This window comes from Ischnura elegans, chromosome X (assembly GCF_921293095.1).
Source record: "Ischnura elegans chromosome X, ioIscEleg1.1, whole genome shotgun sequence".
NCBI classification, from domain to species: Eukaryota; Metazoa; Arthropoda; class Insecta; order Odonata; family Coenagrionidae; genus Ischnura; species Ischnura elegans.
The window spans coordinates 15,858,668-16,002,846 of NC_060259.1; the positions used below are offsets into that span (position 1 = coordinate 15,858,668).

A 144,179-nucleotide genomic window follows, 5' to 3' on the forward strand; every position below is an offset into this window, starting at 1 on the left:
ATTCTTCTAGTGACATCTGGTTAATCGCTCTAGAAATACACCAAAAACGTATACGATTTTTGTACGTGTGGTGAGCTCTCTATATATACTTACTCTATGGTATTACCCTCCGTCGTGGGAATCACGTTGCCCCTGGCAACGACATCGCTCTCACCCTTCTCACAGTTACATAATCAGGGTGCTGGCATGCCTGCACGGTATCTTGCTATTGGTCTATGTCGGAGTCAACGTCGTACTGCATCAATAATTTCTTTTTCATCCCAGCAGCGGCCATAAAGAAACACGCGTTGCCCAAAGGCTCGCCGAGCTTTCCTCCACTGCCAGATCACTGTAGACATACGGCAAGAGCCCATGAATATCTTAGATAGCCTGGTTTTCGTCAAAAGAAAATCGATCACTAACCGTTGTTTGGAACGCACCTCCGTTACAGACGCCATCTTAACAGTTCCGTATAGCACGCATGGGCGTACCCAGTGAGGGGCAGGAGGGGGCAGCTGCCCCCCTAGAAGCAAAAATCGCAAATTTATTTAAGGAAAATAATATTATTTCAAGCAAATGATTTTAAAAACAATTAAAGAGCTGTTACAGTTTCCTTAACATGTTGTTTTCATTCACCTTATCCATTCTTAAATCTTACTAATAACTTGAACAACCACGGCTAGCGAAAACATTCGCCAAATGCGAATTTCGGTAGCGGCGACAATGAAATCGCTCTAGCGGCTTATCCGAAGAAATGACAAGAGACAGACTCGTGATTTTATTACCGCTTTACATCATTGTTATGTTGTATTTTTAATCCCAATGAGTCTAATTGTAATTAAGGTGCTTGGCATACAACCTGTGTGTAATTTTACTCGTATTGTCATTCTTCGTAGTTAAATAGATGGGATTAAAAGTGGGTTTGCATTTGAATGAACTGCGAAGCTTTTCTTTGATAAGCGTATTATGTTATCGTGTGAGTGCTGTTTTTCTGAGCATATAAATGTGTTGGATTGCTTGAGAAAACTTGATGTTTCAGTTCTTAGGCTCGTGAACCATTCATCGGAAACAATAAGAAAGAGACTGACCGGAGTTCTGTCAAATAAGAGCATGTCATATTGCAATTGAAGTAGTGGTGTAGTGGATAATATGGCTGTCGACCATTCTTAAGGTTATGGGGTTGAACGGTTTTATGTTCAACTACGGAAAACGACTAATGAATTAGCAATATTTACAACAATACTTAATGTAGCAATTTGATAGTCTCACGCAATAAACAAAACATGGGATATATGAAATATGAAAATAAATATTTTAGAAATATGATTTGAACTTACCAACGTGCCTCGCGCTGTTCAATTGTTTCGAACTGGGGAGGCAGTGATTTGATCGCTGAAATTATCTTGTGCCCATTGACTTATGGATTATTTATCATTGCTCATTTCACAATATTTCGCCAAGAGAACGAAGTTACCCGAACTGAAGCGATAGGCAGGGCGAAAAGAACGAAAATAATCGCGGAGAAAATGTTCGCTTCGAATTGCCGTAGCGAAACGAAGACCCGGGCGAAAGGAGAACCAGAATCAACGCCTGGAAAACGAGTTGAATAATCTAGACGCTGGTCATGCGACCAGACCCGGCGGAGCGACCCTCGAGAAAAAATCAAAGTGCCATATTAAAAGTACTGCTCACACTGAAAATTTTTAAATTATAAATTAATTTAAATGGAGGGAGCGTAATTTTACCGATTAAGAATACATGCGTCTAACAATCAGTAAACAATGTATTGGAGGTGTAATATTTCGCCCGACAGGCAAATTACAGGATTACAATAAACGGAATTTAATTAAGCATCGTTGTATTTCAAATAAGGAGGCATTAAAAAAAGATCTCATCTTTAAACTTCTTAGAGAAAAAAAGAAACAGCTTCCCGTGAATCTCGGTGGAAAATATTGCGTGACTTGCTCCGTTCAAATGTGTAAGTGGCACACGGGGAATGGCGAGCGAGAATTATTCGCAGTGCTTCGAATGCAGTCGGGGCGGTGCGAAGGAAGCCGACCTGCTTCACTCCCAAACCGCGGCTCCCACCCATGCCCCCCTTGTGCAGTCCCGCATTGAATGAGAGAATAAGTCCTGATGACGATAAATATGTCGCTTTTCGAAAGTTAGACACTATTAACAAGCATCACCCGGAGCAATTCTCAAGAAATATGCCTACATTCGATTCATCGGGAAAATATAAAATCGCTTCAAAATTGTTTTCATTATCAATTCATTTTTTCCTCATAAAATGTATACGCTTACTTCAAAACGCTTTCTACATCCTCCGTAAAGCTAAATGTTTTGCTTTCCGATGAACAGAATTTCCATTATAAATAATCTTCTGTCACTGGAAATAATAATGATTCCTTGACCACTAGTAATGACTGGAAAGAGGTATATGAAGTGTTCGCAGCTGGTCTGTTGATACGGAAGCAATTTCCGCCCGTTCTCCGCTGCTCTCCTTCGTTTCATACGAGGAGCATCTTCATAATTCGCCTTTTTGCAAGCGATCTCCTTGCTCAGTGGTGGCGGGGTTAAGACCTCGCCTGCTAATCGCATTGACGCGAGTCCAAACCATGGGAGCACATGGTTGTTCCTCTGTAATGTAATGTATCTGGCAATGTATCAAATTGAAGAGGCCTTCAAGTAAGTGCTCTCAGAAGTGTGCATATAAAGACACTGGCGGACTGAAATTCATCGGGGAGTGAATTTTAAAAATATAGCCACAAACTCAAATTTTTCTGCAGTATCTAGTGTAAAAATAGTTCTAAAAGTAGCGGCATAAATACCTATATGAAAATGAATATTTATGGCAATGATTGTTATCCATTGCTAACATGACCAGTAGATTGCTTCTCTATGCAAAGTAAGTTTAAACTTTAGTGGTGTAAACACAATGCCAAAAGTGAACCCTCTCAAAAACCCTCTCTTTGTGGGCCTTTGCATCACACAAGGGACATCTCGTGAAGATGACTCATTTCATGTGGTTCATAAGTAGGCTCTGAAATGATTAGTCAATGATTCAACGAGAGACGACACTTCACAGACGGGATACCATCATAAATGCACTCTCTAAGCGTCACTTTTTCCGATGCTGAGAATCAATATCTTACAGACAGATTCAAAGAGAAAGAAACGCTCATAGAAATAAGTAGATTATAGTAGTTCGCCCGGTCGCAAGTATAGAATATAGTAGTTCGCCCGGACCCGAAAACGCACATCATAAAAAGAACTCGGCAGATGAATCGTAAAGATAAGTTGAGGCAAAAGAAAGAACGTCCTTAATCAACCACTCTCTCTCCTTGGTTTAAATTTAAAAAAACATGAAAGTTGTTGCTCACTCTTTGTAAGTTGGTGACGTCATTTACCCGCCGATTCATTACCTCGATCAGGGAGAACCGCTCGTAAATCTAGGGTATTGTTCTCAAGAATATAAACAACAGCGAACCAAGTGCGACCGATGTGTGAGGCAGAGGAGTAGAGAAGAAGCGTTGAACCCCTCGGCTAGTTCCTGACGTCATCGACATATCTGCGATAGGGTTAATGCCGTCGATTTTTCGCCACGACTAACTGGAGGAGTAGGAGGGGGATTGAAAAACTGAGAAATAAGGTTACATTAATTTTTCAAACTTTAGGATCGACCGTACTAAAAAGGGGGCACGAGCTCAGAGCACCTTTTTGGCTGGCGAGGGTGACGAGAGCCATGTTGCCGAGGAGTGGCAACGCGCGCTCGGTAACGGGAGAGGCCTGTCCGCCGTGTCGGGGGTCGTTGTTCGGCGGCGCATGAAGCGACTCTGCATCCCATTTGCCGCGAGTGGCGTTGGCGGGAACTAGGTCACGCCGAGGAGAGGGGGAAGAGTCGCCGCTGGACAAACATTCGGTGCATTTGATGTGAAGAAGTAATCCTTGGAGGTGGGTGCATATGGGCCGCAGACACTGAAAACCAGTACACGCTGCACTCATCTGAATATAAGATACATATCTCGCGAAATATACTCGGTGTTCGAATAAACACTAACATTCAATCATATATTCGTACTTCTTAATCCTTGGAATTCAATTTTCAATGTTAAGTGACCATTATTCGCAACATAGAAACCATCGGCGTGGACATAGAAAGAAAGAAGAAAATTAAATAGTTTTATTATTAGAGGGAGTTGTGTCTGCTGCATCGTCGTTTGTCAAAGTGACACCATTGATATCACTTTGTCACTATACAGCATCAAACATCAATGTACTTTATGAATATATTACCAGGTATCATAGAAAAGACCACCACCATAGGTTTACCACGGCCGACTCGGCCGTGTTAACTGTTTTGCTTTCACACATTCCGGACGGTACCTACGTTAGCGTAAACATCATACTTCTGTTGATTAGTAGTTACCTTGGGAGCGCTGGCTTTTCAATCCTTTTTGATCTCCCTTTTAGTCAATTCCTGTGGACGACCGCTTAGGGGCTTGTCTAGAACAGTTTTGGTCTTCCCGAACCAATATATTATGTCGTAGACATTTGACCTAGGTCGTCTGACAAGTCCAGCAATTTCATTCAGTGACTTAATTGGTTAAAGAATGTAATAATGAGCTTTCGCTCAGCCTCAGTTGTCAGCAAATGACAATACTAAATTCATGTTGAATCCGAAAAACAAGTGCAACGGAGTCAAAATAGTAATAGTGGCTGGAAACAAGTACTGTCCGAATACTTTTTGCGCCCACCATAGGCCACAGCCAGGTAGTGACAATTGTTGCGTCCAGTGTTATCCTTAACATATTTATTCTTATTTCGGGTAGCAAGTATTAGGCTCTATTTCCTTCTAAGTCATTGTGTGTTCAGGGACTCGTAAAAAATACAGACAATATAAATAATTGCAGCTGCATTAATACAACCGACTTCTACACTCTGAAGGAAAGAAATAAAACATTAGCAATTAAAGTCAGCTCTACACTGTTGACTTTCTTTATATATTGCTGATATTTGACGCGAAGCCGAACTTGAATTCAACAGTCTATCCGAAAACTCCCTTCGAGAAAACGCCCTTGACGTTAGAAACAACAGAACGTAAGTAAGTACTTATATGAAATGATTAGGTAATAACAGAACAAATTCAAAGAAATGGTAGAAGTTATAATTTTTTCCGGTAGGCGAAACGGATAACCGTATCGAAAATATCCAATTGGTTATGAAATTTTCAACCCCATATCAATAAAACACATGATTTCATTATAAAGAAATGCATGGAATGTTAGAGATCTCGCAGCTTAATCTAAACTAAATTTAAATCTTTGAAAAATGAAAATGTATTGATTACTTAAAACAATAAATATTTATTAAAATTGCTTGAAAAATTAGCATATAGTGGGGTATTATATAACGCATGATTTCAAAAATTTTCGACGATACTGATCATATGTCATGAAAGTTATAAACTATTGAATGATAGCATTCTATAAAAGGCGAAGTCATCTAAATCTCTTCCAGCCGCTCGGATAGGATTCAATTAAATGCCCGCTGCGCTTGAGGGCTTAACACTATTTTTACGTCTATTTTCATGAGCCTTCTGTTGATTTCTCTGAAGTAAATTTGTGTCTATATTCCCTTTGTATAATTTTTTCGTTTTATGTTACGAGTTTATTCACGGGATATCAATGAAATAAATGATTTTATTTGTATTGGCGTAATTTGTGTCCGGATCTAAGTATATTTTTAATTTATATTAATGGCTTTCCTATTTCGTGGTACCGATTCGGCGATTAAGTACGCAAAGTAAACGGCTTTTTATGGTGCTAAACTTATTTTGGAGGTAACGAGACGAGAATCTCGTCCGAGACTCGAGACCGAGACGAGACTGGGGTTCACGAGACGACACTCGAGACGATACCCGAGTGCGGAAAACGAGACTGAGTCTCGTCTCGTCTCGCGGCAACACTATATGTTTTTTATTGCGTGAGACTAAATTGCTACATTAAGTATTGTTGTAAAATATTGATAACTCATTTGTCGTTTTCCGAGGTAGAACATAAAACAGTTCTCTTTGATTTTCATCTTTTTCGTAGATGTAAACAATGAGTCCAAAAGTCACTCCGTTGAAACTTATGGGCAAATATTTTCTATTTCAATCTAACCCAGATGGCCCATAATAAGATAGTTATCTATTTCTTATGGTTTTATTGCGGAAGAAAATGACAAGCAGCTTATCGTACGCCAAGGAACTTGTGTAAGGCAAGTGGGCCCTTTCAGACGGGACGGCTTTTCTCCGGTCGCCGTCCACGGCTCGGCGTCGTGCCTTTAAATAACCATAGGTCGCTGTGGATGTCTTCAGACGAGTCGAATCTCGCCGTGGACGCCGCCGTGGTATCCACGGCTCCCATTTCTATCCTGCCCGGCTTACGCCGTCCACGGCGTGAAATAAACACTGTGGTGTATAGAACTTTATAGACGCGTCGACTTCTGCCGTCCGCCGTGTAGTCCTATGGAATTCAGAGTAGCGTGATCAGCGAAGAAATACGGATATGAATAATATTTCATCGTTCCCATATTTTAACTTGAGTTTTTGAACGAGATGGGAAGTATTGACGTGGAGGCTAACTAGTCATTCCTCTTGTTGCGGATAGATCCATTCTATGGGATAAGAGCTTGGAAGGATATAAATCCACGACAAAAAGTAGTGCAGCATGGAGAGAAGTACTCCTAGAGCTGGGCGGTGATTCTCGTCTTCTTTTCGCCCAAGTCTTCGCTTCTCTACGGCAACCCGAAGCGAAGCGAAAATTTTCTCCGCTACTATTTTCGTTCTTTTCGCCCCGCCTATCGCTTTAGTACGGGTAACTTCGTTCTCTTGGCGAAATTCTGTAACGTAGGCAATAACGAATACCCATAAGTCAATGGGCACGAGATAATTCGAGCGATCAACACACTGCCTCCGCAGTCCGAAACAATCGAAGAGCGCGAAGCGCGTTCCTAAGTTCAAATCATACTTCTAAAATATATTGTGCCATGTTTTGTTAACTGCGTGAGACTATCAAATTGCTACATTAAGTATTGTTGTAAAATATTGCTTATTCATTAGTCGTTTTCCATAGTTTAACATAAACCCGTTCTCTTTGTTTTTCATCTTTTTCATAGATGTAAACTTTGAGTCCAAAATCATTCCGGTGAAACTTATAGGTTAATATTTTCTATTTTAGTATAACCCAGATGGCACAAAATAAGAGAGTTATCTGTTTCTGCTATCCATCCTTCATCACGTGCTCTCTACATCTCATTCGTGCTCTTCCTCTGCTCTTCTTCCCTCACACCAGACCCTTCCTGGTATGATGGCCCTATCTCGGAAACCAATAAACACTGTCTCAACCATGATGAACGCCATCGACCGCTGAGGATGCAGTGTCCAGCCGATGGCAGGGTCAACGAATCTGCTCTCGAGTCAAAGCGCCCCTGATCCACATTCGCAAACCCATTCAATTGCGCGCCAAGTGGGCCACGCTACTGCATGGCAGCGGTCGTGACCTAGGCGGCCGTTATGCGCGTCCTACGCGCCGTGTGGCGGCATACGGTACTCGGTCGCACCCACGCGATGCATGCCGGGAGAGCCAGCACGTATTCCATGGGAGCACATGGAGGAGGACCCGCTCCGCCCCAATTACTTGATTTCGCTCGCTCTGTCAACGCTTTTCAGCAATGCCTATCAACTTAATAATAATAATTTGTCTTTATTATACAAGCGAATTTAGGACAGCATTGTCCTCTCTTACAATTAACTTGTTAGACATTCACAAACATCCATGCCCTCGATGGTGGTCAAGCCACCCAGGCGGGATTCAAACCCGCGACCTCTAGGTTGGCAGTCGGGGACTTTACCCCGGTGCCACCGAGGCCGGCTTAAAGCACAATGAAAGAACAAAGTAATGTTATGTGCGAGAAAAATGCATTACCTTCCAAAGTGAATGCAGTAAAATGGCCTACTATTAGCCTCGACATCTTTCCGCAGCCCACCCTACGTTTCTCGTGTTTTGGAAGGTCTCCCCCAGATATTCAATACGTTAGTCACACCCCTTTATGTGTGTCCTGGCATCCGCGCATGATCTCCGGGGCGCGCAAATGTAGCCTCAACAAATTAGTGGAAAATGCAAACTTAATCCTAAAAACCCAAAATAGATAATAAATCGAATGCAAAAACTAGATTTCTTAGTATTTGATAATTATATGTTTATAAAATTATAATACATTCATTTAGACACTTGCTTCTTCATCGCTCATATAAGAAACTAAAATTTCTAGTGGTGTTCAAAATCAGTCTTGGAAAAATCCTGAACACGTCAAAGAGAGAGACCACCAAAATCCATGGTCAAAAAAACAACAACAAAACGGCGATATCTGCCGTTCGAATTCGAGTCAAGGGTCGAATGACGGTTACGGTAAATTGCGATCAAGTCGTGTCCTCTCCGAAACAATAGGGTGGTTTCCTATTATTTTTTTATTGCCTAAATCGAAAGATTATTACTCCTGAAGTACGTATTTCACGCATTTAGATTTTTAAATGACGATATCTATTTTTCGCGATTAATTGAAAAGTGAAAATTTTCAAGCGCGCGAAAACGCGACGGGTAAGTATGAATGCCGGGAAATCTGTCCGTGTGACGTATTACTCGTTCCCGCTGCCGCCCTGCGAGGTGACCTTGAGAGAGGCTTGAGCGCTGATACGACGCACGCTGCTAGCGGGTAGCTGAGTACCCTGCTGGCTGGTAGCGCTTGCATCGCATGGGCGCCAATCTGGCCATTTTCAAATGAGGATAAAAATGGACCATTGCCATTCGTCTAAACCGGTATTTCTAAAACGAAATAATTTGTATATTATGAATACACTAATGGTGGGTAACGAATCGCAATCAATGCCTTTTGTTTTCTTTGATGAAGGAAACTACCCTATTGCGATGGATAGCATTGCGATGAAGTGGGGGGCCGCGGGAGGACAATTCACATTCGAAATTGATTAGAGCACAGCAGTTTTCGTCAGAATAAACAACATTTTAAATCTTCAACACTTACAATAATAAATACCGAAAACATCGCATTACTCCATTACAATGTGGATTACTTTTTCTTACCAATGTTAATTTGTCATTCATTGTGTTTCTTTTTCCTCCCTTTTCTGATGATCAATCAAGCACACTTTGTGCATTGTTTCTCTTTTCCATTGTATTTTATATACACGACACTTGAAAACACTAAAGGGCATAGCCGAATATGAGGGTTAAATTCCCCCCCCCCCCCCCCGGGATTTTTCCTGGACTTGGGGCATAGGATTTGGGATAAAAAAGGACTAAGCTCCCAACACTTCCAGCCCGCTAAAGGCCCACCAGGGCCGGCTGGCTCGAAAATGCGATTTCCACTGCTTTTTAAATATCTCGGGGTAGAAAGCATATTTTTCAATGCAGTTTAAGGCATTTGCGGGCTTTCTTAATGGAGCAGATGCCCAATTTTTTTTGCAATATGTCAGTGCCATAAGGAGAAATGGCGTCGTTTTGAAAATTTCAAACGATAGTTTTTATGAAATATTTTTGAGAAGGCCACAAAGAAAAAATGTGTTTCGAAGGAGCATTTAAATAACTTTCGGCTAATGTAATGAAAAAAGAATATTTAGGTGGTGGAACACCGCGTACGACGTGCATCCAAGTGCCTCAGAAGCCCATGGCCAACACGTAAAACTTTGACCAAAGAAGCTAAATGAAGTTGGGTATGCATTAAGAAGCAGAATGAGGCATCGGTCATGGAAGGGCTCAGGGCTCGTCTTCTTTCTCTTCCGTGACGTACTATTCATTTAAAATACACACTATCATCTTGATATATGCAGATTACATAGAGCAGGCGCTGGACAACATTTGCCTGCATTTCAAATATTTAAAAAAAAAATACATCTGATAAAGTACCTAGGTTCAATTTTCAAACTTGAGACTCGGGTTAACTGTCCAGGGTCTCCAGGTTCTCCTTGAGACACCCTGACTACCTAGGTCAATGTGAGAAAATGAGTTTGAAACGATTTGATGTGTCACCAAGAAAGACACGTCGAACGGGAGATGCACGTTTTATCAAGTCTTTGAAATGAACCACCATGAAACTTGATGTCATCGACCTTGAATTCAATGATCTCAGAACTAACCACCACTCAAGAGTCTAGACTTATTGTTAATTTCACCGCTCCTCTATTTGTGTTGCCCATGTCCCAGCACTGTACCGAATGCTCGACTCAACCTCGCCTAATTCTCCCATATGTCCATCCGCTACCTCTCTAAACTATTCATAATTTGATTAGTGCATATTTACTTCAAAATCAACCACCAGTAACAGGTGTGTATTTTCTCTGATCAATTTATCAGATTATCCAAACCCACCGCGTTTTCTGGCTCCAGCCGTATGGTCTTCGAACAGATGATTAGAGAAGATTGCGAAGGTTTCAGCATCAGCCTAACAAATGAGGAAGCTATCACCTGGCATATGAGGAGACCAGTATTGCCTGCACTAACGGTACAGCAGTGGGCAGTCGCGAAAATCTGTTCAGCGTAACGAGGCATGCACACTTCCGACTGGAATGCGGCTGAAGTCCAACTAAAAACGGTGCGATCACTGTGATGAGGAGGAGCCGATTTCCCCGTTCCCACGATACAGCATAATCATGCGCTCCCAGCCATGGGGCGAGATAAATTATACAGTCGTTACGAATTTGCCCTCCTTCGCTACATTCGCCAGCAAATGTTTTTACTATCTCATGATTACGAGGCATTCTGAAGGCTTGAATTGGATCAATGCTTAATCATTTCCACTGACAACACAGAGTTGCAATAGTTCTAGAAGATGATTTTCGAATGATTATTTATGCTGGTACAAGAAACCTATTGCATTAATTATTTAAAATAAAATAATTATTAATTTCAAATAGATTTTGTTCGTACTACAAATCGCTACAAAATTGAAGCACTGTGATTATCTATGTACTCTTAACTAATGTTAATGAAGTTCGGGCTAAATATGCTTTATTTGGAGAAGGCAATCGACGGGGCTAATTACAAATAAGAAATGATGAATACTTGAACGATCAATAATTTAATCATATATCTTTACGGATGCTTATAAATTCAGAACTTGAAACTTCATATTTTTTTAGATTTTGGAGGCTTCTGATGTCATTGTTACCTGGGTATTGCACAAGGAAACTATAACCTTATAATATTAAGTTCAGAATTTAGCGAAAAGTTAGCAAGCAGATATAAAATAAATATCCTTAATTGTAGAGATAGTATTGCCATACAGAGAAATATTTACTTGTACAATTTTCAATTCTAGAGGCGTCAAATAGTATTCACGATTTGGCAATGCAATATTTATAACATTTGTACATTATTTGAACTCTTATCTATCTGAAGAACTCGCCTCATCGGTATCTTATAACCAATTACATAAGAGAATGAGATATTTGATAAAATGTATGGCCCTAGTTTACGAAAAAGGACAATGAGATGAATCGAAGAACCCAGAAACAATCTGTGTATCAATATCCAGAAATATTAAGTTTGGGGAAAGGCAGAAGAAATAAGTGTGAAGGACATAATATCACTTTCTCATTAATTCTTTCTCTTGTCTCTTTGTTTGTCCTTCCGCGCAAAATGTTGCAATTAAAATGTAACCCACTCCTCGATTAGGTGACAGCAAAATTGTCAGCAAAGAATAATGCATTCAGCAGCAGTCTGATCAGTCACTTTCATTGTGTCAATCGCTCAGCTGCATTATACATTTTGATGGATTGCGATTATTCAAAACTGTTTTCGGCTGTTCGGCGCTAATCGAATGTAAACACTTGAATTTAGTTGTACCATTACAATGTATGAGTTAATTAATCTAAAAACTAAATTTTTAATTAAACTAAAATTAAGAAATTATCGCAAAAATTAATTGAGAAACACATGTTTTTATTTGAACTAAAAAGAAGAAGGAACATGGAGACAAAGGGAATAAAATGAGCCACTTAAGCCAAGCTCCCACGGTTAAATTTTACAGATAAAAGACTGCATGTGCAAAGTCAAAAATGTGGTAGGAATCAATTTCTACATCAATTTCCCGGTGAATATTCATTTTAATACTTCTGCTAAATCGCAGCAGTCATTAAGCAAAATCAGTACTGAATTGAAACGAAAGTATTAAATACATTTTCTTTAAGCCCACAAAAAATGATACGTATTAGTATAAATATGTAACTAAAATAAAACTTTTTTTCAAGGAAATAATCTCAAACTAAGAAAGCGTTGTTATAATTTTCTTAAAATGTTGGTTTCATTCTCCTTTTCCATGCTAAAATGTCACAACTGGGCTTGCCCCCCTAGACCATGGCTTGCCCCGTCCCCCTTGTTATGATCCTGGGTACGCCCTTGCTCATATATGATGATGAATTTTATCACTCCAGTTCCAAATGCTAAGCATAAGTGCTCCACGTTTTGGGTTTTGAGCGTGGAGTCCTTTATCTGTAAAATTTAATCGTGGAACCTTAAACCAAGGAAGGGTGGCTCAATTTGCTCTTTTTGCTTAGAATAAAAACGTGGTTTTGTGATTAATTTTTTGATTCGTCGTAATATTTTAATGAAAGAGGAGGGGTTCCATATATGGAAAGAGTACTAATGAAATCTAAAGGTGATAGGCCGCTATGAATGCGCAGTTTGGCATGGCAGGGCCTAAACATGTGAGAAGCAGAGGCAGGAGACAGGAGCGGCAAGAGGAGCGGTTGAAGATGCAGGTGGTGAGGAACGGGTATTCGCTCGCAAATTTTTCTTCATTTGATAGTTTAAAAACAGGGCGAGTTGTTTCTGTTCGTTTTTCAGTCCATCGCCTCCCTCCAGAGTGATTCGCGACGAAAAGTCGACGGCCATAACTCTCGCGCAGGTTATTTGATGGCGTCACGAGCTCATGGCGAGCGGATCACCGGCTCCCAGCTGCGCCTAAGCTCCTCGCATCGGCCTCGAGTGGTTCGTGATTGCTCGCCATCCCTGGAGTGATCCCTCCCTCAGTAATAGGTTCCCCCTGAACGAATGAATCAAGTGGAACTCAATGATGTCACGAACTCCAAGGAAGTGTGCGACAACTTTAGCTCAAGAGAGAAGATAAACAATAGACTGAAATTTAATCCAATGGAATTCCTAACAAACAGTGATGACGAAAACACCCCTTTGGTAATTTCCCACACTTTCAAAAATTCATGCACCGTTTCAACGAGTACTCGTCACTGGGTCGGTCTTTCATTTATAAATGTGTTGATTATTATTAATGAGGTGTTTTTTTTACCATCATCTCAGAGAAAATGGCAACGTGACTAGGATTCTCTTTTCTTCGCAAGTAATCTTTTCCACTCATCGACCGAATGTTGGAATGGGTTACAATTTCGGGTTCGAGTACCTCATACGACGGACTACAAGCGAAGTCAGATGGGCCTGAGTCTGTGAAGGCGGCGCGCCGTCGAGGTAGCCCAGAGGGAGGGCTAGACAGACGAGAGGCATTTGAGGGAGGCAGAGCGCAAGAGAACACGGGTATTTGCGGAGATGGAGGAGTCGCGTGCGGAGGAAGTGGAAGCTGGCCGCGTGATGCAATGGACGAAATAAGCATTCCATTCATCTAGCAATGAAACACTCCTGTATTGGTTTACGACGTTCCGTGTCTTCCCTATCTCCAATTTCTCCCGATCCTACCACATAATTTCATCCAACCCCTTTTCAACCATTTCTTTCTACACACCATGGGGCCTGATTCTGGTTCTTTCTGGCTATCGCCAACGCGATTTGTCGAAAAGTTTGGCGAACGCTGAATGCATTCTTATTCTCATTTTCATTCGGTAGCTATTTCGCCAGAAATGCTTCGCTACAAAAAAGTTATCCTCGTTCTGACCTGCGAGCATGTAGCGAATGTAAACATGTTCTTCCATAAATGAGAATACAGTAAAAGAAAGAAAAATCAGCGTTTCAGAATCAGCATTACCAATTAGCAATAATACAGGTAGTAACTTCAAGCATGATAAATGTCATCCGAGTTATAATTACAAAGGTAGTCAAGGTTCAAGTCATTTTAATGGTGAGATAATAAAATCTGCAGTTCCACTTATCAGGGGTATAGAGCCTAAAATAGCCTAATCGCCTAGAGCAAATCAGAAATAGTCCCTAATCGTAATAATACTGGTCCCGAAGTAGTAATCGTGGCTGTGGTTAATTGCCGAAGTTTAATAAATAAGATTCCCGAATGCCACCATTTAATTCATAGTACGAAGTGTAACTTAATTATTGGAACTGAAAGTTGGCTAACAGATGATGATTCAGGCAATGAGATATTCCCAAAATCGTTCACCGTCTATCGGAAAGATAGAATTAATCTAGCTGGAGGCGGAGTATTTATAGCTGTAAAGATTTCAATCGTCAGCCAAGCGGTAACCGTAACTGAGACCGGCGTTGAATCTGTGTGGTGTTCGATCAAATGTCTGAAATTCTAAACTATATTATTATGCTCGCATTGCAGACCACCCAACTCAGATATAACATCAATGTTGGATTTTGAAACCCAAATGAACAGCATTGCACCCAAGTGTCTGAAGGAAACTTCATTGTACGTGGATATTTCAACGTACCTTCTATAGATTGGGAGACGTATAGCTTCATTCCTGGTGGGAGGGTTAAAGTGATTTGCGGGGCGATATTACACACTTTTGCATCAAATTCATTTTTTCAAATAGCATCCGTACCAAACAGAGGAGAAAGTATTCTTGATTTATGAGCGACGAATATACCTCATCAGGTAATAAACATGAGAACCGTCGAAGGAATAAGTAACCATGGGGTAGCAATAGCAAAGTTTTCTCTAAATACCGCTGAAAATTTTACAAAAGAACGTACAGTTTTCATTTTTAAAAGAGCGTATTTTGATGGGTTCAAGAGTAAATTGGAAAATGCTTTCCCCGCGTTCCGGAATCAATAATAAAACTAAATGTAGAGGGTACTTGGAAGGCTTTTCTTTCGCTCGTAACTTCGGGAATAAATAGTTACATCCCTAGTAAAACAAAAAAGAAGGTAGCGAACCGAGATGGTATGACGCGGAAGAGAAAATCAGAGGCGACAGAGATCGTGCCATGCTAAAATGAAAACAGTCAGCAAAAGTTAACAGAAGAAGGGCAAATAAAAAACCAAAACTTTTTCTCGCAAAATCCCTTATTAGTGCGCATACAAATGATACAAGGAATATATTATGAGCATTGCGTAGCTGTCCGATCTTAAGTACCTTGGGCAATGCGCTGAGTGAGTGAAAGTGAGGACACGTAATATATTATTATGGAGTTAAGAAAATAAGAAACACATTTTTCCGTCGCACACTTCTCGAGCCCCCATTAGGCTATAAGATTAACCGTAGCCTACGTTATATACATATATATGAATAACGTAGGCTGCGGATTAACACGACATCAGAGTTTATTGTAGGCCGATAGATGGAAGCACAAACATCGCCGGAATGTCCTTCCTCTTACAGAAAACAAACGGGTAAAGACAGCTAATCGAGCAATACCAGGATGATTCAGTGAAGTACATGCTTTGGCCCCTCGATATTGAGATTTCAACTAGTTTTCGACACATTGAACTTAATGAATACTCCTGATAATAGCATTTTTTGTGGGAGCTTCAGAATGACGGGTTTAATAGCAAAGCTAAGGCAAACAACCTGAAGGAAGTTGCAGGAGGTCAAGTAAAACTTCAGAAGGACCTCGTATGTTAAGTAAATACGGAAGGAAACGAAAGTATGACCAACGAAAAGAATTAAATACCCGACAGAAAAATCGGGTTAGAATATAAAGAAGAAACCCTAGGGTTTAATGCCGATGCTAAGGGCGAATAAGATAGAAGGTTCTTACCAACAGGAACACTGCACCAGTTTCTGCTCAAATGCTTATTTGATGGAGTAGTTGCTAATGAGCGTAAATGGTCCGCGAAAGTACGAGGAAGACTCCATCGGGGTCGTTGTCGGTAAGAATAAATCGATCGATGGGACAATTTCCCATTCTGCGTACTGAATCATTGAAGAGGCAGCCGCGCATAATAGACTATCCTAGTTCAGCGAGTTCAGCCAGCGAGCATTCACTCGATCTTCAAGCATTCCAGAGAGCATGTAACAGCGCGCAAACGGGCGATGAGCGGCAATCTCTCCATTCATAACTCACCCGGCAGTCGGAAGTTGCCAACCAGTCCTTGCGACCTACTAGAGACGCCGAGTTGCACAAGCCAAGTAGATAAATAGAAACACTGGTCCTTCGTAGATATTTTAATTCTCTGCCTCCCATTCATGAATATCCGGATTTATCCCCAAAAAGGTTCACCTTACAAGGCATTATTATAACAGCACCCAGGCACGCGCATTTAATTGACGATAAAAGTAAATAATAACCCGAAATAAGTAAAATTCTGACTTCATATCCTAAGGTGGATAGAACTTTGAACGGTGTGATGAGGAATACTTCGAGAACCATGCTAAAATGCAGGAATATAAGACAGAAAATAGACTATTCTTTCGATTTTTCTTCGTCACTAATGCATGAATAGGCTAGAAAATTACAGAGAAAAATATCTCCAATAGATCTCTTCGACTTCAACTCCGCTCGCATGAAGCAAAAACCTAACCTTGCGACTGAATCTTTTCCGAAAACGAATCCTGAATGATGAATCTTTTTCGGGCTTCCTACCGGGTTTGATTCTCCACCTCTGCCGACGTTTCGATTGAAAACTCTTCCATTGTCTCCGGGGTTGATTGGTGCTGGGTACTCGGGCTCAGTGGCGCAGCGAGGGGGGGTTTTGGGGGATAAACCCCCCCCCCCAGAGCTCAGAGAAATGTTTGAGTTTTATCCATTTTACTTAATTGGATTGATGTTACTAATAGAATAGTGTAAGAATTATTAAAATATCCCTCAGAAGGTCGTAAAACTCACCATTTTGAACCAATTATCTTAAAATTCCGCAGTTTACTAATCTCGCACCTACCGCTTATCCTGGTGGGTATACTACAACCCCACACACACCGGTATCAGTTGCTCTTAACCCGGCCTTAATTCCTAGCTGCGCCCTGCTCGGGCTTGCATGCCAAGGAGGCCGGTTGTGGACATTGCATCCCTCCCTCTGGATCATGAACGTCATTTTTTTGCGGACTAATTATTCCTTTCATATTACGCAAGCCTCTCGAATTTTCCAGAGTATGTAGGCGAAACTACCCTCGATACTTGCTCGTTTCCCCTACAGAAAAAAGCTCGAGAAAATACTAGGTTAAAATTTAAAATTGAGATACCCGAAAATGCTGACCGCAAACGCTTTAAACAAAGTTGGGTGGGCTTCTGACAGGATGGATTGAAATTAAGAAGAGTATGTCCCAAAGCCAATTAAATTAGAAATTAAAGACCATGATACCGGTTTTCTGTTGCTTAGGCCAATGTCATTGGGGAGGAGTCTCAACCTGTGCGATTATGGAGGACTAATCCAACAGGAAAACTCCTTAATACCTATTTCAATCGGCTTTAAAAGATACACTTGTAAATGCCAGGGTCTACTTTGTTTACCCTTACCATTTTAAGATGATAGGATACATTTTAGGGGAGTTGGCCGTCGCCAAAACAAGACCGCTCTGGAGGGAATGACGCGTCCTCAGAAAAATGGAGCAAAACTATCGGGAAGTAGCGCGACCTGGAAGCATTGGGGGGCCTGGGGGTGGCGGCGTGAGCGTGGGATCGTGGCTGGGGGAAGGCCTCGCGTCAACAACCGCTTCATCACCCGCAATTACGGCGCGTGGGAAATCACTCCTCGCAACGAGACCATCTTGATCCCGCCAAATTAATTGCACTGCGGAACACGGAGATGAATGACTCCAAATTCCCTCCACAGACTCCCGCATCGCCTCCAAAGAATTTCCCCACGCCTTTACGCAGTACTGACCCAATTTTACACCAGGTTAAAAGCTGAATGCCCTCCACAGCTCTTCTTTGCCTGACCCTGAAAATCTTGTTTAAGTCCAACTATTCTTCGCGTATGGGTTTGAGTGACTACGATGCTATTTCTACATATTTCATCATCGCAAAACTAACTAGAATTGAATAAACCTGTTTACTCACGAAACTTTACAACGAAATATATGGTTTTATATAATTATACATTTTATGCACTTGGTTCTGTGTAATAACGAGTCGCAAAGAGAAATTTCGTACATTAATACTTGATGATTTCGTATCTCTAAACATTCTTTCGGTATGCATCCCTTCCCCTAACTCCCAGTAAATCTATAAAATAGCGCTAACGGCAGAAACCGAGCAAGGCGAGACCGAAAATTAAACCCCCAATAAGGTAAAAGGAAAAATGTAGCCAATGTATTGCTTCTTATTTCACAATCCTGACACTTATCTGCGATATTTTTATTAAATGGAAACAAAATATTCACACGAAATGAACAAAACGCAAGGAAAGACAGTGGTCGTCGTCAGCATGTTAGTTTCATTATGTCATCTTGGATTTGCCATTGCAATCTTGGCCGCATGCGCGGAACACCCGTGTACATTTCCTCCGACGTCCCTCTGTCCACACACGCTCGCCTGGATGGCTGCCTCCCACAATGCGCACCCTCCCTCTCACCGACACGGCTGAACCCGAACAGCCACGCCGATGACAGTGAGGTACTCGTGCTTTCTATCTTGGAAATATTCACCCAGTTATCGAAGGATGGACGCTAATGTCTGTTATTTACTACTACTCGAGTTGAAATTTTGTATTCATTTACGGAATTTAGTTTTAATTTCTCAACTTTTTGGCATGTTAATTCCTTTGGTTGTGAAGAGGTTGTTGATTATGAGGAAGGCTGATTGCTGGGCATTGGCAATCGAAAGAGATGTTGTGATGCTAAAAAGCTTGATATTTTTTATGTTTGTAATTAGGTTATAGTCACCGTCTATTCTAACTTGACCCTTGCATAAATGTAAGGAAAATGGATAAATTTTACCAAGTAAATACAGTAAAAGAAACAGTATGAAACTATAGTGCCTTTGGAATTCTAAATCGTCGCACACACCGCTACGCAAAATCCTCATCCTACATTCCCGGAGCCGATAATCTAAATTTTCATTCCCTACCATATAACACAGTTGAAAATATTTTTCCATCTTATTTATGATTTTTGGTTCAAAATGAACTACATTTTGCAGAGATCATCTTGATTGGGTTTCTTATCCTGATATCCTTCATTTTGTCACGAACACTATTCTATAATTCGTAATTATGCCTCCGATGTAAGTCAATACTTCCCCTTCTTCAAATTTCTTTCTTTAGATACAGATGTTAAATTATTATTTATGTGATATTAATTATATCTTGGTTCTGCTTTTCTCTTTTACCATCTAACATCGAGGATGCCATGAAGGACCTCTTATTGTCGAGGCGATGAGAGCATAAACACTCAAACGATTAAAATCCGGCTACATAATAATTTGTTTCCTTTTTTTAAAGTGAAAACGCCAATGAGGGCCACTCACCGGTGCCCTCTTAATGTCCAATCGCAATGCACTCTGGAAAATGCGCGCCACCCAATCCAACGGGCGGTCCCAATCTAGCCACGGCAGCCCAAGCGCGAGAAACATTCCTTGCTAACGGTGAGCCCCACCAATGTCTTCCCCCCCCCCCCCCCGCCTCATTTCATCGCTCGGCCAACGCGGCCATTATTCATTATCCATTTTATCCCATTCATTTCGTTCTTCGTGGTAATCACTGTCAGAGATTTGCAAAGCGGCGCGCTCAAATCGCATCCCGGGAAATCTCACCATAACCGTCAAAGTAAGGAATTGTCTTGGAAACTGTTGAAAACATGTCAATGTATACATACTTCTAGCAAACGCCTTCATTTTATATACCTATCCATTCAATAGCGGGTCCGGGTTCAAATCCCGGCAATTGAAATTATTTCTCCTCTGTGGAATGTTCGTGCTTGGCGTGCCCCCAGCGGGTGCCGCTGCTGCCCCTGCTGCTTCACGGTCATTCCCTTGAATCCTGTCAATGACGATCGCCCGAGCGTTTTAAGTTCTGCCTTTGGATCACTCGGCGCTATCACTCCGTTTTGGAGGCCTCGGCTTGGCGAAAGAATTGACGAAAGACCGACTCGTGATTTAATTACAGCTGTACACCATTATTATGTTATGTTAGTTTTGATCCCAATGAGTTTAATTGTTATACAAATTCCTGGAATACAACCTGTGAGTAATTTTACTCGTGTTGTCGCCCTACGTAATTAAATAGATGGGATTAAAAATGGGTTTGCATTTGAATGAACCGCGAAGCTTTTCTTTGATAAGCGTATTGTGTTATCATGAGAGTGCTGTTATTCTGAGTATAAAAATGTGTTGGATTGCCTGAGAAATCTTGTTGTTTCAGTTTTTATGCTCTTGAACATTTCATAGGAAACAATAAGAAGAGACTGACCGGAATTTTGTCATAAAAGAGCAAGTCGTATAAAAAATGAAGTAGTGGTGTAGTGGATAGTAGTGTTATCCACTAATCTTAAGGTTAAAGGGTCGATACCTGCCATTGCACTTTATTTTCTCTCCACCACAAGAAAAAGGTTCGCATACTATGCTTTTCATCCTCAGAGGCATGTCATTGGAAGTTGTCAATATATGTAGTTCCTACTTACAGGAAAATCTCTCATCAGTTGTTCAGCTCTTATGAAGACTTCTTTTGCAAAGACTCTGAAAATCACTATAAGGCTTTAGATTTATGTCCGGCAGAGCTCTAGGCAGCATAGGATGTGTAGTACGCTGTTATGCCGCCTTTGGTGTTCATCCAACATCAGCAAATTATGTTTATATGAAAATGTTTGACTGTATTCCTAAACTATTCTTCCCTAAAATCTTATCCTTGCCTCACATAAGTTCCTCAGCGTACGATAAGCTGCTTGTCATTTTCTTCCGTAGTAAAACCATAAGAAACAGAGTACTCTCTTATTTTTTGCCGTCTGGGTTAGATCAAAATAGAAAATATTAACCCATAAGTTTCACCGGAGTGACTTTTGGACTCATTGTTTACATCACAGATATATTCTTTTAGATTGGTAGTGCCTATGTTTTCCTAACGGTGGCGCTGAAGCCGGCCGCCAAATATTTTTTGCGCATATAGCCATCTTGTCATCACTGCTCGCTACTCGTGTGCCGTTGAAACTTGTGTGTTAGAGAGGCTGTCTTTCTTGCTTTTTCTCGTATTTAGAAGAAGAATGGTGAGCCACTACGTTGTGCGATGGTGCACTTTTAAGTGCTCTCCGAGGAAAAAAGTTCCTGGGGCTGAAAATGTGTCTCTACACACGTATTTAATAGATATCAAGAAAGCATGGTTTGCGTTAGGTAAGGTCTCCGCTTTCATTTCACGCCATATGAACATTTCTTTTTATGAACGAATCACCATGAAATGTATATCACGTGAAATGCGGGTTATGTTCTACCTTTTAAAATTTTTTGTAGGAAACATTCACTTTGTTGTAAAACAGCACGATAGCACCATGAAAATGTGGCACCTAATTTTTTCTGAAATGCATAATATTCGCGGAAACAATTTCTAAAGGTGGGTGACGGAAGCGGATATTTACCGAAGCTTCTGATTGTGATATCATTTCTAATGCGATAGCTTTGTATCTATATCATCAGTAATCAACAATATGTGCTATCTCGGTCTCTATCTTCGTGTTTTAAAACAATTGTTGTGAAATTATCATGATGATTATTCAATTGTTTTTTATAGTTACCAAGAAAAGGCTTTCTCTGGTTTCCTATATTTCATTTACTTTCCGCTGTTGTATTATTATATTGTATTCGTATTTTATTTCTGTTGTCAAGGGTGGATCCAGGATTTCTTTCTGGGGGGGGCCCAAGCAAGGCCGTATCCAGGATTTTATTCTGGGGGGGGGGGGTAGGGGCACAAGGACACCTCGCAAAACAAAACGCAAATATGATGGGATAAAAAGCAATGATAATGGGATCGTATTAAAACCTCCCTTATTTTTTAAGGGATTATACATTATTTCAAGAGATATCACACATCGAAAATTTTCCAAGAAAAAACTCTTTGATAGAACATGGATACCATCGAAACCAGTGGGTTTTTACTTTAAGCAATAAAATAAGTACATTAAGAGGGCAACTATCAATCATGTCAATTTTTTTCCTAAAAATATTTTGGAAGAAATAATATAATAAAAAATTGGTCCCGAGAAGGTTAAGTGCCAAAATGATGTAGAATGCATTTTCAGGCATGTCACTTTTCAAAATTCTTCCTGAACACAGTTTGTTTCCTGAGGGGTAACCCCCTCATCTCCCCCGAAGCCCCATCACACACACCCCAAAGCATATTCCTTGTTACGCCACTGACTTAAAGTATACCGACCCACTCATGTCCTACTTAATGAGCATTTAAACGGCAAATTGGTTAATTTCGAATTTAAACATGAGAGAATACAGGAAGCAACCCTGTGAAATCTGCCTATGGTTAATTTGACCCTTTTTCCTGCTTTGTTGAACTGCTACTGTATTGTTGGTATCTTGTGTGTAAGGTATACATAACTGATTATGTTTTAAGTTACGATCTTGTACTGTAAGGACTTATCTTGAATATAATTCTCTCATCTATAGATCATCGTGCATATGCCCTCCAAGTACATGTTAGCGAGGAATCTTAACGAGGCTGGTCACATTCAAAATAATTCAATCTTTCTATGCAGTACTGATCGGGTTAGTGATTATTTTGTTGAGTCTATATAGAAAATGGTGTCTGTTGTGATCACTTATCCTGACAAGATTGATATTTCATTAAAAATCTACCTCCTCATAACTTTAATAATTGGTTTAAAGAAGTAGAATCACAACTAAATAGGTCATTTTTTTTACCGATTACAAGTTATATAGTGGCATACATATACACAATTATGGCAGTGAAAGGTTTGGTGGCATTTCTTCTAGGTTCGTATGAATTGAGTATATAATAAAAAACAGTGCAATTGACAACACATAGAACAGGTGGAACCATCAAACGTTTGGCATTGTTGAATCCTTTTGTTTGAATAGTATGACAAAGTCACTGGTAAAGTTAAGGGTGTACAATACCGCAGGCGCGCAGCTAAGAATTAAGGCTAGGGGGGTTTCAGGAGCAACTAATGCTGGGGTATGGAATAAGGGAATTTTCTTAAAATCCCTACCAAAGATGCAAACTTATACATGATATGATTACACACAAACTTTCAAAAGACTGAGAGAATGACTATAAGGATGGTTTGAAATACGTATAACACAAAATACATTTAATTTGAATGAAAGAGCTCGAGACATTCCGATTATTCCTCACGTAATGGTTGGTTGGAGAAAAAACTGTAGGTACTTACCCTACTGCCCCCGCCAAACACCTTAGAAGTCACTTCAAGCCTGAAGACGCCTGCTGCAACGCCGGCGAAACTGTCGCAGGGAGATGAATCGACGCGAAGGGCAACCCGGAAGCGAGGCTGCAACAAGGAAGCGGCTTCATGTCATTCCGGTCCATTTTCGAAGCGGAAGCGATCCCTTACGGGGAACAGGGCAGCTGGAGTCTTTGAATCGCCTTCAAACCAGCAGCAGGACACGCGCTTGCCTTCTCTAAGGTAGCAATTATCGCGGCCATAAGGGGAGGCTGCAGCCTCCCCTTGGGTATCCAATTTACACTAGATAGAATGGTATTTTTTTCCGACCCCCACTATTGCTGGAATTTCAACCCCGTTGCCCCTATTCTAGATCCACCACTGGTGCGTAGGACAGGCTTAGGAAGCACTTTCATTGCCGAACCCCACATCACACACCACTGAAGCACACTGACGAGTAGACCAAACGAGTCATTCGCTCCACGTCTCGTGGGGGCGATGCGTTAGTCCAGTCGAATGCCACCCATAATGTCGAATGGCATTCTGCGCTGAGCTCTCCACCGCAAGGTCAACGCGATGCAGTAAGGTTGACGTCAACGCATGGGGGGAGGTTCCCCATTGAGGGGCCCTCCGAAGCCATCGCTTGTGCTGAACATATGTATTACCGTTCTCAAATATAAGAAAACACCCACAAGTCCTACTTAACCGATGGGGCCCGAGGCATGATTCTGGTTCTTTCTGGTTAAAGCCTACGCCATTTGTCGAAAATACGCTTTATGCATTCGTATTCTCATTTTCAATCGGTAGCTATTTCGCCAGAAAAGCTTCGCTTCGTGTCTCTGGCGACGAAAAAGTTATTCTTGTTCTGACTGGCGAGCATGTAGCGAACGTAAACATTCGCCAAGTGCGAATTTCGCTAGCGACGACAATGAAATAGCTCTAGCGGCTTAGCGAAAGAATTGACGAGAGATAGGCTCGTGGTTTTACTACCGCTTCACATCATTGCTATGTTGTATTTTGATCCCAATGAGTTTAATTGTCATTAAGATGCTTGGCATACAACCTGCTTGTTGTTTTACTCGTCTTGCCGTTCTACGTATAAATGGGATTAAAAGCGGGTTTGCATTTGAATGAGCCGCGGAGCTTTAGTCTGGCAAGCGTATTGAGCTATTGTTAGCATATGAATGTGTTGGATTGCCTGAGAAAACGTGTTGTTTCGGTTCTTATCAAGGAGGTGAAAGTAGAATCTGCCGACGACGTACATTGTGTTGTGAAATGTTGTGACCATAAAATATTATATTTTTCGAATTTTGACCCTCCCCCCTAAATTGCATTTGAGCGAGGGTCAGGGGTTCACCTAGAGGTCTAAAATTTTTCAGGCCTTATTTTTGATCGGTCCCACAATTTTTTCACTAAGCCAGATGGATTTGAAAACAAATCGATTTTTCCGATCCGCCCTAGTGCCGACCCAACCAAAAAGCTTTCGCGTAACTACAGCTTTCCACTTTGAAGTGACTTAAAGACTTAAAGCCTGTGATTGGCGTAAATGAAGGATTATAAGAGTGAAATGGCATTCCGATGAGATTAATCACTATTATTTATAACAAACGTTATTGCTAAATAAGTCCTCTCAAAAGTAAGGTAAAACTTAAGACCGAATATTTACCTCTCGAGTCCCATAGCTTTGGCTAGTTAATTTTCTTTTCCAATACCCACCGAAAATCATCTTAATCTCCGAGAGAATTCTTTTCTCAGTTGCAAACATGCATTCAACGACTATCTACCACAATTATGTCACCAATTCTGTTTTACAGTGACGTAACTGATAATATGCTTTGGGGGGATGGGATGGCCTGGGGTAGAGCAATTTCTTCCCCACTCAAGGGGGTCCGGGAAAATTTTTGCAAAATGACATGCCTGGAAATGCATTTTACATCTTTTTAGCACTACAGATTTAACTTTACCCAGATACGGTTATTACATGTCAAAACCTAGACAACATTGTTATATATTTTTTTCTACTTTTCTTTTATTTTTTCCCTATCTCTCCCCTCACCCCCACACCCCCCATAGTTACGCCACTGCTGTATTAGCTGCCCCATTCCTTGGCTAGATACCATCATGAATTCCTACAAACTCAAACTATTAATCCTTATGATAACTCTAATTGTAGATTCATCATGTGGAAAGCAACACACGATATACTTACACTTACAGGCAGTACAAGCGAAAGAATGATTAAACAATATAAAGGTGTGAACGATCAAAAAAAAATTATTTCCACAAGGCTGAAATGAATAACATTCAAGTTTTCAAAGACTTTAAGTCTCTCCTTCTGGAGGCATACTCTCCACCAACCTCAGCATTCTCCACCCGTGCAGCTAACCTCATCCTCAAATTGAGAAACTGGACAATGACGGCAGCAAACATATTTCTCGATGCTCACTCCACGGGAAGGAAAGGTCGTTCCTTTCGAAGACATCACTTAGAATAAGTTCACTAGCATTCCAGCTTTTGCCATGGTTTTTAAATAAGCCCTCTAATAATTTCATAAAGTAAAATAATCGATTACTCGGATGCACAATGGAAGGACACTTCCGGCTCAACAAACCTAGCTAGAGCCGACGGGGAATACCCTGGTGGATTAATAAATGCTGCCCGACACTCAGCACATTTTATCTTCTGCAGCATTGCGTTGCATATCACCCCAGTACAATAATATAAAACACAGTCCAATGCCTATGGAAGTTCATAATCATGATCGTCGGCAATATTAAGATCCCAACTTTTACAATCCACTAATGATTTCATTTTTCCCTCTATCTTCTTCTTTATGCCCTCACTTTTCAAGGGATCTTTATATATTTCCTTGATGTCAGCTAAGGCGACCACTGGCTCACATGGATGAAAATCATTTTCCAACGTGCTATTCCCTGTTCTAGGTGGATTAATGAGGCTGTACATAACTTGAATTAGACTCAAGTTCATTAACGTCAGCAGGTGTAATACACCCTTGGCATGCTTACAATTCATGTACCAGCTCGACTACTTGCTCCACTTGGCCATCATCAGTGGCTTGTTGAACAGCACTGCCAAATTCCAGCAAATCCACAATTTTATTATGAATAAAGCAAGTTACTACCATTGACTCATCAACGGTAACCTGTATTACTGGTATGGACCTCTCTTTCTGCCTCACACTGGCAAATTCCAAAAACAGAATCAACCTCTTCGCCTCTCCAGATGCAGCGATGTTTGCCCTTACCCAGGAAGGGGGGTAAGAAATAGACTTCATGTCACAATAAATTCTGTCAAACAAACCAACATTAGGTAGATACACCTGAGTGCATTTCTTCCAAGTCCTCCTTTTCGCTGACAGGATATTGGTGATTCACTCACTTTGCAGGAAACAGCTGAAAGTATGGTACTAATTACAGCCGTCAATAAAAACTCAATCTTTGTCATGCCGACATCTGTTCGGTATAACTACTTCGAGGAAATTCATCGAAGAACAAGTGTATATTGCATAGAGCTGGTGAAAGGATTGATATAACGTCTGTCACTCTCCCCATTGTAAGAAATAGCTCTTAAATTCATCCGTCCCTCAATCGACCGAATCATTCAATCTCATTGCTTCCTCTCCCATTTGCATCGGGTCGGTGTGGCGGCTTTCCATTCGAGAAAACGGATTCAAAACCAGGTGACGTCGGAGATGTTTCACAGGTAGCGCGATCTTAGAGTATATAGTTCAATAGTGGTTAGTTAGTCCTTTAATAACTCCACGAGCGCGATCAACACTTGAATGCTGGATGTTGATGCTGATGCTGATGAAACAAGGGCTGGTGTGGTGGCTAGAGTGTTGGCTTCCCACCCGGCGGGCCCGGGTTCAAATCCCGGCTGTGGCAGAGAATTTTCAGAGACTGCCCGATCCCTGCTTGAGTGTTGTGTGGAGGACATTTCAAGCGCAACACTCCATCCGTCGGATGGGACGTTAAGCCGTGGTCCCCTTGGCGCCTTTCGTCAAGAGCAGGTTAATGCCGACGCCGGCTTTCTCTCCACCCTTCCTTCCATACCCTAACCTCATGGCGCAAATGACCTCAGCTGTCGGTCGCCTCCTCCAAATACCATACCATGGAGGGCACTTGCAGGATAGCAGTCAGTCGGTCGGATTGGACGTTAAGTCCCGACCCCATTGTGCCTTTCGTCAATGGTGCGCCGGCGACAGTTTTCTTTCTGCTTTTTTCTTTTTCTCGTGTCTTTTCCACCTCGCCTCTCGGCGCATATCAATTTAAGAGGACCCATCACTCCCGCCCGACTAATCCAATTTCCAATGAGGATCTGGTTGGTGTGGTGGCTTCACACTCCGTGGGTTTGGGTTAAGATTCCGACGGCAGAGATTTTTCATAGACTGTCTTACCACTGCTCTAGTATTTTCTGGATGATTCCGCAAGCTCGGTCGGACGGGACGTTATGCCGTGATCCCATAGCCGCGTGCCTTTCGTAAAGGGAGGGCTGTGTGGACCCTTCATTCCGCAAATAACTTCAGCCCTCGCTCGCCCCCTCTATCTCACCATGCCCTACCGCCTACAATTGCCATCATTTTGACGACGTATTAATCGCGAAAATCTCACGTTATCTTGAAATATTTAGGCATTAGTAAATCCTAAATTGAGCATTAGTCAACTATTACCTGGACCTGAAGTGTAAAAATAATACAAATGTGAAAAATGAGCTCGCTTCCTCTATACTGGCACTGTACCTTCCATCAGGAAAAAAATTGGTGCCTCTCCCCAATTTGATCAAGGGAATGGGCGAGAGCGGTGTCAGCAAATTAATCCAGGGCATGAAACCTTTCCTTTGAAGGCAGAGATGGAACTCAAAACTCGATTCTCAAGTGTGTCGAGGCGTCAGTGGTGGGAGCCACATCGGGATGTTCGGCGGCGAGAGGAGGAATTAGTTACACCGTGAGACTGGTACACGATTTCCGCACCTCACGGCGCTCGCGTCGTGCACTCCACAAAATAGAATCATCAGCCTTTTGGGAAGAGCTCCTTGCTAGCCTCCATCCTTCCTCACTAGCTTCCTCTTTGATAGATGTCCAACATGATGTCGTCATCTTTCATGAAATAAAGCCTTGTTGAAATTTCTTCTAAAATGCTAAATGTATAACAAGGGATCGAGCTATTACATAATCCTTATGTAAACGTCATGTAAGGAAATTGAGGAAGTCGATATTTTCAAAAGCAGAGAAGTTCCTGAAGTTAGAGATGGAACATGAGCCTGAGATGTGTAATGAACATCTAATGTTCACTCTAAATTTACTTTTTCAGTGGTTATCAAAAGAAGCTATAAGTGGTTTTCCCCACTGCTTCACAGGTGAAACAAAATATTTTGCCAAATTCATAGTAAATGTATGCCACTGAATCAGAGTATCCGACTATGTCACCAAAGCAGGGTAAAATAATCATTTTTATTTTCTATTTGTTCCTGAATTTCGATATTCCAGAATTTACTCAGTAAATAACTTATGATAATAAAATACAGAGAATATGCTGCTGAATGAAATAGCACAGAAGTATGAGAGGTTGATGGTAATCTATAAATATAAGGATTAAATATGTAAATCAAAGGTGAGTTCTATTTATGCTTTTCACTACCTACATTGCTATATCTATATGCGATCGTTTGCCGTTATGGTGAAATTTTTTGTGAAGTCCAAACAATTAATTGCAACGAACATGATCTTAATGTAATGTTTCCTCGCACATTCATTTACTATTGGTTTGAATGTTTAATACCAGAAAGTCTACCCACCATTTATGGAGAAAAAAGGAGAAAAACACCTCCTTGTGGGAAAACAAGAAAGTTATTCGAAATGGTACTTAATTGGTTTTTAACGCCATTGGCTATGACCAAAATGGCTATAAAGGAGTAAAACAATTTCTTTGGAAAATCTACAGAAAAAGTTAGACGAAGACCGAAAAATGATTTCATAATTTTTTCGATGGATAATTTCATAATTTTTTAAGAGAGAAGACATAGAAATACAACTCAGCAATTTCTTTCAGGCTAAATTCCCTGAAATAGTTGGAAAGATTACAATACCAGTTCAAATTTAAAGATTCACATGACATCAGCAGAAAAATTAATTAAGTTAATTGCACTAACCGAACACAATGTAGGGTAGACAAATTAAAAAAGAAAATAATTAGTTAAAATTTTTACAACAATCTTCGATTTTCTTCCAGTTAAAGTAGATTTGCATTGAATATGATATCCATTTCACAGTCATCCAAAGTAGCCCCTATTCTACACAGCATTTTTTTCTTTAGTTAGGAAGAGTTACCATCACCATTCCCAATACTGGTGAACAACCCCATGCTCCTCCATCCCCTTCCCCTCTCGTCAATCATCCTCCCCTGAATCGCCAGTGCTGTCTGCATGGGGGTATCACGGCTTGCAGTGGACTGGAGAAGCCTTGGGGGGGTTGGATGTAATCAAACTTGAGGGAAGGGGGGTATTAAAGTTAAGGGCATCAAATTAATTAATTAATACATCACGAGTATCAGATTAATACTGGCACCCTGGGGCGCAGCCAAGAATTAAGGCTAGGGGGCGGGGGTTTAGGCGCAACTACTTTGGAGTGTGGTGGTATTGCATACCCGCCAGGATAAGTGTTCGTTGCGGGGGCCCTCTCCCAGAAAATTTTAAGATTAGTGGTTCAAAATGACTAGTTTTACCGCTTTGTGAGAGATATTTGATTAATTCTAAGACTATTCTATGAGTAATATTAATACATTAAGTAAAATGGATTGAACTTAAAAATTTCTCTGAGCTCTGGGGGGTGTTTTATCCCGCAAAACCCACCCCTCGCTGCGCCACTGCTAGCATTCATTGCTGATATCTTCATTGAGAAGAATTCATAGAAAAAAAGACATGTGTACCACAGGAAGACAACGCTGCCATCTTGAATAATCTGCGAGCATCCTATGACATCATATGTCCCTAATCCAACCACAGTAATCTCTAGATGTAATTTCTTCCGGTCCTTCCTTACTTGCTTTAATGGAAATATATGAGAAAGCACGGGTGACAGCTAATACACTTCATATGCAATAACTTAGAGGGTACATATTGCTGATGTGATACAATGAACAATATATGGACTCGACTTGATGCGATGTAAACCCATAGTCCCCTGGTGCCTTTTGTTACGAGCAGCCTAGGCACATTATTAAGTTTCTATCCTCTTATCTCCTTCCCTAATTGAAGTAAATCACATACGCTAGGCCGAAATTGAACATTTCAACACAACTTTTTTTTGATAAGTGAGTTAAAAGAAACTGCTCTGTACTTCCCAACCAGCTTCTAATTTGCCACAATCGGTTTAAACAACAATGTGTCATTTTCAAGGAGGGGGAGTCAACTATTTTCAACTATGGTTTGGATGCAACGTCCAAAACGTTTTGCTGCCATTGATAACAAAAATAGTAAGAGTTTTATTCATTCAAAAGAGTTTTATTCATTCATAGAATTGGTAACTTACCACTTTCTACAAGAACTAAAGTAAATAGAAAAAATTTGAAAACCAAGCAATTCCCGGCCTCGGTGGCGGCGGGGTAACGTTCTCGCCTGCCAAACAAGAGGTCGCGGGTTCTAGTCCCGCCTGGGTAGGTTTCCCCGGTCCAGGGCATGGTTGTTTGCGTACGTTTACTTGTTGCATTTGTTGAACACCCCGGTGTAACATACCCAATAAGAGCTGTATCCGGTTGTTTGAGAATAAAATAAAATAAAAAATAAATAAAAATTCAAAACCCAAACGTTCATCGGCAATGGAATGATACCAAAGCGGTGAAATATTGGCATATACTTGAACAATACTTTCAAAGTGATTCACATGGCTCAAAAGAGAGGAAAAATGAATTTCCGAAAAATTATAAATAACTCACTCTTTTTCACATATTCCTACGCCATGAATATTGCTAATGAATATATCTTCAATATAGCCCATTAATTACTTTTAAATTTAAACTTACAACTACATTTACATCAGCAAGCATGTTAAATTTCACACCGAAAACAGTAATTCTAATTGTAAGTTTAAACCTTTGGGTATGGATATTGCATTTACGATGCTAGCGAACGGAGGAATAACATGGGTGAGACAAGCGGGGGATGAGCGTAAGTCGAGAATTAGGTAGAGCAAGAATTGTTATGTATACAACAACAATCATTACCACTTGCATTTCATAATAATTGCTGCTCCAGATTAACTTCAAATCTAAAATAACATTTTTAACAGTATTGTACTCACTATATATCGTTCTTACTTAAATAGGGAAAGATATATCGTTCATATTTGAGGGTAAATACAATACGCCGAGTCACCATCGCAGGCCTTAGTACCTAACCCTGCTAACTTACGATGGTTAGCGCTATTGCGCCGAGAAAAAAAAAGAGTAAGGAAATGAAGATCGATGCATGAAAAATTCCATGGAGAATACATTAGGCGCATGTACGGTTACATTTGTTTTTTGCAATAAATATGAATTTTTATTTAAAGTTGGGTTTTCTATCGTTATGTAAATTGATAGTATTTGCTTCTAATTGATACAATTCACCATTATTAAGGTTATTTAAAATTCAGTTTATATTGAATGATAAGGTATTGTACATCTGAGCTATTATACTGAACTGAACTATTATCTCAGTACTTAACATCTGCACGTATTTGAAATTAGTACCTAATGAGTTGATTGATTAATGTTAATATTCAAGAAGTCATCAGTTAATGTTTAAGTATTCAGCAATTATGCATGAATGTGTTATTAACTGACACGCAATATTTTATGATTTAATATCTGAGCGTTTTTGATTCTATTTTAGTTCTCAAAGATCAGTAAAGTCTTCAACCATGCGAATGTGTTGATTTTAGATAAGAATATGGTTGGTAAATCAAATCGCAGTTTAGCAAGAATTTTTAAGAGTAATTTCTCCAACTGCAAATACTTAATGTAATGTTACATGCGCCCTACGTTTTTGGAATTGGTGCGAAGGCTTCCCCGGTGCGCTGGTAATGCAGCCGTTTTTGGATTTGGTTGTAATGATTGTCATAAAGTATGCCACCATTTGAGTAACGATTCATATTGAGACTCATATATGGACAGAGAAATTTATTTTCTTCTTTTAAGTTGGCGAGAAAAAAGTTGTTTTAAAATTTTTTAATTTCTAATATTATATTCTTCTTTTTATTTTTAAATGATTTATCTGAAAAGTGCGCTTATATGTTGCACAACATTCAACATGTCACACCACAAATTCGCCGAAATGTGATTGCAGCGCCACCGGTGACAAAAAATGAAATTAATTTTCCATACAAATTAATTTTGTAAATATTTTTTTAATCTAGCCATAATCATGACTAAAAGCATATCAATATGCATTGTCATCAAGATCTGAGCTAGAAATAAAGTTTCAATGCTCTAGCTAGTCGTTAAGTGTGTCAAAATAGAGATACAAAATTCCACCGTAACAAACAGACAGACACGAAAGTAAGTAAGAAAAACGTTGTAGCATTTATTTACCTGCCCGAGAAGCGATTTCCGTCAAAAGTATTGACATCCGGCCCGAATTTTCAATAACATTATTTTAAGAATTACCTCACAAATGTTATTCATAAACCTCACTCAAGCAAAGGTATACCCGACTGGTATATCTATATCGGCGAAATGTAAATAACCTGTATAAACTTTGAGATAATCAGAACTCTGCTTTTGATTTCATTAATTGTACGGTAGAACAAATACGCCGATAACAAGTGCTTTTCGTCAAAGACATGGAGGTCATTTTACTGCTAGGACTGGGCCTAAATTTTACTCCAGTTATTTTTCCTTACGCTTCAAACCTTAAATAGCCATAAGTTGCGAAAATTAAATTATTAATCATGGACTCAGTAACTATGGCCCAAAAATCGATGAGAATAATTATTTTCCTGGGGGTAAGAAGATGCATGAAAATATTAGAGAGAGAATAATTCTTCATTTAAATTACGATCGGTATTTGTAATAACGATACAAATATCGATAGTTATCTATGCACCAGCTCTGTTTCTCGGGTAAACCTTCGAATCGTGCGTATACACTTTTGGCCAATGACTGCTAGGAACACTCTTATTTCCTTCTCTTTCACCTAACTTCAGATAACGTTTCCCGTCGATTATTCTCGATTATGAATTTGGCCACACAACAGAAAATCGCCAGTGCAACATTAAAGCTTCGGTTCAACGGTACGTATAAAAGAGAAAAATAAATGCCTATGGCGAGCTAATTTCACTCCTCGTTGCAACGGTCAATGCAACTAAATCAGAACGAACACTAAATAAATGGCCAATCCACCGAGCATCCGCCTTCGGGAGAGCATTTGAGGAAGCCTTCACGCTACCCGATCCCATGACATGCACTTGCACGCAAGTATTCCCCTTCACTCCGATCAGATTCACCAACGTTTTCAAACTGCACTCGCAGTTCACCGTAACCTTGCACGCCGATGAGATGGTACGAAATGACGTCACACACTGAGGAGCCAATAGATGAGCGTTTTTGTCTGCTCAATATCGATGAGCAAACATGCATATTAACTATTACACAAACTAAGCAACAATTAATGCTGTTCATCGCAAGTAATGTCATTTATGATGCACTTCATCGAATTTAACTGTATTTCAATCGTAATCCTCCCGGATGCAAATACTCTCTTCCATTCCTGCATTCCTTTCCCTTGGGCTACAACCTTGTCGCGGTGGAAAGGCTTGCGCGCTCCTATGACCCCTAGAGCTGCACTGGTGGGATTAATTCTAAATTATTCCCGGTAGGGCCACCCATGCCAGATAGGTCGAAGGGTAGGAGCCAGACGAAAGGTAGTCCGCGTGATGGTGTCACGTAAAAAACACTGTTGGAATGGAAGTGGGAAACCCTACCAACTATCTCTTCCCTGAACACATGGAGTACAACCAAATGAGCCTCGGAATCTCATCGCCCGGGACCCGTCCGCAAAGGGCGGGTGTCGGGCACGGCAACGAGGTCGGCAAGGTCCTCGGGGTCGCCAACATGCGAAATCCTTGCAGAGACTTATCATCATCAACATCAGTGGCAGCAGCAATGAAGAAAGAAGAAAAGAAGACCAAGAAGATGGAGAAGAAGAAGTCTGCTATAAATGTGGGGACGTGGAATGTGAGGACTATGATGAGGGCAGGAAAGTTAGAAAATATCAAAAGGGAAATGGATAAAGGGAGGATAGATATCTTAGGATTATGCGAGGTGAGGTGGAGGGATGGGGGGGACTATTGGAGTGATGGGTATAGGGTTATATATAGTGGAGGGGAAGAAAGCCAGCGAGGGGTAGCTTTAGTATTAAACGGGAAGATGGGTAAGCGTGTGGTAGGTATAGACCAGGTAAGCGATAGGATTCTGGTGGTAGAAGTTGAGGCGCGGCCCACCAACCTTGGTGTGGTCCAGGTTTACATGCCCACTAGCAATCATAGGGAGGAAGAAGTAGACGGGGTGTATGAACAGCTCGAGGAAATAATTAGAGACACACCGGGTAAGAAAAATCTGGTAGTGATGGGGGACTGGAACGCCTCAGTCGGGGAAGGGAGGGATGGAAACGAAATAGGAGATTTTGGTCTAGGAATACGGAACGACAGGGGAGATAAAGCAGCAGAATTTTGTAGGAGAAACAAATTATTAATAACAAACACGTGGTTCAATCATCATAAAGGGCGAAGGTACACGTGGAAAAGTCCAGGGGATGCGGGGAGATATCAAATAGACTACATTATGGTAAGACAGAGGTTTAGGAACAGTGTGAAAAACTCGCGCAGCTTCCCTGCAGCGGATGCGGATTCGGACCACAATCTAGTGCTCATGAAATGCAACGTAAGATTCAAAAGATTTATGAAAGTTAGGAAGGCGAAGAAATGGAACGTAGAAGCCCTGAAGGGGAGTATGAGGAGAGAATATCAGGAGCTAGTGGACATTAGTATACGGGAGATTGAAAGTACCAAGACGGTAGAGGAAAGATGGGATAATATAAAAACGGGAATAGTCAAAGCGGTGGAGATGTCAATTGGTTACGTTGACAGTAGAAGGATAAAGAAGCCGTGGATAACGGAGGCAATGGTAAATGAAATGGAGGAGAGGAGGAAGTGGAAGAACGTGGACACAGAACAGGGCAAAAGAATGTATAGGGAATTGAATAATCGATTACGACGTGAAACTAAGAGGGCAAGGGAGGCTTGGTGGAAAAGACAGTGCGAGGAAATGGAAAAGTTCCAGAAGGATGGAGAAGTAGGCGCGTTGTACGCCAAAGTTAAGTCACTATCGGGCGGCAAAAGAGGACAAGCCATGTCTAAAATTAAGGCTAAAGATGGGAGGATGCTAACCGAGCGAGCAGAGGTACAGGGTAGGTGGAAGGAATACGTGGAGGACCTGTATGACGGAACGAACAGACCAGAGAGATTGACTCTAGAGGAGGAAAGTGCAGTGGAGGAGGATAATCTTGGGCCGGAGATATTAGATTCAGAAATAGAGAGATCACTCCGTGATATGAAGGCTAGGAAAGCAGTAGGCGTGGACAACATCCCGTGTGAGCTTCTGAAGAATCTAGGGAAGGAAGGTAAGAAAAGGTTTTTCGAACTAGTGCGCAAGATCTATGAGGAGGGATGTTGGCCGGAGGATTTCGTGAAGACGGTTTTAATTCCGCTTCCGAAAAAGAAGAAAGCTGTCGAATGCGGAGATTATAGGACTATCAGCCTAATATCCCATGCGGCTAAAGTAGTGCTGAGGATATTGAACAGACGAATGGAGGCGAGGGCAAACGAGTATTTGGGCGAAGATCAGTTTGGTTTCAGAAAAGGGAAGTCAACTCGTGATGCAATAGCAATAATGAGGTCCCTCGTGGAGAAGAACCTAGAATATGAGCAGGACGTATATGTGTGTTTCGTGGATTTTGAAAAAGCGTTTGAAAGGGTGAACTGGGTAAAGTTAATGGATATTCTCAAGAGAATAGGTGTAGACTGGAGGGATAGACGACTGATTTGTAATCTGTATATGGCCCAGACTGCGCAAGTGAGGATAGCGGACGGAGAATCTGGGTGGGCAAGCATTGGCCGAGGTGTGAGGCAAGGCTGTCCTCTATCGCCACTGCTCTTTAACGTGTATGCTGAAGAGATGGTAAGGGAAGCGTGGGATGAGTTAGAAGCTGGGATAAAAGTGGGAGGAATGATGTTCAAATCAGTGAGATTCGCGGATGACCAGGCGTTGATCAGTCAGTCAGCAAGGGGGCTTCAGGCCCTAGTGGATGCGTTATACGAACGTTGCGAGGAGTTTGGGATGAGGATTAATCACAAGAAAACTAAGGTAATGCGGTTTTGTAAAGCATCACGAGCGAGGAATGTGAGACTCAAGATAAAGGTGGGGGGTGAAAAAATTGAGCAGGTTGAGCAATTCAACTATTTAGGCAGTACGTTAGAGGAAAACGGATACAGTAGTAAGGACATCAGGAAGAGAATAGCATTAGCGAAGGAGGCGTTCATGAGCAGGAAGGAGCTCCTGAGAGGATCGTTGTGTAAGAGTTTAAAGAAAAGGTTAGTGAAGAGTTTGGTTTGGAGTGTAGCTCTCTACGGTGCGGAAACGTGGACTCTGAGGAAAGAAGACGAGAAAAGGTTGGAGGCGTTCGAGATGTGGGTATGGAGAAGAATGGAGAGGGTGAAATGGACGGAGAGGAAAAGGAACGACGAAGTGCTGGATATGGTTGGCGAGGAGAGAAAGCTTTTAGATGAGATACGCAGGAGACAGAAGGTTTGGATGGAGTTAGTGCTTAGCGGTGAGGGGATGTTGAAAATGGTGTTGGAGGGTAGAATGTTGGGGAAACGAGGGAGGGGAAGGAAAAGAATAGGATTTTTAGATAGATTGAAAGAGAGTAGGCCTTACAGTGAATTAAAGAAGGCAGTGCTGGAAGGAAAGGGAGGCTCCCAGATCACCTCTTTAGTACTCCATGGAAACCTACCTTAATCGGTAGAATACTATAATAATAATTCCTGCATTGAAGTGCTCTGCGTCGGCCATATTTCCCGCCCCCCTCCATTCCCACTACCACCTCCTCCCCCGCCCATTTTCTTTCCCTGTTGATTTTCATTGCATAATTAAGAGTAACGGGCGTAACTTGGTGGAAATCCATAATCGCAGGAATAGAAGGATCAACAACTTTGCTATTTCCACATAGTAATTCATTGAGACCGACCATGGTTTCGTTACGGCGTAACATTATCAAGATTATCAAGACCTTGGTAATGTTACGCTGTAACGAAACTATGGTCGGTCTCAATAAATTACCATGTGGAAATTGCAAAGTTGTTTATCCTTCTACTCCTGTGATTTTAATCGATTTTTAAAATAAAGCATCCCATTTTTTCCATCCAACGTCGTCAACTTTTCGGCTCCTGCGCGATGAAAAATCGACGGCAAGATAATTTAATGACGCCACGAACTCATTTCGAGCGTGTCCCTGCAACTCTTTGGCTTTGGGAACGGGACTCTCGCTGTTCCGTCTTGTTTACACTATTGCGAGCGTTTACTTTCCTCATTGATAGGTTCTTCCTGATCGAGTTTATGAACCAAAATTCTAATGACGTCAGCAACTCCTGAAAAATGCGCTGCAGTTTTGGCGTGTTATTATGTTAAACTAAGAAAAAATGTCTGAAAAGGGCAGATTTTATTGTTGCAACTTATCTCTCCCTTCATTCCTCCGAATGCTTCCAAGTAATTGTGATTTCGGGTTTGCACGAACGGTCGACCTTTTTGGCGCACCTTGCTTCGCTTTGTTGATGTCGGCTTACGAGGACTTGATGCATTCTCGAACGGATTTTGAGCATGGCCGCCGCGCGCCCACGCGACTTGCCCTTGAGTGTCGCTCGCTCCTCCAACATTGAGGAATTTAGGTAGTCCCGACCAATCGGGATCGCGCTCCGAATTCCTTCTCGCGGCAGAAACGTTTGCCCGTGGTAATTTCTTCGCTCCATTCCATGGGAAACGACTGTAAAGAGCAGATGCGCATGCTTTGGTCTTTCAACCATGAAATGATGGGTCGGGAAGGTTTCGCTCGCGCTCATTTCACCATTTACATCACACTTCCCGTCACTTGTACGATTTTGCAGCCGACTGGATGCTGTTTTTTTTACAGCTATTGAGGTCATAATACGAATGTCCATGAAAACTATGGTGAATTTTTTATATGCTTGCATTGCTTCACCACTGCGTGGAAATATTATGTCACCAAAGTGGCCACTAGATCGAAGGATGTAAAAGATGCGAAATACCGCTTTTTACAGGCTGTGAGTTGTATCAGAAAAGTTATCGTTTTACTACAAGCGAGCGTTTTCACGTCTTAAGAACGCCATATAGAGAAAATAGACGAAAAGTTGAACTTTATTACGAGGTTCTGCGAAAAAGCAACGGCATTAAGGCGGATGTACACTACGCTACGATATCGCGCTACGTCGCGCTACTTTTAAGTTCTCCTCATGTACCGAGCCCAAGAGTGTCAATTATGGTTCTTCTTCAGTACAGATATTTAAGTATGCACGCAACACCATATAATAAGCTTCATTCCAGTAGAATCATGCTTACCCAATCATTCAATCCAGCTGCCATCATCTTTCTTTTCGTCAGCTTGTCTCTCAAAATACTTCTTCATTAGGGGGAACCTTATGCTCCTTCTTGCACTTACACGCAAAAATATCGCATAATGTCAAATGTTCCTCTAAAATTGTTTGAGTTTTATATTTCAATAAAACCCTACTTTTGGCCTATTCCGATTTTCCGTAAGTTTTAGTACTTCCTGTGGTACCGCTAAATCCATTTAGTCACATTCATAATGGAAAAGAAGCGCGTCACCATGGTTCGCACACCTTTATAGCCACTCGAGATGCGTCTTCATTGACCGTAGGCTCCTTTCCTGTGTTCGCGGATCTAAAAATATTTCATCACTTCTCTAAAAGTTGGTAACATCGATTTGTTTAACGCCTACGAGGCGCCAAATAAGGAACAAGTCGTCTCACTACGCATCCTTTTTTACCTTCTACCATCTTCCGGTTTATACTATCAAAGATGAACGCCCTCCTAGCAGCACACGCGGGATGAATTTTGCTTCATTCGAGGCGTGAGAGGGGGAGAAGCGAGCGGGGAAGGGACGGGATCAGCTTGCTGCTCCTGTATCCGCGACGATGCGTGGGCGTTGGAACATTTTCTTCGCGGGCGCGGACTCAAATTAGGCATTTTGTAGCTAAACGGTGGCAGATACGTCAAAATGCACGAATTTTTTTCTATCAGATTAGTTACTCGGCAAAATCTATAGGGAATGACCATAAAATATTATATTTTTCGATTTTTGACCCTCCCCCCCTAAATTGCATTTGAGCGAGGGTCAGGGGTTCACGTAGAGGTCTCAAAATTTTCAGGCCTTATTTTTGATCGGCCCCACAACTTTTTTTCATTGGACCAGATGGATTTGAAAAAAATAGATTTTTCCGATCCGCCCTACCGCACAGTTTAAACTTATTTATCGTCATATATTATGGACACAACAATAAACTTTGTTGTATTCCACACAGTATGCATTAAAAACCCAACCGGTTTCCTCCTTTTCAGGTCATTATCATTATCGTTAGTCTCTTGATAAAGACCTGAAAAGGTCGAAACCGGTTGAGTTTTTCCATAAATACTTCAATACATATATAAACACACACATACAAACACATAAGGGGTCCAATGACGTCAAAACGTAAGCCTGGTTCAAGCGATCATTGTGTGGGAATCATCTTTGGATACATATTATATATACAATATTAGTTTTTCATATAATATTTCTCCATTCTTCTATCAATGAAAAAAAGAGCGCCGCGTTTTACAGCGTTATGTTGATTTTCAGCAACAAGTTACGCTATTAACGATCTTTATAAAGCGATTGGGAGAGTTCATTTCCTTCAAGATGCTTGTAGCAGGAATAGTGTGCCTTTGATCTGTAAATGAACGACAGCAAGTAAAACCAAGAGTATGTTAATAAATTGATAGTAAAATTGCCCAGTTGGCACACTGCATCGCCACAAATCTGTGACGTGATGGAAATAATTACTAGAGCGCGGAAAAAAAGTCTTTCGACTTTTTGTAAAAGTGGGACTTTTGTGGTTTTGAATACAAATTTTCACCAATCTCATCAAATAAAACCGTTTTTAATGACTTTCTTAGAGACTTTTTGGGACTTTTTTGCTGTAGCGGGACTTTTTCGATTCAAAGAGACTTTTCTGGGAATTTTTATTGAAAATACCCGCCTTAGTTAATATTTGGCTGTTGTGACCACACTTATTCAACTTTGTGTCGGACAAATCTTGTATTTTGTTAGGTGCATACTACACGGAGCAGATATTTACCGTAAAATGTAATCTACTAACAATGGGGAACTTGCATATATTTCAGATATAATCAAGAGCCCCAAAATTATATAAAAATATATGTTTGCATACCACGGTGAAAGTTTTTTTATTATTTTATGGCGTGGTTTGCGATATTTAATGCATCAAAGTTCACGAGAATTTTCAAAAACAAGTGAGAATCGAAAACGCCCGATGATCGGCTGGTAGAAAAGTGACGTCATTATTCAGTACGAGGAGGCACGGCGGCACGGCCATGGTTGAGGTTGTATACTTGAATACAAGCGACGGCGTGGTTATGATTCATTTCTTGAGGTGCAGACGTATCGGAGTTGTTCATTGTGACTTCAGGGCTATTATTTGATCTATTTCTCCTTCATTGAAAGCGATAGATTGCGTAAAGATGAAGGAATATGGTTATTCTTAGGCTGATCCTAGCAAGCTTCCTGTTACAGATTCCATCATGATACCAGGGTATTTTAGTGAAAATGTAGACTTCGTCGGCGCCGAAAGTCGATGCCGAGAAATGGAAAAGTAACTGATGTGCATCTGAAATGTTTTATAGTTCGTAACAAAGTGAGACTTGCATGTAATATTGGCGAAAGCGTATACTCATGTGAAATGTGTATTCTTTTGGCAGTCCGGTAGTCTTATGGTGAACTTATTTTCCACCTTGAAGCTGTCAATGATACTTTCAACTTAAAAATACCTTGCCTGAAAGGCGACAGGAAGCTCTTTAAGACTGGAATCTGAGGAAGCCAGACTATTAATTTTTCAATTTAGTAGCACGAATGCACGAATATGCACGAATTTCCAACACAATATACCATCTTGTGACTCAAAAACCCCCAAGCCACTTCCTATTCTGCAGAAAGAATCAGTCAATCGCGCTTCGATCAATATGATAAACACAACGTCTTCAGGTGTTAATAAGTTACTTTTGTAATTAAGGCCTTCCTAAAGTAACATTAAAATGTGAATATTTTCCGAACGGAGTCTTTAATACATTTTGGGAGCTTTTATCACAATATATCTTAAACCTACTCTAAAGACGAGCACATCGTCATTGCGATCGGTTGTCACTAAAAAATTCCGTATCGGAAATCCTAGAGGGATGACTTTCGACGATGACCTGCACTCTCACTATCACTGGAACCCGTGGTCACAGTCTAAACATAGTCATATTTAGACTGTGCCCGTGTTGAAAATATCATCCCAATCCAATTTCTATTTGGTTTTAACTGGGGAAAGAGCAATATATGAGAGAACTGCATATTCTTTGGGCAACTTTGGGTTTTACATTCCCTTAAACACGCCATTTCCCCTGTGGTGCACATCAGTCCTACTTTGCGATGGCCTGACATCCTTTATATTGATCCTTGTTTTATCCTGACAACCAACTAAATGGAAATTGCTGTTCCACACATGTCTTCTTCTTATCTTAAAGAGGTCTTACCTATCGAAACGAGGAAACTATTAATATCCTCCATTGTTTTCCCGCATTTCGATTACTGCTGTTTGGTTTACAACAATATCCCAGATGATCTAGATTTAAAACTCCAACGCCTTCTTAACTCCTGCGTAAGGTTTGTGTTCAACATCCGAAGAGATACCCATATTTCACCCTACCCTAAAAATATTGGTTGGCTTCAAACTAAAAAACGCCGGAAATATTTCCTAGCAGCTTTTCTCTACTCACTGTTTCGTCACGAACAGCCCGATTACTTATTTACGCTATTTAAAATTAAGCAACAAACTACTTCGATTACCACGAGATCAGTTATAAATTTTATATACTATCCCGCCCATCGCACAACTTCTTTCCAGAAATCTTTCCAGGTTGTTGGGTCAAATTTCTGGAACGAGTTGCCTAAAAATGTGAAAGAAATTCGGTCTCTGAAATTATTTAAGTCAAAGGTCTATAGCTTATTGCTTACCGCCACGCTGTAATTTTGATTGTAAATTGTATGCCTTACCGTTGTATACATTGTATAAAACTTGTATCATTGATTGGATATTGTATAATATTTTTTTTTCTCTATTACTGCTCACAATGAGTAATTGAGCAAATATATTGAAGTATGTATATATACTTTGTAAATTGTTTTGTTCTTAGAGGACATCAGTCCTAGAATAATAAATAATCTTTCTATTCTATTCTATTCTATCTCCACAGTTTCCAAATAAAGGGCCGCGGAACATTCCTCTTGTGACTCAACTTTTCCTGAAAAGCAAGCAACGGCGTAGAGTAAAATCAAAGAATTCTGCGATTCATTTTATGTGACCATCTCTGGATTCCATTCTTTTTCCATCTACAACTTCCTTTATAATGCGTCTCCTATACATTCTCACTGCAGCTGATAGTTTACCCTGCGCGGCCCCGTTTGGCAACATAGCATTAAAGAGTTGATTAGCATTCACTAACATCAATATTTTTATAGATTATGGATCATAGAAAAATTACAAATAAATTGAAAGTGTTTCTATCAGTTTTATTTTTTATCGGGGTAAACTATAGGACAAGGTAATGTTTAAATATTTTTATTAATTTATAACAAAATATAAGTTCTAAAATACCCAAAAGCTATTTTATTAATCTGCACTGATGAGTTTTAAATATTGTGGAAGATGAATGCTGTAGACGTAGTAGTTTTCCCTAGGTTGAGTTGCAAAATTCATGAAGGTGACAAAACGGCTAATTTTACGGTGCGCGGAGTCATTTATTGCAGTGGTGTGTCTACATTTTCGCATTATTTGTAAAAAAATCAGAATTTAAGATAAAATTTTCTTTAAAATGACGTATAATTCATTATTATAGCATGCAGTGAAGCCAGGATATAAATTTGCAAAGTACAGCGGCACATCATTTTGACGCCGACAGTAGAAGAAAACGCTGTCTTCTTGGCTGGCAGTCGAATGCATGAAGATCAAAGTTGCTCTTTACTTTCATATTTCCTCCCTTGATTTTAAACATCATGGAATTTTCTATGCCCTTCCGTAACTAAAATTGAACAAGTGCCATAAATAATTCGAGTCCATCGTACCCATCGAGAAACAAGTATCTCGATTTTTGATGAGAAATTGAGTATTTATTCTACGGCGGCCGAATTATAGAAAAATCTCAGTTTCAAGTTATTCAGTCGATGAAATATGGAAATATTATTTATATTAAAGTTATCTTCACTCACATAGCACACGGGTTTATCATTCCGTTTATTACACTCTTTATTTTTATTACATTATTTTTCCGTAACGCTCATCCCGACAGACGGCATGCATCGAGGTTTTTCTTCTAATTTCCTCCGTGGGAATGCAGACGAAAATTTTTTTCTGGGATGTTATTGCATAGAGGAACAATGCACCACTTGTAATTTATCCTTATTTCAGCCATCTTCTCCTTTAAATGCAACGTGGTTCTTCCAAACCTGCAGCTACGACGCGACGCGACGTTACTGGGCTTGGATCTTGGACTCCTACTGAATTATGACGTCACGGCGTAAGATTAGTGGGGGCGGTATTTTTTAGCCCGCGAAACTCGGGAGACTTTTGGGAGTCATTTTCTAGTCTATAAACTGAATTTTAAGCGGAAAAAAGTATATTGCGGTACTTAGTGTTTACCGTAGTATATCAGCATACTGTCTATAAAAAGTATGCAATTTCCCTATTGCTAATGCGGATGTTTTATTAATAGGTCCGAAAACTGCAATTAATTCTTTCGATTACTCCACCGTTCATGAAGTAAACCCATGCAGTGCTTCAACTTGAAGGTGGTTTGGATATGTGAGGGTAGAGCTCACCACGTACTTATCCAATTGCATGTTCAATTCACATATTGTTTCTTTCCCTGGGCCACCTCACCCTTTTTTTTGCTAAGGGTGTCCAAAGGCTTCACAAAAGGACATTAAGAACCAACTTATTTGAACCCGGGTGGTCTACTGACATGGGGACAGCGCTACACTGTATGCTAGCTTTCTGCTTTTTTGCAGGATATTAGTGGAAAAATGATACAAATATATGAAAAGTTATCTAGAATTTCCGACGAAGTGAATGTCTCACGTTGAGTGTAGATGGTTACGAAATGAGCCTACATTGTAGAGAGGCAAACAATGCGCTCTTGGCACTCGGTCGAAGAGGAAAAATGAAGGCTCAACTAGGACTGGTGAATGTATACACATTGTATTAACACAATTCTATATATTCGAGTAAGCCGCGTAAAGTTTCAGTCATTTGCTGAGGTCCCCAAGCGTCGCAAGACCGTCGTCCGCTCGTTTGTGCAGCTCAGCCCAAGAAAATGTAAAACGTGAAAGGACAGGCGTTTTCAGAAGCCAAGCTGACTGCGTATGCTTCACTATGCGAGTACCTACAAGAACTGAGCAACATTATTTACTGCAATGCTTGTGAAAAAACCGTGAGTATCAATACAACTTTTGAATCTGACGATTTTAATAATTATAATTATTATCTTAAGAATTTTTTGGCATTCCCGAATAAAACAAATTTGTGAGATAAATCTTTAACTGTTCATTGTGTGTGTTTTTAATTATAATTATTTATAGAAATACGAAGACCTACTTTAAGCTATGCTGAATAATTAACTTTAAAAGTAATTCTCATAATAATTTATCTTTCTCATTATTTTTCAAGATATCATCGGACAAAAAGTCACATGTGAAACGGCACATTGACAGCTCATCGCATCTATCTTAAGTGATATTAAAGGAGACCGTGAGCTTGCAGAGTTTACGACAGAGCCAACTATCGTTTGCAGCCACCGGCGATGAGTTTGCTTTGGACTTGTGCGAGCTATTTGTGGCATTGAACATTCCTACTCACAAATCAAAACACCCTCTATTCAGATCGTTCATAGGAAAATATTTAAGGACAGTTCCATCTGAGAGCTCTCTTCGGAAAACTTACTTGCCGAGACTCCACGAAACGGTACGAGTTTCTAAATACTTTTACGTAGTAAATGCTGTAAAAATCTTTTGTATGCCTGCTCTTTGGATATAAGCGTTTAAAACTTTGGTTTAATAGGATTTCAAAGAAATATTCGGCTGTATCAATCATTGTATTACATAAATAGTTCACTAAAATATAACAAGGTAAAAGTATAAAATATAACACATGCCTTGAATGGGCATTCCCGAATAAGTCAACATTGTTCGAAACATCTTTAACACTACATTGCGTGTGTTTTTAACTATAATTCTTCATAAAAATACAAAGACCTATTTTCTGCCTGCCTTTCAACATGCATAGTTAGCGTCGGAAATAGTATTATCTTTTGAAATACTTTTACTTTTTTCTGGTCGTAATCCGACTGGAATAAGATTAAGAACGAAAAAGTATTAACTATTTACTAAGAAAGTAAATTTGTGCCCTGGCCAATTTTTATTGCTCTTTTAAGTGTTTGCCTTAATATTTTTTTTAATGCTCTTGTGTTTTTGATCACGAAAAGTATCAAGGATGACATGAAAGTAAGCAAGTTATATGCCATTGTTGATGAAACAACTGATGTTAAGGGTCGATATGTGTGCAACATATTGGTCGGAAAATTGACACCAGATGAGCCCAATAAGCCCTACCTCATAGCATCCAAGGAACTTGAAAGAGTAAATAATGAAACGGTCGCTCGCCGCATTGACGAATCTTTGAGTGAGCGATGATACCTTATTTGGTATGGCGAAATGTTTGCTGAAAAGGCGAGCATATTCAAATTAGAACTGAAATTAATTAACGGTATAACTTATGTTGATGAGTTTTTACCGCATATTTACCTTATTTATCATAATGTACTCACCAATTGTTTACAGCTTCCTCGTTTGGAGATAATAGTGCCAGAGAGAATTCGCTTCTTCTCCTAACCGATGGAGCGGCGTGCATGGTTAAAGCCGCCAAAGTTTTGGTGTTTTTCTGCCCTAAAATGATTCACATCACTTGCAAATTGCAAAAGATTTCCCACTGCAAATAAGTGGATCTACCGATTTGATCGATAGATTTTTCTTCCTCATAGGAAAATCTACTAAAATTGGTAGCATATTAATTGCGTAAGCTTGGTTTCGCTGATGGTAGGACCTGCCCGCCTTGTGACGGTGCAGGATTCCTCGTCCCCTCCCTTCCTTCCCCTGGAGGCGTCGTCGGGCTCTCATCGCGGCGGCGCCTCCTTTCCTTGTTCCTTCCCGTCCTTCCCCTTCTGGTGGCAGAGGAAAAAAGCTGATCGCTTATAGTCCCTGCCCCAGGAGTGTATCCCGCGAGCCCGTCCTAAGGGTTTCGTTCCCACTGCAAATAAGTGGGTCTCTATCATTAAGAAGGTAGGTACTTGCCGTTAATAAAACTAAAAATAGATTTTCCAATATATTACTGCAGAACTAATGTTTAATATTTTCGTAGGTATTTTTGGAAGCACTATCGCGTGTGGAAATATACAAAACATTTTGCTGTGATCTGCCATTGCCTCCGGATCCAGTCCTCACGAGATTTGGAACATGGCTGGAAGCTTGCGTGTTCAATGCACAACACTTCGAGAAAATTAAGAATGCAAGTAATTATTTGTTGTTATGATTGTGACTGATGAATCAATTTCATTATATGAAATAGAATTCCTGCAATTTTGCTCAGTTAAAAATAACTACAACTGCACGTTCTAAATTAAAGAGGAAAACTATTTTAATTTTTACTTCAGGTTATACAGAATATTGGCCCTGATGACGATGCAGAATGTGTTGAAAATGTTCGAGAACTATTATAAGACAGCACACTCCCACTGGAAATTATATTTATTTCAGCATCCTTTGGGTTTTTGGTAGAAAAAATCAAATATCTTGATTCTTCCATCCTGAGCCTCAGTGATTCGGTGTCGACAATAATAGATGTGAAGAAGAAACTTGAATGTGTAAAGGGTGAACAAGCCGTAAGTGTTTATGGCAAATTGTGCAATGTTTTGAAAAAAAACAAAGGCTTCAAGTTAATGACTGATATAGTTCAGATTCTCAACGGAGGTGTCAAGGGGCAGACATCTAATGTTTTACAAAAACTCACCTAAAGTGAAGTGGCTACGCTGCGATATGCTCCTATCACAACATGTGAAGTTGAGCGATCGTTTTCGACGTATAAACTTATTTTGACCGAACGTCGCACAACATTTACCATGGAAAACATAGAAAAATACCTTATCTGTCACTACTTCAATAAATATTTTTTTGGCAATACGACTCAAAGTGAATGAAAATACATTTTTTTCCTTTCTTTTTTATTATGCAATTCATCATCATCATCATCATCACTGCTCAACAATCCTAGGATTGGTTTGACGCAGCTCTCCACTCAGTTCTCCTATCAGCTAATCTTTTCACTCCTACGTATTTCTTCTCTTTCACATCTCTCTTTACTTGTTCCATATATTTTGTTCGAGGTCTTCCTTTTCCATTCTTGTCTTCCACCTGTCCTTCGACGATTGTCTTCATCAGGCCATCATGTCTCAAGATGTGGCCTATAAGGTTGTTCCGTCTTCTTATTAAGGTTTTCATGAGGCTTCTCTTCTCTCCTACCCTTCTTAGCACTTCCTCGTTACTAACTCGGTCGATCCATTTGATTTTCATCATTCTTCTGTAGCACCACATTTCAAAGGCCTCTATCCTTGCTTTCTCCGCTGCGGTCATTGTCCATGCCTCACTTCCGTATAGGAGCATACTCCAGATGTAGGTTCTTATAAATTTTTTCTTTACATCCATATTTAAGTTTCCCGCTGTAAGCAGGTCTCTCTTTTGGTGGAATGCTCTCTTCGCCAGGGCTATTCTGCTGATAATTTCTTTCTTGCTTCTCCCGTCACTAGTTATCTTGCTTCCCAAATAACAGAATTCATCCACTTCTATCAGTTTTTGCCTCCCTATTTTAATGTTGGTCTTGACTTCTTCTCTTCTGCTGCATACTAAGATCTTGGTTTTCTTCGTGCTTATTTTCAGTTGATATCTACTCATTACCCTACCCATATTAACCATAATATTTTTCAAATCCTTCTCTGTTTCTGCTATAACGGCTATGTCATCGGCAAATCTTAGCATGCTTATTTTTTCTCCATGGATATTCACTTCCAATGCCTTTTCTTTGATTTCCTTAATGGCTTTTTCAATGTAAACGTTGAAAATTACGGGTGACAATGTACAGCCTTGTCGCACTCCTTTCTTAATTCTTGCTTCTTCACAGCTGGGCCCTGATTTTATCACGGCTACTTGGTTTTTGCAATTAATAAATAAAATCTGTTATCCATAACCTGTAATTTGACCTTAATTTCCCTATTTCAAAATAAAGATAGCTAAAAATTGACCAGCTAAAAAATTACAGGGGTCAACTATATTCTTAAGCAATTTCTGATCATCACAGAAAGTGTTATTCAGAATTAAAAAGAAATGTTTTTTTAAATTATGGTGATCTCCTGTCTTAAAAGTCCATAAAATAACACGTAAACCCACGAATCCGCATCTATACCCTCTTTCCTCCATCAATTCAGTTAAATTCAGCCACTTTCTCATGGAAATAACTCAGACTTTTAAAGAGACTTTTTTCAAAAATATTGACGACTTTTTAGGCGACTTTTTTTGAAAAATTGGATACTTTTTTTCCGCGCTCTAATAATTACTATTAAGTATTAACCATAAACATTTTTTTCCTCTTTGAAAAAATATGAATCATAGAATAAGCGCGAAAACAGGGTAGAATGTTTAACATTCTCGCCTTTAAACCTAATACTCATTGATTTAGAATTGAAAGGCGTGTTGATTGTCCTTATCTATTATATCAATTTGAAAGCAATTATCTCTTAATCATTCGTGATTGAGCAACGCCAAACGAATCAATGTCATTTACTAATTGCACAGACCACATAAAGTTTTGCAAAGAGCCACGGCTCCAATGCTGTATTTTTGATAACAGCGCAATCTGAGATTCCTCGTGGTCATTGAGACCGCGTACTTTAATCCGAACTCGCTTTTTCATTCTACATTACTAGAGATTGCTATGAAAACATTTCGGTGGAAAATATTCTTATGTCGTAAGTCACTCAAATATAAATTTCCAAAAATCGTGCCGTTGCCACCGGCAACGTAATATCTCGTGACGTCACGTGTCTTAACGATATGATGGAAAGAGGAAGGAGCAGAAAGCGTTGGCGTTCACTATGATAAAGGGGATGACAGAAAAGCTTTCTACTTATAACTCTCCTGTCCATGACGGCATAAAGAATTTTGATGTCTCACTGCTAATCACAATCTGAAAGAACCCCTCCCCCCCCTGGGTTCTCATTGGTGCTAATCACTCTATAAAAAGTGTCAGATCCAAAAACTACAAAAGATATCATTAACAGATCAATCCGAGACGAGAGAAGATCGGATAGGAAGACGAGTCCATCCACATGGACATCAATGATGTTCGACTCAATCGAAGATTTCAAGGATCGAGCGGCTACATATCGGAGACTTCAATACTCGTCCCATCCGTTTCAATCATTTGAGAGCACATTTTTATGTGCTTTTGTTTGCGTTAATGTCGCAAGGCATTTTCAAGACAAGAAACTTACATCAGTAAAACTTTAAAACTTAGAAAATCACAAAACATTATGAGCAGTCGGCAAACTCTTAGGCCGGACTCTGAAGCCGTGATGTTTGGCCTAATTCAACGGCATGTCATCGATTTTGTCCCACCTTCTGCACGAGGGCGGAGAGCCACCCCGCCCAATACCAACGAAGCTGAATAAACATCTGTATAAAAATATAATACACCAACTACATACCTAATTCGCTAAGAAAGTAGTGGAATGCGACTGCACCGGGAGAGATTTCTACGGCACGTCAAAATCTTCGGTAAAATCAGCATTAGTAATTTCGCTTCGTTAGGCCATCTTCACGATCGCTGTCTCTTCTTGGTGAATATATGCCGAGGTAGATCGCAAGGGCAATGCAGGGGTAACACAGAGGTAATTACCAAGAGTGTTTTATCTTTACTTAAAAAAATGTGTGTAAGCATGCATAAACTTCTAGAATAGAAAGTTTGATCAATGCAACAATTTCTCAATTGTCGCAGCCCTCTTACCGCTCATCGACAGCGATCAACTCCACCATCTGGCTCTTCAAATCCATGTCACTCAAGGCATTCACGTCATTATCTTCATTCCTAGCAGTCATTTCACCCTAGGAGAACGTGCGCGACGTTAACTAGTGCATGCTTGGTTTACATTTGTTTTTATTTTTAAGAATATTAGCACGTTTTTATGTTTTATTCCATTTCTTCTTACCCATTCACGTCACTTTACCAAGTCACTTAATTAACCCGCTGAATAATACACCCACAAATATAATGCAACAACATTTTCCAGTCGACGTTGGAAACGGGTGTTCATCATAGTTCGTTGACGTGGTTTTTAACAAAGTTTAAAGTCTTCCCTTCGCTGACGGGCAAAGCGATCTGGAATTCACGGAAAAATAATAAGCAATAGGGTAGTTTCCTGTTTTGTTTCCTTTCTTGAAGAAGCAAGGTAAATGCATTTTTATGTTTCGGGAGAGGGGTCCTGGACCTAGAAACATCAGGATATAGATAAAATATATTCACGACCATAACAATTGCTAACTTCTTCCATTTCCAGCGATGATACGGAAGTTGTGGCTTCAACGAAGACCTCAGTTGCCAGTTTCTGCGCAGTCACTGTGAGCGCTCTTGCATGTGTGTACACATGTATATATTATCAGCGTCTCCCTTGAGTCACCGCGCGAGAGCCTCGGTCAAATGCCGTACACATCCATCGCGATCAAGAAAGTTACGACGCCGACACGGCAGTGCCGTGCCACGGGAACTCTTCGAGGAAAGGAGGGCACACGGGGTGGGGGCTGGGGGTGGGGTGGGGGCAGAGGGAGGGCGTGGGTGATGCGGAACCGCGATGCCGTTCCACTGGTGACCGACTGCGGCGCTCGCCTCCGTCACGGGTCAAGGTGGCGCTCGAGCGGATTGGCGGAGGCTGGGGGAGGGGGGGCAGCGAACCTCCTCCGCCCCCACCCCGCCCCCTTCGCCTAAATGCCCGCCGCGCCGCCCGGCAAATGCACAATCAGCACCCGTGCACCCGCCGTAGCAGACGTCGCTTGAGTCGCCCATGGGAAGTTAGCGCCGCACGCCGCAATGAAGGGCCGCCTCGTGGTGGCCACGCTCCTGGTCGTGCTGCTGGTGCGGCCCGCGCCCGCCTGCCCCCCCGAGGACGTGGTCTTCGAGCTCATCACGGGCCACGTGCTCAGCAGCCCCAAGGACCTGATCGAGACGAAGGCGGGCATACTGCGACTCGGCGAGTGTGTGGACAAGTGCCGGCGAAGCGCCAAGTGCAAGGCCGTCAACTTCGAGACGGGACTGTGCTTACTCATGGCCGCCAACCTCGAAGATGCACCAGGTGAGTGCTCACGCCTCGCTCACTTCACCAACTGCTTTTCTGAAGTATCTAAGGTTTTCCCGGCGAATAGACTGGAGGAAGAGTTCTCGGGTTTCCAGCCGGGTCGAGGGGTTTTTCAGCACCGACGTTTCGAGGGCGAAGTCTGCCATCGTCTTCAGGGTGAATGTCTTAATCGTCTTCACCCTGAAGACGATGGCAGACTTCGCCCTCGAAACGTCTGTGCTGAAAAAAACCCTCGACCCGGCTGGAAACCCGAGAACTCTTCCTCCAACTGGTTTTCTGGAAGCCATCCCTGTTTGCACGATTTCATTTTCGCCCGCACGAGATCAGAAAGTTTACAGTTTAGTGAGGGTTACAATCCCTTCCGGTGTTCCATTGACTTGAGAGATATCTAGAGAATAATTTCTGGATTATTCTTCTTCCATTTATCAAGAAAGAGCTCATTCGGATTCGATAGTAGTTGCTCGCGTTGCCTTGACGACGGCGTCCGGACTCTCCAAACCACCCCCACCTTAACCTCAGGCCGGAGGGTTCCTTACCGCCGCGCCTCCCCCCTCATCCTCCGCCGCCCCCTCGGGGTGCAAGGCCGCAAGAGTCTCTCTGACTTGCGCTCGAGAGATGGAACTGCTCCGGGTCCGCCCTAGGGTACCGATTCCAAGGACGCCACTGAGGATGACGAACCGGAAGCTTTCAGCGATTTCAAAAAGGCAAAAGCATGATGTTAAATATTCGGGGTTCAAACATCACCAGAGGTTCGGACTCGGACGAAAGCGTCTTTTTTCTGCTTGCTTGCTTGCACAATTGCTAAAAGGAAGATGTAAACATGAAGCGATATGTTTGCTTTCCAGACGAATTTCGCTAGGTAGAAATTTTCAGAGGACACCGATGCGGACATGAACTTTTCAACTAGTGGAACATGATTCTTCTTCTATTTGTTTTAGTGTATTACTCAGCGAGTTGTATAATGTTTTCCCGAACTCATATTTCAAATTATCAATAAATAATATTGACAGATCATCTAATTTGCATCAAATTTACACAACACTAAAAACTCCTGATCATTATTTCCTTGGGCAGTGAGTTTTTATGTAAAATATTAGTTAAACACGTATATATGGCTTTTTTACAATTTTTAGTAAATATCCAACTTTAGCGCAATCAAAAATAAATGCAAATTGATTGAAATTGAACTTTTCTGTTGTAGTATTCCAAGCCAAATATTTGGAAATCAGGACATATTTGAGCAAAGTATTTTAATTGTGGATGAAACTGAAATGTACGTCCAAAATAGTTTCTTTTGAAAGTAAATAAACGTTTTAACATTTTTTATGCGAATTGTATCACACTCATCATATTAGTTTTCAAATAATTTCGAATCTACACTATACACTCAGGTTCAGACGGAGTGTCATTTTAAGTACCATTTTTTCAACATTTAAGTATCAATTTCATAACATTTCTATTGTTGAAAATTTATGCAACCTCTAAAAGGTGATATTTATATTAGTAACTACATGTTTTTATTATGTATTATGTTGCACTTGTATATTTACAGTTAACATTATCCTGAAAATGAATGTCTAGCTTAAGAATTAGTAAGCATATATCTGGAAGCCACAGAAAATAATACTGTATAAATTCTGTGTGAACTGATTTGAGCTTTCAAAGACAACTCTCGCGGATGAATGGAATTGTCGAATCCTTTGGCGTGGTGGGCTCGTGGGCTCATTTTACACTTCCTTGGGCTTACCTCTGCGTGACCACTACCTTCATTATTGAATCCAAAGGAAATGGGGTGGAGTTACTAATTGGCTGAAATTAAATTTACAAATGTACGTTGTAAAGCCAATTAAACGAGGAATTAAAGTATCCGAAACAGTTTTTTTCGGTTAACTTGGCAAACATCATTGGGGAGGAGAATTACATTATTATCATTAAGTTAGAAGAATGATTAGGCTACATAGATGCCAAATTATCCCATGTTTATGTTATTTAATTGATATTTATTCCACCCGTGTTGAGCCGACTGTAGCAACATTATTCAACAGATGATTTTTTTTAAATCTAATCACGTCTTTACTTGCCAATCGATACGAAATTAGAATGGTGATTTGCTCGCGTTTTATTTTTGTCGTGATCTTTATGCTATGGCTCCACCATTTTTGTGATGATGGCTGCCTAGCCAATCGAAGCATTGTTTCGGAGGCTACAATTCCTAACTTAATTGACTTTAGGGCATATACTTCTAAATTTCAAGTTAGTCAGATTGAAATGTCAATTTATACTGAGAGAATAAAGCGATTGGTGATGTTGCTTGATGAAATGAGAAAACTTAATTTTTAATCAGGCGGATTAAAACAGTACTCTTTGGCTAAATTTATGAGAGCAAAGAGGAGATCGTATAATGTGATACCCGGTGGAGCAGCGTGCTTCTAAACTCCACGGTATAAAATTAATCCAGGTGAAAAGAGGCCGTTTTGCGTTAGAGTCATTTCTCTTCCTTTTCGTCTAAACAGCCTTCGGAGTGAACATTTGAATGCTTTGCTCATCATTCACCAGCTAATCTTGTTAACGGAGAGCAGATGCAACGGAATGTGGGCGCTGAGTCAAAGACCAGGTGTCTCTCGCCCTCGCACCGCTTTGTTCTACTTGTCTGATGCTGATACTGATGCATATGTCCATCGAGACCATCACACAACTCAATACCATGCACTGACGATACCCCGAGTGATGCCAACAAATCGCACAGCCTACCATTTTGAGAAGTACGACCTATTCCCCCGCCACCTCTCGTCATTGTCCCTTAATATTTCGTTTTTCATCACGGCTATTCGCTCTTTATTCTCTCCATTCCCGCTTCCTTCCCCGTCCTCACAGTTTAGTATGTTTCTATTATCATTCCCGTAGAGTGCACGTGTCCTTCACTGTAGGAGTGGAATCCTCTTTCAAGCTCAAATGGTGGAGACAAAAAAGCCGAAAAAGGGGTTTTTCATTGCTCCAAGTGAGGTTCAAATCCTTTTTTTGTTAGTCTAACGTGAGCAATGGACCATTTATCATAATGCTGTCAAAGTTTACCAACGTCTCTTCACTGACAGCTACCGCCGGTGCATTGCGATGAGTTACCCCGGGATCTAGAAACGCACCCCTGGCATGATGTTGGCGTGCCAGTCCCGTGTCCACCTCGCGCTCGGGAGCAAAATGATGATGCGCTGCTTTATATCCTCCATCTTAACTGGCCTTCAGCAGATCAGTCCAAAGATAAAATTCAGGCCCTTCCTACCAGAGAACGTAATTTTGCTTACCCAGCTGCTCCACATTTACGCTGAGCGAATATATGCGTCAACTTCGAATAGGTATCACGCAATCATACTCACCGGTGGAAGAAAAAGTTTTGTTCCCTCCTTATGGGTTCCAGAATCAATTTTTTCACTGACGACTCTCATCGGGGAAGAAATAATTGAGCGTATTTCATACCCGTATTTACCAATCATTAATAGTATTCATCATTTACCAATATGGAGTGAATACAAGTTATTTATATTTCGAGCTACCAAAGGCGAAGTATAGACTTTCCGTTTCTTTCTCGGAAAGCGGTTTAGAGGGTTGTTAACGTCATTGGATGCTCAAATCCAATTGTGGAAGCGCCACGTAGCCATCCTCTTCTCCCTTGGATGGCGCCAAAAACTGTTCATCCTGAGGAACCGATTCAGGAGACGCTCTCCTTGTCATATTAGTTTTACTCAGTAATTCCAACATAAAAATTAATTTTTCAGATGAGATATTCGAACAGTCCATGCTGAAAAGTTACAAAAATTAGTTTTCATGACATTTTTCCTAAATAATCAATTTATTTCTTGGTATGAGAGAGTAGCAGATCTTCCAAAGCTTAATATTCGTTTTTTTTAAGATTGGTTTACTATACTTTTGGCTGCTGAATGATGAATTGAATACTGATTAGGGTTTAAACGATTTAGGTCTCATGATTCTGAATGCACTCTAAATTTTCAAGTTATAAATACTGAGAAACCCTTTGGCCTTTCACAAAACCATGCCCCGATACATGGAAAATGATTAACTATGCATCATTGATCTCAATACCAGCCGTTGCACTGAAATGCAAAAATTTGCATGGAATCCAATTTCAAACGAATACATCAAACGCCTTCACCATAACTCGAGCCATTTTACAATAAGGACACGAACGAATTAGGTTAACGAAGCGTACAACTCCTACTTCGTGGAAATAATTTCTGTTGATTTCCCTCAGAGGAATTTTTAATTTGAAGTAAACCTTTGATTTATTAGGATGACTACCATTCTGGCTCGTCCACTTTTTTTCTCGAAAATAAGTTAATGTGCGCTTGATAATATTTTTTTCGGATTCCAATGAGGTATTTTTCCATTCAAACACTCGCTGATAAAATAAATGAACTCCCAAGTAGATAAGCTATTCGCAAATGCTATAAAGGAAATGGTCGGTATGAACGCAGGCTAGGATGATCACGTATTTCAGGAAACGGGATAGAATCACAGTGCAAAGAAAAACCTCTCACGAGCTTTTTTTGCACACGTTTCGGGGAATTTGGAGGCGGCTTCCAAACACCAGTGGAGCGGACGACAGCTATTGAATTGGAAAAATATTTGGCGTAACGAAGAGCAGAGATTTTGCGGAAGATGTGGGATTGCGTGGTTGGGTGGCCACTTCTAACCTCAAAGGTGTTCCCACGGCTGCAATCTAGCGTCTCCAAGACTGACGCTATATTGGATACTCATCCAATGAGGATATTTTGAGACTCGTTCTTTCCATCATTTTATGTGCCCTTGTTGTTATAATATATATTTATATATTAATAACCTACCTACTCTTCTATTGTAGTGAAGCCGTGAAGTGTTATTGTTCCCCACCAAATACAGCCTGTAAATAAACGACACGATAGCTAAAAAGCAGCCCTGGGGTAGTTACGATAGAACAGTACTTTCAAAGTTCTACTGACTTAACGATAAAAAGTGGAAGGTATGGGACAGCACCCTTCTTCCGATGAAAGTCGTTTTCAATTACGTGAACATGGGCCACCACCACTGCGATAGCACCTATTTGACTTGCGAAACCAAAATCCGGGTCTAAATAAACGTTGACGGTGGATGAAATAACCGTTGGTGGGATCGGACTGCATGGTGGATACAATTCCGTCTTGTTTCAGTTAGCTTTATGATGCCAATTTGGGCAGAATTTAATCGGTTTTCAAAAATGTCCTTAGCGCGACGATGAAGTGAGAGCGATTCTTTAATTCTCAATGTTTACCGTGTATAATATTTACAACCGTGAGGAATATCATTGAAAAGTTATAAATTTGACAAATTACATCATCAAGAGCATAAATTTTGGTGAAAATTCCTCATTTGAGATGATTTATTCGCTCAATTCGGATACCTCTACCAGTCAGCGAGATATAAGCATCATCTCACGAGCAAGCAATTTCTTTTAAAGTAGTAGAAATAACGGTCCATTTCATAACGGTTCCACTTTAAATTCCTTTCGTGTGCTATATGTCACTTAAACTTTTAACCTCCGCCCACTGGCTATTGTATGGGTGGTATTACAGTGTCCACGGTCAGTGCACAACTCGAATTCCCCGCTTGACTGCGACCGTGTCCTCGGTGGATCACCTTGTCGTGGTTGATCGGCCGGCGTGGGCAGCGGCCTCCCTCCCCTTGCAACCTTTTGACCTCTTTCCTCGAGAATTCGAAGACGATGGGCGCTATTAATAGCTTTGCCGTCTCAATATTTTAACCCCTCGACAGTTTGGAGATATTGCGGCAAGGCGAAACTGGCGAGGAGCGTGCACCCGACTCCTCTGGATTTCCCCCGTTGACGTCGTCGCTATGCTTGCTCATGTTTCATTCTCCAAAGACACTTTACGGCATTTCCTGAGAGGTACCACTTTAGTCCCAATAGCTGTGTGTTATGATGAGTGTGCACACAGCCATTGGGAGGTGGGATGGGATTTGAAGGAGGCGATTAAGATCACTTGCGCCGAAAGACAAGGCGGTAAGAAAAGGCACAAAGAGATCCGGTGTCGGCAGCTGTTATCGGAAGGAGTCAAGAGGACCACGGCTCAACGTCCCTTCCGACGGACGGAGTATTGCGCTTGAAGTGTCCTCCACACAACACGCAAGCAGGGATCTGATGTTCTCCGAAAATTCCCTCCCTGCCACCGCCGGGATTAGAACTTGGGCCAGGAGCGTGAAGGCAGCACTCTAGCCACCATGGCCAACACGATCCCATCAGATATCTCGTAGGAACTTCCAAAAAATAACACTTCGAGCGCGTTTAAATAATGAATGCCTTGTTAGCATTATTTTCATTCGTCCTCTAACCTTACGATGAAAAAAATTTGATAGCTCCGAAAATAGAATATAGCCCAAAAATACTGAAAAAAAGTGTTTTCCTTCGCTGAGTTCACCATCTACTTTAGTCGTAACAACGGCTTTCTTTGTAATTAAATGTGATGATCATTGGTTTGGGAAATTTTAGGGATACAACGGGGAGGCAACGGGGCTAGCACATCCAATTTCACGTGGCAATGAACCCATATTGGTGGGATTTCTCCGTATTTACGAAAGATAGATGGCTGGAAAAGGCCATCGAGATCAAAACTGTGGATGGATGGAGCACCTCGCTCCGATGAGCAGGTATCACACGCCTTGGGTCACTCTCAAGGAGTCTCGATCGACGGCGATGAAATTGAAGACGGACATTTACCGCAACAATGAGAAAGTGGGGTGATCTTTAATCCTGTCGTCGCCTCTTCTAATAATTTAACTACCTTCTATCTGGCCGCCTTTAGCCCTTACAGTGCCGGGGAGCGCTGTCGCTCTCCTCCTATCTCTCGCGAAAAGTGCCAGCCATCGCGCTCCTATCACTCTTAGATGCCGATGATTAACTAAGCATACAATTGTCAATATTCATTTTATTTTAACATCAACTATTTTCTTCAAATTATAAAAATTAACTCATATTACCAAAAATTCGTCAATATAATAAAAAGGTGAAACCACATATAATAAAGATTTCCTAAAGTTTTTGAACATATACCTTTACTTGTTTTTGAGACCTAATTTTTTCCCTAACCTACTGTAAAATCAGCAAATGCCTCGGCATTTTTGGCATAGTACCTAGAAAATCGGTGGGCACTCAAAAGGTTAAGAAGACGTACCACTTCCTCCCGCCCAACCGCATTTTGTCTTTTTTTGCAACGATTTACCCTATTGACACTGGATCTATGACCTGGAAAATATCAGTGTGTGCACGTATTGACTTTTTCAGCGTTGGACAGAACCTAAAACATAGAAATTTCACGACCGACTCTCTCAAAGATTATACCCGAAAGTTGGTTTCGATAGTTGAGGGTACAGCTCGCCGCACACGATTCATAGACGTTGACATTCACACATTTGGACTAAGGGGGAGGGGGCGTATTTCATTTCCTTGGGACAGCTCGCTCTTCGAGGATTTTTAGTTTTGGGGTGAACGGAGGCTTCGCCCAGGATTTGGCCCCGTAATGTCTCGTTCACATTACGATTGTCCGAACGATCGCCCTAACCATAGTTGGCCGAACTAGCCGTGTGAATGCATGTCCTTAAAATAGTTCACGTAGTTCCGAACGTTGCCACTTTACGATGGTTAGGCGCTGGGAGACCGGAAACGGAAGCGACAAGAGAAAGGCGAAAAGTTCGTGAAGCTCTCTTCGCTCAATTTTTTTCATGGATTTGTCCTAGGAAGGAAGAATATGCGCGGAAGGAAATTTATTCGGTAAATACACGTTGAACACAGAAATATCTTGACCCTGCATACTTCGCTTTGCTAGCCGTCAATTTATCGTTCACTTTAGATGTCAGCACTAGAGGGCAGCACAGGTTTTAACCATCGTCGTGTGAATGCACGATTGTTCCGAAGATTGCTGGAACAATCGTAATTTGAACGAAGCATAACCCTTTAGTTAGGACGAAAGCGCTCCACCCACTTGGCCACTTGATTCGCCATTCCGAAAATTGAGGTGAAATTTTCAAATTTTAGATACAGGAAAATGTAGACAGGGCGTCTACTCCATTTACTCTGAAATTTTAAAGATGATGGCATAATTTTTAGCGACTGATAGGTCACGACAAAATACCGGTGTAACGGGATTTTGAAGTCGTTTTCAACGTGCGAAGGCACGTGTCTCCACGCTCGAGGGACGTCGCCTCGCAAATCACCTCGACACGACATTCGTCGCGATGACATCCCACTCCATGAATGCATTTACATACCGGCGGAGCGTCGCTCACACTTTGTCAAACGGCGACATTGTCACGTATTTCGTGGCGAGTTCATCGGAGCGAAGGAGAGAGTGATAAGAAGCAAAGCGGTGTGTTCACCACAGAGCATACTCCAGGCGGCCACCGACATGTGTTGGTGCTCACTTCAGCCGTTCCACCAAATTCGTCACTCGCGTCGATGGTGAATAGAGCGATCCAAGTTTCATGAGCTATAATTTGGTGTGTTAATCAAAGTTTGTATTCGTAATGGTGTGATCCATTACTGCGCAGTTGTATTCCTTGTATGATTGAAAATATTCTATTGCATACGTGGAGTATATATGGATAGCTCTGCCTCGCCGCGATGCAGACATTTCTGAAAACTTATTTAAAAGGGACCGAAGTGGAAACATGAATAAAACTTGTAGGTGACGAGCTGTGGCCTCAAGTCCCATTGGGTGGGCTCCTAACGGAAGAGATACCGTGAGGAATCTCTCAATGTTTTGAAACAAAAATTTCAATTAAGAGCTATCATTTAGACACTTTTAAACTATCAATCTCGACGAAAATAATATCTAAGATTTAAAACTAATGATACTTTAATTCTCTTATGTTTTCCAAGTGAGTACTCATGAAAAGGCCGTGCGTCTTGCTCATCAAAACAACCAGATAGGATTCTGTGATCGCAATTAACGGGGCCATCACTCCTGGTGAACGGGTCTTCTTTAGCCTCGGACAATCCGTTGGAAAACTTACGCAACCCTTTTGAACTCTTCAGGATGCATGTTTTAGAGCCTAGCAAACATTCGCCTGAGTTTCAACTCTAAAAATATACCTTAACATTTTCTTGGAGATATTTTTTTTAGTTGAAACATTTAAATGTTGACAAGTTTCACTTCACTTGCTGTGAAAAATTTTACATGATAACTTTAGGTTTATATGAGTAATAAGTGGCAAAAAGAAACATAAAATACAATGGTTCGAGGAGTGATCCGTGCTCTTGTTGAGTAATCGTGATGTCTCTCTGCTAGGAAGATACAAGCTTACCTGTTTATCTGGCATAAACTGTTCGTCATTTGGGAGCACGAAATAAAGAGTAAAAACATTTTCGCTTACAGAAATTAAGCTTCCGTTAGCGAAATGTTCTGCTTGCGTGCGTAGGGAGTGTGTTCCGGGAAAGAGAGGCGAGGGAGTGCGAGAGGTGACCATTCAACAGCATCGACTGCTCTCGATGGTGCATTTCGGGAAATAATTTTTCGGACGGCCACCCAATGGCGTGACGTCCGAAAAAAGAGCAATTGTAGCTGGTCCCGTCGCTCCGGGCTGCGTGTTTGGAAGAGGCGAGCCACGGTGACGTGGGCCACGAAGCATGCTGCCACTGTGCCACTCGACACTCAAAGGGTGCTTTCCCATTCTTATTATATTGCCTAAATCGAAAGATTATTACTCCTGGAGTAGGCATTTCACGCTCTTAGATTTTTGAATGACGATATCTATTTTTCGCGATTGAACGAAAAGTGAAAAATTTCAAGCGCGCGAAAACGCGACGCCTAAGTAGGAATGCTGGGAAAAGCCCGTGTGACGTATTTCTGGTTCCAGCTGTCGCCGTGTGAGGTGACCTTGGGGCGAGGCTTTGAGCACTGCCACGATGCAGGCTGCTAGCAGGTAGCGCTTGGCTTAAATTAGGATTATTATTACCCTATCAAACGAAAGAAACTTTCCGACCTCAGGCAGTTTTAATGGGTGATTATTAAGAGATGTTTCCCTGAACTCTGTGCCTCATGCATGCATTGGAAATCTCAGACGATGTAAAACTCCTATCTACTCATATAGAAACTAGGTCCCTGTGACGTCACGCGGAGCGGAATTGCGTGGGCGCCAATCTGGCCTTTTCAAATGAGGTTAATACTGACCATTAACATTCGTCTAAACTGGGATTTCTAAAACCAAATAATTTGTATACTATGAATACACTAATGGTGGGCAACGAATCGCAATCAATGCCTTTCGTTTTCTTTGATGAAGGAAACTACCCTATTGTGGCATCGGGATGGCATGGTGACGGGAGTGCTGGTATGCTATGATATTTGGAGGAGATAACTGACGGCAATCGCACCATGCGGAAAGGGTTGCGAAGGGAGGAACTTTGGCATTTGCTGCTCATGCAAAGAAAGGCTGCTCATGCGAGGAACTGAGGGCTGGACTTAAAGTGCACGAAGCACTGTAATAAAATTCTGTGGAAAATCTCCATCTCCGTTGGGATTTGAACCCCGACCGTCTGGGTGGGCTGCCGACACTGTAACTTCCGCACCAACCCTATGGCCAAGAGTGCTGACTACCCACCTCGAGGTCACAGATTCAATTCCTAGCAGTGGTTGAGATTATAATTAGAATGTATGTACTTGGGTACTAGATGGGGAGTATTAAAGTATATCAAAACCAAAAGAGTAAGTTTATAACTCATCCCGAGTATTCTTCATAGGCTGTGTCGACTGGATTCTTCATTTTTAACACCTTTTCAGATGCTCGTTGAGATTCACACATTCTTAGTGCTATTAGGTATTTTCTTTGAAACCATAAATTTCTTTTTTTCTGACTTTCTCTTTATGGCAATGAAAATCCTTCGTCTTTACGATACGTAAGAATGGCCTTATGCCATTGAAGTTTTCCGCCAAGAAATTGTTTACCAAAACATTCGTCCCGAAATTCTCATGTATTATTATATACCCGTGGTACCCTAGTAGGTAGAGCCTTTGGTTGCTAATGGAAGAGTAATGAGTTCAAATGCCAGAAGTAGCCTTTCGATACCTGAGAATAAAATCCACGGAGTGTGAAGTAGCCCACGGATGGGAACTGGTCCCCTTACATTGAATGAGTAATATTCTTACTGCCTGGGTGACTGAAGTCTGGATGGGGCCCTTCCCTATCCAATCCACCTTCGGCTTGAATCACTGAGTGGTAGACTGATCATATGGATTGTGTGAAAACTCTCAAAATGTATAGCGATGTGAAATCGAAAATATTGCATTTTACACCTACACCACGAGCAATCATGTTTTTGACGAATTTGTTCGTGTTTAGATTCAGAGTTCTTTCTGACTCTGTCGTAACGAGCGCCACTCATCCTGGGCGGTCGTCTAACGCCTTCCCTCGACTTCTGTTCGTAGCGTAGCATGAGGTTGACGAAATAATCCGCTTTTCGAAGAAGTGCTTGTGGGAGGCGCTGTGTCGCTCCAGTTCCGTCGCGCCACATACGTGTCTTGGCGCGAAAAGCTCCCATTGTCTCGTGTTCCCACGCCCCGCCGCCGGAAGCGAAAACAAGTGCCTGCCACCGCCAAGGGTCACCACGCCAAGTCACTCCCGCGAGGCGAGACCCGCCCCTAATCAAAGACGCATTTTGCCCCAACGGTCACGCCTCATCACCAGCGAGCTAAGCCACGCGTGAAAGCGTATCGAAATTATTGACATGACCACGACGTACAACCACGCAATTATAACCTCAGCAGAGGTACCATGCTCTGAAATTATTTTTTTTATTTATTAGTTGCGTGTATATTATTCATTCAAAAACTTTATTACAATAAATTCTAGTTGTTCGTAGGTAGGTATTTGGTGGAAAGAAAATAACACAAGTAATCATGGATACCTTTGCACTGCAGCCACCGAGTGATTCATGGATAAAAAAACAAAATCATAAAAGATAAATTTCACTTTTGCACGTTTAGTACACACTCCGGATAAAGTTGGTGAAAGTAAAAGGAATTATTTCAGTTAAATTAAGTGCGAAAATTCCTCGGAGTAAAACAATATTTGTATTGATCGGCATTCGAACCCGAATTCCCGACAGGTACCATTTAAAATCGAAAAGAATCTTCTCTCTCAGCCGAGTTCGGAGGCTAGAAGAATCATTTTTCCTCTGTAGAATTTCCGTACTTGGCATGATTCTAGCCTCATCAATTAAAAGCATGTGATTATGGATGAAGGAATGGGATAATTAATGTATTAGGCTTTACTCCCGGGCGGTCCATTTGTTTTCCATTTTAATCTCTATTTCTTGATCGGCCAGAATTTGACTGTTTCTTCCGTTTGAAGAAAAGGAGAAGCCAGTGATGTCTTTTTTTACTCGTATTCCCCATTTCATTCAAGATTTCGATGAAAAGTGGGGAAATTGCATTTTCCGTGAGAAATTATTCTTTTCCATCAAGGCGTTCACTGATGAATAAAGCCCAAAAAGAGACGACCAATGGAATACACTGGCGGCGTTATCGGAGATCCAAGGGGAGATGGCGTCGAGGTAGCTGAGCCCTGCTTGCGTTTCCCACTTGCCAATTCAAAAGGCTTCGCGAGGGTCGTGGGCTCGAGTCTCGTCCGAGTCTTTCTCCGCTGAGGGCGTGGGATCTGGTGATATCCTTGTGGTTCACAGCCCTGGAAGACCAATCGACTGATTTTCTCCTCCTCGTGGGTGCGTGAGCCCTACATGGACTGTCCTCGAAGCAACTTGAGTTGGAGATATGTCTATAAACGGTAAAGTACTGCTTTTTTATTTCCTTACTACGAACGTGCCTAAAGGTTTTAAAAAATGTAAGCGATTGAGCATATTATCATCGTAATTAGGTATATGCGTACATGCAGACTGCATTATATGATTTCCTTCGGATCTGCGAAGAAGATCAAAACGAAGAAATAATAATACTAATAGATAATGAAACCTATATACATCTATTTGAAGAGTTTTGAGATCAAGTATCTCGCATAATTCGAGATGTCAATGAGTTCGTGTATTTTTAATGCATGAACTCATTTACATCTTCATGTTCTAGAAATTGATGTATTTCTAAATATGTCGTCTTGATGAATTTTGATTTTTTTCAATCCCCTAAGTTTAATATCTGACTTTTAATCCGGGGTTTTCACTAGGATCATGTCCTAGTTTTGTGTCATTTTCAAACTTCGGTCTCTATTCTTTCCTTCGCAGAGAAAATGAAAATACCGCTCATCTTTCACATTCCACTCAATTTGGCAGATCCAATTTTGAAATGAAATCGTTAAATAATAATTAATACACCGGGAGCCACTCATTCTTTTCGCTCATATTTAATGCCACGAATATGTCTATCTCGATTCTCGTGCGCCAAACTCCAGGGTGAGCGTATTACCGATTCCGCATGTTTGGCGGCCAAGGGCGTGCCTCTGGCTATTTGCAGCATGCCCCACGCAACTCCTTTCACGGAAGATCTCTCGGTTTGTGGTCGACATCATATTGGTGTGCCGCGGAACACCACTAACTGTAAGATGTATGCCTAACTCTTCTCCGTACCGTTAAACCGCTTTGAAATTCTCGAAATAATGTTTGAGAATACGCGGAGACTCACGAGGATTTTGCACTATCCCGCGGTAGTCTTCCTGGAAATAAAAAATTGTGGAGAAATTCTAGCTTTCCAAGGGCTTTCAAGGTTTGCGAGTTAGAATGAAAGTGTATCATGTTTTACTAACTTACATATCTCATGCACGTGCAAAAATCAATGATAACTTTCCGCTCCGTTAACTTAAACACAGGAATCAAAAATAACACCATGAAGCACGCAGCACTATTATAAAGGTCGTGCGAAAAATCCACATGGAAAATATCATTCGCCTTGACCGGGATTCGAACCCGGATCCCCCGATTTCCGGTCGAATGCTTTAGCCAGGCGAGGCGTCATTCTCCGCTATGGAAGGTCGTGGCAGGGATGGAAACCGTAATCATGTGACTGAGTGCTGAGATACAGTCGGGATTGCCTCTAAGCTCTATGACTGGTTAAACACAGATGATCAGGGATCCAGGATTTCTTTCTGGGGGGCACAAGCAAGGCCGTATCTAGGATTTTTTCTGGGGGGGGGGGGGGCACAAGGATACCTCGTAATACAAAACGAGCGCAATGATAATGGGACCGTATTAAAAATCTTGCATATTTTTTAAGGGTCTGGGGGGGGGCACGTGCCCCCGTGCCCACCCCCCTCCCTTATATCTGCCTATTCAGATGATCGCTGCATTTACTTTAACCACATTTTGGACGGTTACTTCAGTTATCCTTACAATCCAACTCACGGTGATGCATTGCATAAAAACTATTGACTGACGATTAATGCATACCAAATAAGTCATATCTAGTATGCTGTCGAACGGTCCATAATGCATTACCTAATGCTAAATGAGATGGAGTGGTGGATTTCAATACACGCTGGGAGCAAAATCATATTTTCATTAAATAGGACTACGATGAACGATACTCTAGGTGTTTCTCAATGGGATCTGAATCACTACGTCATGGTACAGTTCTTCACAAATGAAGGCGACGGGCCACTGTCAGTGTATACGCGCGGGAGCCGAAGTGGACATTTGGAAGTATAAAATACACATATAAATCATTCCGCTCCTTGGCCAATACACCCGAGTCATTAATCCTTTGAAGCTATATATCTATGCATTGCAACATTTCTTACGTCCTTTAAAAGTGATTATTAGACCATTAGGAACATAATTCATTATAGATAATTTAATAGTTGCAAATATTTAAACACTTATTAATATTTTCTAGCTCTTGTGGACTGTATTGATCATTTCCCAAGCCCCCAAGAAGTAGATAAAGCGATTGTAAAAATAAAATAAGGTCCTCTAATCTACGGCGGCCATGTAAGAGAACTTGGTGTCGAGCCGAGCTATTTTTAAAAATCTGAAAAGATTATCCACTCAGAATAAGCAGGGATTTTATTTTCCCGTTGATTGTGCCATTTCGCAACGCACCAATGAGGAGTTGCGAGGCATGTCAATGGTGAGCGACTGCCGGACACGCAAATCCGAATCCCGTTCAGAAATCGGTTCCGGGTTTTTGCGAAGCCATTCCACTCCAATGAAACCCTAACGAGCAATGAAAAGAAGACGGGGCAGAGAGGCGCGGTTAGCCATTCTGGCGGCAGAAGAATCACCTTGACCTCGCACTCCCATTCAAATTTTCAAGCAAAAACTGCTCCCCATCTGACATGGCTGACGGCGGCAAACTTCAATCGTGGGAAAAAAATTCCGGAAAAGTGTGACAACTGTTTGTTTCCCTTCATAGCTCTCTTCTCGTGGCAATCAATCGACTGCGGACGTTTTGCTCGCCGTAATACGGAGAGCAAGGGGAGATATCCGGATATGCGGGTGACTCCCGTAAAAGTTATCACCGCGGCTAGTCCCGGTATACTTTAAATTGGGAGATATCCCGCTGCTAGTATCACCGAGAAAACTCAGTAGGTACTCTCCACAGTGGCCCTTCATTACCGACCTTGTTCTCGACACTTGTGTCATCCAACATTATCATATGTTTCGCTACCATGATCGGGATTGCAGTATCAGTGTAGAACGTCTAAATAGAATAGTCTTTCCTAAAACGTGATTTCACCATGTAAAGCCGCAAACATTTATAAGTGATCATCAAGAAGTAAGTGTACTGAAATTTCCAATATAAATCCGATGCCACCACAATTGAGCGACCACAGATTTAGAAAGAACGGGATTGTTGGACAAAATTCTTTTATTACCAGCTTTGAAATTTTTTGGAAAGGAATGAATCACATTATTATCGATTCCCTGCCATTTCCATGAAACTTTCCGACATTTTAGCAGATAAAATTCGCGACTTTGGCTCAGTTGAAATATTATCAAGTATGTTATATCATTGGGTACATGCTGCCAAAGACATAATTGCACGGAATGAAGCTCAATTTGCATTGAAATCCACGGGATCCAAGAGATTGCAACTCCGCCCCGGACAATCGGGCATCTCGAGTGCGAGTTTACCATCCAGACATCCTATCATTTCGTCGCGAGTGATTAGGGGGCGGTGGATGTCACGGAATTCCTCTCCCCTCTCTCCTTAAAAAAAAAAACACGCTACCCGATGCTCTCACGGCTTTTGCGTAACGAGGACACAACTCGGCCAACCTTGACCTCTCGAACCGCGCCATTTTCACCTCATTCCGAAGTCACACGCTTGGCTTTCTGAGAAACAGCTTGATTAATAGCGGCTTTCTTCGCTCGTGAGTGGCTGTGCATGCTCAAATAGCCACTCGGGGTGAATAACTGCCCACCCTCCACGGAACGAGTGAAGCTTGGGACAGACGCACTTCAAACGATAAGATATTTTGCTTTTACTTGATAGAAACCCTAAGTTTAGGCGAGATAAATTCAAAGTAGTGATTCCTAGTGATATCACATGTTTCCGTCCTTGGTTTCAAGTCACAGTTCTCCTGAAGTAGCTGAGACTGTCAAGGCACGGCCGTCAAAATCGTCGTTGGAAGCATTTCAGTTGAGTGGAAACGACGAAGTTGAATTCACTTCACCAAATTGAATTTCAAAAATGAATACCTCCCACCATGAAGTCTAACTAGAGGGAAGTTTTTTCGGACAGATCAAACAATCATTTGGTCAGTCGTGCTTGAAAAATGGAATAGAAATGATTTCTGAATGCTTCCGGAGTGGAGATATTCAAATTAAAGATATTTTCAGTTAAAATTTGAAACTAAACCATGTGTGAACGCATGCTCCTTTGCAGCAGCGTGGATCAGCTCATGGGAAATGTGTTTTCGTTAGAGAAGGTTTCTTTGGTTCGAAGACTTGTCACTTTGACCTAAAGATTGCTATTGATGGAGGAGAAAATGTTTGTTGTGTAAAACTACCCACGCGGCAATACCAGAAGAACCAGAAGTATGATCAGCAATCACTGAGGAAGCCTTCGATCCAGCAACAATATACCATATCTTCTGCTAAGATGGAGTGAACATTTTTAATGAAGATGAAAACCTCACAGTAATTCATTCTTTTCGTTAGAGGTTGATTTTCTTTGTTACTCGTGCACTTTCATAGTAGTGCATTGAAAATCAAGAATTTTCATTCTGATTCGATTTCGTGAATAAAATACAGAATTGAAATGAAGACTTTGCTATACTTTTGAATCAAAGAAAATAAGTTACAGTGTAAAATTCTTTTTCGAATCACATTCGAATCTTGACCACGTATAAAGCCTTAGGTAGGGTTTACGGGAATAAGAATCTTTAACGAAATTTATGGAAATTACTTGTTAGCATTAATGTTTCCTCCCTACCAAAAATGACGTCTTTAGTAAAACAGAGCCTAATAGAACGGCACGAAAACAATCCTGCAGATTCGTAGTTTACTTATCATTTGCTTTACAACTATTTTCTATTCAATGGTGTCGATAAGATTCAAATGCGAAAAATACACTCATTCAAGGCACACTTTATACAGCCATTAATACTTCATCCATACTCTTGGCAATGTTTTCTTCGGTGCTTACATACGAAATTACAAAATTAAGCCTTTAGGCAGAGAATCATGGCAAGTTTGGAATAAATGAAGTATATAACAACTAATTTCCTTTATATCACATTATATGCCTATATTTACTATGTATGAAATTATTTACTACGTACATATTTACAGCAACATATCATAATTTGTCACAATCTACTCATCAAAGTTAATTATAATTTATTACCTTACTGTGCAAACAAAAAATAGAATCAGTAAAACATTAATATGCCGGTATCATGTCAGAAATCCTTTTTAAGCTGATTGGAACTTTCTCCTTAAGTTGCAGTCAACGCCTATGATTGAAGCCACCACGCCACTGCCACCACACGTAAATTGTTGACGAAAGTCCGTGGCTTCTAGACATTCCGCGTTTGCCGATTCTCATCAGAACTGTGGTGAAATTAGAATTAAATATCAGTCCACACTAATTCTCTATTACGCAATTTTAAGAGCACTAATTACGCCACTATTGCCTGGTTTCAACATATTTTGACGATCAGAAGAGGGGAAAATCCAACATAAAGAAACTCATCTCACGTTTTTAAAGCGGGCTTCGCCCATGGATTTACTCATTTCAAGGAATCAGTCATCATAGGCATTTCAATAAACGTAATCTAGAATATCGGCGATTCAACATACTTTCCTGAGCTTCTGTCGTAGCCAGCCAACTATAGGTTTATGATTCTTCTGAAAAGGTTTTTCTTATCACTATATCCACACTTGAAAGGATATTATTCACAAAACCATGATGCATTTCACAAATTTAAAGTACACCGTGTGATTCCCTCGTGAAAGTGACCTCACCGCATTACATCACGGCGGCTATGGCATGGATGTCACCATTGAGCCAAGTCTTGGTAGCGTGCGCGGCTTCATGGAAATCCTTTTAAGGCACAGCGTCGGAAGAAATGTCCACTTGGCTGTTTTCACACGAGGTTGTTGTATTGTTACCGAAAATGACTTTGTGAGTGAGTAACATTGCCAAGGCTCAAATTCAAGACAAATGAGCACCCCGAACCGCAGCACTAGGGTTATGATTATGGGGCGTCGTTGGTTTTTGACGGGGAGCGTGGATTGCTTGGCTGCCCATCCATGTGTCCTGCATTCATATTCCGGGTGAAGCCTTGGGACGCCCTCAAACAAAACCCTCGAGGTGCGACCCAGGAAAACGAAATGGTCCCCCCACCCTCAATTTATGAAATTCACGCGCCTCTGGCTTAGGCCGGGGCGAGCCCTGTCCTCGCCAATCCAAAACCAATCTCTTGGCTGAATCACTGAGCGAATGATTTTTCTTGAATTCTCGCCTTGGCAATGCTGCTCCCGAAAAAATCATTGTCGGTAACTATAAAAGACCTCGAAAGATCTAAGTACCAATGTCTTCCTACGCTCGCGCTGTCACTATAAAGCATATCCATGAAGTCACGCCCCCTACCATGACTTACATCGTTTCCATAGTGACACCCTCACCATATCCTATGTATCTAACCATGAGAAAAGGTCACTGTCAGAGGAGAATGATATGGCATTATTTGAGAATAAGCAACACGTTATCCGTCAGGTCACATATCTATTGTTACTTTACTCAGACGCTCCTGCCAAGAGAAAGGTGGATAATGGTGAGTAGATAATCATATTTCTCTCCTATGTGGTGCCACCGCACGGGGAGATGCTGCCTCACGGCCCGTTAAAGTTGAAGTAATGGGTTTTGAGGCCACCGTCATCGCAGGCACTAAGCACGCGCGTGCGTTTCCCATTTGCACCTAGCGTGCCTTAGCACTCCGGATAACGGGCAGAGCGCCAATCGTCGGAACATTTGCTCGCGCGGAACAGCCTCGAATAACGCCTTCTTGCCGCCCTCCTTACGGACCATCCCATAGAAAAAATCCAACATGGAGTTCGTTTGTTTTTCCTCCATGTGGTCATATCCCACCATCACCTTCCTCTTCATCCTATACTTACAACTTCATTTTCACTGTGAACCGTTCCAACGGCAGGGAAAAATAGACAATTTCTGAGCCGCCGGGGTAACTGATGTTTTTGTTTCACGCGATCCCAGCCAAGTGAAAATTACCTCGAAGCATTCGGAAACCGAGGAAAACCTGCTCTTACGAGCCAATCCCGTTCTGGGGAAAACATCGGGTCGGGCGGAAGCTTTGCGGGAGTCTGCAAATCCAATCACAATCATCAGAAGTAGCGGTCATTTTTCAGCGAATTCCGATGGGAGGAGAAAAAGCAACCATCTACCGTATTCTTTTGTTCTTCATGGGGTCGTTTACATTGACCCGACTAATCGGAATTCATCAAAAGAGTTCGTAGGATGGATGGGAACGATAAGTGATGACGAAAAAAACTTCTCCATTCAGCCATCACCTTGCAAGTTAAAAGAAGAAATCGCAAAAGATGCCGCCCACTTTTCACGAGTTGGTGACGTCATAGGTTCAAGAACTCGTTCACGAGGAAACTTTTATTGAGGGAAGGGATCGCCCGCATCTACATAATATCCTGCGAGCCACCTTTAGGGTGCTTGGCAGGGGGTGACCAATCACCAACATGCAGCATGCAAGAGGACTGCCACATGCACACCGCACGGTCATAGAAAAATTACGCATACTAACAAAATATACATGCACATTCATTAAAAAAAACTTGCCAATCGTTAGTAATTCCTAGAGCAAATACATGCAAGGTTAGAGCTATGGAATATAACATGCAATGAGTCATCCTAGCGAGTGACGCCATTAATCCTATTAATTGAAACAACGTTGCTATCCTCAATAGTACGAGGGAAGAATGGCATTTTAAATCTCTCTGTTTTGCAGTCTATTTCTTTTATTTTATTCTCATGATCACGTCTACTGTAGTACGATGGTAAACGAAGGATATGATTAATGTCATCTGAGAAAATATCTCCTTCGAATTTCCAAAGTAAGTTAAGCCTGTACTTCGATCTGCGCTCCTGTAAAGATTCCCATCCTAACTCGTGTAACGTACTATAACCGCTGCACTTTTTGTCGTAACAACTCATCAAAAAATCTGGCCGCTGTACTCGATTGTTTTCAGCTATTAGTCCTACTTCGTAAGGGTCCCATACGCTTGCTGCGTATTCTAAGTGAGGCCTCACAAGAGTCGGTTAGCTTATTTCTTTCACCTTTTTTGGGCATTTATCGAGAATTCTTCTTACAAATCCCAGTTTACGGTTACCTTTCCCGCGCACTTCACGTATGTGTTTACCCCACGAAAGATCCCAAGTAACGATGACCCCCAAGTATTTAACGAATTCGGCATTTGGTAGTGGAATCCCGTTAGCGGTGTAGCTCCTTCTTGAAGATGTATCCTTTTCCCAAAATTTCATCACCATACACTTTTCAACATTTAATTCTAACTCCCAAGTACTGCACCAGTCATTTATGGCAACGAGGTCCTTTTCTAATGCCAATCTATCGCTATGGTCGTAAACTTCTCTGTTTACAGGTTAATCCTCTGCGAAGGGGCGGATTTTGCTCGTGACCACGGTGCACGGTGTAGGGGTAAAGAGCAACGAACCAGGGCGGGGCCCATGAGCAGGAATAGCTAAGAGGCGGTGAACCGCTCGGAATGAGTTAGTTACGTCGTCATCTCTACTACGAAATGGTTAAAGCCATTGACTTTTGGCCGCGAATAGCTCGAAAAGTGATCAACCGATAGAAAAACTGAAAAATTGGAGTCTACTTTATTTCTAAACTCTATGGTAACCGACGATTAAATGAAACGATGGATGTTCGTGCGTTGTTGCTCGTTGTATTCCTCCTCTGTAAATGCCACAAATGCCTTATTTCTGGGGCGGTAAATATGAAATAAAAATAAATTATAAATCAAATAAATTGGTTAGCAAGCCCATTGTTAAGTAGGAATTGGCATTCATGAAAATGTTAAACTGTTTCAAAGTCCTCAGTTTTAGTATCGACCGAGAAAAAAGTTCAGCTTCGGCAAGAACACTGCAACTATTTCACTGTATGCGGTAAGTATTCGAAGGAGGCCTTGCGGGGCAAATAAAGTGTAAGGCCCTTCTCATGTGCTCCGAGCTTTTTTCTCGAGATTTCACGAGGGTCGTCCGAGCCATCAGGTGACAGGGTAGTGAAACTTCTGAGCACGAAATCAAATATTTCATAAAAAAAGTAGTGCAGACCCCCGTAATACGATGCTTACGACTTGCGACGGATACGATCTGAACTGAGTTTGCGCCACCTTTTTCAATTTTCGCCGATTTTTTCCACTCGAACAATATGTCATCAAGATTTCGATTTTGTGCATGTGACCTCGGGGTTATTTTTGCTCCGTACATACCATCATTATATTCGTCGAAATAGTTTCCTTTACTCTGACCCCTCAAATGTGATTAACTATTGCATTTGATAGATGAGTGCCATGAAAAGAAAAATCCTACGCGATTTTCATCAAAATGCTAATTATGAACACGAGCGAATGTCGTCACGCAAAGAAAAGTTCGTGACATCACCAGAGATGTGGCTCCGCACCCGAAGGAATCGAAGAAATCCCGCACAGCGCTCAGCATGAATGCGCCAAGTATCATTGATTATTACCATCATCGCATTTCCGCAAAAGGTATGAAATTTAATGGCTTCACTGCTCCAATAGTAAGCAACGGTGTAGAACATTCTGATATTTTTACTCATTAAACTCCTCCACAATAGGCAGTAAAACTTTCGTGGGCAAGCCCGTGACCTGGGAGAGGAGGGCAACCGCCCCCCTGAGAAACGGCCAAGTCACCGCTACCCTCAGACAGTCGACTCAGGGAACTGATTTCCATCGACATGCATAGGACACGAGACAAACACGTCTTGGTGTGCGAGCGTCAGGTTATATGAATTACAGCGCTATCAAGAACTGCACTTCACGGCTATCCAGCATTCATATTCTTTTATGAAAATAGCCACATTTGCAGAACCTATTTCGTGATAGGTGCAAGTTTGAGACATAAAGCAACTTAGGATTTATCCTTTAATATCCAGCTGACCGTTAGTATTCTCGGCTTCGATAAAGTGACTTGTTTCCGAATTACTTATGGTTCGCTAGAGTGAGTGCCCCGCTCGAAACGTGTGCTATTTTCGTTATAACTGAGATGAAAGCCATAAAAAATCGTTTCTAAATTTAGACCTTAGTCTTCAGCAATGCCGAGTTGAGTAAGGAAAAATTATAGTTTAATTACTTTTTCTCTGCCTCTTTTCATTATTTAGATATTCGTATCCAACTCGAGCGCCGACAGTGGATACCGGCATAAAATGAAATCAAAATGTTTCAAGAAAATGAAACCATCATTCCCTGACCAGTCCCAATTAACTATAAACGTCGTTTTCACGATTGGGAGCTTGGTTAGTTGCCCGTAAAGTGAATATAAGCTGTGTAATGTGTTGAAGCTGTTAAATGACCCCGTTTATAGATATACATGCGCTCACGATACGGTCCGATCACAAGAACTCGATGGGTATCATCGTGGTTAAAGAGTGCACCTCGCTTCGTCACGGTCAGCTGAGTTACGAGAGGAGAGGAAGGGCAGCCGCGTGGATTCGAGCGCAAAAGCGCTGCGACCACACGCACGTAACCAATTACAATGCGAGCTTAACACCTCAGCCGCCGCCAAAAAACTGGTAAGAGGGATCGTACAGTATAAAAACAGTGATACCAGGCGCCTTACTAAATTGTTCTTATTTTTTATGTCATTTAACGGTAATTTATTCGATACGTTAAAATTAAAATGTTGAAGGGAGTCTAGAACGAAATTCTCGAGTCCCTAGCGACTCCCGCGAAATAAATATCAGCATCTACCCTGCGTGCCACCGTAGGCCACGTAGGGTGTTTGGCAGCAGGTGAATAATCACCAGCATGCAATAGATACACCACATACATGTGTACCATATAATTATCAGACACATAAATATGATAATAAAATTAAAAAATTGTAAACATTCGTGTGGTTGGTTTAATATCCACCGAGCCCGCATTGCTCTATATGGTACAAGACTGTTACTCAAATACGCTCAATTTGAAAGCTAAAATCTGTCAACGTTCGAATGACTCCTCATGAAAACTCTTTTATGCTCGTATGTTCATCCACCACGTTTCGATGTTCCGCAGATGCACTCACCCCGTCCCAGTTTCCCGTGTTCACGCTGTTCGCGCAGAAGACGTGCGTGGCGGGAGCCGGGAAGGCTTGCCTATTGGGCCGACGCAGAAGACCGTGGGCCGTCGAGCTGGTGCCGGGCTACCGGCTGAACCACGAGACGCCGCGACGCCGACGCCAGGCCACGACGCGGCAACAGTGCGAGCAACACTGCCTCGGAGAGAAGACGTTCATTTGCAGGTGAGAACGCTCCACCCACCACACAGGATTCTCCTGTCGCCCTCCACATGTGTTTCCACCCACCGCGCATTTGAATGAGTTCACAAAAGTCGACTCTCGCGTTGCTGACAGGTAGAGCCATCCGAATTTCACGGATAAATGAGCTATAAATAAGGCTTAAATGAGTTCTTATCGAGTTTCCCACCGGGTCAGATCTTCTGCTCCCGACGTTCCCATGGCTAACTCCGCTATCGCCATCAGGGCGCTGATTTTCTCGCCTATATACAGGGCAGAGAAAAATGTTGTCCTAAATTATTAATCCTGAATAGCTGATTCCAGTAGGAATCAAAATTACCAATGATGTGCAGGTCGAATTCGCACCATTTTTAAACTGCAGAGACTGTGGCCCAAGCGCTCCGATTGGCTTTGACTCCGCCCGGCTCGCATGCTCTGGACAAAGGCAAATGCAGGCAAAGAATTTGAAACCGTGAGGTGTCCAGAGCATCCGGCAACGGGGTTAACTATCGGCCAATCGGAGCGATTGGCTCAGTTTCTGTCCGTAGCGAAACCTGACATTCCCGCAGGTGTTTCTAGGTAGGCGATACCCCAATTCATTCATTGAGAAAAAATGTCGGATTACAATGTTTGGGAATGATTACACAACTCACTTGTCAGAGTTTTTGACTAAGGGGTATTTATTACCTTGGGACGCATCGTCAGTGCCACGGACGGGAAGTAGGGAAGGAAGTGTTATTGGAGGGGGGAATTTGCGCACGCGCAGCAAAAATATTCTCTATTTTTCCGTACACTGATCGCGAAATCCTGAGTAGTTGAGTGAATGCTGGTTTGGTTAGTGAGAGAGTGTCATCCTCTTGGAAGTGCTGCATTGAAATACGTTTAAAAAAGCTGTGCGCAGGAAAGAAACGAGAAGAAGAAAAAACTCTATTATGTTAAAATAAAACTTGAGCGCTTGGCTGAACAAGAGCAGTGGTTCCTGTATCGATTTACTACACAATGAGAGTTTACATACAGATTCAGATAAGTTGGGACATTCGTATTTTCATTTAAATAGTTAAATAAACACCGTCTTACCGTGTAGTTCTTTCTTCTATCCATAGTTGAGTTTATTTTTAGCTCGTTTTGTACATAGATTTATATTTTTTGTGCGCTTAGTTTCTATTTTCAATATATTGCGCCAAACGCAAAGAAAGAAAAGAAACGATCTACGAATGCAAAACCTTCGAATTGCAGAGATATGCCTGATGCCAAAGACAGATCTAGGTTTGGACCAAAAGGGTAGGGGGAACCAGGGGTTTGCGGAATTCCTCCCTGCCGAAGGGGATTTTGGGGATATGGGGTATTTGGGATTTTTAAGACTTAGAAACGGCGGTTTTTGGCTAATTCTTCGATAAGGAAAGACATTACTGGGCACATGTAGTAGGTCGTTTTGTTAGTAAAATTTTATGGTGGTCATCTGCATCTAGATACTACCCCGCAAGCTGCTTCTGTGGCGGGGGATATCAGGACACCCGCCGTATTCATATAAAAAGGAAATGTTCTCACGAAATTACGCCATGCATTTATTGAAGTCCTTTGTCGTGCGGGGGAAATAACGAATTCCCGCACCTATCCGTTCGCCTAAATATCTCTGTTATTTTATCGTTTTTATCGTGCTTGGAAATGTAGTGTGGTTCTATATGGTCTTCTACGTGTGGCTCTTAAAGTTATCCATACTCAATTGCTCAAGCAACCTAAGCCTAGCGCGCAGCCTCCGAGTCTCTAGCGGTTCGCAACCCAATTCGTTTATCATCTCTGTAACGCTTTCTGTACGCCCGTAGCAGTTTTTGGCGATTCACGAATCTTGATAGGTTGGAGGGAATGAGGCCTTTAAGAGGAAGGACTCCACGGAAACCTCTGCTGTCTATCTTAAATGTATATCTTCAAAAAATTATTCCGAAAAAGGTAGAAAACGAGTTTTCGGATAGACTGTTGAATTCAAGTTCGGCTTCGCGTCGAATATCAGCAATATTTAATGAATTTCAATGGTTTATTGTTGATCTTATTGCTTATTTTGTACTTGTTACCGTAATAGTGTAGGTGCTGGTAGTATTAATAAAGTTTTTACATTGTATTTTTTATGAGTCCCTGAACACATAATCACTTTGAAAGAAAGCACAAAAAATAAATTGATTTTTTGATTGAGTCAATTAATATTTGACAGTTAAGTACTGATAAAAATGCTTTTTCAACAACAGCTTCTCTAATTTAAGAGGACGTGGGACATAAATTTTTCTCCTCCCTCGAGGCCGTCTGAGTTTGGAGATAGTTCTCTTGTCGGCCGGTAGAGTCATCTCAGACAATCCATCCTTGCCTCGGCGTTTTTGACAAGGGTGTATTATCTTCAGTGTGTTCCTCCTTGAGGGAATGAGGCGGGCGTGGCTTCTGCTAGCTCTCGCACCTCCTCCTCTCTCTCACTTCTTCCGTGGCCGTCGCCAACGGGAATTCACTCGCACCCTTGGGTGTGTGTGCACCCTGACAGTATCGATACTCGAGGGTCAGTTACCCTTTCTCATCAGAGCCCTTTTACTTTCAGCATGGGTTTCACTTTGAGTTTTTTTATCCGTATTCATGGAAAGCTTAGAGCGTTGGACGCAGAATTTTGCAGTGCGCTTCCGCGGAAGTCACGGAGGAAATAAATCCGCATTCGCTGGAAGGTGTCCTCGCCTTTTCGTAACCGGTGGCCCTCAGCCCCACGTGCACATTTTTTGGTCTCTCGGGCCAGATCGCACTCATGCTGTGAATCTGACATACTTAGATACCTAAATAAAACCACAGAAAAGAAACTTGGGAACGAAAAATATCATTTTTGTAGCATAAAAATAATATTCTATTTTCCTATTGAATTTTTATTTTTATAGTACTTACTTATTCAGACGTTAGGAATCCGAAAAGCTTTCGTAGTGGAGTTGCATCAGCTGTAGTGATTGGAAAACCTTGGCGACAAGGTAAATATTGCAGTATAATCAATAATACCAATGAGGATTACAATGAAAATATTTCCTAATATTTTACTAGTTATTTTCTTCTCTACCCGACATTTATAATTGGTCAGCTGATCGATATGGGCGAAACAAATTGTTAAACATTATCCTTTAAAAATAGTTTGACACATGTTAGTTAATTCAGGCTTCATTTTTCTACAAAATTAGTACCTCATTTTTTTCTCAATTTCTTATCTACACTTTAAAACAATAATCAACGAGTATGGATAAAAGCTACGTACTTTTGACTGTATCCATATGCCATGTAAAAATTAATTGGACACTGTTAATTCATGACAATCAAAAGTCTTTATCTAGCCGCAAAATGTGCTTCGTAATATTTTATATTTTTGCGTTCGCTTTTTGAGTGGGTTATTCGAAAAGGTTATTTATTATATTTCAGGGTACTATCAAGGAACAAATTCTCTAAATAGATTATAGATCCATAATACATAATTAAATTTTATAAGTTGTGAAGTTCTCACTTTTCATAGAATTGTTTTCTTGAAAATTTTTATTTTTTTAATTTTATCTTTTTTGAGAGCCAAAATAGCGTCAAAATCCTTTTCCGGGCATGCAAATTCCTAAAATTTTCCCGTGGGGGGGATCCTACGCTGAGGGGGGGGTCCCACCATGAGCCCCAGTCGAGGGCACTCAATCACCACAGACCGCCCACTCAGAAGGCGCCCTCCATTGTCTAGAGTGAAATGAGAAGCAGGAAATCTCACCACGATGACTTTACTGTGATAGAATTGATTTTTTCAGGGGCGGCAGTATTCCATGCAGCAGGGGTTCCTGTTTGGAAGGGCGGTTCATATGGCTCTTAAGTTGAATGACTTGCTCGCCCCTCCCCCCATGACCTGTTGACTCATCTTCTAATTTAAGTTTTCAATGGGAAGTGCCGAGCAGTTCATCAATCCATATTTGACGGGCTAATAAGCAATCCTACCGTTTGGTTACCTTTTTTAACTTAACGATTGCAGCTTTCTCTCGACGACCGCTGCTTTTTTTAAGGGAATCTAATAAAAATATTCTGCTGCTTCTGCACACAAGACATTGGAGTTGAGCTGATTCTCACCTGCATCAATGTCTCTCCTGGAGTTCACTCCTCAACTCCATATTGCAGAACCGGTCTTTTTCATTTCGAGGTGTTTTCTTCCACGATTAACGGTTAGAGCCAATAAAACACGTATTCGGAGCGCATAAAGAAAAATGACACCGCGTTCCAAAGTTTCACGCTAATTTCGCCGATAATTCAAAATCAACCAAATCCCACGCTAATTTCACGTTATTTTAATCGATGAACGCCTTCATTGACGTATGGATCCTGGAATCTCACGCCAAGGACTCCCTCGGGATTATTTAGTGACATTTTTTCTATAAACCGTCCTTAATGCATTTGCGCTCGTTTGCCGGACTCCCTTCCGACCCTTTCAGCTGCGCATTCTGCTCTTTCATAAGTCTTCCAGCGTGTGCTGAAGGATTCGAGGGAGGTCCCCACCTCCCCCCCCCCCCTAACGAACCCTGCAAGTCCTTGCAAATGGGAAGTTGCAATCCCTTTCCGATTCATTCCTCGACGAGGGATTTGGCAATTGGGTGGCAGATTAGTGAAGCCTCTAGTGAATTACTTTTTTGCAAGCTTAGCTGCATAAAACAATTATTACATCAAGTTTTTTTTTCGTTTCATTCTGACTGGACCGATATCAAATACCAATGAAATCCGATGCGAGAGCGGAGCGGGTGAAAATGGAGAGTAATCTGGGCCAAAGTTCAGCGGTCGTTTTTTAATGGTGAATGATTGGAGATGTTGACGCCGAATGCATATGTAAGCCTGGCCATTAGAGTAAAAATACAATGTCTCGATTTCATTCGAGCAGAGAATCTCAAAAATAAGGAAAATAACTTAATGATAACTGCAAAATGTCTATGTGCTCTTGAAAAAACATCATTTCTACCCATTATAGCCTCCTAGTGAATAATTTTATTGTTGCATTAAGGGAGTGTATTTGTTGGCTGTTTCAAAACAAGAGTATGCCATTAAATTACATAATATGAGTCAAAATCCTTGCATGAGGATTTATAATAATACCAAATGACACGTTTCATTTAGCAAAAGAAGGTAAAATAATTCTTCAATAGTACGTTTTTGGAGTATAAAACTGTAATATATTCTCCTAAAGAACTATCTTTGTGTATTATCCGCCAGTCAGGAGAAGAGGCATTCCGAGTGTCAGCTCAACACGCCCATCGGAGCCTGCATCGCTTTTGTCACTTTCTTATCATAATAGGCAACACAAAGTACGCACCTGAATTAATATCAACGGCTGCTTTCGGTTGTTTGGATGTTCGGAAAGAACACTGGTTTTTGACTGACAGGATAAAAGTCGGAAATTGGGTTTGTGTCCAGGTGTTTTTCGATTTTGCCGCAGTCCGCTGGACACGATGCCATCGCATGGATGAAGGAGACGAAGGAAAGGTCCCATTCGGTTGTGGCACGGGCCGCTCACGTATTTTCATCCATTCCCAAAAATGCCAGCAGCGATGAGGTCCATTATTCTTAACGTTTGCAATGGAGTATTTTCACATGGTAGGAATACCAGTGAAAAGTTATGGTATGGTACGGTATTTGGAGGAGGCGACCGACAGCTGAGGTCATTTGCGCCATGAGGGAAGGGTGTGGAAGGAAGGGTGGAGAGAAACCCGGCGTCGGCATTAACCTGCTCTTAACGAAAGGCGCCAAGGGGACCACGGCTTAACGTCCCATCCGACGGACGGAGTGTGGCGCTTGAAATGTCCTCCACACAACACTCGAGCAGGGATCGGGGCAGTCTCTGAAAATTCTCTGCCACTGCCGGGATTTAAACCCGAGCCTGCCGGGTGGGAAGCCAACACTCTAGCCACCACACCAACCCGATCCCCCCGTGAAAAGTTATGTATTAGATACGGGGGCGGTGTGGTGTGATAGGGGGCCCTCGGCCGCGGCTCATGATGGGGCCCTCCCGACTGGAGGGCTCCAATCCGGAGGAACACCATTCGGGGGCCTTCACCCGGAAAATTGTCGGAAATTCCTTGCCTAAATATGGATTTTGACATTATTAAGGCTCTTAAAAACAAGATAAAAGTTAATACGAATAGCAATTTCGTTAGAAAAAGTACCATAAAAAGTGATAATGTCATAGTTTATAAAATTTAATGGTGTATTACGATTCTATTACCTATTTATGAATTTGTTCCTTGGAGATGCATTGAAATCTAAAAAAACGTCTTAATGTCCCTTTTGGAATAACCCTTTCAAAAGCATCTGATTCTCTTTCTTCTTTTGACGCCTTAATTTTATTTACTATTTAATATGATCTTTTACACTAAGTACGTTGTAGGCAATGAAAACGTTTCATTTAGCAAAACAAAGTTTTCCTCAAGTACTCTGAGTCTTTCTTATGACATGTTTCATATGTCAACGCTTCACGAGGGACGCGAGTGTTGTGGGTGCCCCTAAGGTACGGGCCCTCGGCCATCGTCGACATATACTTAATATAGCCATGAGTATAAAGTTCGGTCCACATCCCTAACTCAACCTTATTTACCCGCGAAATTCGGATCGCTCTTCCGTCAGCGACGCGGGTGAGGACTTCGTTGAATCCATTGAAATGCGCGGTGGATGACGACGTAACTAGCGGCCGACTGTTGAGTCCTCCTTCATTGGAGTATTCGTAGATTCGGCGCAACTGCATAGCAAGGTTCACCGCCCGCCGTCATTAGCACACGAGCGTTTGGTGGCGCTAAAACGGCGGGCGAGCGGGAGAGCGGCGTGGGCGGGTAGGGTCGCGTTGCCGTTAGGCGGGACGGCCGCGCGCGGCGTTGCTCACGTGATCGAGGACAGCTGACTGGCGCCTCGCGAAGCAACACTGCTCAACAAAAACCCCATTGGCATCTCAGGAAGTATAGCTCAAGAGTGAATACTACATTTAAAAGTAAGAAATCCGGCATGCCATCCACACATGACGCTACTACATCCCAAAGCGCTGAACTTCAGTGTTGGCAATCTGTCATCGTTAAGGCTAAACACGACTGGCACATTGTGTGGATCTTCCCCAAAAGATGGAACTACCATAGGGAGAACCGCCGTAGAATAGTAACTACGTCCCACATTTCTCAAAATCCACTATCTGTCAGTCCTCAGTCCACGCATGTAATGTTTTCCTCCCCTCTGTAGCCCCCCAACAAGCCTGTGGCACCCCAGGTAAATGCTCGCTCAGGTTTCACGTGACGAAGAATATGAATCTTTCGAAATAAAACAATAAGTTACACGAAAAAAATTGAAACGCATTTCACCACTCCTCCTTTCTCGCCAACTGACCTTTTTCAGGCAACCTTCTTCAAAGCTCCCAGTTTCTACAGGCCAAAAAAATGAGACAACTGTTGGGCCCAAAAGTGTCTTGCCATGACTTTCGGCAAATGATGAAATTGGATTGTAATATTCGTATTATGCACAAAATACAAAAGTAAATGACACCTAACACAGTGTATTTTTGACATTGTAGAAGCATTTTCATCATGGAAGTAGTTTCCAGCGAAAAATTAAAAATGGAAGTGGAATGGGGAGTAGGAATGGATAGAGCCCGGATTTCTATAGTTGAGGAAACTTTCACTGAAGTCGAGTAAAAGTTTCAAGTTACCTGAGAAAAATGGGAATCGGAGTCATTCGAATAGCTTCTCCCCCTCTCCTCCATGCCAGCTTCCCTCTTTCCACGCGACTCGTGTTTCTGGTCCCCAATTTTTTTAAATCACGCTGATAGCATGGGTCACATATGTGCCCTGTTCTTCGGTGACAATCAATAACTTTCCGCGGTTAGTGTATTACCTCCGTATGATTTCAAGAATAGGAATGCACACCTGATATAAAAAAAGAATGAATCCAAATATGTCGCATTTCAGAGATAATTTAACTTTGTTAATCATGGTTCCGTCACTTTTAATTGTCGATTAATCAACGAATCACGAGTTCCTGTATTAGACCGCTCTCAAAAAGCGGCGAGAAGTTTTCACTACAACGGCATAACTTTGCTTAAATTAGCATAATAGTATTAATATAATATTCACTATTATATCCAATGGTGAAAGTACTAAGGATTACCCGCAATAATTATAAAAGTAGGTATGTTCACATTACGTAGTATTTTACTCGTTAGTATACACACAATTGGTTCTCTTATATTTTGGATTTTCTTCCATGTATGATAGTTTAGAAATTGACAGATGGCGAATTAAAAAAGAGTTCTGACTCAATCTAGTAAAAATAAGACATTTTTCGGATTCAGCACACAAAAATATAGGTTACTCCATCAACAAAACTTGAAAAACATGGCAGAACCGTAAAAATGCAGGACTGTGTTATTGGAATTAGACCTAAAGAAGAGGAGACAGACTGGAGACTCAAACTGCACAAATCACTTAGCTCGCACGTACTCCCCCAGACACCTAGAGGACACTCTCCATCCCCATCACGGCCCCTACCCTCCCATTCTTTCGCAGCCCCCCTTCCTCTCGCTGAGCGGAAGAGCAGTTCTAGTTCCCCCAGCTCGCTGCTGGCGACGCCCTTCGACAGGTTGTGTTTTTGTCATTACTATTATTTGATTTATTACTTTACAACTGCATATATTTTGTTTTTAAAAGTTTCATTACACCAATAAAGCTAGAATTCTTCTGTTGTGACTTTTTTTCCAAAATAATATATTCAATTATTTACAACATATGAAACTTACAATTTCCAATTTAAGTCAATAGGGTGGTTTCCCATTATTTTAATATTGCCTAAATGGAAATATTATTACTCCTGTAGAACATATTTAGCGTTTTTAAATTTTTAAATGACGATATATATTTTTAGCGATTAAATGAAAAGTGAAAATTTTTAAGCGCGCGAAAACGCGACAGCTAAGTATGATTGCTGGGAAAACGCCGTGTGATGTCATTCTGGTTCCCGCTGTCGCAAAGTGAGGTGACCTTGGGGCGAGGCTTTGAGAGCTGATACGATGCAGGCTGCTGGCAGGTAGCAGAGTACCCTGCTAGCAAGTAAAGCTAGGCTTAAATAAGGATTATTAATTACTTATCAAACGAAGGAAACTTTCCGACCATAAGCAGTTTTAAAAGGTGATTATTAAGACATGTTTCCCTGAGCTCTGTGCCTCATGCATGCATTAGTAATCTCATACGATGTAAAACTCCTATCTGCTCGTATAGAAACTAGGTCCCTGTGACGTCACGTGGAGTGGCATCGCATGGGCGCCAATCTGGCCTTTTTCAAATGCGGTTAAAATTGGCCATTGCCATTCGTCTGAACTGGGATTTCTTAAACCAAATAATTTGTATACTATGAACACACTAATGGTAGGTAACGAATCGCAATCAATGCCTTTCGTTTTATTTGATGAAGGAAACTACCCTATTTAGACAAGCTGGGAGAAAATATGCAGTGACTGTTATATATTAGTGAAGGTTTCACGTCGTTAGTGTCGTACTCATCACTCAAATGAGGAAAATCGTTCAATGGGGCACTCCGCAGTCGCAGATGCAGTCGAAAGACGGGTGCAGTGCATGCGAATAACACGGTGAGGAATTCTGCCCGTACAGGAAATCGCAGCCATAAGATTTATTTATAGAAATTGTTACAGATAGACTGTACGCGAATGGACCCAAGGGTAGGCTCCACACTAACAAGAGTGTCCCTCCCCGAAATGAGTAAAAATTAAGCAAATTAACTTGATTTATATTCATAAAGCACGCACAAGGGCACGGCCGCATTATTCAGTGATTCTCCGTCGTAATTTGGGTTGATTTGAAAGGGTTTAAGACCTCCCCACACTTCCAGCCCACTAGAGGCCCACCAGGGCCTACTAGATCGAAAATACGATTTTTCACTGTTTTTTATATGACACAAGAATGAAAGGAAAGATACACACTCACACGATAGCAGGAAAGAGACAGGAACATGCGTTTCGAGGCACGCTGAGCCCAAGTGAAATAAGCCAATATGGCCGATACATAGGAACATATAATGGAAAAAGGACGAGGACAACGGATCTGTGGTAGATGGAAAAAAGCCAGAAATCAGAGGGTAAAAATATTGCAATGAAAAATAGAAGAATTCCATAGAAAGCGGGGCAGAAGTTGCAATGAAGGAGGTAAATGATGTTGGTGGACGTACGGGTGGTGGAGGGAAATATCGGGAGGCATTTGAGTTTGGGGAGAAAAGAGGCAGGGAGTGGAGAGAAAATCTTGCAGGTTTTACATCTGGGACGTTTCCATGGTGAGTGTGTGGTGGTGGTGACTGACTGCGACTTTTTAAGAGGGCGGGTGGCTTTGAAGATGGTACTTAGGTTAGGCGGTCTCTTACAGGTGATCTGTGGAGTAGAAGGGAAAATCTGGGAGGTGTATATTGTGTTATTAGAAATATATGTTTTTTCTCATTTTATGAATTGAAAGTTTTTCGGGGTCCCCGCGGCGGAGAAGAGACGTGTGTAGTTTGGAGAGGAACTTCTGAAGGTCTTCGGGGTCATTGCAGATCCTATGGCCACGGACGGAGAGAGAATAAGGGACTGAACGCTTGGTGTGTGGAGGATGGCAACAGCGTTGTAGTGGAGGCATTGCTGCGTGTTAGTGGCTTTGATGTGGACCGATGTCTTGAATTTGTTGTTGCTAGAAAGGTGTATGTCCACATCCAAGAAAGTGATGTTAGTATTGGTTATAGAAGAAGTGAATGAAACTGAGGCAGAAGAGTTGAGTGAAGAGATAAAGGTGTTAAGAGAGGTGACGTCACGAGACCAGAGAAGAGAAATGTCATGCGCGAATGCATGAACCCGAGGTGGCAAAATAGCTCCTGCTCAAATTCTCAAATAATTTTGCGCCCGATTGAGAAAGCGTAGTATCTAGAGCAGAAAATAAGGAGATTCGTACCCCGTGTAAAAAAACTGGCCCTATAAGCGCGTGAAAACACGCACAGAAATCGCCGCCAATCGTTAAATGAAAGCATGCCGATGATTCCGCTTCCCAGGCACACGATTCGTAAAGGTTTTCTGAAATGATAGCGGGAGCTTCAAAGGCTCGGCTTATGCTTCACATTCGAACATTCTAGCCTCTGTCTCCATTAACCACAATCACCAACGCTTCGTTAAGACTTTCATTATCCCATGATGTCCAAAATGCTGCAGCCGACTGAGTGGACGTCGTTTCCTCATAACGGAATCCCCCCATGACTCAAGCCTCATTAATATTCATCACTATTTGACGCACCTTCCTGCTCAGGCTGGTCGAATTCTGGTCATTCTAGACTCGACATCCCGCGCCGAAACTCTTACGACCTCATAAACGCCCCAAGGCTACGAATGACGAAATGTACGGCCCCAATGATGACTTTTTGCCAATTCTACTTTTTCATTTTTCACGCTGTGTTCATCACAAAGTAATTACAGCCGCATTCATGAAGCCACGAAAGCTTGAAGGTAATGCCAATCAGCTTATAATTGTTAACCGGTTCAAATTTAGCGTTCATTAAATGCTACCAATATTTGATATTATTTTTAGAGATAAATAAATTGAAACAACATCAGTTAGGATAAGAAACACACGTGACTCAAGGGAGGGATAAAAATAATGATCAATTGCTGCACGTGAATTTTAAAGAGCACTGAAGTGCCTCTAGAAAAAAACCTGCTTTTGGAGTTAATATCATTCGAAATTTTTCATCTGATTATAGTTTCTACAATTAAAAATGATTAGCATAGTCCCTGAAAAAAGTTAATCGTATACAACCATAGTGTGTATTTAAAAAATGATAGTAAACTAGTAAAATTATATCAGTATTAAACTAATGATGCATGGCAATACAAAACAGTACAAGAAAAATATTCATGTTTAAAATCGCCAAAATTGCACGAAAATTTTCAAAAATTTCTGCATTTCATCGCTGTCTTTGGAAAAAATCCATTACTTTTTGCAGATATAAAGTCGTTGAGTTTTGTTTACTGCCTATATTGCCTCCAAACATTTTTATTTCATGTTTTGACGCATGTAGGTACATAGGTGCCCTAATCACAGATCTTAACAATTACCTCGCTAAAATAAACATAATGTAATAATTTTTATGCGTATAACATTATTTTCATGCCCTGAAAAAATAGTAAAAAAGTACGTAAGGTATACATAAGTAATGATATTTATGCTTTAAATACTTTGCATTATTATAGCGTGCAGGGGCGTTTGCTAGAATGATGTGTTGGGGTTCACGACCAGTGGGGTCAAGGGGAAAATGTGAACATTTTATCTCTAGACATAACATTTATTCCATTTTGGCACTTTAAATTACTCAATTGATGGGTCGTCGGTAAGCTGTTTTGCTAAAACATATGGGTGGAGTAGAATAAATTTGATTTATAGGTACATATTTTCCTGCTAACATTAATAGGTGCCAGGGGGGGCACGTGCCACTTGTGCCCCCCCCCTGGCTACGCCTCTCACAGCGTGCCTGCAGGATTATCACTCCTAGATGTAGCCAGCATAAATTTTGGAATGGCCACCAAAGAGGTCTATGTCTCCATTTGTTCATTTGCCAAAAAACCTCTCTTGCAGGTCGGCCAACTACAACTATGAGACCGGCGTCTGCGAACTGAGCGACATGGACCGCTTCACGGCGTGGGGCCACCGAATGCTGGTTCCGTGGAGCGACGATCCCCGGAAGCCCAAGATGGCCGCCGACGGACAAGCACCCAAGAACGTGTACATCGAGTCCAACTGCGTGACGGAGCCGGTGCGCATGTGCGACTTCCAGCAAATGGCGGGGAAGATCCTAAAGACGGTGGACGCGGTGCGGCAAGACGTGTCCAGTCTTGAAGACTGCCGGAAGCTGTGCCTCGACGCCAACTTCCGGTGCCACACCTTTGACTACGGAGACACGGGCGACAAGGTGTGCCGGCTGTCGCATCACTCCATGGCCAGCCTCGTGCACATTGAGGCGCCGTACCTGGACGTGGAAGAGGCGATGACTTACCAGGTGACGTCGTGCTACAACGTCACCATCGACTGTCGCGCCACCGACATGGTGGCCCGCATCCAAACCAACCGGATATTCAACGGAAAGGTGTACGTTAAGGCTCGGCCCAATTCGTGTGTCCTTAACGTGACCAACAGCCTGGAATTCGAGCTGAATTTAGGTTACCACGACTTGAACTGTGACGTGCAGCAAGAGGCGCCTGGGAAATTCAGTGCAAACATTATTATACAGGTAATGCTTTATTTTCACCGTTTAAATACTCTTCATCTCGATTTTTCGTTCCGCGGCTAACTGAAGTAGGGGAATCGGAAAGAGGCTAACGAGAATCGTATTGCTAGGGAATGTAACGTCCAGCAGATTTTGAACCTAGGTTTTCGCAGCGAGGGGCATCGTTGCTAATGGCTTCCGGGTGCAGCGGCGTGTAGCGCTTTGTCTTGCAAGCTTTCGCGTCCGTTACAGGGCGCATCATCAGGCGATGAATGAAATTACGGAATTGGTTGTCAATTAATATACTCGTCCAACCTCCCCCATCTACCGGAGTAGGGAGGGACCAATTCCGTAATTTCATTCATCGCCTGATGATGCGCCCTGTAACGGACGCGAGACCTTGCAAGACAAAATGCAACACGCAGCTGCACCCGGAAGCCATTAACAACGGTCCAGCAGATTTTCCCCCTGGTGGAGAAGAGGGCAAGGAGAGACGGAGCTGACAAACGGGTCACCTCCCGGTGTTTACCAGGGGGATTCCTACCCCACACTACGGCGGCGGTAAAAGCAGCGGTGAGGGACACGGACTGCTCTAGCCTACGGGTGGTGGCCCATGTCAGCAATAATGATGCCTCAGAACGCAGAGCCGATGACATCTCAAACTCCTTTAGGGGTCTAAGATCGGAGGTGGAACGCGTTCGGCGGGGCACTGGTGTCGAACTGCGACTGTCCATCTGCAGCATTGTTCCACGGACGGACTGCGGCCCTCGAGTTTGGGACAGGATTTCCTGGATCAACAAGAGGCTATGGGAACTCTGTGTGAGCTTTGGGGCAGAGTTCATGGATCTTCGGCCGGTGCTTAGATCGTGCCGGGCTCCCCTCAATTCGTCAGGGGTGCATTAATCCTAAGAGGCGTCTGAACGGGTGGCTCTAAGGATTTTTGAGCACTGTAGGTATTTTTAGACTAGAGGGTAGGTCATCTAGCGGGATTATTGATGATTTAACTAAATGTAGCCTCCGAGGAAATCTGCATTGCGAAAGTATTCACAAGAAAGTAAGCTTAGGAGCGGTACCGCAGGACTATAGCGTAACTATTCCCAAAACGCGTGCTCTAGAGAAAGTAAACATACCAAATGTTATTAGCACTCCCAGCAAAATTCACCCACTTAGTACACGAAAGCTTGGAAAAGAACCATCCGAAACTCGAACTACAAAATAAGACATTAACCTTGTTGTAGTTAATTCATCATCATCATTAGTCAACAATCCTAAGATTGGTTTGAGGCAACTCTCCATTTCTCTCTCCTATCCGCTAATCTCTTCATAGCTACATATTTATTCTCTTTTACATCCTTTATAACCTGTCCGATATAACTCATTCGGGGCCGTCCCTTGCCCTTTTTCCCTTCCACTTGTCCTTCAACGATTGTCTTCATCAGACCATCGTGCCTCAAAATGTGGCCAACTAAGTTGTCCCTTCTTCTGCTTAATGTTTCTAGGAGGCTTCTCTTTTCTCCTACTCTCCTTAGCACTTCATGGTTACTCACATGGTCAATCCATTTTATCTTCATCATTCTTCGGTAGCACCACATTTCGAATACTTCCACTCTAGACTTCTCTGCTGCTGTCAACGTCCAAGCCTCGCTTCCATAGAGAAACATACTCCATATGTAGCATCTGATGAATTGTTTCCTTACTTCTATGCTGGTATTTTCAGCTGTAAGAAGATTCTTCTTTTTGTAGAAAGCCCTCTTCGCCTGCGCTATTCTTCTGTGTATTTCTTTCTTGCTCCGTCCATCGCTGGTAATTCGGCTTCCCAGGTAAGAGAACTCGTTCACCTCTTCAAGCTAATGCTTTCCTAGGTTGATGTTTGTTTTAGCCTCCTCTCTTTTACTGCAAACTAATATCTTAGTCTTCTTTTTGTTGATTTTCAGCTGATATCTGGCCATTGTCCTTTCCATGTTTGTCAACGTCTTCTTCAAATCCTTCTGTCTCGGCTATGACTGCTATGTCGTCAGCAAATCGCAGCATACTAATTTTTTCTCCGTGGATATTGACACCCGAAGCTTTCTGCTTGATTTCGTTGATGGCTTTCTCTATGTAAACATTAAAAATTAAGGGGGAAAGCGCACAACCTTGTCTCACCCCTTTTCTTATTCTCGCTTCTGCACCGTTTGGTCCACCGCTTGGTTTGTAGTTAATTACCGTAGCATAAAAAACAAGCGCGCCGAAATCGAGCATATTTCTCGGGACGCAGACGTGGTCATGGGGACAGAGAGCTGGCTTACGGAAGATGTAAGCGACAGCGAAGTTTTTCCTACAGGATATAAAATTTAAACCTAAACCCCCTCCTATACCACTCGTATACCCCCCTTCCCCTCTTATATTTTATGTTATCTTAATCCTATACAAAATAGGGGGGTGAACAGTGCATTCATCCCTTAAAAACTTTTCCATTGGCTACCATATCATATGTCATAAAAAACGAAGAAAATTGGTTATATTAATGTTTTCCAATTTTTTTTTCAATTTTCACCCCCTAAATCTTTTCAACCCCAGTGAAGTTTGTCTCTCTCTTGACCCTGATAGCCTTAAAACGTCATTTTTCAGAATCAGATAAATATCAGATAAACTCAGTCAGAATCAAATAAACTCAATCAGAAGCTAATAAAATTAGTAAAAGCCCCTGAAAAGCTATAAGTTTAGATAAGGGGTTGTTTTCCCCAATTTAGGGGTTGCGTAAAAATGGAGGGTGATAGAAAAAAACGGAGGTCATTTTCGGATTCAGCGACCCAAAATTAGCTAGAAACACCCTAAATTGTAGCGGGGCATTTTTTTAACTATTTTTTTGAGGAACAGTGTTATTATAATCGATGTTAATGAAAGTGGACGATATTGCCTTGGTCATATCTGTTTCCCTTTTTGAATATGGGGATAATGCTCGCAAATTACCAGGCTAGCGGTAACTTTCCTTCAGATTGTGACTCCTTGAATATTATCTGTAATTAAGGTGCGATCTATGCAGCTAACTCCTTGAGGTGTCCTCAAGTTGAGGACACGCGCGGGTATTCCCTATGTACTCGGAGATTTAGTATTCTTTATCGATTGTGGTGATTTAACTATCCCATCACGTTGTATAGAGATTTCTTCCATCGATTCCTCGGTGTATGGGATGTCTAAATTAAATTCAGCATCGTCTGTAGTCATAGGCGGATCCAGGGGGGGGGCACGTGCCCCCCCCCCCCCCAGACCCTCAAAAATATGCAAGATTTTTAATACGGTCCCATTATCATTGCATTCGTTTTGTATTGCGAGGTATCCTTGTGCCCCACCCAGAACAAAATCCTGGATACGGCCTTGCTAGTGCCCCTCCCAGAAAAAAATCCTGGATCCGCCCCTGTCTGTAGTGTATACGCTTCCGAAGTGGGAGTTTTAAGAGTTATTTATTTCAGTATATTCGGAGACAATTTCGGAGAATTTCAGGAAGAAAGGAAAGATTGGGGGTTTCTTCTTTGTGCTAAGGCTTCACCCGCTATTTGAAGCTACAAGTAGTCATGAATTAAATTATCAGTGAGTTTGAGTGCTCTTTCTTTGATCGACTATCTTATATAATGAGGACGACATATGTCGTCCTCATTGTCGTCACAATGATCCGTTTACGTCACTAAATTTACCGCCAAAATCACTCCTGCTCTCTAAGCCACAATGCTCCGCATTCAAAACTTCAAATGGCGTAAAGAGCCATTGTCTCACTTTTAGCTGATAATATAAAACAACTTGCATCTATTTTATGATAGAAAAATCCATTCGATACGCGAGCGTACCAGCATATGCAAGAAGCATTTTAAACCATAAGTGGCGGTTACAGAAACTTGTCAAGGGGGGCTACAGGGCAGTCCATAGGACAGGATCTGCGCCGATGCCTGTAGGGAAGGTTTTACAAAATTCCATCTCATGATATTCAATCTTACATCGTTATCTTTATGTATATATTTCAAGCTGGCAGCTAACTATGAAGCAGCATAACGATTATCCGTTACCATACAGGCATGTGGAAACCTCATTGGTACCTAAATTCTGTATATACTTCATACTTAATACAATACCATTTCATTATCCATAGTTCTCGTGAGAAACCATAAAATGTCTGCCCTTGATAATTAAGGTAGACTGCCAAAGCAGGTAGTGTTTCTTATTTGAGTAGACTGTAAAAAAAATATCTTTTACGATTTGCCTTCGCGTGAATCTAATCAAAAGGTAATTTATGTTTTGAAACGCCTATTTTTTCTTCAAGGCACTATACTCTATTTCCATGCCCAGAAAACTCTGAAGTAAGACTTAGTCTCGGAGAGAGACGCCGCGCGCTGTGACTATACCCGTGATTGTAATAATTATTGGTTATTGGCTGATTTACCGGTAATCAGCCACTTGCAAATTAGTGGGCCCATAGCCAATGCCTCCGGTGACAACAATTTTATGTGTCGAGCTTTATAATTGACACCGCAATCTAGTAGTGAAGGAGCATCTATTCATTCTATAAAGGATGCAAATATAGGAACGGAAAACACGGGAACTTGATACGTAGGGTATTGTCTCGGTATCATCCGCCAACAGTGTCTGCACTAATGACTAATGTCAGCGAAGGAAAACCTAATCCCTCAATACCACTAAATTCAAATCGTGAATCAAGTTATGGGATTTTATTTAAGAGCCTCATTGCATCCCGATGCTAGAAAAATGTAAACAATCGGTACTCCAATACATTATCGTAAATATCCCCACACTACATGCTGCTGAAATCCCAAATTGAAAACAGAATCTTTTTCGAGAGGGTATAATGAAATAAGAATCGCTGGCGTTGATCATCTAATTCTTCCCTGCGAACGTCATTTTTAAGAGTTGAAATGCCATCTCGCCAATAGGATTCGAAACTATCTTTCCTCCTCCAGTAAGTATGAAAAAGTGCAAGCATACTCTACCCACAGCTGGAAATTCAATTAAATACTTGTGCAGGCTCTAAATACTCGATTATGCAGCGTATCGTGGATTTAACTCTGCAGAGAAGCAAAGTATCAACTGAAAAATTCAATTTACTGGACTAAATAGGTACTTAACATATATTTGTGAAGCGCGAAAAATCGTGATTGTCAGTATTTTACGAGCCATGATGATAAATAATAATCTATACTTATTCAAGGGTGACACACCGATAGAATTAGCTTAAAGTACTCAACCACCTGAAAATTAGTTTTTCACAGGGATATAATACCCCAACCGTTAATCAATCGGCCAGAAAGATAAAACAATAGGGTGGTTTCCTATTATTTTTTTATTGCCTAAATCGAAAGATTATTACTCCTGGAGTACGTATTTCACGCTTTTAGATTTTTAAATGACGATATCTATTTTTCGCGATTAAATGAAAAGTGAAAATTTTCAAGCGCGCGAAAACGCGACGCTTAAGTATGAATGTCGGGAAGTCTCTCCGCGTGACGTATTTCTGGTTCCCCCTCCCGCCCTGCGAGGTGACCTTGAGGCGAGGCTTAGCGGTGATACGACGCAGGCTGCTAGCGGCTAGCCTAGTACCCTGCTGACTGGTAGCGCTTGGCTTAAATAAGGATTATTAATAACTTATCAAACGAGGAAAACTTTCCGACCTTAGCCAGTTTTAATAAGTGATTGTTAAGACATGTTTCCCTGAGCTCTGTGCCTCATGCATGCAATGGTAACCTCAGGCGACGTATAACTCCTATCTTCTCGTATAGAAACTAGGCCCCTGTGACGTCACGTGGAGTGGCATCGCATGGGCGCCAATCTGGCCCTTTTCAAATGAGGATAAAAATGGACCATTGCCATTCGTCTAACCCGGTATTTCTAAAACAAAATAATTTGTATATTATGAATACAAATGGTGGGTAACGAATCGCAATCAATGCCTTTCGTTTTCTTTGATGAAGGAAACCACCCTATTGTGTAGTGATACCACTGGTCACTCACCTTACTGGCATCTACATGTGCGTAAATTCAGATGATTGCTACCTCTAAGGGAACCATCTGGAGGAATGGGCTGCTCACTTCAAGTAAAGCCATAATAGTAATAATAATAAAAATATGATCAATAAATAAAACTGAAGATTCCAATCATTGGTGATGGTCCTTCATTCATGAATCGTTTTCTTCCGGCGCTTTGAGCTGTGTGTGGTGTCGTAGACGTATTCAAAAATTGCGCACCCCACAAAATGATCCTCGAAAACAATTCAGAGATTGGTCCGACGTAGGTCTCCACTTAATCAATCTTTTACAAAGTTCTTCTCCTTTCCATCCTTTATCCGAGGCCTTCTTTCGACGTTCCTCCCTTTCACTTGGCTCTCTGCGATGGCCTTCATCATGTCTAATGTCATGGCCGATGAAATTGCCTCTTCTTCTTCTTTGGGTTTTCAAGAGACTTCTCTCATTTCTCCTTCTCGTCTTACGACTTCCGCATTACACGATCGATCAGTTTTCTGCAACACCACATCGGAAATGAAAGTCGCTCGTGTGTTTCATTCAGAACTGCTAGACAGAGCCATACATTGTATCCCTTGGGGTCATTTCCGATTTCAACGGCAGCTTCTACCTCAAGCATCCAAAACCCATCAATCCGACGCGCTCTTGTGGATTCGAATGTCGATATCACAGGGGCCAGTTTTCCGGGACACATAAAATGGATGGTTTAGTTTGTATGCATTTCAATTTTTTTACTGAAATCAGTGCCCTACTTTTGGAGGTGGCAAAGACGTCTGGATATTCCCCTTACCTCCTCGCCCCCCTGCCCCCGGTTCGAAACCAAGATCCACCAGTGACTGAAGGCATTAAGGGTATTTCTTGATTAAAGCTTTCGCGGGTCATTGCAGCTGCATTTCGAGTTTTCGAGTGTCATTATTCGGTTATTAACTGACATTTCGTGGTCATTGCTGGTCACGTTTTCTGTGGGAATAAGATAAATTTCCAAGTGAGGTTATTTATAATGATTCATGGAGGGGAAGAGGTTTTTGCAAAGGGAGTGGTTGAATATTTGTGGGTAGGGCATTGATGGCTTCACTCGGAGGACACTTCAGCTGCCTCCTCCCCTGTTCGCTCTGTTCACCGCGATTTTTTTTTATTTCAGCACCACGATCAGATCGTGACGAGCGAAGACGTAGGCCTGTCCGTCAAGTGCTCGTACAACCTGCAGAACAGGAGCGTGAGCAACGGCATGCAGCTACAGATGGCGGAGTACCCGGCCAACGCGGCCTCCGAGTCATCGTTCGTGCTCTCCCCGACCGTTTCCATGCGCATCACGGACCGCCGCGGCCAGGACATCCACACGGCCCAGGTGGGCGACCCGCTCAGCCTCCGCTTTGAGATCCTCGACGGCGACACACCCTACGACATCTTCGTGCGCGAGCTCGTTGCACTGGACGGCGTGGACGGCAGCGAGATCCTTCTGGTGGACAGCCTGGGCTGCCCCACGGACCCCACCATCATGGGCGCCCTCACCAGCGAGAGCGGCGGCGGCGGCAAGCGCGTCCTCCAAGCACCCTTCGACGCCTTCAAGTTCCCCACCTCGGACGTGGTCCAGTTCAAAGCGCTGGTTACGCCCTGCCTGCCGCAGTGCGAGCCCACTGTGTGTAACATAGAGGACTACTACGGCCTCGTGAGGCAGACCAATTCGTACGGGAGACGGCGGCGGAGCGTGGACGAGGAGATGCTGGTGGTTCAGAGCATCCGCATCGCGGACAAATTCCAGTTCGGTAACGAGACAGGGGGCGCGGGAACGGAGGGGCCGTCGGCCCGCTTCTCCCCCTGCTTCGCCTCCCCCGCCCTCCTCTTCACCGTCTTCCTCTTCGTGTTCGCCCAGCTGCTTATCGTGGCCGTGTGGGCGGCCCTGCTGTGGCGCCGGCGCCGCGGGGCCGACCAGGGCCGGCTGCCCACGCTGCCCCCTCACCACCCCGCTCACCCCTTCTTCCGCCTCTACCAGTGAGCCTCCACAAAGCAGTATTTTTCAGTGCACGTGAGCGTCCGCTTCCATAATGATCGTGCGCCATATCTCCAAAGAAAGGGTTATCTTTTGGCAGTGGACTTAAGCAAGTACAAGTAGTGGGCTGGCAAAAAAATGCTGTTAAATTCGAGGATTTGGTAGTGTCGATTTCAACTGACTCCGTTTTCCAGTGCTATCGCCCTCGTCAGTCCTGATAACGTTAGTCCATACCCCGTTACCGTGGCCTCTTCAGGTGGAAGATGCCTGGAAATGTCCTCTGGAACTGTGGAGAGACAGTTGTCTGATTGTCTGCAACGTTGATTTACGGAGCAGCACCGAACTATGGAAGTAGACAAAGGTGTGCTTGCTTGAAGTAAATGGTGCTATGACTTTCACTGTAGCCCATTTCGAAGGCATCCGTTCGCAAAGTGACATGATGGAAACACTGTAAACATCTCTGCAGTATTTCTGGGATTCTTGTAGTTCAATGGATGTGGCGACGGATGCTACAATAGTTGAGCTTGCTGCAGGAGCGATTGCCAAGTTGTGATCGACTAAGCGATACGGCTCATCTTTCAGCAATCTCCGTTTTATTGGAAGGCCTTCCTGAATTCTCATAATGGGCCTTTGAGGGACAGGGGTCTCCCATCGACCGTGTTAGGGTCTGCGCGCGAGGCTGCGTTCGGATACGCATCAACCACGCTCTCGGCAGACGATGGTCTATGTTTACTGGATCCTGTGTAATCAGCGCTAATTTATTTAATATAATAAAATTTCTTAAAAATTCTTCTGACCATCTTTATTTATCCTCGTATTTTAAGTGAGTTAAGGAATAAAACGCATCATCATGGCAATACATCAATAATTGGCAAAAGACGAAAAGTCAAAAGTAACCCATCTATATTTCAACTTCTTAAGCTCGTGAAAATTATGAGAAAAATAGCTGTACTGTAGGGGCCACCTTCGACAGACATGCATCTACATTTCAATAGTATTTATGCATTCTCCCCAGGCTCACTCCCATTGAGGTAGCTTACGCTGCAGAAATAAGACCCGCATATACTTGGATCCCTTGAAATTTAAGAATGATACGCCATGAAACGAATCATATTTACGGCTAGCTTCACAAACGTGTCCGACTCCGTGGCAAGAGATGGGAGGTTCGGGTTGGTGTATCGGCTGGACTGTTGGCCTCCTACTCCCATGCTCGAATCCCAGCGGAAGCAGCGATTTTTTCCCAGGTAACCAGATGCCTGCATGAGTGTTCCATGCACTCAGCCCGGATGAGATGTTTAGCCGTGGATCCCCTTTCGCCCTTCTCGCTCATAGGAGCAGGCTAATTCCTACGCCGGCTTTCTCTCCACCGGCTTCCTTCCCGGTGGCGCAAATGGCCTAAACTGACAGTCGGCTACAAATCCCCATCTATGACTGCTTTTAACGGACACAACCACAATTAAAATGCAAAGAACACTTCATCACCGATGGCCACTAAGATCTAAGTCTTAATGTTAATCACCAGAGCCAGTTTATAGAGGTAAAGCTGTAAGAAAAATGAGAAAATACCATTCACATTTTCATCCAATTCTAAATACGCCAAGAGATAAAAAAGATGGGACACACTATCCGCATGTAATGTGCGCTGAGAGGATGTTGATCAATTATAACAACGTTTGTCAGGAAATAGCACTATTCAAAGTTCAAGCGTGTCAAAGTATTAATAGTACTCCATCATTTTTGTGAGTCTAAAAATTCACTTTTGTTATCTTTGGTTATAAATATTTAAAATGCGTTAAATGCCATTTCGACAAAGGTTTTATTTTTTGTATTTTTCATGTTTAGGAAAGTGAAGAAAATAAAATAAGTTGTTGAGTGATTAATAAATGAGCCAAGCAAGGAAGAAGGGAACGTTAAAAAAATCCTGCCAAGTAAACAACGTCGCATAATGCAATGACACAAAGCACATACCATTCCACATTCGCAAGTGTAAATATTTAAATCTGATACCAATGCTCACTGACCAGGCAGAAAATTTAAAATTTGTCATCCATTTTAACGATCAACAACTCACGGTTGGCTAAAATGTGCAGCCTCTTCCAACAAATCATGCAGAAAATAGCATATGTTAATGATAATGTAATATTGTCATAGTAATCATTAAATGCAGATGAGACTGTATGATAGATTTTATAAAGTCGTTGATCTTTCGAATATGGCTCGTAAGTGTGAATTCCCTGGGGCATCTTCGAGTCCTTGAAGATGAGTCCAGAACCCTCGAGATCCTTAACTACGATCGATGAATACAAGCGTAATTTAATCTTATTATACAGGAACATGGGAGAATTCCACCGTGCTTGAGAAAAGTTAACAATGACGACTTTTGCACGTGATGAAATAAAAATGTATAAAATTCATTAAATATAGTGCGCTAAAACACCATTTAAATAGTTTAATAAAAAATGGAATTGCTGAGAGTTTGACCCCACGAAACTCATTTTATTCCACGTTGGATGAAGCATTTCTGTGGTAAACTACCACTTACATTAACATTATCCCATGGTATAACAGTATTAATCATTATGCTTTTAGTTCTCTCGTCTGGCTGTCGTTCTATCATAAAACACCCTTGCAATCATTGTGGTCGTTTTCCAACCCAATCCTGGACTAGTTGCAACTCCTTTCACCTCAGCGTTGTTCCCTGAAATAAATGCAAAAAGGTACACATTACATGGCTAGTATTTATCGTCAAATCATAATATGATTTAAGCATTAACGCACAAAAAGCGTATTTCAGTATGTCCTTTGTGTTATTCATCAAGACATATCAAGAAGTCTGAGGTTGAATATCCTAAGACAGAAAAAGTGAATGCTAAATCCAAAGCAATATTATCAATCCAAAGATACAGAATAAGTACGTCTCCGGCTCTTTTCGTGGATATACTTCCACAAAGCGTATGCTCCAGCTTCCATTAATATCATAGCAAAGATAATATTTATTTATTTGTATCCCATTTACCCGTAAACAGCACATTGCGGCCTTTACAACGGGTTTTTCAACATCAACAACGCACAACACAAACATCCATGCCCTGGTTAGGGATCACCTACCCAGGTGGGATTCGAACCCGCGACCTACGGATTGGCAGGCGAGGACTTTACGCTACCGCCACCGAGGCCGGCAAAAAATGCGAATTAAAAACTATCCCTCGGAATTCGAACTGAAAAAGGAGAGTTCTCACGGATTGATGACGAGAGTGAATGTCGACGAGCAGACAGGAGCATTGAACATTCTGTTTTGGCCAGCGGGCTGTGGCGACACGTGCACGAATATAAACTCACGTGGTATGAGAACCCCGCTCTGGTCCTCGAAAGCCATCAAAATGAGACGGGAAATGAGGACGCCTCTGTCTCTCCATCAGCACTAATACAAGAATAAATAACCCAATGTGGTTTGCCCATCCGAGTCGTGGATTCAGCCAGCATTGATATCCCAGCGGCATGACACTGCTAGAAGACAAGCTCCTTGGGAAGGACTCGGAATGATACGTATCCATTAGAGCAGCGGTCTCAGAACTTTTCAGCCCTGGGGCACCAAGAATTATGAAAGAGAAGTTTGGGGGACGACCACACACTCGAGGCTCAAATAAAAAAATCAGAACTTAGAAATCATGATGCGCGCCTCTATTCTAATTTGTAAGAGTGAGCGTATCTTAGCAGGGTACAATTTCCCTCGTATTTTCCGTAGGCAAAAGGGCCTTCGCGGACCATGGTTTGGAGACAACTGCACGAGACCCGTTTTTCAGGTGCGGCACCTGCTCTCTTGGCTCATATGCGATACACATAAGCAACCGAAATATCAGCCCGCCCCAAGGTGGCTTGAGGAGGTGGTGGTCTCGGTTGATAGTGGGGGAGGAAGTGAGTGACGTCACGAAGCTCCACATTTCCTTACAGTTCCCCCAGAGATCCTGGCGAAGAGTGAGTGAAGCGTGTTTAAGTGTTTTGAGATTTTAATGCTTAAAGTCACTTGTGAAAACGCACTGAAAGAAATTTTGAAAGGCTTTTGGAGCTACAATTAGGCGTGTTAAGAAATTTACTTCAGTATTTACTCTTTAATTGCGTTAAAATGCCTGGTCAAAGGTGTTCTGGTGCTGTGTGTACGAAACTTTTTTATAAAACTTGTGACCTGAGTGGAGAGAACTATATCGGATAGTTTAGTTTCCCAAAAGATCCTTGTCTAAGGAAATTGTGTGTCGAATCTAGTAAGAGATAGGATAATTGGAATCCTGGAAACGGTCAGGTGTGCTTCGAGCATTTTAAAGATGAGGACTTCGAACGAAACCTCACGGATGAAATGAATTTTTCGAGGGCAAAAAAATGTTGAAACCTGGTGGCATTCGTTCATGTATTTGTTGCCTCCTAAACCCTGTAGCGTATACCCCGTACTATACCCCTAACTATACCTCTTTCTGAGCATGCAAAATAGATTTTTGACCCAGTGGCAGTGGCAAGGTAAGAAATTGTCACACAAGCGAAATCATTCTACAAACTAGCAAACTCACTACAATTATAATAAAGTCAAGATAAAAAGTGAAATGAGGGTAAAATTGTAGAACAAGATAAAGTCATGTGAAAGGAAAATAAGAACTTCTGGGATGATAGGTTGAGGGTAAAATTCAGGTTTTTTGGAGAGTTATAGCATTTACAGTAATATGTTATATTGTAAATCTTAAGCCCTCAATTTATAAAATATGGCTGGATGATTGTTTGATAGTTTTTAATACATGCATACCTATCTCCATTAACATCAATATATGTATATGTATTCATGGTGTGTTCTAGTATTGCATACCAGCTAGCAATGGTGTTGAAAAAAATCAATTGGGTGTATGATTAGCTGCATTAATTTAGAAACCTTGCGTTACTAAAATCTAGGAATGATGCAGGACTAAAACATAGCATTTGGGGTACGGATTAATTTAAATTGACTTGGAATATGGTTTCGGAATACCAAAGGAGAAAGAATGGAGGTTTTCCATACAACTTGACTGAACGTGCTGTTTTAATCTCAAGTAGGTACGACTATTAATGAATTTAGGATGCCTGTGTGTTTATTCTTTCCAATGTGATGGAAAAGCTTAATGTGATAACTCCACTTTTACTTTGAAATATTGTAGAACTTCCAGTGGTTTTATTTTACACTATTCACTCTGTACCTATTACAGAATAATGATAACCAGGCTTCCTGATCATTCATGCCGAGTACACATTTGCTCAATCAGAAGATTGTATTCATCAAGGCCTCAAGAGAGATATGACAAGCGAAAATTTGATTTTTAAGAGGTTATGGAGGTTAATGGAATTTGAATTTGAGAGATGGGTTACTTTACCTGGTTGGGTGGGCGGCAAAGAAATTTAGCAGCAAATACCCAGAATTAGGAAAGAAAACCTAGCGGCTGAGCACGGAGCACCAATATAGCATTCCTTTTTGGATCACGAGGGTTTAACTGAACCCAATGGTGGGGTGAGCAAGTAATTGCCTTTAAGGATCTTTTTAGGAAATGTAAAAAACGGAAAAGATCATCAAGAAAAGTATCACCGACAGACTTTTTGAGAAAATTAATCGGTATCTTCAGATTCCTAGTGAAGTGCTCAAGGCATTAATTTTGCAAAGAGTTTATATTCGAGTGAAATGCCTAAATAAGCAGTTGCTTTTTGGAAAAGCTCAAAGAAGGAAAAATAAAAAATAAAAAGGTGACTATGTTAAAAAATGCCATAAATATTAGCTATAACACTAATGTTTCGAGTTACTATTTCTCAGCTGATGTGGACCAAGATTTTCTGCATACCACTATAAGGTGTTTGTCTGATGATATTTTACTGGATGAAACTATAGGATGTAGGATTGTGTCTAACTACGCGAATTTGAGGAAGATTATAATTACTTGCTAATTAATTAAGTGAATTTCCGGGTAATGTCATCTTCGCCGGGGTGGTATCATTTTTATTTTCCAATTTGTATCACCTGCGTCATTTGTGAAAAATTCGTCGCACATTGCACTACTTGTCTTCCCTCCCCAGGAATATACCGGAAGTTAAAAAAAATTCTCGTCACATAAGGCTCACCATTTGCAAGAAAGCTCTTGAATAGGGGATGGAACGCTTGGTGTGTGGTGGATGGCAGCTATTGTAGTGGAGGTATTGCTGCTTGTTAGTAGCTTTGACGTGACTTTGTTATTTATAGTAAGGTGTACGTCCACATCCAAGAAAGCGATATTAGTGTAGGAGTTAGAAGAAGTGAAAGAAACAGAGGCACATGAGTTGAGTGAAGAGACAAAAGTGTTAAGAGAGTTGATTTCATGAGACAAGAGAAGATAAATGTCGTCTATTTGGCATCTGCAGAACAATAGCTTCCCTGGGCTGAACACCTCATGCCAACCTCCCATAATCCCCCTCTCCTCTGTCCCTATTTGGGACGGGACGCAAAAATCTTGAAGAGATGCGTGAAGGGCGGAGAAAATCATTAGAAAATCATTTTGCCAGCACATCCGTCATTTCCACATTAACCTTTCAAATTCCCTGGTATTCCATGACTTCCCTCTCATAATGAAATCCCTTGACTATTCTTGACTTGTCATACGACTGATTTTGCATCGCGAGCCCAGAATTGTTCTTTAAATGAAATGAGAAAATGTTTGGAGCCGGCGCTAGATTAAAATGGCCCACATTCCTTGCACTATTACTCCCGGGGGCCAGCAATTTCTCTAGGCCATACCAGATGCCTCTGCTTAAACATTTTTAAGCCATGAGCAAACGCCTGTCAGTACATTTCTTTCGAAAGGCATTCGCAGTGTATACCTTGTAGATGGAGTTCATATTAAAGCGCCTGATGAAATAGAATATCTGTAAGTTTCACTTCAGGCCTAACATGCGGCGGAAATGGGGCATCCGCAAGTGCTGAAATGGGGGACGAAATGCAAGGTGCTATTCACCTAATATTACTGCGAACGGAGGATGTCACGGGGCTTTTACACTGATTATTTTGCTAGCCGCCAGAGACCTGGAGATTACTTTCCAGGCTAAGACATTAATTGTTGCTTCAGCAACACAAGAGCAAGTTGCACATTTTTCGTGTTGACACGGTTGACATCGCCTTAGAGCGTTCAATGGTATTAGGCTCAACTATGTGGAAGTTACAAATTCGAAAATGAAAAGGAGACCCCGTTGACTTCCACAGATCTATTTCGTCCGTACGACATGTTTCGAACCATATAGGTCATTATCAAGTACAATAAATTTGAATGGTAAGCAAATATATATTGAGTAATATATGTTTGCTTACCATTGAGTATGTCGGACCTGGAAATGCACTTTATTTCCAGGTCCGACAGAATCCGTAAAATTAGAGACACATTTTGCGAAACGGATAGACGCCGCAATTCGTTTACCCCTCGAATAATAAAGGACTTTAATTAACGCTTGGTCAAACGCAGGCAGTCAAATTTGTCACAGCGCGTACTTATTTTTTCTTCTAATACTCTCTGAAGTGAACGGCTTGCGTTCATTAGCCAAAACACGACGCGGTTTGGGGGGCCGGTTAGCACCAGATGCTGAATTTCCTTACCCAGAAGACTATTATTGACTCCATAATCCATGGGATTAGCTCTCCAATGGGCTTTGGGATCTTTCTGCTCATCCCGAATGCGGATGCTCACGTCTCGCTCCTTCTTCTCCTCTTCCTCGCGGACCACATCCGCGTGCACCCTCTCCAACGCTTGAACGAAATGAAAACAGATGAGCCAAACACTGGACACGCCACTCTCAAAAGCTCACTCCGATGCAGACAACAATGGTAAATACGAGCTCCATCTTTCTGGAGGTTTCGTCAATGATTGAATTTTAATTTTTTGAGCAAAGAAAATCTTTCGGTTAATTCATCTTTAACGTGAGGGCTAAAATTGGAATACCAGAGGATATTAAAATCACAACGCAACATAATTATGGCACGGATGGTTATAAAACAATAAAAAAAGAAAATTATAAAACAGATAATGAAAATATAAACAATTTTTCTAAACGAATTTTATATATTTTGTATGGATAAATTGATTATGAATTTATTACCTGATTTTATATGTTTCATTTCTTTTATTGTATTTCTCATCATCCGTGTTATAATTTTTTGCACCGCGACCTTAATTTTATCTTGCTATGGCAAACGTGGAGCGAGAAGCATGCGCAGAAAGAGGTAATTATCGCACTGCTTCACTGCACAGGTAATGGCCAAGTGCTAGCCGCACACGCATGGATTTCGTAGCATTAAATTCATTTCCACATTCCAATCATTTGATATCAAGCACATATTGATAGTCATCTTTCAAAACCACCATTTTGAAAACCTCGAACTAGTTGTATCTCTAACTTCTACGTTCTACGCAGAATTTTGATTTGTTCCCTAACTCTGATTCTGTAAATTTTCAGTAGCCATTGAAATGTTGCTTGAAGCAGAGCCAGAAAAAATGTTTTTTTTTTATGCATTCCACAGTGATTTGAAACCTGACGTTGATTGATTCCCCGAGGAATGCTGCGTAGTCAGGCAAGTCTCAAAACTTATTTAGAGAATTCAAATGACTCCTTATACCTGAAATGTGGAAATTTAGGCCTGTGAATGCCTCTCTTCCTATTGGCATGTAGAAGTATCACATACATCTAGGCTGAATCCGAATCCTCGACATCTAGAAATGATCTAGAGATGAAGGCATACTGGTTACACGTCGAAACTAACTCAAGCCAATTCTATTTCATCCATATCTAATTCTAAATTTATTGTTTTGAGCCGTTGGGAAAATCTCATTTTCCATATTTCTCCCGTAGCCGTACCAGTAGTAATATTTTTTGGTCGAAATTGAGGGAGGCAAATTGAATTTAATTGAATGAGTTTAGGACCTCGTGAGGTTATGAGAATCTACAGACATCGTGTGAGGGCTCAGGGGAGCCCTTCGAGGATGCAACGCACCGGGGCCGGGAACCAAGCCCGTGGCTTAAACGCCCGATCACCCGGGGAGGGGGAGGAGAGGAAGGGAAGAAGGAAAGAGGCGCCTCCGCGATAGGAGCCTCTGGGAGAGGAAAGGTGCGGAAGGGACGGGACGGGGGAAAACACTTCAACGCTACAGAAGCGAAGAAGGCCCAACTGAATAGCGAAACAAAGCATAAGCAATTAATGTTCTAACGACCTTGGAGGATTATTCTATGAGGAAGAATAATCCAACGATCAGATCGTTAGAAAGAATCTACAGACATAAACAATCCATAAAAATTAATTATGAATCAAATTAAAGGCTATCTTAGGGCTAAATTCTACATTAGATAATTCAATTGAACTTCGCTGAATTGATCATGACTGAGTTCCACTCGGTGGAGCCTAAAACGATTTCTTATATCAGGAAATGGGCTTAATGAAGGTTATACATCGCCACCGCTGCATGCAGAAAGATGAACGGTGATCAATTTTTGAAATATGCAATTAGGACTTAAGGTAAATTTCCATCCCATTTTATTGCTAATGAAAGACAAAAAATAAGATTCAAGTTTTTCCTGATGGATTATAATGAGGAATATTTCTCGGGCTTTGCACCAGGTTATTGCCTTCATTTCTAATTTCAATGGAAATAACGAAGCGAACAACGTGGTACACAGCCCGACAAGAATTCCTAAATAAAATTGATAATTTTCACGGGCGGCAAACTAGGTTACGTCATGTGTATTACTCATTTAATGCGGAATGAGCTCTATCTCCTATCTCTCAATCGAGAACCCGTTCGCTTCCATAACAATTACTGCAATGCTTTGAAGCAAGACTATCTCCAGCGATTTTCTCGGTATTTATCGCTAGCTTAGCTCACTCGAACGCTTGCCTATTTAATTACTCGGAACGGAACACCTTTGCCGCTCATTGAATGTTTGTCGCGGAATAGATGACCAAATGTGACAGAACGCCATGGGACCCGTGAAGGTTTTGTATGAGAAAAATGCTTTCCAACGTATCCGAGTTCTGAATCAGGAGAAATGACGAGATGGGGCGACCGAATGGCACGCTTTGGGGGTTTTCAATTTGTGTCTTTCGCCACCGTCCGGTGGGTTGCTATGTCGATGATGGCAAATGAAACATTGAAAACTCTAAACAGTGACTGCCAATTCTGATCGATTGTCGATGTTTATCGACTTTCAACGGCAGTTAATCTGGCTTTACACTTGGAAGTTGACTACTGTAATATTCGACAGATAAGATCGATTCGCACACGTGGACTGCGGCTGCGAAGCACAGTGAAGAGACTACTAATCGATTGAGTTCTTCATTTGATCTATCAGCGAATTTGAAGATGTTCATCATTGAAAGCGGTAGGAGACGATGCCTAAGGATACATCGCAACCGGAAAATGTTGATTCAACTAAACAGGCAAATAATAAAAATAGTTTTTTATTTCAATTTACCCTTTATTAGAGATCCAGGGTAAGCAATTTTTTTTTTCTTTCAAAGAGATGAAATTATTTATTCTTCGCAACTGCCACTTATTTTGTTTGCCACCACTAAGCGCATTGGCACTCATGGGGCACTAATATTAGCGACATGTCGTTCTTAGCCACTGCTATATCAATCAACTTCGACGTGTAAACCAGGATTTTTTATCGAACGACCAGTTGCCATCCACGATCGACAAATAACAATAATCGATCAGTGTCGGCAATTAAAAATGAAACGGCCGATGACTTCCATCGCCACAGCATGCCACCATCACAGTGACCAGCATGGACTATGCACAGAGTATGGGGCGGGCGGGAGGGGGTGGTGGTGGGGGGCAGAGGAGCGGCAGAGCGCCACGGGGGAGCGGCAGGGGGAGGCGTCGCACCTTTCCTCAGGTCCAGCTTGGATCCCTCGTCGGGCCGCACCACTCTCTTCATGCGTCGCTCAAACTCCCGCGCCATCTCCCGCCGCTCCCAGTCCGACTCAATCTCTTGCTTGGTGCGCGGGATGCGGAAGCGGATGCAGCAGCACAGGAACGTCACTGCGGACGAAGAGCACATTCACACACACACACCGCACCATCCAGACAAGCTGTTAGCTCTGACAGCTCATCAGTTGGATCTACGAGATACCCGCCAGCGATCTTCACTTTTCTCTCCCTTACTCAACTTCATTTGAGAAAGGTACCTACTGATTCCACCGCCACTTCCTCCCAAACCAGAATTTCATGATCGAGTGTAACCTCCTCGCATGCATATTTCTAACCTCGATACCAGGGGCTAGCTAGGACACCGATAGGGGCCGACGACGTCACACGTGATTCAGGTTTAACCCAAATTTGATACCACTGGGCTAACTCACTTATTGCCTAAACCCGAAGGATAATACGGATAGGTGAGGGTGGAGCTCACCCTAGACTAGAGATGGGCGTCGTTTAAATTTTGGTCGGTGGCGGCGAGGAGGGACAGCGCTTGCGGGCGGTCTGATGGGCGTTTGGAGGTGCAATCGGTGAACTGCGCTCGCTAGCCACTTTGTGAATATTAATATGAAAAGATCTGAAGGTATTTTAAGAATAAAAATAAATGTAGCGATATCTTCAAATCTGCATTAACAAGAAATTAGTTGCAATGTTTGGTAATTAAAGACACTAATACTATTTACTTTGTGATGAAGGCGCGGCTGAAGTGACATGGCTATTGGTGCGGGTCGAAAAATTACTTTGTCTTAAATAAAGTTATAATAATACTCAATTATTGCTTTTAAGTATTTATCTGATCAACGAAAAGTACTGACATATTTCTTGCGGTTGATTTCTCAAATACATGGAATTTACTGTGAAAAAGAGTAACTCTCTTTTCACTAAAATTTGGGAAAGGGGCCTCAAAACGTTCGAAGTCGGAAAACGAGGGACTCATGGGTCGTCTCGTTCAGCAATAATGCCGGTATCTTCTCCAAAACGGTGGAGGGAGTAAATGGCGCAATATTATTTGAAAAATCATAAGCGAAAACTACGGAAACTAGATCAGCATTTGCAACTTTTCTCCTACATACAAAAATATATGCACGGTTACGTGGAAGCATTTTTTGTATTGAATGTCTCTCTACTTTTCATAATGCATTAATACTGGTTTCCTTATGCTATGCATGACTCCTACATTAACTCCATTTTATTGCGTAAAGTATTCAATCTACCTCAAACTACTTTCAGAACACAATTTGATCGAACTTTCCATGTATTTCATTTCAGAAATGTGTGATATGAAACATTAAATACGTTTCTATGACAAATCCCAAGGAATACGTTTGGCACTCAATCGTGAGCAATGGCTCTCGTAAAGTGTTGGCATCAGTGAAAATAGTTTTCAATAATATATCGCCAAAATGAAGGGTACACTTTACCTATGGTTGTGAGTATAGTTCCTCCTAAGAGAAGAATCTGCCAAACCCGAAATTCAGCGATGGCATAAGCTTCCAACCAACCGTCGTCAATGTAAGTTGCCTCGCCTGTCTCCTCCATAATACAATCCTGAGAAAACAATTATATTCACATTACATGACGCAAAAAATGTGGAGAAAAATTCCTTTCGTGTCTCAATTTCGAGGATATGATAAAATTATCAATTTCCGCCAAATGTGTAGACAATATACCTCGTAAATATATGCATTCAAAGTACGAGTGGACTGGCGCTGAAATTAGCTGAGCCGGAGTTCTAAGCAGTTGTTAGAAGAAATTGATTTCCGGAGTGTCCCATCTTATTTTGTAGGAAAACTCACTATACTGATACCACTACATCAATAAGTGAAACTAAAACTTCCCTGATATGAGTAGCAAGATAATAGAGGAAGTAAATTCCGAGGTTATATTGCGGCAGCTTTTTAATGAAGATACATGAAAAAAAATTTTGAATTCCGCACTTAGCTTCATTTCTAGTGCCTACATATCGATGCGCAGCGTCCGCTTTAGGCCTCCAGATCGACTGGAAGATGTGTCGACACCTATGTGGCTAAAATGCGGACTTCAAAATTTTCCATTTTCTTTGTCACCATATGACAAAGTACTCAATAGAATAATTGAATACGGGTAATTTTTTGTGTGTAGGGGAGACTGGGTACAGTTGTGACAATTTTCATTTGATCGCCCTTAGTTCTGTAAGTATGCTATTAAGCTGAACTAAGAGTGTTTATTAATGTAATTTGTACATTAATACACATTTAAATACTAAAATTGTAACCTGAACACAATTGTTAGCTCATAGGAGCAAGTTATAAAAAAACATTATAAGTGTCACAACCGACCACACCCTAAGGGCAGTTGTGACAGTACTTCGGGACGGTAGTGATAGGTTTCCAAATTACTCGAAAATGGTCTGAAATCGCTTTAATTGTAAGAAATATTTGACATAATACAGCAGTGTCTTCTTACTGAAAAATTACAACTTAATAACGAAAGAAATAAAATATGGGAACACTTGAATCACTTACAACTAATAAGGCAGTATAGCATTTAACATTATAATGACAGTCTTCACATATTCTATAGGTAATACTTCAGTCTTCATTAACGATTAGTTAAAAGTTGAGTAAACATTTCTAGTTATGCTTTAAAATAATTCTATCAAAATATAGAGTCCATAAGGAGGGACTTCAAAAGTAAATGTCAGCGCTACGTGTGAAGTATTTTGATAACTGCTGCACTTGCTCTGCCGAAAACATTTTGTTATGAGCGATATACCCCATGCTGAAAATATTTTCATTTTCGCCTGCGCCATGGCTATCGCGTTTACGAACATCTCTTACCAAAGACTTGCGATTAACTTCGTGCATTTCCGCAGCCCTTCACACACAAGTTCAGCGTTTCGCTTCTTTGTCACCATATTCATATTGCAATACGCTACATATTTCTCTTTTCTCTTTTCTGTCTTTCTCACGCATATTTTGGGAATCTAAAACAAAAAACAAATTTTACTCGTGTCACAGCCGAACCCAGGAAAAATGTCACAACCGTACAATGTCATAGCATTCTTGTGCAAAAAACAAACGCCATGTCAATACAAAATAACTTACAAACAAAGTAATCGCTACTATTGAACCAATAATGTCTTTCTAATATCGAGTAAAAATACTTAACATTCTATCTAAATTCATGTAACAACAATTATCAAAAGAAATCGAACAAAAATACTTACTTTTGACTTTTGGAAACAATATGGCCCCTGCTAGCGTTTACGGCGTGCAACTGCTGACGCAATACTGTGACACAGGTTCAGACGTGCAAGCTGCCTCTATTCCCTTTGCCTAGTCCGCTATTCCCTATACTCTTGCTAAAACGACGTCTGTCACTACCGTATCCTGGCACAACCGTACCCAGTCTACCCTAAGTGGTTAGTTACTGGTGAGGAGGTGGAAGTAACTGGTATGGATTATCTGGTGTAACTAAGCTGAAATATCATTGGTCTGTTTTTAGTCTGGATTTCTATTTGCAGCTGCACTGGAAATTTTTAAGCCCGCTAACTGGTCTGCACTCTGATTTATAACTAGCCAGTATTTTGGGATGAAACTGACCCGCAATATTTATTTGTCTGAATCTGGTATGGAATCTGGGAAATATGGAATATGGAAACTTTCCAGGAATAACTGAGTAACCTGTGTCACATTGCATGAATTTAGAGGTTGCAATACATCTCCAGCGGAAATTGAGGCCCCCATCTTGCTCGGTGAGCACATTTTTGCGTAAAATCTGTGTTTTATGAAAAAATAATATGGCGCCATTAATTTATTCCAATTTTGCAACTGTGAATGAACAAAATAAACTAATGCCAACCATTCCTAGAAAAAAATCACTCCACCGAGTTAGGATTATCAGAAATGCGCTTTTACGTACTACAGCATCATAACCTCCTCTTCATCATAATCCATTGAAAGAGAAGCTAAAATGTCTACACTTGCAAGGCCCCTTGAAATCTCTAGTTGCTGGTACAAATGTGCCTTTTGTCAAAGTTCATAATAATTAAACTTTTAAATTTTAATTAGCTTACTATTTTAAATTCCACCCCATCGCAGAATAAACTGGTCAGGAGCGAGGTTTCACTTTCTTCCCAGTTCCACAATGGCTACAGACATCTCTTTCTAGGCTACTCCAAAGTACTTTCAGAAAAAAATACTACCTAGATATTTTTATCTGAGCAAGATGTATGTTCACAACATGAGAGCGAAAGTCAGCATTGAATAAGAGATGGCTTAAGGAAGTGAAACTGGCTAAGAAGCCGATCATTCAGCAATAACGGGAGTAGGACAGTCATGACAAAATAAGTTTCTACTTAGGGCTGGAAAACCAATGGAAAGGAAACAATCCTAGTTGACACGAGAGCATGTTTCTTGGCGGCATTTACGCATAGACGATACCAGCACCAGAGAAGTCAAAGAATGAAGCATTCATATGGAAGTTCTTACGAAGATTGATGAAGATAAAATATAGACGAGATAAGTAATAATAGTCTTAATGTGAATGAGATAAAAAGGAGTATTTATTGGTTACAGAGAGTAGAAATGTTCACTGAAAAAGACGGATCTGAGACATGAGTATTGACTGACGACTAACACGGAAGGGAAGTAGGGAAGAGGCAAAGAGAAAATGCCGCTTCATCTCAGCGTAGAATGAATGTGATAGGGAAGAAATTCGTCAAAAGGAACCGATTAGCTGAGAGGAGAGGTGCGTCCAACCAATCTCAGGACTATTGACCGATGATGATGATGAACTTAGCAGGGGCGCAGCCAGGAATCGAGGCTGGGGGGGTTTAGGTGCAACTAATACCGGGGTGTGTGGGGGGTATGGAATACCCACCAGGATAAGCGATGGGTGCGAGATTAATAAATTGCGGAATTTTAAGATAAACGGTTCAAAATGGTGAGTTCTACGGATTTCTGAGGGATATTTTATTAATCCTTACACTATTCTATTATTAAGATCAATCCAATTACGTAAAATGGATTAAACTTAAATATTTGTCTGAGCTCTGGGGGGGGGGGTTTAACCCCCAAAACCTTCCCTCGCTGTGCCACTGGTACTTAGCATGCGACACCACTTGTTTACGTCAATATCTGCACAAATTTATGTCAGCGGGAATTCCACTGAAAACAATCATCTAGAAATGAGCTGGGACCAGGAACCCCGGAATTCATGGCAAGTACTTTCAATTGCCCACAGCTAATGGCACACATTCGAGGTACCTCGATTCGAGTCTAGATCAGGGCGAATTATAACTATTTTGTGTACCTCTTGCTCTCCGAATGCATTTGCGGGTGACTACCATCATACGTGTGAATTTCATTTAGATTAGATCAGATTTGTATTAAGATTCCATCTTCGGTGAATACAAAACAAAATATCCCGATCTAACGACTACCTCCACTCTTCACAAACCAATCAAATATAAAATTCTGCACTGGTGTCTAATTGCTATAGGACAGAAATACGTCCTTTCGAAAATTGTGTCCCACTAAGCAAGTACCATCATCCTCCCTCGTCAACATTCCTAAAGGCCGTTTTGCACGGGGCACGTACTTGCACAATCTGACGTGTGTACGAAGGCGCAGTCAAAATTGCGTCGTGTAAAGCGGTGAATTGCTAGAACACATGCGAGAATGCGTGGACGTGAGATGGCAAAATAGCCCTTGTTCTGATTTCGTTCATGCATTCGCGCAATTCCACGCCATTTTAGAAATCAATGCAGTTCTAAGCTGCGCAATTCCGTGCCCCGTGGAAAACGGCCTTAAGAGTGGTTTGACGCAGCTCTCCACTCATAATTAACATATGATGAATTAATAAGACAAACTTGTGTCAATAAATCAACGACAACTATCGACGTATTCTGAGAGACTTCAAAGAAAACGAAGCGCGTGTAAACACAGCAATTCCAATGCTTCGTAACTTTGCACAACATTATTGAACTAAATCCGATTGCAACAACAGGCGCGCGAATAGCAAGGTGCCCGTAATAGCCCCACAAATGGCGTCGAATAATTAGTTAAGTAGCAATGACATTCGTGAAAATGAAATAATGAAATTATATATTTACAATTGCCATGAGAATAAGATGAACCTTACTGTCTTATAAAATAAGAAATCTTTAAGTGTTGTTCCCAATCTTATTGACAGCCAGCGATTAAAAGTGCACTCTATATGACTGACCCGCAATTCACACAAACGTTTGCGCTTCGTATACAGTACCGAGCGTGAGCAAGCGAATGAGGAGGGTGAGGGAAGCGTAGACATGAGGCGCCCGTCAAAATCCACTCGCATAGGACAAAGACCACCAATTCCAGGCGAAGGCATACATAATAATTTGAATTGTCACCACCGTGAGGAGGTAGAATGTGGTTGAAATGCGAAATATTTTACATGAAAAAATGAATATTGTCAAGCATACTGAGCCTTGAAATTTCCCTCGTAATTTCAAGGCAAAAAGGTTAAAAAGAAAAATTGACGCGTTTTTTTTTCGATCATCAGGGGAGGTTTAAAACACCCATGGACACACCCAAGATTCCGTGCCCGTGATCTGTGTCAATGGTCTGTTAACCCCTTCACTTTCCACGCTATATCGTCCTTTCAGGATGTATTATTAAAAAACACAACCCGTCACTTTCAACTACACCATTAATTCATCTCCCTTGACCAGAGTTAAGACGATGAAAGATTTGGGCGTTATAACCGACCCCAAACTAAACTACTCCGAACACATTCAGACTGTAAAAAAGACAGCCATGTCTCTGCTAGGCCTTCTTTACCGCTTCACGGAAATTAAGGATCCCATTGCACCCCACTCCTATTTCTCAACGATTATCCTTCCCATAGTTTTGTATTGCTCTCCCATTTGGTCCATGTCAGCCCCGACTAACCTAAAATCCCTTCATTGCATCCACCACTCCTTTGCCAAAATAGTTATGCATAGAGTCCCTCATTTACGCAATACGTCCTCTGATGCTGTATTGTCTTCTCTTTCCTTGTCTAATCTGCAAAATCTCAGACTTAAACTACACTTCAACTTTCTACACAATATCTTAAACTCGACTTTTGACTGCCCTGAACTCCTCTCTCTGTTAAATTTTAGAATACCGACTCGTTCCACCCGCTCGCTCTCCCTACTCCACCTCCCTATTCCCAGAATCTCCCTGACCAAGCGCTCACCTTTATATCGCCTCTCCTCCCTCCTAAATTCGCTCCCTCCTTCCATAGATCCTTTTTGCCTGTCGTGCAAAAAATTCACCGCACAAGCTCTGTCCCATATGTCTGCCAATTGATTGTTATACTTTCCCCACTGGTTAATTCTTTGTTTGCTTTTATGTTGTTATTGTATTGTGTCTAATTCATGTCATTGTTAAAAATTTCAGTGTAAATTGGCGTCAAGGCTGTATGTGAAAATTACTTAAAATGAATAAATAAACTCATCGAAATTATGATCACTTCTATCGAAGTTTTGTTCATGCTGATGGGGAATGGAAATATAATATCGAAATCTGCTGCAGAACCGTAAATAGAGTGAACAATGGGGTCACGGTGTCATTATGACGCTTATAAATTATACGAAGAGAACTCAGCTACGCTGGACTGCGATTGATTACTCGTGTAGCATTGTCTGCAAGCAGTGAACCAAACCAAGCAGTACCTCCTCGCTCCGGCTCAACCATACGACGCAGGCAGTGGCGGTGGAGGGTACAGGCGCGTGCTCCTTGAAAGTGGCCCAGAGCCTCGAAAATGGTCCATCGATTTTAGGCTAATTCACTTATGACAAGGACAGAATTGTAAAGGATTGCTATGTACATGTAGCAAGTCATTTTAATAGCAACTGGTTCATAGAGGTTGTTGTGGCACTACATTGAAGTACGGGTTGAAAGGTCCAAAGTTTCACACTATTGTTTACTGATTATATTTTTTTTAATTTCCAAAATTTTCGACCGAATGGGGGAGGCTATAAGACTCCCACCCCTCTCCCACGCCACTGCCTCTGGGGAGTGTGCTCAAAGAACTCCTTCCCATCAAACTATTCAGTAATATGCACGTCAGGCTTCGATATCCACTATATAAGTCGAAAGACGAAGTTAGGCTTAAATATCCACTATATCATTCGTCAAATGAAAATAACCGCGAGAAAAATACTTACTGTGGTGGGGCCGAGGTAAGCATCGCTGCCAAGCGTGGGGCACACCATCTTGCCGTGCTCTAAGCGACCGCTCGCAACCCACGGCTATGCCATGACTGCCAAGGGCCGAGGCAAGGTGCCCTCCTCATTCCGCCCCACCCAAACCCACCCCCAGTCAACACGGCTGTGTCAAGGGACGCTGCCACAATGCACCACCGCCCAACCCTTCCCATTAAATCTAATGTTTGACGAGCAATTATCTGCTCTGCAGAAAAGGATACGATTCATAATCCGTCCCCGGCTGCATAACGATCTTTGCTCGCCCATGCGGTGAAGGGCAGTTATAACATACCCCAGTTTTTTCAGGATCTTTCTCGTTAAATTTACTTTTAGACGAACAATTATCTACTGACGCTAGCTTAAAACACTGCTGATTATCATTCAACGCAATTCTACATCTAATAACTGATCTTATTATTCAAAAACACCCAGCTTATCTCGGAATATTTGGAATTTTATTGAATATAACTTTAACTCATTAACACAATAGGAATTGAAAGATATAAAGGAATAATTTAATTAATTTTTTTGTAATTTTTTTTGTAATATTTTGTAATCACTCCACACAATGTCTTCATATTTGGTGGCATTTGAAGAGGTTATCAAAGGGGTCTCACGTAAATAGAATTACTGCACTGAGTGTTGCAGCTGAGGAATTCATTCATAAGTAGCTACAAAGGAAATCATAGAGTCAAAAGCTTAGCTAAATCAATGACATTTTGCATCATTACCATTTGGAATAGACGGATGCATGATGTTTTCCCGCGACGACTGGAGGCCTTGATTTTCGTTAGAGCCAAGTACACATTTAATTGTTGTTTGCTATAAAATTATGTTAGTGAAGTGGGTTATCAAATTTATTTTGAGTGCATACAATAATAATGCATGGGTCATCCGTAAGGGCACCGTTTCATATCCTTATGAATCTTAATTAAATGTCTCAATCTTGATGACTGAAATCTAATGCCAAGTGTATTTACCATTAATCGTGGCCATTAGAAAAAATTGTAAATACTTTAGATTATTTTTGTATTTAATCTTAGAAATAACTGGGAGTATAAAACTTATTAGGGACTCAAATATTAGCATTTTTCTTCACTTTAAATTAATAATTAGCAAGTTTTACAGATACTTCTAACTTATGTGTTACGGGAAATGAGCATAAAACTAAATATATGAGCTGAAATTTGGCCATTTTTCAACCATCACCCAGTGGGCACAGGTCAATTACAGCTGAAAATCAATATTTTCAGTAGGTAACGTTTCTGAATTTGACTGGGTAAAAGATATCGCCATTCAAACATAGTATAAGTTCAAGTACTCTTGATCCCACAGCAAGTAACAATGCTTCATAATTCTTAAGTATCCATGGTGGCCAACACTACCACGTCACATTTAAAATGCATAGCCTAAATGAGTGAGTGCTAATAATGCTTTAATTAGGTAAAATTGAGAAAAAAATGCACAACTATGCCTTAATTTCAAGCGTACTCCATCCGTACAAAAATAAAAATGCGCCTTCAAGTACGAACTTGAATTTTTACTCGATCACAGTGTAAGCGATCAGTGAAGTAATACCGATCCCTTTTCCTGTAATTTAAGTTAATTCGTTTTTATACCAAATTAATTTGCGTTTAAAGGTGATTAATTTCCAGCTAACTGATGCAGGAAAAAATGTAGGAAATACCGGTTTGCCGAAAATTCTTCGCCAGCGATGTGTTTTGAAGTCATATTTGAGCACCCCCCAGTGCTGACAAGAGAGTCGCGGCGTGCGCCATCATAAAAGAGTGCGTGGTGGGTGGTATAAGGTGGGCGGGAGGCGATCAGCTAATGGACTTCCCGTTTGGGTGTGGCTGCAGTCCGGGGAATGATGGGGATGGGGAGGGGAGCGGAGGATGCCATTGAAGGCAAGCACGGAAGAGCCGGAAAAATCTCACAAAGATTCAGAACACCAGGTTATAAATTCATGGGTGTGAAAAAAAACATGCTCTACTAATTAAGTGTTCAAATGACAAATGCAATGAGCGCTCGAATTACGTGCACTGGATTACGAATGCGATGTTCTATAAATAAAAAAGAATATAACAAACTTATTACGCAAAGGTTTTCTTTAATTTGCTGGATCGATACTCTCATTTCCCATTTCAGATCCCCTATTTCTGCCCAGGAAATGGATGTTGACCATTCGTCACTTCCTATCTACAAGAAGGCGGTATAAAATGCATTAAAATTATTTGCTAAATATTTGAGTGAGTTTTTATGGCTAAACGGAACCAAAGTTCGCCAATTGTAGCGGCATCACCGTTGCCAATTCCGGTTTAATTTACAGTTCATTCAGTAATAATGACAATAAATAATATTAGAATGCGTATTTTTTCACATTTGAATGGTTTTCGGGAAAAAGACGTCGTATTCCAGGCAGATAAGTGCAATCCGCAGGGAAAGGCTGATGCTGATAGGAGTACTGTCTTAATAGGAACTCGTAGACATTTTATGCATTCCAGTTCAGTGGAGGAACAATTTCTGGGGATATCAAGAACTGCTGCTCTTCGTTCGACAAACGCAGAGACCACATATTTATCAGATACAATGAAAAAGGAATTCCTCGTTAGGGGTCTCGGGAATGAAATTCATGGGAAGAGAGAAGCAGCTTCGTACACCTGAGTGTGTGTGTGATTGAGACCTATGCGGACTTTGTTCCCCCTTGGCATATCTGCTAGGTGAGCGAGAGAGATTGCGCACTACGCTTGTTTGTTTCACACTGAATCCCATGATTACGTTAAGAATGCTTAGCATAATTGAGAAAGTGTCATGGCCAGGTATTACTTCTCTTTCCTTTGTAATCAGATTTTGTTCAATACCATCACTGAATTTTCAACTTTGAGCAAGATTCTTCATGTAATAATAACGTAGACGAACTTCGTCAGTGTGTAAACTCTTTCTCATAACACATCGTGACACTTTTTTGGCTGTTAAGTGGGAAGGAAGGGTTGACTTAGTCAAGAAATTAATGTCAAAAATTACTAAATCTGTCACTGTAATCATATGTAGTGAAAACAGTCCAAGGATCAGATTTAAGAATAACTGGGAAGTGTGAGGTATTGTTGAGGGAGTAGGAAATAATGCAGCGATAAAAAGGCTTTTATGGTTAAGCACAGTTGAATTCAGCAAACGCAGGATAGTGATCAGGGATGTCATAAGATAAAGCAGAGACATTCACCAATTAACTGGGCAATTTTCGATGTGGTCCAATGCGATAGCAGAATAGAGAAGTATGTTGAGAAGGCATATCACATTTAAATTGTAACGTTTCAAAAGACGAATTCATCCCCATTCGTATGATCTGTGAGCAAATGTATATAAAAATCACCAGTCATATAAAAATATTAAATCTATTGGGTCAATAAAAAGTTGGCATCAGGCAAGTTGTTCAGCGATTTTAAAAACCCTTAAAATTACTAGCTGGCGAACGATAAAAAGAGATAACAAAAATTTGTTTTCCACCAGCAGGAACAGTAACCCGAGTACATTCAAAGTACATTCCTCAATTAGAAGCTCATGAGTCACAATTCTCACTTCAAAAGTAATGTCAGATTTGGCTAGTACGATAACACCAGCATTTTTTTAATTTGACCGGTTAACCAGCACTTCTTCAAAACATCCGCAACACTACGTCCCGGAATGCTGGGATATTTAACTTCATCATTGGTCACCCAATGTTCACAAACAGTTTATTGTGATAGTAATAACAACGTCTGGTGACGTCCTTGATCAATTATTAAATCTCATTCAAGAAACTTAAGACAAAGCGGATCTCACGGAATTAGCCAATGTGAAGGTATTGCTTTCTAAACATGGGAAATACGTCCATTTTGGTTCTATAACCTCTTTTTTCAACATTTCAACGCCAGCCACCAGATTCCCAACGAAATGTTTGGATGATCGACAAAAAAGGTATTTCCAATAAATATCATGCGACTCGTAAAGAACTGTTAGCGACCCGTCGCTGGCGTCATAGTCCGCTCACTGACCAAGCAGTGATCACTCCCCCTGAATGCACCCACTGTGTTTCAGTTTAAATTGTTGTATATCACCCCACTGTCATCCTTCTCATTTCCCAAACACCTCCCCACATACGACACTGCCTCCAAAAGGCGCCTTGAGGGTGCCTTTCAAGTGCAGGCGCTAGTACCTTACCTACACCTTTTTCAAGGCGCTTTAAAGGTGCCTTTCAGTTGCCTTTAGCAGGCACCCCAATGAAAAATTTGTACTATCGTTTTCAAAAGTATGTAGACACCCACGAGCCCCACTTAACTGAGGTGGAAGGGTGGGTAAAAACTTGTTAGGTTAGCACATGAGGTAGCCTGCATCTCTAACCAGTATGCCAGCAATAGCCGACGAGGACGGACGCAGGCAAGGTGATAAAGGATAGTTTCTATCACCTTGGGACGCAGCACAGTGGGCGGAAATCGGAAAAAGCCGGACAAAATTACAAAATGGCTTTTTCTGAGTTATAAACTTGAAACTTCGCAGGTATACTCAGAAATGATTGAAATTTATGGATATGTACTTCATTTGACATAGATCCTACCCGTTACTGAGATACAGAGGCTCAAACGTGAGCAAATTTCCATAAAAACGCCCGTCTTCAATTTTCTCTGAAAATCTTCCAAAGTAAGTGGATGGTGAAGTTATGGGTGGATTCTTGCGAAATAAAAAACCACATAATCTGTTGGAATGGTGTTTTTTCTTTAATTTTCCGTAATCTTAAAGAATACCGTCCATAAATTCTTACCTTGCAGTAACAAAATGGCGGATACTGTTTTTCGACAAAGTTTTACATTTAGGTAGAGTTTCAAATAGGTTTTCGGCAAGGTCGCGCGGAGTAACTTATATGAGAGCATTTGTTGAAGATTTCTTAAGGTTTCTATCCAGTTTTCTTTGAAATAAGTTTGCGTCGCCGGAAATGACATTGATTTTTCGACCGCACGGCAGGGTTCGTCTCCGCGCGTCGGGAGTTGGATTAGCCGCGACGCGGTAAGGTTATTGAAGCTGTATGGGTTTTAACGCTCACCATTCACCGTTTTTATGTTTTTCTTCAAGACACCGATTCTCAAATGGTCTATGGTGAAGACAGTGGAGGTTTTTCATGTGATGTAATTGCACGTTTCATCGAAGTTGATTTCGTTTTCTTTGGATACGATCGAAGACCATACTTCTATTAAAAGCGTTCAAACCTCGAAAAAGTGAGTTGTTTTCCTGGGACTCATACAAAAAGACCTACCAGAAAGATACCAGCTGAGACCCTTATACCTTCTTCACTCTCCGATCCCTGACCCTCAGGATTCTACTTCGAAAACGGTCGTTTTATGACACCGCGGAGTGGAGCCTTTGACCGTCTTAACGGGGGTATTTCCACGGGAACATCTAGCTTTTTTAAAATGTGTATCATACCCTCAGTTCTACTTTGACTTATAGATTACCATGTCTTTTACACATTTACCATACGTTCTTCCCCGTGTACTCATTAGGACATTGGATAACCATAGGTTCGAAAAATTTATTATTTCTAAATTTTACATAGGCTCCATCCGCCACTCAATAGAAAATGCCAATGAAGTAATGAAATAATATTGGAATTGGGAAAAAAATTATTCACTCGGGAAAAAAATATTTGCTGCATTATTTTTCGCGCAGGCTGAATTTAAGACAAGACCCTGATGCTCTGAAATTTCTCAATAACTTCCTGACATACAAAAGTTGGCTCGCTGAATCCATAACATTTCCAGAATTTGTTATGCATCACTTTCCCGATACTTCAACGACAGCCGGTTGGTATTGTTTTTTTCTAAAAATATATTCCTCTCAAATTGATTGAATTAAATATAGCTTCATGTTACAAAATTCATATTATATTTGCTATGCATTCCCGGGCGGCCAAAAAAATGTCGCATCTCATGTATAATATCACGCAGGAGAAAATTCAAACTTTAAAAACTACTGCTACTACTGTTGGGCTTGCTCTCGCGGCATCTGTGAGTTTGAGAGAAAGAGGAGACACTGCGGCAGCTCACCTAATTTCAGAAATAACAACTACGACCCCCACTCGGGCCATGAGAGTTCTTTCAAAGTGGAGGACGAGTGAAAAGGTCCACACTGAGATGACAGTGGAAGAGGCACTGTCATTGATGATTGCGTCTGAGTTGACCAAGAGTCAATATCGGTCTTTCCGTAGTACAGCTGTGAGCCATTGACACGGTTTGTATCCCGGATACGACAGAATAGCGCTAACAAAAAAATGACTTTTATAACGAAAGAATTAAAATAACCGAGACCATGTGCGAAGTAAACCTTCAAGCACCACTGACCCACACCATATCGGGAACAATAGCCTGCTTAGCCACCACTTCCACCTCTCAAGAATTAAAATGTGTGGTGAACCACACATTAATCTCTAAGTACGGATTTTATGGAAGTTTGGGCCACTCTCAATATAAACAAATGTGGCAACAAGTGGATGCTGTAGACGAATTCCTATTCATGAGTTCCCTTGTATCTCTTAGTTTGATTAACGAAGCTACAGGTAACGACTCAAGTCTTATTTCCACTTTCTCTTGGTTAATTACATTTATCTCTAAACTTTTGATAAAAAATTTAACTTCCACCAGAGGCACTTCTCACATCTGGGCTCTACAATTTTAGGTGACACTATATGGGAAAATCCACGGCCGACGTCGACACGATTTTGTCATCCCATCCGCTTTAGGTGAAAAAAAGAGACGAAAGAAGTTACAAAATCAGAAAGACATTACCTACATCGAAAGGCAGGTGGATGGCCTTAATGATTTCAACTCTGGATTTTACACGGTCAAGTTCTGTTTACTACTGACCATGATCAACGGAAAAGTAATGCTTATATTGCTCACCTTATTTTCCTAATTTTTTCTTAATCTTAAAACCCATATAATTTATTATCCTACAGGAAAGTATAGTCATTTCGAAATTAAGAAAAGCGATAGTTTATAGTTTGCAACACACTGAATGACAGCTGAATCATGAGGTTCTAAATCTGCGGAGCAAGAGCGTCGGGTATGAATAACTTAGGAGATATAAAATATCGTACACCTGATATCGATAAATATTCTGTTGGTTTGTGTACGCTGCACTGCCACATACGATTTTCTGAATGCATATTGTATATAACTAATAACTTCAGGCTTTACTTTGTGAAACCTCTCCACATTGGAAGTAAGGAAATAAAACTTTGTAAGGTTCAATGTTATTTAATTATGGGCACGACCCGGGTTTCGTAACTTGGTTACATCGTCAGGTCATCGTCAACCTGACGATGTAACCAAGTTACGAAACCCGGGTCGTGCCCATAATTAAATAACAGTGAGCCCTACAAAGTTTTATTTCCTTACTTCCAACATATTGTATATGTCGTATCGATTGGAATTTAAACAGTGTCATTTGATAATTTAAGCTTTAATTTATTTTAGTTAGGAAAGAAATGCTAAGAACTTTTTCAGCAAAAATTAGTAATATAAATTAAAATAACTATTTTGAAAAAGATGTTCGGGGATTTATTCAAAAACGTACTTACAGGCAAGTGGAAGTTTGAAATCTCTAGGCTCCACAAACAAATTCAAGTCACTTTCACAAATTCTGCGCACTCAAGAGAACTTAACTTTCCTACACCACAGTCAAAGTAGAACTGAGGGTATGACACACGTTTTAAAAAAGCTAGAAGTTCCGATGAATTGTCTACCTAAACTACCCTATCTTCATCGTATCTGCTTCAACAACTTTCTAGTACTTACTGTAGGTGCCGAACATGAGATTGTCACGCGATCCATAATTTTCGTCCATAAAATTTAGATTATTTAGTTGCCATCAGATGTTATGCCCTAGCTTCATGATTAGTAGCTATGTTAAGTCACTGAACAATGTATTATTAGCCATATTTATGAACATTATTCTCTTCTTCTCAAGAAGGAAACATATTATGGATATAAAGTGTAACTGAGGGTATGATACACATTTTAAAAAAGCTAGATGTTCCCTTGGAAATACCCCCGTTAAGACGGTCAAAGGCTCCACTCCGCGGTGTCATAAAACGACCGTTTTCGAAGTAGAATCCTGAGGGTCAGGGATCGGAGAGTGAAGAAGGTATAAGGGTCTCAGCTGGTATCTTTCTGGTAGGTCTTTTTGTATGAGTCCCAGGAAAACAACTCACTTTTTCGAGGTTTGAACGCTTTTAATAGAAGTATGGTCTTCGATCGTATCCAAAGAAAACGAAATCAACTTCGATGAAACGTGCAATTACATCACATGAAAAACCTCCACTGTCTTCACCATAGACCATTTGAGAATCGGTGTCTTGAAGAAAAACATAAAAACGGTGAATGGTGAGCGTTAAAACCCATACAGCTTCAATAACCTTACCGCGTCGCGGCTAATCCAACTCCCGACGCGCGGAGACGAACCCTGCCGTGCGGTCGAAAAATCAATGTCATTTCCGGCGACGCAAACTTATTTCAAAGAAAACTGGATAGAAACCTTAAGAAATCTTCAACAAATGCTCTCATATAAGTTACTCCGCGCGACCTTGCCGAAAACCTATTTGAAACTCTACCTAAATGTAAAACTTTGTCGAAAAACAGTATCCGCCATTTTGTTACTGCAAGGTAAGAATTTATGGACGGTATTCTTTAAGATTACGGAAAATTAAAGAAAAAACACCATTCCAACAGATTATGTGGTTTTTTATTTCGCAAGAATCCACCCATAACTTCACCATCCACTTACTTTGGAAGATTTTCAGAGAAAATTGAAGACGGGCGTTTTTATGGAAATTTGCTCACGTTTGAGCCTCTGTATCTCAGTAACGGGTAGGATCTATGTCAAATGAAGTACATATCCATAAATTTCAATCATTTCTGAGTATACCTGCGAAGTTTCAAGTTTATAACTCAGAAAAAGCCATTTTGTAATTTTGTCCGGCTTTTTCCGATTTCCGCCCACTGTGCGCAGGGGCGATTGGGATAGCGAGACAGGAGTCAAACTACAGGCGCAATAGCTCAAGCAGGTGGAATACACCGAGGAAACTCACGTCCACGCACAAGTTTTGGCCGTCTGGAGAGTTTTCATTTCGGCTCCGTGGAGAGGTTGCTCCTCTCTTTAGATTCATATTTGGACTCACCGTGAACACGTAATGTGTATGTGGCTCCGTAGCTGAGTAGGATTATTTCACGCGAATTTGATGCACCGATGTTATGGGGGGATTCGAATCTGACCCAATTGTATTTTTTTTAATTTGTGAAAGGTCAATTGATAACATCGACATAATAAATATAGTTGACTAAATAAAAAAATTAACACCGAATTTTTTAGCGACTCATTTTTTTTAAAATAATGACTCAATCTGCCTTAACACATTTATTTATAAGCACATTTATTCAAAGAGTGGAATTAAACAGGGGAAGTGGCAGAGGTTGTAATTTGTCCTTGCTACTGTCAAATTTCCGTTGAAGAAATGGATGATAGGTTGATGAATGGTTGTCCGATCGGTGCGGTCTGGTCAGGTTGGTTGGTCGGCTATCTCCGCGGCCCCCGAGGTTATAGGGCCCCCACAATGCTCGCGTCTGTCTCGAAGTGTATATGAAAGGTGTAATAAAAAACTCAGATTACTTGAACCAAATTATTTTTAACAATTATAAAATTCTAAGCTTTGATTATTTTTTATTTACAGCTTTACTTATAGCTTAATCAGCATACAAAGTTTGTACAAAAATAATGAAATAAAGATGTTAGAAGATAAAAGAGAACCTTATGCTTTTTGAAAGGGTTATTCGAAAGTTATTTTGGAGGGTTTTTATATTTCAGTTCGGTTTTAAGGTACAAATATTCTAAATAGATATTAGAACAATCACACCTATCTAAGTTTTTAAGCTATGTAATTTTAATTTTTCTTAGTATTTTTATTTACAAAATTGATACCTTTTATTAACTTTAATCTAAATTTTAAGAGCCAGAATAGCGTCAAAATCCATTTCTGGACATGCGATTTCCCAAAATCTTCCGGTGGAGGACCCACTATCATGGGCCCCAGCCGAGGTCACAAAATCACCCCAGGCCGCCCCTTCGTCCTTCTTTAAGGGTGAAATATTTCATGTACCAATTTACTTCAACTTAATCCTTGGAGATATTTGTATTTCGCACTCCTATTGGAAGCAAAGCGTTGGTGCTTTTAATTACATAACTTCCCACACTGGTGAACAAAGATTTTGTCCTGGAGACGTCGTTGGATGATCTTAGACGTATTTTTTTGCTGATTCGGAATCTGGGCTTGGATTATTTCCATCACGTCTAGTTTCATTGGGACAGCTGAATGTATGCTTTTTATTTTACAAAAGTAGTAATTTATTTCATTTATATATCATAATAGCATGAATAGGTAAAAATAATAATTTCCTGCTATAGCAAGTCCTACGATGGCATGCCTTCCTGTCTCAACAAAATATATAATTAAACTTGCAGTAACCTCTCGTTTTTTTCGATGCAATGCATAATTAGCTTCCACTCCAAATGAGTATGTGACTGTCGGCGCGTAAAGACGTGTGTTTTTCATCTGCATTTTGTTGCTCGCAGGAAATGTCAGCTTATTACATTGTAATCGTTGTGAAGCGTCTTAGCTTTCATCGTGGGGTCAATCCATTTCAAATCACCGAGGCAATGTTGCTCAGAATTTTTAATTATCCTGAATTTTTTATCATTGGTTCCCTACAAGTATACAATCACAAAACACTTTTTGAAAAAAATTTACAAGCCATACTTTTTTTGGGCAGATATTTTTAAAAGGGCGAATGGGCCTAAACAGTGCGTGAACTACCACGATTACTTTTGTTACGTGTGCGGTGAAATTACTTTTAAGGCTAAAAGGAGGAATATTACCTTTTTGAGACAGTGTTTTAGACTTTATTTTGACTATCCGTTGGGTGACCTGGATACAGGATCGGAGTCTTCTGTGATATGTGGCAGATGTGAAAGGCTTCTCACTGGTTGGACTGATGGAAAACGTCATATGAATTTTTCCGTCCTCATGATTCGGCGGGAAGCTAAGGATCATATTTCTGACTACTATTTTTGTGAAACAGAAATTAAATTAATAACACCGAAGTCAAAACGCACAGTAAAAGATCCAAACAACCTAGAATCAGCCCCACACTTGAAAAATTTACCAGTGGTGGAACCATACAAAATGTTGATCTTAGCGAATATTCAGAAAGCATCTGTGAATGATGGATTCGAAAACTCGAAAGACCCAATTTTCGGACCCAACATTTCTGATAGACCTCATTTTATGACGCTGGATTAGAGGATTTAAGTGATCTATTGCGCAAGTTAAATTTGTCTAAAAAGCAGAGAGAAATCTAAAGATCACAATTGAAGGGTTGGAATTTGCTGGATCCAAATACAAAAATTTCTATGCATCGACCTCTCAATGACGAATTTAAATATTTTTTCTCATGAAAACAATCTTAATTTTTGCAATGATGTTCTCTCTGTGATGGATACTCTTAGTTTTTAATATAACACAGATGATTAGGTTCATTGATTCCTTTACCGTCAGTTCAAAGGCTGTTTTCTAACATAATGGAATTGAACTCCCCTCGAAAGCATTAGCTCATGGAACCGATATGAAAGAATCTTACCAGAATATGCAGTAAATTTTTCATTGCGCAAAATTTGTGGAAAATTAAAAGTAGCTGCATTTTACTGGGCATACAGTTTGACTGCACGAAATATTATTGCTTCTTCTGCGATTGGGATAGCAGAGACAGAAAAAATCATTACTTGAAAAAAGATTGACCATAACGTAAGCACTCGTCGCTGGATTCAAAAATGTCCTTTTCGCCTTTTTTACGATCCTAAAAATATTATTTTGCCACCTCTAAGTATTAAAATAGGGCTTTTTAAAAATGTTGTACAAGATATGTGTAAAAATGGTGCAGGTTTTACTTATTTGAAACAAATGTCCTAAAAATCAGTGGAAAACAGATAATAGAAGGATTTTTTATTGGGCCACAGATTTTTTTAAGAAGTGCTGAAGAATTCGGAATTTTGACCAGTGGTGCCGACTCTATGGGGCCTGAGGGGGCCCGAGCCCCCCCAAAAATTCGTTACAGATGTGAGGAAAAAATGTGTCAGGCTTGTCGATTTTCCCCCGAGTGTCCAGATATCGAGATTCGAGTGATCAGGGTTCTAATGTTGATCATATGACTCTTATAAAATGTTTAAAAAACTTAAAATTCACTACTAATAAAATTTACCGGGGCAAGGTCCCCGATTTGGGCCCCCCAATATTTTTTGTAAGTCGGCACCCCTGATTTTGACAACAGGAGTTCAACAAAAAAAGCTCGTGGAAGGCATTCAAAAATGCATTTGAAGGTTTTCTAGGAAAGAGATGGCTAAATATCACCACGATCTGGTGGTAAATTGCACAAAAAATGGGCTGCTCTGCGTATTCAAAACAAATCACTTCATTGGCTCACACCTGGACTTTTTTCCTACAAACCTTGGCGCCGTTAGTGATCAACACCATAGGTGTTTCCACCAGAATATTTTACTGATGCACGAACGGCACCATGAAAAGTTCAGCAACATATTATCACATTAGTGGTGGACACTGAAAAGGGATTCGTCAGAAGCTAAATATGCGATAAAATTACGAGTGAGTACCCATTTTTCACATTATTTTAACTCACAATTTATTTACTTTAACTCCATTGAATCCCCGTTGAATCCGATTGTCCTAAAAAAAACTTAACGTGATAGAAAACATCTGGGCCCAGTTTCGGATTCAGCCCGAAAAATACCAGAGGATCAGCCAAAAACATGGTTAGAACAGGAGAAATTATATTTTGGTTGATCAGTGTTATCGATAGTTTCAAACATCATGATCTACGGCTATCATTCTGATTTTACACAACGAGTGTATCTGGCTATTTATTGAGTATTGTCCATAATATGAGTAGAGATTTTTATCAATTGAAATTTGACAGTAGCAAGGACAAATTACAACCTCTGCCACTTCCCCTGCTTAATTCCACTCTTTGATTAAATGTGTTAGGCAGATTGAGTCATTATTTAAAAAAAAAATAGTCGCTTAAAAATTCGGTGTTAATTTTTTTATTGAGTAAACTATATCTATTATGTTGATTTTATCAATTGACCTTTCACAAATTAAAAAAATACAATTGTTTCAGATTCGAATACCTCCCATTAACTTCAGTGCATCAAATGCGTGTAAAGTAATCCTACTCAGCTACGGAGTCACATACACATTCCGTGTTCACGGTGAGTCCAAATATGAATCTGAAGAGAGGAGCTCGCAAGAAAACACTCCGAAGGCCCAATATGAGCGTGGACGTGAGTTTCCTCAGTGAATTCTATCCGCTAGGGCATTTGAGCCTGTAGTTTGACTCCTGTCTCGCTAGCCCGGTCGCCCCCGCGTCCGTCCTCGTCGGCTATTGCTGGCGTACTGGTGAGGAGTCGTTCCGAATGGAGGAAGAGATAACCTCACAGGCATACCTACGTCACAGAAAATGGCGGCGGGCGCCAAACATATTCAAAATGAAATGCTGTACAAGTATGATGCCGTAAAAGATAGAAAGGAATGATTAAAAACCGTGGGACGTACATGTTTTTAATTTTATAAAAGAAAATATAGAATTATCGCACACATTTTGAAGTCCTACTCATTAAAAGCCGAAACATAGGAAGGATAACCTTAAAGGAATACCGCAGTCTTCAATGCATACCTGTAATGCAATCCTAATAATGGACAATTTAAGAAAAAATTATAATTCTTAGCGTACGGATAACCTTTAGGCATACTTCAGTCTCTCATTTGAACATGAAAATCAATTCATAGATTGCAAAATCTATTAAGAACTTAGGCGTTGAAGACGGGATAACCATCGGGCATACCTCTGTCTGTAATGCAAACACGACAAACAATGCACAATAAATATCAAAATTCCAGTTATCGGACGAAAGATAATCTTCAGATATATTACAGTCTTTCACGTAAATGTGCAAAACTATCCTAATAATGGACAATTTATGTAAAATAGTTGTTATCGGAGTAGGGATAACTTTCAGGCATACCTCGGTCTCTAGTGTAAACATGACAAATTATGGACATTTAACATCAAAATTTTAACTTTTGGTTGATAATTACTTTCCGTAATACCTAAGTCTTTAATATAAATGCGCAAAACTATCCTAATAATGGACAATTTATGTAAAATAGTTGTTATCGGAGTAGGGATAACTTTCAGGCATACCTCTGTCTCTACTGTAAACATGACTAACTATGGACAGTTATTATAAAAAGTCTAGCTTTTGGTTGATAGATAACTTTCTGGAAAAGCTTAGCCATTAATATAAATGTGAAAAACTATCCTAAGAATGGACAATTTATGTAAAATTATAATTATTGTAGTACAGGTAACCGTCAGGCATACCTCGGTCTCTAGTGTAAATATGACAAAATATGGACAGTTATTATAAAAATTCTAGCTTTTGGTTGAAAGATAACTTTCTGGAAAAGCTTAGCCATTAATATAAATGTGAAAAACTATCCTAAGAATGGACAATTTATGTAAAATAGTTGTTATCGGAGTAGGGATAACTTTCAGGCATACCTCTGTCTCTACTGTAAACATGACTAACTATGGACAGTTATTATAAAAATTCTAGCTTTTGGTTGAAAGACAACTTTCTGGAAAAGCTTAGCCATTAATATAAATGTGAAAAACTATCCTAAGAATGGACAATTTATGTAAAATTATAATTATTGTAGTACAGGTAACCGTCAGGCATACCTCGGTCTCTAGTGTAAATATGACAAAATATGGACAGTTATTATAAAAATTCTAGCTTTTGGTTGATAGATAACTTTCTGGAAAAGCTTAGCCATTAATATAAATGTGAAAAACTATCCTAAGAATGGACAATTTATGTACAATCATAATTATTGGAGTAGGGATAACCGTCAGGCATAACCTGATAAAAATAAACTCCCCCATGATGGGTAAAGGAAAGGTAAAGGAATGGTAGTAGCCATCATATGGTGGGTAGTTACCCTTGTACAAACCACGCCCTACTTTCTGAGGAGGGTAAGGGAAGGAAAGAACAAACCTTCGTCTACACCTCCTGAAAACTCCTTCGCTTACCATCCGTCTGCACTGCATTAAGGGTAAGGTAAGGGATAGGCCTATACTTCATCTTCCCTTCCTTGGCACTCCTTCACTTACCATTCCTCTATCTTTTGTCCAAGATGTATTATGGGTTACGGAAGGATAGGCCTATACTTCGTCCACCCTTCCTTGGAACTCCCTCCCTTACCATCCGTCTACCCTTCCTCTACATGCCATTAAGGGCAAGGGAAGTGTAGGGCTTTCCTTCGTCTACCGTTCCTTGGAACTCCTTCCCATGCCATCCGTCAATCCTTCCTCTAACTCAATTAATGGAATGGCAAGTGTAGGAATATCCTTCGTCTACCTTTCCTTGGGACTTGGCATTTATTTCTGAGGAAAATATAGCCTGAAAATGTCTCCTCAGCTACATTCACCAGCTAAAGAGTATTGAGTTCTGTACAAGAACATAAGCAGTCTTTGAAAGCAAAGATTGATGGGCTGCACAACTTATCTTTAAAAGTCTCCTAAGGAAAGCAATAATATATACTCAACAGTTTCTATAAGTGTGTGAAAAAGCTCATTCAGAAGAGCTTTAATTCACATTATTAGGATGTAACCTATTTGTGTGGCTGACAATGTGACATCCTGGGAGTGATGTTCGGTATTTGAATGCCGATGTTATTTTCTGAAAAGAAATAGGTATGGTAGAAAAAAGTCACTGCTTTCTTCCACATAGGTCCAGGTGCAAAAGATATTCTCAAAGATTTTGTACTATAAATCCCATTGAGAAACTCCAGCACATAAGTACCTTGAAAGCCGAGGTCGTTAAGGCGCTACTTCAGCATCCCCCAATATGTGAGTCCTGGGTTTTAATACCACATGAAGGCTAACTTTTTTCTGTCTCATAATTTTAGAAATCACTGTTACAACTCATCCCCATTCATTTAATTGAGTTGCTTAGCGATTTTTTAAATTTTCATATTAATACATGGATTTTTAGTTTTTATATTAGTCCTACCCTCCCTCTACACTCCAGGAAGGATAATACCTACCCGCCAATGTTCTCAAATATGCTCTGTCTCCCCTTGCTGAAGGGTATAGGAAGGATAATCTGACCCTTCCCTTACCCTCATTAGAGGGTAGACCTCCCCACAATGGAGGAATTTATTTTTATCAGGGTACCTCTGTCTTTAATGTAAACATGGAAATTATAGACAACTAATATCAATATTCTAGTCATTGGATGATAGATAACTTTCTGGAATACCTGTATTTAATGTAAACATTAAAATCATTTCAAAGATGGCAAAATTTATTAAGAACTAATTTAAGCTATAGCTATATCCTTTATGTCATTTTCATCAACTGGTAGTCGAGATAATGCATCTGCCAGATTACTGCTGCCTTTAACGTATTCCCTATTGGAAAAATTCAATGGGAAAAAATTCAATTGAAATGTTCCATTGAAAAGTGACAAATTTCAATGGAACAGTTCAATTGAAAAATTTTCAATGGAGCCGTTCAAATGAAAATTTTTACAATTGAAAAAAAATTCCATTGAAATTTGTCACTTTTCAATGGAACAGTTCAATTGAAAAATTACAAATACATTAATACATCCAATATGGTAATCTTATTATTAGGTAGAATATACTTAACATCTAAATTTCACGAATCCCGAATTCTGAATAAATAAAACGTGTGAACAAAAATTAAAGTTGAAATATTTTTAGAAGCAGTGTCATGAAAACTTTAATTGGGCTTTTCCACATCTTACATCACTTCTCACAATCATGAATAGTTATCGAAAATCTGTATAGTTTTGCCATGATTATCAGAACAACAACTATACCATGAGAGCCACATCTTTTACCAGTTCAAACAACGTTGAATAGTTGTCGAAAAGAAGACGTTTTTCCGCGATTAGCGATAACAACTTCACCAACAAATATCTCACACGTCTTTATCTAAGAAAGGCTTCTTTAAAATACTGATAAATATACTTCTGGTTTGACATGAAGCCAACATAACTTGTTTTTCGCAACAGAAACATGTCACTCATGTTTATACAAGAACACGGGAATTTCACTTCACACAAACAAACCTGCGTGATACACACTTTCCGACAATGCTAGTAGTTGTTTGTCGGCGACGTAACGCACGTACGCATAATTAAGTTATATAAATATGCTTACATTTTAAACACAAACGTTAGTATTACCAGTCAAAAAACTGAAGGCAAACGATACATTACTAAATGAACACACTACAGCACAACAATCACATCAAGACTTCCACTATATCACGGAAGAAACACACGAATGACCTAAAACAACGCTGTGGGTATCAAACACAGGTTAAATAACAACGATACTAAATAGTCTTTTCTCCACAAGCAAAAAATTAACCACAACGGACCACAACAACCATGTGCACGTAAACATATGAATAACGGTATAACGGTATTTTTGATTTCAATTGAGTATTTGAGATTTCAATGGAGTATTTGAGATTTCAATAGGATATTTGGGAATTCCATTGAAAATTTGAGAATCCAATGGAATACTTGACAATTCAATTGTATCTTTTCTTCGAATTCCATTGAATTTCCTAATATTCAATGGAATATTCGTATTTTCAGTTGTAAATTTGAAAATCCGATTGAATTTTTGGATATTCCATTGAAAACAAGGAAATTCCATTGAAAATTGGCATTTTCAATTGATTTCAATTGGAATTTTCAATGGAATCGGCTGATTTTTTCCAATAGGGTTTTATTGTATCGTCATATCCAGACCCAAACAACGCCCACCTCTGCAACCCATTAGCTCCCATTTGTGGAATACCTTTATGTTCACCAAATATTGCTAACATAGGCATGTGATCTGTCTCCAAAATGAATTTTCTTCCCAACAAGTATTGAGAAAATTTTTTTATTGACCAATAAATTGCTAAGGCTTCTTTGTGAATTACAGAATAATTCATTTCAGCAGGCGATAGAACTCTTGACACAAAGCTTATAGGTTTTTCCTCACCATTCTCAAAAATATGCACCAACACCCCAGCAATTCCCTTACTGCTGGCATCACAAATCAATTTTACTGGTAAATCAGGATTATAATGCACTAATATCACATCTGATGACATAATTCTTTTAACTTGAATGAAAGCTCTCTCACAATCATCATTCCATTCATATTTTACTCCTTTTCACAGCAATTTATACAATGGACCTAAAACTTTCGACATATTAGGAACGATTTTCCCATAGTGACTGCAGGTACCAACGAAAGATCTAACCTCAGATACATCAGTAGGGCTGGTGGCCTTTCACTTTGCAAGGATCCTTCCTAATTCCTGCAGCATCAATAATACGACCTAAATATGAAATTTGTTTCAAAAAATTAACTTTAAAACTTTAAGAGGAAGGGATATATCCTCAGGTTATAGTGATTTATCACCATATATAGGTATATATCCTTACATTGTAATCTTTAGGCATACCTCATTCAATAATTTAATCATGAATACTTCTCCTGATAATGCAAAAATAATTGACTGCTCTTGATATTGGAATTAGGGATAACTTTCCAGGCATACCTCACTCCTTCATGTAAACATGAAAAACTATTTCACGTACATAACCTTAAAATGAAAATTTATTGAAAACTCTTGATATAGGAGTCATTGAAATCCTTCCATTCACACCTCTGTTATCCTTCTCCTGCGCCTATGGTGTGAAAATATTAACCATAAAATTTTATGGTTTATAGGATATAACTCTAATGTACATCTAGGTACCTAATAGATGTACTTATTTATATCTGTAGCACACTTTAAATAAGGGAATGAACTATTCAACCATAAATGCATATATTATTTGGAGAGATAACTTTCTAGGAATACATACACATAACAGGTCATATATTAATCTCTGTAGCAAGCTTAATATTATGGGTGTGAAAAATCAAACATAAAATATTTTTGGAGGAGGAAATAACTTTTTAGGTATACATCCAAATAATGGTTGCATATATTAATCTCTGAAGCATACTTGTATTAAGGGAGTGAACGAATTGACCATTACAGGTTATATTAGTATGAGATAACTTTTTACGCATGCATCTACATAATAGGTGTACATATATCAATTTCTGTATGGCATACTTGTAGGCACTAAGGGAGTGATATTATCCACCATAAAAGTTATTTTCAAAAGAGAACTTATTAGGCATACTACATACACATAAAAGGTGTATACCTATATATTAATCTCTGAAGGATACTTGTCCTAAGGGAGGGAACAAATGAACCATAAAAGATATATAGTAATATAAAGCCGATGTCCCACGGTCAAATTTGCGTCAAAATATTTTGGTCAAAATTTGATGCAACTGACGCGCACCCTGTCCCACGGTCAAAATTTTGTCCAACTGGCTTTTGGTCCTATCGTTTGTGCAAATCACCGATTTGTACAAATGGATAGGACAGGTTCTAAATTTTCATCCAATTGGATGAAACCAACCAATCACAGGGCCTTTGACAAAAAAGCATCGCCAAGCGCTGACACACAGGCCAAATACGTTTAACTTATTTATCGTCTGCATGAGTATTTTAATTAATAATTATGTATATTATGGACACAAAAATAAACTTTGTTGTATTCCACACCGTATGCATTAAAAACCCAACCGGTTTCCACCTTTTCAGGTCATTATCTTAATCTTAAACCTCTAGATAAGGACCTGAAAAGATCGAAACCGGTTGAGTTTTTTCATTAGTATTGTATGGAATACTAAAAGGTTTAGTTTTAAATTTATAATATCACCATACCACGAAGTGAATTCACAAAACATTATTTCAAATATATATATACGTTCGTGATCGTCTATTTCATCGCCTGGTGTGGCCCTAAAGGTAAATATGAGCAAAAATTTGTCTTAGTGATAGGCGATGGAAGCTCTCAACTAGGAAATCCGTAATAATCAGTTGATCTTAAATAGAAAGGAAGCGATCTTTAGAATCGCAATACCAGGAGGGATGTTTTGGAAATAATAAAAGATTTACTTAAGGTATCGAGGCCGAATTTTACGCTTTATGGAAGGCATACAATGCGAACGAGCAGCTGGAGAAATGACTAATATGAACTGACGATTGTACCTGTGAAACACTACAGCTGCCCGTTTCTATTACTATGATTATAGGATAAGGACCTTATTATAGAAACTGCTAGATTAGGAGAGAAAAATATGATTTAATTGCACGCTTACAGCACTATTCATAACATCTCCTCAACCACAATGTCCATCATTTATTAATAACATTTTCCTCGCGGGAATAAACTGCCTCACGTTTGTATCCTGGCGTTTTATTCTGCCCTCAACCTTGCTGATAAGGGACATGAAAATGTCCTGACTTGTCGTCAATTATTATCGATAATAAACGGGAGCATCGGCGACCAACTCCTTCTCCAACATGTTTAGCATGCTTATTCCAACGCTTTCATACCCCTTTTCCAGCCAAGGCCAAGTTCAGCATTCCTTCTGTTTTCTTTTTTTCGCATCTTTAATGTTCAAGAGGCCTGTTCAAACAATTTCGCCTGCTTAAAAAGAAAGAATCCTCCACCTCCACAAGTTTCCTAGTTGTTTACATAAATATCGTCTTTCGTTTGTTTTTGATCAAAATGAGATGCATCGTGGGACACCCCCAGTCCAGTTGTATCAAAATATTTGCATCAAAATTTTTGGACAAAAATTTTGATCAAAATATTTTGACGCAAATTTGACCGTGGGACATCGGCTTAATATCGGATGATAGAAATAATAATGAACCTATAATATTAATGGAGGAAGAGATAGTAAATTTGGCATACGCCTACCTATAAAGGGTGTATATTTTACCTCTGAATTAATAAGAATTAGGATATCATATAGGTTTGAATGTTTTCATCAAGGGCTCAGGAGTAGCAAACCACTTTAGTGGTTTGCTGGTGGTTTTGCTTAGTGGTTCATCTTAGCCTCAATTAACGATAATGTGATTAAATTTTCCATTCTAAGATTATATAGTACTATAAATAGGTTATCCTTTTTTACATGAAGTACTCATGTATAACTGAAGGTTATCCCTGCCTCCAGTATTAAGAGTGTTCCCTAACAACATATGGACATCCGACGGATGTCCGTCGGATATCCAAGGCGGACGTTGCGGATGGGCCACGGATATCCGAAGGAAATCCGGCGATATCCGTCGGACATCCGTCGGATATCCATACGTCCCAAAATCCGATATCCATAGGACGTCCGCTGCCGGATATTAATACAATTTTTTGCATATTGTTGCAAGAATATACACTAAAAAGATTCCTGCGCATGATAGACAACCTTAACAAGGTGGAAGGAGTCTTCATGTCCCAAATCCGATATTCTTGCAACAATATGCAAAAAATTGTATTAATATCCGGCAGCGGACGTCCTATGGATATCGGATTTTGGGACTTATGGATATCCGACGGATGTCCGACGGATATCGCCGGATTCCCTTCGGATATCCGTGGCCCATCCGCATGTCCCAAAATCCGATATCCATAGGACGTCCCCATCCGGATATTAATACCATTTTTTGCATATTGTTGCAAGAATATACACCAAATAGATTCCTTCATTCGAATGATTAATGCTTTAACTAGTGACTACTGATTAAATAAAAAGAAACAAATTTGCATTAAAAACTATTTAATATTTCTTATTTTGTCATTTGTAAGGCCTTTTTACATTTACTTTGAGTTATTGCATTCAAGCAAACTGACTTTCAAAATTAATGTTACCTCTTAGGAATTGGATCAATTTAAATTTAGTGAATCCAAGAATTTGAATGGAACAGGTCATACCTTGAAAGTTCAGAAAAATGATTTCCAAGGAAGATCGTAACATCTTATGCTTTGAGATTTCAATGGTTTGAAGAATCACATCAACAATGACATTGTTTATAGGTAAAATCTATATACCCAAGCTTCCAACTATGCCTACTAATAAACCTGAGATGATACAATTTCTGGGTTTGCATTTCCGTATCAATGAATAAATTCAACCTTGTAAAGTGACCTTAATGAAAAATTGTAGCAAACAATAGTTAAGAATGATTACCACTTGGTTACAGTTGAATATTGACAAGAACCAGATAAAACAATCGTTTGATTCATCATATAAATTTCAGCTTATAAAATTAACAAAAATGGCACTTCTCTGTGAACAAATACAACATGCATGGCTTTAAAAGACAAAATTATTAAACATACATAAGTTATAACATGGAAACAAATTTCATGCTTACATTGGCACAAAATAAACTGTCCATATAGATAAGACCAATGAATTCACTTAATCTCTGAACTCCAAAACACTTATGACTAAGTAAATACAGTGCGAAAACATGTGAGCAGAGCAATGCTTAGTAGATTATTTTCACGGAATGCACAATAGACTAAAATGAGATAAACAACGAAATAATAAACACCTGAGTAAGAGGAATGACAAAGTATTTCTATTCCAACGTTAACTTTTTTAACACACAATGGTTAGGCACACAACTTCACACAAGTTGGGTGCCTATAACATGGTGCATTTTCGAGTAAATTGATGCATTCACACATTTAGACAATGACTCCTACGAGTTAATGTACAATGTAAACATGCCTTCAGGAAGAATGTGGATCAATAGATACGAATTATCTTCATCAACCTCCTCGTTACCATTTCCGGGGATTACATGGTACATTTGCACCTCCTTGGGCTCTTCATGCTCCTGCAGTAGCTATAGAATTTTTCTCTTCCTAGTTACGGGGCGGTCTGGAGAGACTGGAATGTTCTGATCCCGGCATTCACACTGTTGTTTTTATCCTCGGAGGACCTCACGTCATTTTCCAGAAGATGTATTTTTCTGCATCCTCTCCTAACTGTAAGGCATTAGCGAATATTTTACTAAAGACACAAACCAATACGTAAATGATAATGATCGGGGAGAGTTAATTGATGGCTATGTCCTGAACTGCTCATTAATTACTATAATTCTTCGACATATTCTCAATAGTTATTCATTTGTGAGAAAGACCCTTCATATACGAGTTCATTGAGATAGAGAATAATACTTAAATGCCATAAAGAACAGCTAAAAAATGGATTCTACTGCGAGAACTGATATTTAAACTTAATCGGTCTGAATGGATTGTATTTTATCACGCAAAGATCATACAAAATATTAATTACACTGAGAAATAAATTAGTCCTGAAAGGCTAGATACACAAAAGTTCATTGGTTTACTATCGAATAGAGAAAAATTTTCCGTTTACTTACATTTAAATGGTCAGTAAACAGTAGATGGGTCAATGCTGACAAACTGTATTCTTCTAATCCCTTTTTGCCAGTCTCCACTGCAAACAAGGGATCATTTTCCACTTCCATGGCGTACGTCAACTTAAATTTGCTTGTAAAATAAGATTTCACAGCACAGCTAAATTCACAAAGTCAAAAATACAGTACCTACGAATGTAAACACAACTTAAGTGGCGATGGCTGTGGGCGCTGTAAGTCACATGTTATATAAGATGGCCGCCGGTCGTTATGGCGCAAGTTTCGAAATACGATTTTCCAAGTCCAAGTATATTTGTCGTGGTTGTTTTCCGCAGTTCCCAGCTTTGCAGCTGTCTCCTGGGGGGTTCGTTTAGTAATAATGCAGGCAGATTAGTTTATCACGTTTTACAGATTAAAAGAGTCATGGCATAATAATACTTGACAGGGAATTAGGGGATAGGGATATGGGAAGGGTTGAGGGCACATCTGGGGAGGCGGTGTTTTGGTTTCAGCGGAGGTTCGTAGTCCCAAAGATTTTTTAAAAGTGCATTATTTGTTTTATCAAACGTAAGGGCAAATTTTTCTAGAGCAGATTTTAGTTTCGCTAGAATAGAAATACAATTTTTAATCCGTTATTATTAGATAAGTATGTAATATAATGGTTCCAACGAAAAATATAATTATTATCATTGTGGAGGAAATTTGTAAATGCTATAATCACCAATTCCAAACTATAGGTGCTTGTATTCGACAGAAAACCTATATTAATAATGAGCGAAAACCAAAACTTGCAGGAAAAACTTCGAATGCCAATTCGAATAATTTTTGCATTCAGAGTTGCTATTTGTATTCAGTTAGTTTTCATCAATGAATTTGCTGTAACTGCATTGGTATTGTGCAAATCTGAATGCAATAATGGTTACAATTGTATATTATTGTTATTAAAGCTCTGTAACAGAATATCCTATGATCATCCCATTCGGACATTTTTCGGATCATCCGACTTCGGATATCCGTGGGAGATCCGACGGATATCCTGATTGCCGGCAGACCTAGATAGGACATAGCGGACCTGAAACGGATATTCTGCTTGCATTGCTATATGCTTGCATTCGACAGAAAACCTATATTAAAAATGAGCGAAAACCAAAAATTGCAGGAAAAACTTCAAATGTTAACTCGAATATTTTTTGCAGTCAGAGTTGTTATTTGTATTCATTTAGTTTTCATCAATGAATATGGTACAACTGCATTGGTATTGTGCAAATATGAATGCAATAATGGTAACAATTGTATATTATTGTTATTATAGCTCTGTAACAGAATATCCTATGATCATCCCATTCGGACATTTTTCGGATCATCCGGCTTCGGATATCCGTGGGAGATCCGACGGATATCCTGATTGCCGGCGGACCTAGATAGGACATAGCGGACCTGAAACGGATATCCGTAGGATATCCGGTGTTGTTAGGGTTAGTAATATATTGAATTCTAGAATGAGGAATTTGAAAAAAGCTTTTACATTTTCATAAAGGAATGAGGTATGCCTGGTAGGTTATCACCCAAGCCTTCAATAATAACAGTTTTAACTGAATCATTTCACTTTAAACTAAATTATTTTCATTCTAAAATAGATAATAATGACAATTATTATTTCATAGTTACATGACAGACTGATACGCCTGAAGGTTTTCCCAACCTCTCAAAATCAAGACATTTCAATATTTTTGCATTCAATACATAGGTATGTAATTCTTTTTAAGTTTAAATGAAGGACTGAGGAAAGCCAGGATGATTATTCCAACCTAAAATATAAAGAGAATTTAAAAAACTTATGCATTTTGTGGTTAAGTGTATGAAATAGGTTTTCATATTAACATGAGGGTCTGAGGTATGCCTATAAGGTTATCTCTACCATGAATATAAAGAAATTCCAATAAATTTTGCAAAAATTGGATAGGTCATCATATTTACATGAAAGACCGACGCATTGAACTGAAGCTAATCCTTTCTCCAATACCAAAAGTTCCATATATTTTGCATTCTAAGGATAGATATTCATGTTTACATAGAGAACTGAGGTATGCCTGAAGGTTATCCTCTCTCCAATAGCAAACGTTCCCACTATATTTTGCATTTTAAGGATAGATTTTCATGTTTACAATGAGAAATGAGGTATACCTAAAAGTTATCCTATCTCGTACAACATAAGTTCTCCGTATACTTTGCATGCGAGGGATACATTTTCATGTTTATATTGAGAACTGAGGTATGCCTGAAGGTTACCTTATCTCCAATAACAAAAGTTCTCAGCATATTTTGCATTCTAAGGATATATTTTATATTTTCATGTTTACAATGAAAACTGAGGTATGCCTGAAGGTTATCTTATCTCCAATAACAAAAGTTCTCAGTATATTTTGCATTCTAAGGATATATTTTTATATTTTCATGTTTACAATGAAAACTGAGGTATGCCTGAAGGTAATCGTCTTTCCAATAGCCCAGATTTAAATGTTTACATGCCCGATTTTTGTGTCACCTATTTGCATTTTTTGGAATTTATCGCTATAATTAGTATTAAATTGCACTTTATTTACCTGTAATAATTTATAAATAGACAGTATACCTATATGATCGCTTTTACTTCATTTATATCGCCTTTTACCGCTGGATTCCATTGAATAAAAACAGTTGAGGGTGTATTTAGAATAGTAGTTTGACGTTTGCCGTATTCGTCACAGTGGCGCTGGCGTCAGGTATGCCCAAGGCCCTTATATAGGGGCCATGGGTATGCCAAAAAGGTTATCCCTCCTCCGGTCTCTAAAACTCACTGGTGAGAGATGCAGGCTACCTCATGTGCCAACCTTCCAAGTTTTTACCCACCCTACCACATCAGTTAAGTGGGGCTCGTGGGTGTCTACATACTTTTCAAAACGATAGTACATAATTTCTATACAGGATGTGAATAATTAACACATTTTATATACAATTGTATACAGTTGTAGAGCGTGTATAAATGTGAGTTCTATAGAATGTACACAATTTTCGTACAGAATGAGTACAACGTACACATTGTGTGTAAATTTGTGTATAGTTGTAAAGCCTGTATAAAACCTGTACATTATATACAATGTGCACACTTTATATAAATTTTAGAGCCTGTATACATTGTGTACACGGTTTAAAATATACACAAGTGAATAAAATATACAAACATTTATGCGAAAGGGTCCGTTGAAAATCTGCACAAAAACAGATACTTCCATGATCAAAATAAAACTGGAAGCTTGGTTATAAGGTGCTACTAATATGTGCATAATCAGCATTTTAGTAATATATAATTGTAATGGCATTTGACGTAATTATCTTCATAAGTGATCCACCACAGTAAATTGAAAAAATTCTTTTAGGCAAAATAATGTGCAAACAGGGGCAAGCAACTATTTGCACAACTTTCGGTAACTACGGAAAATATATATTTGGCATAAACAAACTCAATTTACAAAATTTTGACCATTGAATTACGAACTTATTTTAATATTTCGCATTAAAAATCGTATTTTGAAACTTGCGCTGTAACGACCGGCGCACAGTGGACTGAAATCGAAAAAAGCCGGACAAAACCTCAAAAACGATCTTTTTGAATGCGGAATTTAAAACTTAACACAATTGTTGTCAATACATTAGTGCATTTTTTACGTAAACCGTTTTTCATACGTTACTTTTTTAAACAAATTACTTGGCCTCA

General features: G+C 40.6%; 2 protein-coding genes and 2 long non-coding RNA genes across 4 annotated transcripts; 1 reads left to right on the forward strand and 3 right to left on the reverse strand.

Annotated features, from left to right (window-relative positions):
- Positions 1-52,034: 52,034 nt before the first annotated feature.
- On the forward strand, positions 52,035-98,444 carry LOC124171342. The gene is made up of 4 exons (XM_046550496.1): positions 52,035-52,379; positions 76,162-76,387; positions 89,032-89,683; positions 96,807-98,444. Exons 1-4 carry the CDS (start codon positions 52,118-52,120, stop codon positions 97,659-97,661), a joined length of 1,995 nt encoding a protein of 664 aa, XP_046406452.1. The 5' UTR covers positions 52,035-52,117; the 3' UTR covers positions 97,662-98,444.
- Positions 98,445-100,120: 1,676 nt separating this feature from the next.
- LOC124171694 lies at positions 100,121-116,938 on the reverse strand. The gene is made up of 5 exons (XM_046550951.1): positions 116,832-116,938; positions 110,074-110,200; positions 108,560-108,715; positions 105,277-105,426; positions 100,121-100,353 (listed from the first exon to the last, which is right to left on the reverse strand). Exons 1-5 carry the CDS (start codon positions 116,877-116,879, stop codon positions 100,241-100,243), a joined length of 594 nt encoding a protein of 197 aa, XP_046406907.1. The 5' UTR covers positions 116,880-116,938; the 3' UTR covers positions 100,121-100,240.
- A 23,060-nt stretch (positions 116,939-139,998) lies between these two features.
- On the reverse strand, positions 139,999-140,730 carry LOC124171451. Its single transcript, XR_006867721.1, has 2 exons — positions 140,429-140,730; positions 139,999-140,030 (listed from the first exon to the last, which is right to left on the reverse strand). It is a non-coding gene; the product is annotated as an uncharacterized LOC124171451 (long non-coding RNA).
- A 1,459-nt stretch (positions 140,731-142,189) lies between these two features.
- Positions 142,190-143,147, reverse strand: LOC124171841. The gene is made up of 2 exons (XR_006867982.1): positions 143,029-143,147; positions 142,190-142,233 (listed from the first exon to the last, which is right to left on the reverse strand). It is a non-coding gene; the product is annotated as an uncharacterized LOC124171841 (long non-coding RNA).
- Positions 143,148-144,179: the final 1,032 nt, after the last annotated feature.

Bases quoted from the DNA above. Each gene is read 5' to 3' on its own strand.
- LOC124171342 (XM_046550496.1), top strand. From the start codon at position 52,118: ATGAAGGGCCGCCTCGTGGTGGCCACGCTCCTGGTCGTGCTGCTGGTG. The intron at 52,380-76,161 runs GTGAGTGCTCAC...GATGTTCCGCAG, and splicing joins CAACCTCGAAGATGCACCAG to ATGCACTCACCCCGTCCCAG. The intron at 89,684-96,806 runs GTAATGCTTTAT...TTTTTATTTCAG, and splicing joins GTGCAAACATTATTATACAG to CACCACGATCAGATCGTGAC.
- LOC124171694 (XM_046550951.1), bottom strand. From the start codon at position 116,879: ATGGTGTGCCCCACGCTTGGCAGCGATGCTTACCTCGGCCCCACCACA. The intron at 105,427-108,559 runs GTGCGACGCCTC...ATTTCGTTCAAG, and splicing joins CAAGCTGGACCTGAGGAAAG to CGTTGGAGAGGGTGCACGCG. The intron at 100,354-105,276 runs GTAAGGAAATTC...CATTTATTTCAG, and splicing joins AGTCAATAATAGTCTTCTGG to GGAACAACGCTGAGGTGAAA.